The sequence below is a fragment of the Eleginops maclovinus genome, chromosome 16 (genome assembly GCF_036324505.1).
Source record: "Eleginops maclovinus isolate JMC-PN-2008 ecotype Puerto Natales chromosome 16, JC_Emac_rtc_rv5, whole genome shotgun sequence".
Taxonomy (NCBI): Eukaryota; Metazoa; Chordata; class Actinopteri; order Perciformes; family Eleginopidae; genus Eleginops; species Eleginops maclovinus.
Window position 1 is genome coordinate 7838111 of NC_086364.1, and position 144179 is coordinate 7982289.

Here is a 144179-nt window from a genome sequence, read left to right on the forward strand (position 1 = left end):
CTGACTAACATCCTGCATTATTTATTTGACTCACAAAACATCACTGAGGTTTGTTAGTCAAAATAACAGTGCCTGTAAAGACAGTGTCTGAACCAGTGATTTGGTGAGTTGGATTTAGATAGTGGTTTCATTGTAAAGCAAATGAGTGTTTGCTTTCCAGCTCACAGATTCCTCATTCATTATGTCTGACCATCTGCTACGTGAAAAATGACTGATTCCAACAATGGGAGGACATTAACGATTAGTCTCCAACCCCCCCATCAATCCATCCATCCATCCATTGTCTATACCTGTTTTCATTCAGGCTGAAAAAGGGGGTTGTACATGTTGTGAGAAAGAAAGGGGCACACCTGGGACTGGTTAACACAGGCTAGCACTTTCACACTAACATCGGCTCATGTGGGAAAGTCAGACGCTGTAGTTAGCCAGACCTGTATGTCTTTGGACTGCAGGAGGAAGCTACAGCACCCACAGGAAAAGCCTTGTGAAGTCAAGTCAAGTTTATATTGTACGGCTCAATATCACATAAAATGTCTCAATGGGCTTTACGGGCTCACAACGAAAACTGTTCACGACCCCAGATCTCCAAAGCAGACGAGAAAAACTCAGTAAAAATATAACCACTGAAGTAAGAAGGAGAAACAACTCAATGAGAGATTCTCCCCTTTTTGACAATAAAGTATATATCACATTATATTATCCTGAAGTAAATATTTATATAAAAATGAAAGCTTCAGCTTACATTCAGGTTTCCTGATGTTGATTCTCTTGTTGTAACATAATCATTGCGATTAATGACCACTCATACTACATTAATTTAACGGAAATGGAATATAATAATAAAGTTGATTGCCCTGAACTGTGGTAATTAACTATTCTTTTTGATCATGCCCATTTCTAATGTTGGTTTATCAGACTTGTGTCCTTAAGAATAACTTTTCATAACCTTGTGATTTCTGGTTGCATGTTAAAAAAGTGTTTTGAAATCCTCTATAGGGAACATCAGTAAGTATTTTTTATTTCTGCCATGGGATTCAACATGGCATTCAGATTTGTCTCCCCTTCATATGTCACATGCAGCTTCGTTAGAATATACACGCCTCTTATGTGAGTATATGCACCCACGATGTGAGAACAATTAAACAGAGCGTTTCAAACAGAGGGTGCATAAAGGAAGTTTCAGACAGTATGTGAAAATGTAGGTGTTGTCTTACACAGCTGGAGGTAACACATACAGTAAATGGAAGACAATGAGAATGTGTGCATGGCAGTAAATTGTAAGGAAATGTGATATTTATTCACTTTTTTATAAGTATAGTATAGTTTGTGAGTGGTTAAAAATAGACATGTAATGCTGCCGTAACTTCAAACAAAGCATGGTTTAAATTATTGTAAGCACTTCAGATCACACACACGGCAAAATGACGAAAGGAAAGGATGGATTCGAGCAAAAATGGTGTTTATTCACACAACAAAAGACTGACACCCACTTTAGGCAAAACTAAACAGCAAAACCGCCCGTTGTCTTCTACCTCGGGTAATAGAGGTGCCAAAGTGGGATCCCGTCTCAAGACCCAGTCTACAGCAAGAGACAAGAACCAGGTTACAAACATGCTTTTAATCAGTGACTCATTACCTGATTCTGATCAGCTGTCTGGCCTCCGGCTGAGCCACTCCTATCACTCAAGCAGCCGGCGCCCTAACCAAACCCCGCTGCCACATTTATGTTCTCTTCTAAGACAACAGAGCAAGCAAACAATATCCATCCGGACACAAATCTCATTATGTAAATGGCGGCATAGAAAAACATTATTAAATTACCCTGCAAAAAAATACACTTCAGGAAGCCACCATATGCCTCATTATTTCATAGTGATATTACATATTTGTCTGTGCTATATAAGGCACTACAGGCTTTGAGTGTACGCAGATATTAACATTTGTTAAATGCATGAAACATGGTTTGGTTAAAAGAAGAAAATGTATGTGTTATTTGTGAAGGGCATAAGACTAGATGGTTGAAAGCAGAGCATCAGTGATGTTCTAATTTAGGGCACAACTGTGCATATATCTCAGAGCAGCAGTAGTGTGTTAAATGTTCTCCTTTGATTAAAAAAACATATGCGTCTACTAGGAAGGAAAAAAAATGCTTTTATCAGAACCTGCCTGACCCACAGGAGTCCTGCAATTACTCGGGCTGTCAGGTGAAATTCAGGACCCGCAGGGATACATGCAAAAAATGATTGAGGTGGCCTCACATGGAGCCATACAGATTTCAACTGCTATGAATGCATTAATGCAAGACAAGGTGGCTGTATTCCTTTACATTAAACAGCCCCACAGCATGACATCTTACCACAGGACGAAGTAAGAAAATATTTTGATGCAATTAGAAAATTAAGTTGATTTGCTTAGGCACCCTATGGATCACTGCGACTGACACGGATAATTAAAATATATCTAGGGGAGATGCTTCTTCCTAGTTTATTTGAAGGAGCAGAATGAGGAGCCAATGCTATAGCCATTACCTCAAATTACATTCTTGTATTTTCAAAGAATCTAAACCACTTAGGATAAAGGCAGGTGTATAACAGTGTTAGTAGGATTGTTGAGTCGTCGGCTCTGGAAAATAACTTCAGCCCTCATCTCTCTTCTGAGGAAGACACTCCTCCAACAAAGCATGTCTAATTTGAAAAAAGAATAAAGTGGGGGGGAAAAGCGATTTCAATGAGCCACGAAATGTAATGCATCTGGCCCAGCAGCTTTGATCGGAGTCTATCAACTCCAATATTAATGCGAGGATTTGAGTGGCCATTCATGTGTTGTGCTCTCAAGCTGAAGGGGAACACAGTTGTTCAATTACGGGTGAGCACTTCTTTAGAGCTCACCTGAGACCTGCTGGACATTTTCCCTCCACATCCTCTCACACATTGCTGTGCTGAGAGAATTGAAATTAAACAAATGACACCTACAGTATGCAGATGAGACAAGCCTGAAAATTCTTATTTGAATCATTCATGAGCTTCGAGAGAAGTGAAATGTGTCTTTTTTTATGGCAAGTAAATGGGAGACATGGTTACAGAAATAGGGTTGTTGAGAAATGAGAAAATGAGACACACATATTCTGTTTCATAACAGCACGATAAAATTAACAAAATGTTTCTGTCTGTCACATCTTAATGATATATTGTACCCTTCGTTGGACATCAAGATTATCTTAATCACTGTGTGATGTGATTAAATTAATAATTCTGGTTCTTGTGAGCCACGCTTATTTGCTTTCTTGCCAAGTCTTGGATAAGAAAATTGATACCACTCTTGAATGTATGGTAATGATGTAGCTGGAGCCACAGACAATTGTTTTAAGTCATCACAAAGACTGGAAACCGGAAACAGCAGGAAGCAGCTGGCCTCGCTCTGTCCAAAGACAACTAAATCCAAACACCAATCATTGCATAACGTTAGAAAGATTTATCATGTCATATATGTTTATGGTCAACACAAGCAGAAACTTGCAGCTCTATTAAGTAATTAAATATGAAATTTCCAAAGGCCCGCAGGGGACAACTACCAGCTAAATCACCCTTCTTCTTACTGAATGTTTTACCCCAGGAAAAATATTACTGATGAATTTATTGTATCAACTGTTAGTTTTAAAACTGCTTTGATACATCGTGATGTTAATTTGTAAATTATTGCCATGTTTTTCCCTAATTAATCAAAATAATTGGAACATGATGGTTGCCTTAATACGTTACTGTAGCGTTTGGTTGATCTAAGCGCCATATCTGTTTGTTTTTTTTTAAACAGACTTGAGGCTTCAAAACCGTTGTCTTCAAAACCATGGGTTACATAAAGGTGGCTATGTCCACTTCTCACATGTCACAAACAAGACAACTAAAACACAGATTCAACGTCTGAAGCATCTACTCTACTTTCTTGAAATGATCTTTCTAATTCCAAGGCAGAATCAGGAATTGTGATAGATCAAGCATGTAAACATGATGGCAGCAGTCTGGCACTTGCACATGAGCAAATGTCAAATGTGCGTTTAGGTGCAGAGAGGAGCATGCAGCAGTTGGAGATTCTCAAACAGGCAGCCGCACAGGTCACCAGCGGTGGGAAATGGAGGACATCTTGCCAGGGTTATGACTTCAAACATGTAACAGCCTCAGCAGCTCCAGGCCAAGGGAACATATTGCTCCAATTACAGGCAGCCTCACGCACCACAGTCCCCCTGACACACACACAGTGGACTATTGGAGTGGACTTAGGGTAGTGGTATGCTGTGGAGCACTGGGGCCCGTCACATCCCAGTGCCAATCTGTATTCTGTTTGAACCCGCAGACATCTCCTTTTACCCCTGCTTTCGTTTCAAATTCTGTTCAGACTGGGTGTTTTTTGCTGCTAACACAGGTGATTGGCACGTTCTGTCTGAATTTATAACAAAATCAATTCTCTAACAGCATCCCTGAGCACATCAATCTATGAGAGATGCTTTCTACCCCCTCATTTTCAGCTTCAAACACACACACATAGTGGTTATGGATGAATCCCTCAGTATGCTTACGCGTATGGGCTCTGAGAGCTGTGGTGCAACTTTAATTGGCAGCGTCAAGTAATGCACAACATGTTAGGAGCCAGCAGCATTGGGAATCACCTTGTTAATTGAGGGCCTCAGTTGAGAGATTCACTAATTGATCAAGGCCTTTACAAAGGTAGATAATTCATGGTGGCTACACTGCAGGAGGAGGAGCCTTGTCAGAGATGATTCATGTGTCTCTTGGAAGAGAGCCGGTCTCCATGGTCTCTTTTGTTCCGTAGGCCCCGGCGTGACGGGGATTGTATCATCAGCACCTCCGCTCAACCGCTTGCTGCTCCCTCTAAATCAGAATTAAAAAGGTGAGGCTGGTGTTGATAGGTTGCCACAAATGATGCAGTGTTGTATGTCTGCATGCTTTCCCAGATGCTTGATGCACTCCCCGAACACCATCAGGATACAGAGAAGATGTATGGCGCTGCTGTAATGAAAGCATGAAGGGACCCCGAGTCACGGAGGAAATGTCTCCATCACAAAGGTAGAGAGGTAATCATGCCCTCGTGTACTGTACTCCAGGAGAAAAACAATGAAATGTGTGGCAACAATGCAAAGCTTATGAATGGGAGGAGAGGCTGGGAAATTCTCTGATCACCTCGGTGTAGTTGGCGCACTAGGTTTTGGTGTAAATAATATATGAAGTCTGTATATTTATGTTTAATAAGAATATTCAAGGTGGGGATGAGGTAAAGAGAGGATGCTGAGTATGACTTTTTACTCTGTGATGGGTGTAATGGAGATGATGTTGTAGTTTTAAGGCCAATTTTAGGATGGCTAACAGGTGCAAACACGCTGCGACGTCCAAAATTATTTCAGTAATATGACGGAAAAAAGAATGTAAATAAAAGTTAACTGAATTTGTTGACAATATGAAAAATAAAGTTATTTTTATGAATGGATCATGGGAAAATAAAATGTGTTGATGAAGTAGGATGAATCATTTAGGTTTTGTTTTTCTGGGGGGTATGCGTCATTGTGTTTTCTCCGCAGGAGCATGTATTGTTTATTTTTCTCCCTGAGTTGGATGGTCTTCAGATTCAATGTTAGAGTCCTAGTTATATAAAATATATATATGTTTGCCCATGCTCATTTATAATAACTTCATGCATTTTCTTTTTTTTAAAGTCACAGACCGCTCTGAATAAATGAATTATTTTCCAAATTTTGACACAGGCTATGGTCTGCTATTACGTAACCAATTTCAATATTTCTATGTTTTACTCAGCATTAGCATCACGATTACAGGGTATGTATGGAGACAGGGTTAAGTTCATTACACCAGTTACATAAAATACACTGTAGTCTATCCAAGCTCCAACACAAAGTTCTGAAGGTTGCCAGAATCGCCTGCAGGATAATCATACATATCCTACAAGTAAAGAATTCATTTCAGTGTCTTAACAGCAGAAAATATGGCAGCGGGAAATGTTATCTGTGGCCAGACAGAGAATCAAAGGGTCTTCCCACTCACATTTTAACTGTTTTTGCTGGCTTAAGTCCACAAAGTCTGCTATTGATTACTGTAAGGACTGCTGCATCCTCTTCACTTGCTGCAAATAAAACAGAGTTGTGAACATCGTTGATAAAATGTCATTGTTGATAAAAGGAAATTATATTACGAATGTCATACTGAAAAGATTTGAATCCAACCGGTTACAATGCTGATGAATAAGTTCATTTCTCAGGTTTTTATATGGTCAATGCCAAAAACGCATTACATTTGTTGGGGGAGCTTATGAAGGACGGTTCAGCTGTGTGTCCAAAATATTCTTTTATACTTGTATTGATTCCTCTTCTACCTGATTTTTCAGAGAATACATTATATTCAAGAAGAGTATAAAATCGTGGCATAAACATTTAATTAAAGGTTTTGAAGGTGTTTCACGGTGTTCCAAGTGTTTCATGTCACAGAGGCCTCAAGAACACATGCAACGTTGATTTACTACATAATACATGAAGGTTGTTGGTGGTTGAATGATTTGGTATTTTTGAAGAACAGGAGCTACAGCCACTTCAAACAAGGCTGCAGTTTCCAAGGTTACCAGTAATACAGCTTTGTGGGTTTTTTTTATATCTGGACTTGGGAATGGATCACAATTTGCTTTTGATGAGGGGAAAAGAGGAAAAGAAAATCTGTAATGAGAAATCTGTAAAGTCGGCTGTGTTTGGACGAAGGGCAGGAAAATAACAGCTGGTCACAATGTGTGTCGCTGTTGAAAATAATTCATCCCAATGAATAAACAATGAAAAAACAATGGATATCCAACTTATTTAAACATATTAAAGGTTTATTCGGAGGGGTCAAAGTGTCAAAATGTGAACACAGAACTTGGATGATGGATCAGCAACCATTTGACAGCTGGATGTGATGGCAGCCCTCAGGTATGTTCAGGGATGTGTCTCTGTATGTGTCCATCGGAGAGGCAGCTGGTAAAAGGACTGAAATACTTTGAATTGCTCTCGCAGAGCATTCAAGATACAATAAAATGAGGGTAATGTTTATTCGTGCATTGAGTTTTAAAAAGGTGTTAGTAATATTGTACCCGTAAACGGACGCTAAGTATCAATCTGTTGTTGTATAAACTGATAATATTGCAAATATAATTTCAATCTTTTCCAAACATTTGCTTTTCCAGTCCAATAGCTGGTGGAGTTTCTGTTTAGTTTTTGTTATGAGGTTAGTGGGATGGGCATGTTTCAGAAAAAAACAGACATCAGAAATGTACATCAGGGGGGTTGGAAAAAAAGGTGGGGTAAAATGTATTCAGCATAGTATTGCAAACACAAGTTATTTTTCTAACAATATTTCGCAACAATTGCTTTTTTAGTTCCTTGGATTTACAGAGATTTGCAGCTGATGTTAGTGAGATCGGGAAGAAGTTGATATAAATACAAAAAGAGAAAGAAATCAGAAATGTAGTGAAATGTTAATTAGATAAAAACAGCTGTTAAAGAACGGCATTATTTGTAGTAAAAGAAAAATCGCAATATGTGATGTGATGACAATGCCTTTTTTCTTCTTCTTCTTCTTCTTCTTCTTCTTCTTCTTCTTCTTCTTCTTCTTCTTCTTCTTCTTCTTCTTCTTCTTCTTCTTCTTCTTCATTTCTTGGCTAAGTATGATGGCAGTACTTAGCAAAATGTTTAAAATGTGAAAAAATATCTCAGCTGACTTAAGTATCATTATTATAATGTATCGTGTGGCCTCAAGTGGTTCCTGCCCTTGCTTTGAAAAGATAATGACTGTTATTAAGAATGTTCCTTTGCATCTCAGTCAAATTTGCCGAGCTGAACAGAGAGCCAATGAAAGCTCATTGCAGAGGACAAAATCATCAATCAGCTCCTGAGGTTTCCTAAATCAATACCATGAGATGACACCTTGGCAGAGCCCTGCATACGTCCGCCCAAAGACTGTTGGGAATGAAATAACAAGACTCTGCCAAGAAGCATCTTCCTCTCTCCCTCCTTATTTACCCAGGCAGTTGTTTGTGACAGAAACTGTTGCAGGTCACAGGTGTCATGAAAATTAACCACCTTCTTCCTTTCACTGCAAACAAGTGTGAGCGTTTACCCTCCCATACACTGACACACAGCTCTGCGGATGCATTCGCCCGTATAAGATTTCATCTTGCACATATATAAGGAATAGACTCCATTCCACAAGTGGAGATGACTGCTGACCCAGTTTGAAGATGCTAGCGTGTGCCAAGGTCAGACACCCACAGCTTTTATTTCTTCACAAACCGCCAAAAGGCATTTGTGGCTCAGGTGTATTCACAGCTTATGTTTGTTTTTGTGCATGTTCTTTTTCAATTCTTTGCGGTCTTCTTTCCCCTTTATAAGCCATTACGCAGAGCAGAAAAATATTAAAGCGACATTGTTTCTACTTGTAATAGATAAAAGAATATAGATTTTACATCTAATTTCTTAAAGAGGCCCTATTAAGCTCCTTTGGGTTTATGTTAATATTTAGTGCCTTTACTGTGACATTTTTACATGCTAAAAAAAGTCTTTATTTTTCTCATACTGCCTTTGCTGAACTGCCTCTTTTCACCCTGTGTCTGAAACCAGAGCCCAGTATGCTCTGATTTGTTGGCTGTTATGCTCTGTTGTGATTAGTCAACCGCTTAGAGATGTTCCATCCCTTAGCCTATCACGTACAATGCGTTGGAGCACTAGCCAATACAAGCGCGAGTGCAGTGACGTCACTATGTCTCTACGTCACTAAAACTCCCTTTGGCTTGAACTTTGGGGTTTCAGCTTTTGCAGACTATTTACATTCACAAAAACCTATATAACCCACTACAGAAAAGGGAGAAAACTAAAAGCATAATAGGGCCCCTTTAATTAAGAGTCAAGGAAAATAGATTTATTCTATTGTTTTAAGAGGAGTTCTCTTCATTCTGGGTCAGACATAATTATTCATTTACCTAAAGTAATCATTTTGCTTTAGTGTATAATAATAATAATAATAATCTGACTCTTGACATGAGGTTGAAGTCTTATCTCTGTTTTGCAGCTTCTCTGTAACGTTGTTGAAAGTCATTCATAAATCTGACCTGATGAAAAGCCTTTGGAGTCAAAACAATGTCAACGAAGAAAGCATGATAGACGCGACTATCTTTGTTTTCCTCTTTGCATATTTAATTACAAAGCGCTGATAGGGGAGGACTTTGCTGCCACAATACTGCTCTCTGCTGGTTAATGGACTTCCTATGTGAGACTGACCTTTTAACTGTATAGAACTGGAGGGAATGGCCATTCAGGTTTTTCAAAGGAAAGTGTTTTAAAATATTTAAAAGTTCTCTTTTAATTCTACTCCTCAAATCCCTGGATGAGTGTACACTGTTATCATCAGCATCAAAAATGCATATCCTGTATATTTGCATATGCATGAAGAGAGATTAATCATGGAACCAGTGTCATTAATTATTTTGTTTCCTCAGCATGCTGTGTATTGGCAGATTTAAAAATGTTCTGTCCTCTCCTTGTGTAGGTTTACAGCACATATTCTCCACTTTGTAACTTGCAGACTATCACATTGTGGGGGGCATGCAGTTTTAGTAATGATTTACAGGATCCCCAGCTGCAGGGGCTTCTCGAACATTTGGAGTAATAACACTTTGTTCAGATCCTACAGTCGAGCTACACTGTTGTCAGGGGCTAAGAGTTTCCAGCAGAGCCCCTGGAGCTGACCACCCACCTCTTTTTAGCCTTGTTAAAGAACTAAAGGGAAATCATATTTCTAGATGGATACCCTCTCTCTTCATCTGCACTATGCTTATTACTGCATCCAAGAAAGATCAAAGCGAGCTAAACTACCCTCAGAGCTCGCAGCCCCCTGAAGATTCTTCACAGTACTAGAATAACGAGGTGAAGGCTGCCTCCACTTTTATCATCACCTTGCTTAGCAAGTGAGTCATTTTTGTCAGAAAAGTCATTTTTTGTGCCATGCTCTTCTCATACAAGCTCTGAGCGAGACTCAAGGCGAACACATTCAATGTCATTATTACTTTTTATTTGGGTGCAAACGAATATTCCCCCTCTGCCAGGTATTGATTCATGTATCGGCATTACCCACAACTTGCAGCAATAATCAAATGTGACCAGGATCAAGCGGTGAGTGAGGCAGCAGACTAACCCAGGTACCCTTTCCCTCTCTGTCTATCCTGAAACAGCTGTTTGAGCTCTAATTAAAGGGAAGTAGCAGGTGTCACCTGAGCCCCCACTGCAGGGGCACACCTGGCTGCATTAATTTGATCCAAAGTGGTTTTGATGGACTGCCTGCACTCTGGCATCCCACATTAAGCCACTGGAACTGAGCACCTGCTTGGAGCAAACAGGCGATAGCGCTCCACTAACACTGCTCTGAGGAACACCAAGCTGGCCAGCCCATGTCTCTTCCCAGTGACCCAGGGGACGGCTCTGTCATCCCTGACTCTTTATACCAGCAACATCTGTAAGTGAGCGGCCCCGCGACTCTGACCTGTAGTCAAACTGAGCTGGGGGCCGGGTGTGCCCAACATAATTGTCTGTGGAAACCTCCCGGAGGCTGTAAATGCAGCTTGTTTCAGATCTCCTGATGATTTCACAGGACATTTAACTTAACACCTCTCATTTGTTACCTCTTCAGGGCATTTCCAATTTCCATTACCAAGTTCCCAAGGTATGTACCAAGCCCTTAACCTCCACTAGCTTTTAATGCATGCATAAATTGCCTTGGGGATAACGTGACACTACTTTCGGTAGTGACATGTGTTTGTGTGAAAGCTTAAAGGGACAGGAGGACACCCTAAAATAGCTGTAGTTCTATTAAAAAATTGGAAATTGCATACACAGTGTCTTGTCTCTGACACTTTAATTGCCTAATGAAATTTACATCAGCTAGAAATTAAGCTGGAGAGGTTTGAATGAGCCCTGCTTCGGGTCATGCTACACTCTCTGTTGCAACAGTTTCTTTGTGCCATGACAATACATTAATTTCATGAGTCAACAGGCTACGACTGGCAGTTTGTGTCAAGCTAAACAGTGTTTAATTGGATTCTGATCCATGGCAACACCACTGGAGGCTTGTTTCCATCTTTTATTTCAGCAGCACCTGGAGCATAATGCTGGTGATTACATCCCTCCTGCGGTGTCCCGGTGGTTGAGCTTGCGCAGGCCCATGGGAACACGCTGCTAACAGTCACGGTCCATGCTGCCCTGCTGCCCTGTGCGGCTGCTGGCAGAGCCCAAGCTGCTGCTGCTGCTGCTGCTGGGAGACTCTGTTACAGCACTGCAGAGACAAGCACAGGTTCAAATAGAATCATGGTAATACAAATCAAACAAATTGTTTACAGCACAAATTCATACACAGTGGAGATGCTAATCACAGACTCTTATTTGTATAGGCATTACATCTGAAACTGTTCACTTCAAAGCAAATTACATTTATGTATATTAAACAAAATCAATTCACTTTACATCAAAGACAAACACAAAGTGCTAATGGTTATGGTCTTTTTTTCAGGGAGAAAATAGCTTGTCCAATTAGTAATAAACAATAATGCAGATTTGTACAGCATGGGATGAATGGTGATATTTGACCAGGAATTCAAGAAGCAAACTTCCCAAGTCCATTCAAGCACTTCTCCATAGAAAATCAGGCAACATCATGTGCTTAGCAAAATGATCCCCTCCAATCAAAGCTCAAGAACATTTTCAGACCTTTTTACTTAACTGTACTGAATGTCTTTAGAATATATTTAGTTACGCAAAATAATGTTGTTGACGAGGATGAATTTGTCATTTGGTCATGTAAAACCAACAACTACATTAAAGACATAACTTGACATTTTGTGAAATATGAATATAATCCCTTTTTAGTATAATTAGCTGAGCTTAGAATAAGAACAGGAAGAAATGTTCAAGTTTAAGTTCTTTATTTATGCTCAACAAATAAAACACAAGCAGGCGCTGGCGATGGAAATCTCAAATTTCAGGCTCTTCCAATCATGCAAATTAAAAAGAAAACAAGATTATGCAGGGAAAATACAAAAAATATATCATAGAGTGGAGTGAATGTGTTTGGAACACCCTTTCTCAATTTGTCAACTCCTGAAAATCCATACAATTCCAAAATTATGTCATTGAAAACGATGCAATCTTCAGAAAATTAAATGGCTGAGAATCGCTTTCCATGTGAAATCATAATTTAAATTCATTTTAAATGAATGGCACAAAGTCTTTTTAAAAAAAAGAAATTGTATCCCCATCAGAGGGATACCAGATAACGATGCCCTGAGAGGATCCAACAGAGCGACCCCTCCCTCCTCACAAAATCCTGGGAAAAGGTCACTGACCCCTGCCAGTGGAGATTGGGGAGTACGGCCTGAGCATATAGTCGGCGCTGACAGCACAGGGAGCCATAACATTGCTGGGCCTCTGACCTTCAGTGTAGCCCCGCACCGTCTTACAACACAGAGTCAGACACATGTGAATAATACATCAGCCTCTTCTGCTAGGACCACCCCCACTGCTCACACAAGTAAAGCATTCATATCTTAGAGTGAGCTTTGTCTCCCACAGCATTTCAAACAATAATGAACACGGATATTGTGACATGCTGAAGAGTCCATGTCCCTTGTAAAATGTTGGAGTGGATTATTTAGCTGTACTGGATTGGCACACATATAAATTGTATTATAATTGATTGGTATTGGACACACGTTTTTTCATCCTTAATTTGGTTTCCTGTGCACTTCACACCTGCGGTTTGTCCAACGCTTAATCGTTTCTTTTATTCTTTTGCATTTAATTTTTGATTAACTTATCTATTTTAGTTCCTTTTTTTCCAAGAGCTCCAGCAAAGGCTTAAAAGAGATGGAAAAAGCAACAGTTTTGCCCCCACAGTAATTTCTCACCTCCATGCAAGTAAGTGAACAATAGATCGAGACACGAGAATTCTGCTGTTTACACAGAGGGAATGAACAGAAATGCATGAAACATTTTTAAATCCCCTGTGATTCCTGGAAAGGGGGGCTGCGTCTCTCTTGTCTCCATCTGCTTTATAAACAGGAGCAGCTCTGCGGTTTGCACTGAGATTATTTGAATTTCATAGAATGTTTGACATTTGATAATAGTGCTGTGTGTTTATAGATTCTAGACTTTCCTGCTGAAGGTTCCCTATCATATTTGTTCAGGCTTACCCCCTAGAAAAAAGCAATTGAATGTATAAAAAATTTAAATATCTCTGTGACATCAAAAAGACAAACCCAATTATGTTTTAGCTCCGCGTGAGGGGATACATATCAATTTGCCTTGTAGGAATATTTTCATTTACATAAAATATTTGGGGTAACAGATGCAAAAAAAATGAAAACATATGTGAGTGCAACATTTATTATGATGGAACAATTTTTTTCTTAATGCCACATTATGGCTTGTAGGTTGTACTGTAGGGTCTTTTTTACACAACGTGTTTCACATGTGTGATATCACAGCAGAATTGTTTTAATTTAATTGACGGAAATGTAGCCTACAGAAGCCCTAATTGGCCATATTTCATAAGTCAATGTTATTTATTATTATTTGTCATTTCAAAATAACACGTGTTTTTCCTGAGATAACGGGATAAAATGTTTAATTCATGAACAATTGTTTGTTTGTGTGATCTCTTGATACATATCCCGTTATTTGGGGAAAGTAAAATGTTTTTTGTGGAGATAATGACATAAATGGCAAACACATAACATAAACGTGTTATAATAGAAAAACAGAGGAAATTAAATGTTTGAAAAACTGCTTTTATTCTGTTGACTTGGTACAATAACTATTCTATTTTCAAAATAAGTATATTAATAACTGAAGTTCTTGAGAAAAAAATGGAATCTTCTCGTTGAAATACATGGTTAAGAAAAAGCTTAAACCATGGCATTTTAAGGCTTCCATACCATCACTTTTAAAAAAGAAAGACAGATGCTTAGTTTCAGGGTTGGGGTTGTGGACAAATGTGACAGTGTAGGCTAGTGTATGCAATATTGTACGTGCAACACAAAATTAAAACGTGTTTATATAGAGTACACACCTCTATGATACACACACAGGCGTTTAATCAGTGTCTGTCACTGCGTTTCACAGACTTGTCATGTGTGCAGGGGTTACCACCCTCTACTGGGGCACAGAGTCAATGCAGAGCAAAGTTTCTTCTACAAAAACACGTTTTAAAAAGTGTATACATCCTTGAAATTGCTTCAATTGTGACAAAAAATGAGCTCACGTATGTGTTACATTTTGAGGCATTTTTTATTCTGTTTTAGGCACTTGAACACAAAGCGGAACCAATATTTCCCGCTGTCCGAGTTTCCTTCCGGTGTGTTTTTGTTGTCCCACCTCAGAGGCAGCGTTGAGGCGTTCTATTATTTCAAAGATTTTATAAATTGGATGAACGGTATAAATGTTGCGGAAACAGGTAAATATTCAACTTAAAGTATTGATTTCTGCTTTGAAAATGTCACTTAACATAACGTTGGTTTACACGTGTTACTTTATTAAACGTTAACCGAGCAGCTTTCTCTTAATGCCATATTCATATTGTTATTAATGTTATCTTATACAGTAGAGCTAGAACACTTTTAATTAGCAAAGAATCCGTAATTCGTTACAAAGAGTGAAAATGAAATTGTTTGTTTTGCATAAATGTTGTGGATTTGCCCTTCATTCAATTGTTGTACTGTCTTTGCAGTTCAATAACAAAGTGATATACTAAGCCATATCCTCACATGTCCAACACTCATATTTAACTTGCATTTAAGGGTTTAAATATATCTTTGAATTGAAATTGGACTATAATGGTGCAGCCTTGCAGCAACAAAGCTGACACCAGGTCCCTCATTGCACTCTTTATATTTTGAGAGGGGGGGGGGGGGGGGGGGATTTTGGAGTTAACAGGAGCATAAAGTGCTGCTCGATTTTCTAAAAATAACGCGAGACCAATTTCTGAGGATTTTCAGACAATATTATTATCTTCCTTCCACAGTAATTTGAGGTGCACTTACAGTGAAAGTTTACTCCCATTCTCCTTAATGACTCCATAATGGCCTCATGTATGACAGTAGGGCCATAACATTATATTTAATAGAAGTTTCTTTCTGCTTGATGTGTTGTTTTTGCAAAATGTGGGTAAAGTCAGAAGTTGCATGCAAATGTTTCTGAGAAACCAGAACGATATGTGTCCTGGAGGAGGGATCTGCAGGTTCAAACCTCTCCTGACACACTTCATGCATGTGGCAAATTACATTAGTTGTGTTCTGTTCATAAGGGTATGTTTTTTACTCAAATGAATCAGATGCTTAAAGTTAGATGCGTAGTACTTTGGCATCATCTCCAGTTTCAAATGATCATCCAAAACAACAGTTTGAGTCACATGGAGGCAGAGATGGTGGTCACAGATACCATGTGACAAGATGTCAACCCTGTACACATCACAATTTAGGCTCTCGTGGCCCTCAGCTTTACTTTGTGGTTGCCAACTTGAATAGGTGTATACACAAGCAAGTGTCCTGTTTTTGTTGTAAACATGGTGAGCATTTTTACCTAATTGTGGAACCATGCGATCTGAGCACAGGACAATTCTTAAATTACAACCTTTGCTCCTTAATTGCTGAATCTCCAAACTGCCCACATGTAATCATCATTAGGGATTCAGTATGAGTTGCTGTCCTAACTCTGCCTCGCTGTCTTTCCAACAGCATAAGTAAAAACGATCTCATTAATGGCCTCACTTTGGTCGAAGATCTCTGCTGTCCTGCCTCATGATGAGGAGCAGTTTCCACTGCAGTTTGGGGACATAGTGGAGTCCAGTGTGGTGGAGATACTGAAAAGGTCCAGACGACAGCTGTACAGCGACACCATCAGCGCCAGCCGAATGCTCACTGCCAAGATTATTTTGGATTTTTCATGGGAGAAACTCAATACGGGAACATGGCGCCATGTTGACAAAGAATGGAGGCGTGTTTATTCGTACGGCTGCGTCTTCAAAGTGGCCGCCCTGTGCCGTGGTGATCCGTCAGCAGAGGATGTCCTGCAGGCTCTGAGGACTTGTGACATGGGTTTACTCATGGGTGCAGCCATCTTGGATGATATACTTCAGGTTATTGTGCGGATTCTGCAAAGTGAAGTCAGGAAGTCTACTAGAGAAGAAGAAAGTGAACTCCCTGAGGTCAAGGTCGGTGATATTTTGTCCCTTTTTCTAGGTAATAATTTATCTCATTAACACTCTCAAAAGTGGTTAAAAAAAAGGCCTAAAATGGGGATAGGAATGTTATACTTTGTTTTTAAATGCAATATTGTTTTCTTAGAATTCTTGATTGCTGAAGCACATTTACAATTACATTTAAAAACGATCAGTCATTATCATAAAATAAGATGTGGACGTCTTATGATTTAAGCAACCACCTATGCCAGTTATGCAGCCGCAGACTGAATTCTTGGTTATTCAATGTTTACAACAATTGGTAACCTTGGAGGACATTTCAAAATGAGCTTCTTTAAAGTTTTAGAGAAGTGTTTCTTTTCTTTGTCGCCCTTCATCTTGTGGCACTCCGTCAGATGTCGCTGAAGATAAAGTGCAACAAACACTCAAATGTCAGATCCTTTTGTTTGGATTCCTTTAAAATTGAGATGGAAAGCTAAGAGTAGGGTTTGGAGGATTTCTCTCAATAACATGTTTGTTTGCTTTTAAAAACACAACTCGAAATTGAATTCCATTCATGCATTCAAACAACTTTATCCATGGTCGGCTGTAGTGGAGCTTAAAGGCAGCAAATAACCACTATTTAATATCTTTTAAATCTAACTCCCTTTTGGTTAATCAATTGGTCAACTTAATGTCAGAAAGAAGAAAATGCCTTGACAGTCTCCATAAATCCATAGAGATTTCTTCATATTGTATTTTATGCTGTACCAACAGTCCAAAACCTAATGACAGTGCGCATCATCAATCTCCAGTTCTGGCTCTAATGGTTAGTAAAATGACTCATCGTTTGGCATGAACATTGACTTATTTCTTAATCTTTAAATCAATAAAGTTATTTTGTAGAGAAATATGCCAACAGAACAGGGCTGCAAAAAGTAAAATGATATTTCAGGCAGTTTAGATTTTGGACATTTTAATATGGCATAAGTGTCTTTTTACTGGTCTGCATTACAATAAAGGTATTGCATTTTATTCAGAACTTAGTTGTTCTATTAGCTGCCTTTATCTGTTTAGTAATTGTATCCACATTACTAATGATTATGAAAACATCATTGCAATATCAGAACAAAAAAAATGTAATGGTATTGGATTGTTTTTCCATCTAACCCAGCCCGTTTGGAGACGCATTGTTTTTCTTGTTATTTGCCTCTTTACAGCTCTCATTTTTAGAATAGATTAAAATACTTGACAAACACCTTGTTGCTTTGGCGTCATCAACAGAGAATAAAGGTTGAGTGCCCGCATGTTCCTGTGATCAAAGAGGAGGGGGCCATTCCCAGGTTAAAGTGTCCTTCACTGGAGAGCTTCAACACAAACTACCTGCTCCCCCTCAAACCGGTCATCTTAGAGGGGACCATCGAGCACTGGCCCGCCCTCAATCAGCACCCCTGGAGGTTTGTTGTTTGTTTTTCTGAAACGTTTGTTATTTATGGATTTAAAAAAGGCTGTTTCATTCGTCCAGATGACATCACTACATCAGTTGTTTTTCCTGGTATGAACCAATCTATCATTATTATTATCATTGAGTCAAACTCTCTACCAGGAAATAATAAAAAAATCATAGTCCCTAAAAAGGTGGCCGACAGGAAACGCGTTACAACGGCCCGCAATATATCCATTAGGAGAAACACCCTGCTGTTTCAACAACGATGTAGATTTCACGTGCAAATAAGAAGCATGTTCACTAACTTGACGAATAAGGCGCAGTGTTTACCTAAAGAGCTTCATAAACAAAGCTTGAAAATTACAAAAATCTTGCAAGAAGCTGAAAAACACAACGGAAACGGGGACACTAAAAAGTGATGCACACAAATTGGACTGGAGCACTTGTTGACGTTTAGGGATTATAAAGCTGTCACTCTCGCAGAGTTTGTCTATTACATAATTGGTGAATAAAGTGTTTTGTCAGAATATTTGAAATGACTAGGTTAGCTACGTGAGCTAGCTAGCTTACAGCAGATCTGCAGTAATATCTGAAGGAATCATGCAATAACATTGGTAAAATATAAGTATTGGCTTATTTTAAAAAGGTCATTACATGTGTATGAGCCATATTCATTTTGCATTATTTCATGTAATGTTGCCCTGTACCACTAGGGGGCTGTATTTGCTGTGTGGCTCAGCTGACCTGGGTCAGCCCAGTCAAGCCATTTAACCTAGGGAAACCCAGACACAGGTTTTTGCTGATTTGGGAAACAAACAGTTTTTCGACTGTGCCTTTGTGGTTTTGATGTGGTGAGCAATTCGGTTTGTTGTTTTGGTTACATGTATTATGAGTTAAAGTTATTGCCGCTGTATATATGATATACGAAGGAAAATAAACCTGCGACATAATTGTAACATTACTGAACTTTCCGTTTTGCTATGTTCGAGTGCACTGGGCGCACGTCTAACTTAATCCTCCGTATTATCAACCAGTACTAGACTTCGTTTAGGACTTAGTCAGTACAACATGATTAGTGCATTTTAAAGTAAACGTTCCTTTAGAAAACAACACATGGTATTGCTATAAGCATATATCAGTAGTCCTCCAGCATTGTTAAACACTACAGCCCTCCTCAGGCTCAGTGTAGACATGTAATCAGACTGATTTACACTTGTGACGCCAGCTGAGTGCACTTATCTAGAGGAGAAACCTGCACGACTCACTAAAAAAGCTCTGCCGTGTCACAAACAATTCACATCAGTTTGTTACCAGACACTACGGTGTAAGTTTCAGTCTTAATTGCCTTAAAATGTGAGAGCAACACAAACTGAATTTATGTTGGTGTACTTGTCAAAACATCCCTGATTCCTGACTCTAATGTCTGACACCGGAGGCCGATATAACTGCCTCTCCGTTTGAAGATGATCCTTCACTGTCCTCCCTCTCACTGCCGCCTCCTGACAGCTGACTACTCTCTCTGACATCTGACATACGGCTCCTGGCATCTGACTCTCAACTCTGACGGGGGAGGAGGACATCCTGAAGTGCTCCCACAACATGTTGTTGAGCTGTGCTAGAACCCTGAATGACCAGAGTTTGTGAATTATGCCGTTTTTATTTCAGTAATGTTTGCTTTTCTTCATTCCGCAAAGCATAGAATACTTGAAGTCTGTCGCTGGCTGTCGGACGGTTCCTGTCGAGGTGGGGTCCAGGTACACGGACGAGGAGTGGTCCCAGACTCTGCTCACGGTCAATGAATTTATCGACCGATACATTTTAAATAAAGTAAGTCCAGTGTCATTAACTTGCATTGTTCACATGATCAAAACAATTTCTAACTTTTAATTTGCTCTGTTGTTCAAAAACGGCTCAGGATGGAGTGAAAGGTTCCGGGTATCTCGCTCAACACCAGCTTTTTGACCAGGTATGCTTTCTTCCTTCCTGACGACATGATTATGGAAATAATAATCTATTTGTTTTGTTTACCAATAGATTATTCAGCTTTTATTTTCTGGCACACTGAACAATTGAATTCTCCTTATTTCCAACTGCCATCCTCACACCACATTGCTTTAAACAGTATTGACTTTTGTGTCCTAATTTTCACTTACAAGTCAATTCCTTTTTTTGGATTGAACTTTACAGAAAGGGCATCTTGTGCAGTTCATAGCTTCATAGAGGATTTGGTGCTGTTTCATGATTTCTTTTGCAGGAAATTCTAATTATTAAGTAAAACCTGTAACTCATATATAAATATGTTTATTATTTGTACAGAGGAACTAATTTAAAATGCTTTATTATGATCCGAAAAAGGCCGCATTTGATGCTCTCCTTTTGGATAATTAACATAAATTATTGAATTGACTTAATTATGAATGTATGATAACGTTGCTCTCATTTAAAAAAGAAATGTACATAACAAAATATAAGAAAAGGGAAATGATAAAGGATGTGTAGAAAAAGTACATTATACTACAATATCTCACAATAAATATCATCAAATATACAGTACATCAAAATATATTTTTAAATGTGTTATTTTAATATAAAATACATTAAATAAATAAATGTTTAACTTAAAATCAGATCTGTTATTATGCAGTATGTGTGAAATTCCTAATTGGTGTGAAGTCTTTAGTTTTTGACGGGTCACAGTGAGCTTTGTCCAACTCAATCTAAAACGTTTATTTTTGATTTGAAGTTTTGACGGGGTTTGTGACAAATTTGAAGAAATTCCCTCTAGGCGTTCCTGTTTCTAAGATATGAGGTTCACAGGAATGAGACGGACAGACGACCCAAAAACAAAACGCCTCCGGCCCTAGCTATTGCCCGCAGGGAGGAATAGAAAAATATTTCTGATGATACTTGCAAGAAAAACATTGGCAAATGTTGTGGTTAAAAACAACATGGTACAATTCTGTCAGTGTGAATTGAAACCCTCCCTATGTGATTCTGTTTTTGAATGTTGCATTAGATACCAGAGCTGAAGGAAGACATCCGTCCTCCTGATTACTGCTGCCTCGGTGAAGGAGACGAAGACGACATCACTGTGAACGCCTGGTTTGGCCCCGGAGGGACAGTGTCTCCTCTGCACCAAGACCCTCAGCAGAACTTCCTGGCTCAGGTGATGAACACACAATGTTTTAAACGATACGATGTGATGATCATTTATTGTCAGATCAAGTCTAGGACAAATATTAAGACAGGATACTGAAGAGAAACATGCTCAAGACCCTCCATCGTACTTTTGACTTTAGATTTGACTCTAAATTTAATTTGAGGGTTGACTAGTGCACAAAGGAGTGCTTCAGTCTAACTCAATTAAATCCAGGACCCTGTGTCTTCGTTTTGATGGTTACAATTCATGTACCCTGTTCAGATCATGGTTGGGGTCAGAGAGCATGTTGTTGGACAGCCTCAATAGGTTGTTATGGTAAGCTGATTCATGGAGTTTCTCACAGGGTTGTCCTGAAATCTTTGATCAGATTTTCATTTGTGGAGCAGTTTTGATTTCAAAGCCGTACACAAACACTGGTAGTATTGCAATACTGGAAAACAATTGAAATCACAGATGAACAAAAAACGAAAGAAGAATAAGTTTACTTGTCATGAAAGATCTAAGGCGGCGAAGAGAAAATACAAATAATTTATTTTCTCTGCCGCCGGCAAGTATGAATCCAGTTAAAGATGTGTCACATGATCGCGCTCTGTTTAAACCACGGGTTTTCCCCCTGTATCAGGTGGTGGGAAGCAAATACATTCGCCTTTATTCCCCAGAGGATAAAGACAAGCTGTACCCTCATCATTCACAGCTCCTTCACAACACCAGTCAGGTGGGATTGACAGTCCATATTTAGATAAGAAATACATGTTGGAGCCTGCTAATATATGCAGCATTTGCTTCCATCCAGGTTGATGTGGAGAATCCAGACACCGAGCGCTTCCCGGAGTTTGCCAAGGCCCCTTATCTGGAATGTGTGTTACAGCCCGGAGACGTGCTGTTCATCCCCGTCCAACACTGGCATTACGTCCGCTCCTTAGAGCTCAGCTTCTCTGTCAGCTTCTGGTGGTCATAACTGCACATCGTTAATTAAAAAAATATATATATTTGTACAATTTCACTTGTTTTCTGCTTCTGTGGAGGGAAACCAATTTGGGTGTTTTTAACTAATGCAAGGCTAATTCTGATAAATCTTAGGACTGGCACTGATCAAACAAACCTTTGATCCACAAACAATGAACACACACCACCGAATGATTAGTTTAATTGTGCCGCTGATGATTGCAAAAAAACATCCATTGTGTGGAAAGCTGGAAGCTGGAGGAAAAAAAACAAATGAGCAGTTAAAACTGTTTGTGCTCATTTCATCCTGCATATAATTACAGAGCGGTGTTAGTCATCTCATTTGATAGGGTATGTTTCTCTTTTCAAATTGGCATATTTAATTGTGTTTTCAACCTTATTCCTACAACTATTCTCAGATGTGTGATTTCCATAATTCATGGAAATGAGGCTTCAAATGTAATAACCGAGCGAGCTACAGGTACGAATATGGTGATAAACATGGCTCTGTGGTTAAACTGACAGTCAGAGGCAATTAGGCAGGTTGCAGATTAAATTAATAAATGAAATGAATTAATCCCCTGGGAAAAGACAGGCTTTGAAATTAAAACTGTCTCATTGGTTAAGCACCCTGACAGTACAACTCTTGTCAAGTATCACAAACGTATCACCTGACTATAAAGACGGCAACACTTCGTTTCACTTTTCAGACCTCTGACAAGCCCCAGTCATTATCCCGTCGGTCTGTTTCAATCAAACCCTCTAATTAGAGTCGAGCAGTATGACAGTAGTGACAACACTAAGTAGATCAGCACTGATGTACACATTTGATCTGCTTTTCAACCCAAATCCCAGTCAACTGAATCAGGGAAATGAAGGCAGCGCATGGCAGACAAACATCTGAGGAGGTGAAGAGTTGCGTGGGATTTGTCAGCCCAAGAAAATAGATTTAAATCCAATTCTTTTTTTTTTAACGAGTGAAATTTTGACTATGAACAAGGTCTAAAATGATAATGTGGCTAAAACAAACATGCATAATTTGCTGCAAATGTAAAACATAATGGGTTTAAATTGTCTCTCTATGACAGGTGACTGAAATTTGTTTTCTCTAAGTGCTTGTAAGTATGTGCTCATTCATGCATTTTAATTATGAGTAGTTAACAGGTGAATTAAGTATTTAGTCCTTTTCCTCAAGCAGCATTACTAAAATCACATTGAATAAATGGTCTTACAAACAGTGGATTCCAAATCCTACTTAGGTAAAAGAATGAAAAGCATCAACATATAATCAGGTTCCCTTTCAGAACAATATATTTATTATGTTATTGGATTATAATTGTGATTGCACTAATGTGTTCATCACATCAGAGTTGATTGTGTTAAAGGTGCAGCTTGTTTGTGCTATCTATACTGCTGGGTAACTTGTGAATTTCATATAATAAACATATCTTATCGATTTTAGTTCAAGGTAACCTATTAAAATAATGATACATATTATTGTTATAAATTTAGTATAGTATTTTCCTCTGAGATGGGGGATTAGGAGTATGAATTAGCAGGAAATGTCAAATCTCAATATTAAACATAAATACATACATAAGTAAATGAACTTTTCCGACACTGATAGTCAAAAGCGTATCTTCCACAGTGCAGCAGATAAAAAGTTCAAATTTTGGTTTATTACTTTTGAACTTTGAATTTTGAGAAACATTGTGGCAGTATAAGCACACTCTGCCTTCTTTATAAGTGTAAAACAAGGATAATATCCACCTGTATTTCCAATCCGCTCTGAAAATGTAATGGGTTCTTTTTTAGTTCATGTTACACCCTCCCACCAAGTTTCATAAAAATCTGGCCCGTAGCTTTTCAGTAATCCAACCTCCATTGCAAGGGTAATATCCAAGAACTGGAGCATTACACATTGCCTGGGTTTAGGTAATAGACTTATCCTAACCCAGTTAGTTTCCTTACGAGTTTATCTAAACCAATAATATGAACCCTGCAGAGTTTAATTCTGTAAGTAAATGCTGTATACTTCATTTAGCCCATCAGTGCTTTGTTGTCGTCAAGTGCGTGGCACAATTGACTCAGGATCACACAAAACTGCTTACTCCCATTAAAATGTAATCAATACTCAATTACCAGTGAAGTAATTTGGGACCTCTGGGCCTTATAACCCGTTCGCTTCCACCCACACCCTCTGCCCCCGCTCTTTTGATTAATGGGCTCATGGATTTTCAAATAAATCTGGCAAATCAGGATAAAAAGCGGTAGATTTATCTTGTTTTGTGGGGGAATAAACTGGATGTACATTGGTTATGTTGTGGTGAGTAAAACATCCCTTTAAATGTAGATCTGAAACACAGGCTGATTTATGGGTTATAAACAACGTAATCAATAATTATGACCTCAGTGAATATTCCTCTAAAATAATGTGTCTATGCATCGAACCAGTTGTTTTTGGCCTCGAACACCATCAGAGTTATTACAGTGTGACGAAAAATACTACATAATATAGTTCTTCCTTTTTCCTTATTGATGAAATCCCAGAAAATGAAGACAATTTTATTTATCAAGATAAACAACATTGAAAATATGCAAAATTTACGAGAAAAAAAAAGGTTAAGAACAAGGATTGTCAGGCATTAATTAGTTAATATCAAACTCAAACATGACAGGAACAATTTTACATGAATTTTACATTTCTAACATTGCTCTGAGAAATTATGAACGGCTTTTAAAGTAACTGGAATAAAATGTTTTTAACCATACTTCAATAACAAACCTGAGCTGGAAGCAACGCTAAATAAGTACAAAAGAAGGTGAGTGGTTATATTTATAATGCTACAATAACATCAACGGTGCAGGAGGAAAATAATGTTAATGAATAACGAGAATGTTGTTTAGTGTGGGGATTCATAGAACAGAGTGCAAAGGTACGATCCACGATAACCATGTAACGCGATTCAAATGTTCTAAAGGCAACTCGGTTTCTCTTGTTGCAATAACTCAAACTACTTTGACGTTATCCCAATGTTTATGACCTTTAGTGCATACTAAAAGATTGTCAGATGACTCCTGATGAAATAAAACATGAAGGATTGTTCCTCTGATGGCTGTAGTTCTTCCCACTAAAACATTTTTAAAAATCCTTGCTGATGTGGAATTGTCTTGTGTCTAATATTCCTGGAGGTTTGCTGACAGGTTCTGCACCCGCTCGACCACGAAGAAACAGAGCGTCCCGGTGAAGCCTAGGATGACCATCAGCAGGAGCTGCCACTTCAGCAGGAGGTACCCGCTGTAGAAGAACGCCACCGCTGCAAAAACAGACTGAAAGAGAATATAAGTTTTTAGGATGCTTCCGTTCAGCTGACAAAATGCATGGTTTTGGTAATTCCCTGTACGAGTTATAAAATTGAACATTAATCGTTAAAGGGGCCCTATTATGCTAATTTCAGGTTCACCGTCTGTTTGAAACCAGAGCCCAGTCTGCTCTGTTGGTTAGCTCCCCAACTCTGTTGTGATTGGTCAACCACTCAGGAAGTCAGTGGTTGATTCCTTAGCATATCACGTAAAATGTGCTGAAGTGCTATCCAATAGAAATGCGAATTTTACATAGTGATGTCATTATGTTACTGAAGTAAACAAAGGAGTCCAATGGAGGCGTTTCAGTCAGGGGGGGAGTCTAGGGGAGAAACTCTCTCTTGAGGGATTTTTGCCTTTATAGACCATTTACATGCACCAAAACCTATACACAACAGGAAAGGGAAAACCCCAAAAAGCATTATAGGGCCCCTTTAAGTGCAATCAAATACAACAATATATTACATTAAGAAATTAGTATTTGTTCTCATTTCAAATGTACTGCTGTTTTAATGTTTTTAAAAAGGGTTAAAAAAATAAATAATAATACTACTGTATATGTAATAGTTTTTTTAAGTATTAAAAGAAAAAGCACACTACTTTTTGCAAGGTTTGATCATTATTGGCAAAACTATGGTGGGCCGTCCTAAAAGCAAGAAATGTTAACTATATTTCCCCCAGTGTTGGATCAGATTCCGTTTTAGAAAGCCTTGATTTACAGAGCAGATATGTATGCGCTAAGAGTAAAAAACTGCATTTTAATTGGAGTTAATTTCAAATTCCATTCCTAAGGTTTATTTCTTGTTAGAGACCAATGTTGCAGCAAAGACAAAGGGAGGATTAGGAGGCGTGTGTAGGGCTTGTTCTTTCCCTTTTTTAATGGGACTCCAGGTGAATGTATTTTATACTTGACAAAACAACATTTTAACCCAGCTTTGCTCGGCTCTGCTAACAAATCCTGGGAATTGGCAACTCGGGATTACCTGGATGAATTTGAAGATGGCAAAAGCAGGCGCGCTCTGCTCAGCATAAACACAGCCTAATATGCTGTAGAGCTGCGTGTTGAAGCAACTGTCCCCGAGTCCGAGCAGGAAGCTGCACAGCAGGGCGATGGAGACGCTGAGAGAGAAAATATAGTTCTTAATAAAGAGTCCTAAAGAGGATTGTAACTGGCCTTGCTGGCGTTCATTTTTCTTTGTTGTTAAAGGGTTTGTTAGGGACTGTTGGAAGAGTGCTTGAAAAGGGTATTTATTCATAGTCAGTGTATTTGATACAGTATATGATAGCTAACAAAAAAGAGGACCAGCACGGGAGCAAAGCAATGGTCTGCTGTGGACGTGGGCAGCAGCAAAACTACTTTTAGCCACCTTAAAAAAGACTCATCTAAAAAAAATCAATATCAGTCTAAGTGTTGGCTTTATTTAGACTGCTTTAAACCGCCACCAGACAGCCATTTTTCAACTCAAGAACTAAAGCTTTTATCTATATTGAAGAAAACTGTCTTTTTTCCCCACAATCTAGTTTGTTTTTTGTCTTTATGTGACTCAGGTTAGTTTCAATTTACAAGTCGCATAATAAGATAGACTAGCTAACCTATTGAAGCGTTGCTGGTAGTTTTGGGCTTTATGACTTTAAGGTAAAGCAGTGAAAATATATATTAATTATAGCATAAAGTAAATAGCATAGCATTTGGTGGCTTTGTCTCTTAAGTGGCTAAAACACATTTAGCATCTTCTCCCCTTCCACAGCAGTACATTTGCTTACTTGTTAATACTTATTTGTGCTTCCCAGATTTTCTACTTTTTTAATACACTGACTAAGGATAAGTACCTCATAAAACCCCATTACAAACGATCCAAAACTGTTGGGGAAGTCACTTGCCTGGGAGCTAAATATGGTTTACTTTGAGTGCTGGTATAAAAGACGACAGGGGCGTCATCTGGGATGTTGAGGAAGATCAAATAGATGGCAACGAAATGGACGACCATTCCCAGAAACACCACGGAGGTCCGTCTGAAGCGGTTGTTTTTACACAACAATCCAAACAAGCCTCCACCTGATGAGAGGGAACACATTTATGAATTCAGACACCATGAGTGACTCTTTAATCACTGAAAGAGCTGCGGTCATGTTAACTTACCCACAATTTCACCAATGCCTACCACAATGCCAGAGATCCCAATCAAGCCTTTAGCGGCTTCCCCAAATTGTGCTGTCGCCCCGATACACGTCCCATACACTCCGCTGTAGAAAGATAGCTCCAGGCCTGCAGAACAAGAAGCGCACGCTGTAGCTGCGAGCCTTCACTGGAGGTTTAGATACTTAATGCTAATACTTAGGGCATTTATCATGAGACTTACCGCTGTATGCCATGCAGGGACTCAGGAGCAGAATAGTCTTAGTCTTCAGAAGTTGCAGCATGGTTTCTGAGCAGCGGGAGACACAATACACTGATTTGAGTTGCTAATAAAGACATATTATATACCTTTTTCACATGTGGATTGAGAAGAAAAGTAGACGGTAAGCCCCATTACACTCTGAAAATTTGGTTTAACACAGATAATAGTCTCAATAGGCTAAAAAACCACATCTAAATGCAAGTTGAAAACACCCAAGGGAGAATTTCAACAGGCCATTGGGTAAATCAAATTTTTTTAAAGAAGAAATCCCACTGAGTTTGTTTTTATTTATATATATGCCTGGATGCCCTCTTTTGACATGAATCAGTGCGCATCTTCGATAAGCCTGATGCCTCTGAGGCAGATGTTCACAAGTCTACACGCACAAAAGATAAGGCAAGACAAAGAGCAATCTGATCATCCAAACCACTTGAGGCTGCACTGAAGGCGGGAGCAAGTGCAGCACAGTTTAAAGTTGACAAACAGAGATAGAATCTGAAAGAATGCAGTTTGGGTGTACACTCTAATGCTAGAAGATGTTTATCCTCACAAAAGAAGTTTTCACTTGAAAGGAAAATAAAAGGGCCTGTTAGTTTCAGAACAAGAGTAGCGAAGGGTGTAAAACTAGAGGCTGCCTGCAGTGGGTTAAGAACGGAAATTAACAAGTATTTCTGTTACAGCCATGAAATACTACGCTGAAATTCACTATCTCAACAATATTGTATATGGAAATTCAATGTTCCCAGGTGGTGAAGACTTAAAGGGGCCCTATTACTTGGTTGGAATTTCCTTTCCTGTGGTGTGTTATAAAGGTTTTGGTGCATGTAAACGGTGTGCAAAGCTAAAATCCTGAAGTTCCCTCCAGATTGGCAGAATGAGACACAAAAAGCAGGTAAACATGTCACAGTAGAGGCACAAAATATAAATATAATACAGCATAATAGGGCCCCTTTAATTATTTTGTCACTATTCCAACACAATAAATATGGAATGAAAATGATTAATTTTGGGAACTTTTTAATGCATGTAGTTGATTGTGTATCCAAATAAACACTAGGAAAAGTGTATATAGGAAACTATAACTTACTGAATTCCAATTTGGCATCCTGCACGGCAGAGTTGGCTCTGTGCTTATACCTAAAAAATAAAAATTGCATACATTTGAACTTTGACCAAGGTGTGACGTGATGTGATTAACAAATGAAAAGCACTTTAGTTGCGTAATGATCCAAAAATATTCCTGGAAATTCCAAATGACTGCTAAGGAAATGATGCACACACACACACACACACACACACACACACACACACACACACACACACACACACACACACACACACACACACTCTGCTTATAATCAATAATCAAAAACCTGCATCCAGAAATGAAAACTTTAACTGTTTCCTAACACAAACTGCTTCCACAAGACAGACATAAAGATAAAATCAGCTAATCTTAGTGTCACGTGTTGCTGATTTTCTAAATTGTCCTGCACATGCCCTTGCATACAGGCTTCTTTTGGCCATTAACTTCCCCATGACTTTCAGTGTCCAGTTAAACTTTTCACATATTATTTCAACTCATATTTTAAGTCGAACCTTGTCCAGACTCAAGCGATAAATAATAAAATAATCTTGAAAGCTGTGCCTGGAGAATCTGGACTCTCTCAAACAGGAAGTATCTGTCCCTGCTGCCCCACATCTGCCTGATTGCACCCTACATAAAGTGCGATGCTTAGGCTCTGCTCTGTCAAAATTGAAATGATCTGCAGGATAACGGACTGACATTTTTGTGAAGGACAAGAGTGATTTAAAAATGCTGCAGAACTGCATTGGAAAGTCCTCTTGAAAACCCTTGCAAAATTGAATGTGGGTTATTTAAAAATATAATTTTAAGGTGGTATAATTATAGTTAAACATGGTCAACTGAATAAAAGGTGAATTAACTTCTTTGTCATTTTATATGCTGCATAAAACACAGTGGACTATTGTTCATCACTTGAGGTTTGTACCCCTTTGTCCTTTTTCACGAGTGGTACTGAGATTTTTTATATATTCTGAGTGATTTGGAGTGAAAAAGGTGTAATTATCTAAAGGATATTCAGTTACATCATGCGAGTTGAGAGCAGCGACTGCCCTTCCTCTTCAGAGAGCAGCTCCTCTGCATTATGGCTCTTCCTCAGCACCAGGAAGCTGAGTGTGCCGAGCACCGAGGTGACCAGCAGGGACAGGAAAATGTTTTTCCTGCTGCCGTCTGAGAGAGGAAGATTAAAACAAAGCGTTTAATTAAAACACACAAGATATACTAACAACATTAAGCTCTGAGCATATTCAGAATAACATACACCCATTTATAATCCTCTTGGTATTTGCTTTCATCATCATACTGGATATTACTATTATAGTCACAGACAGTACTTACTCAAGTTTTAACCTACCTGATATCTCTGTTTTCCCATTCCAGTCAAAATAAATGTAGAGATTGCCAAACAGCATGCTGTAAAGAAGATAAAATATGTACATGAGTAAATAACAGACGTCGTAGAAGTAGCACAAAAAGTTTCCATTTGATTCAAGAGATTATTTTCTCGAGCACTTTAAAAGGGCCCTATTAAGCACATTTTAGCCGTTGCAGACCATTTACATGCACAAAAAACTGCATTATGCACAGGAAAGGGAAAACCTCAAAATGCATAGAAGGGCCTCTTTAAGGCTGAAGACCATGTGATATGTTTGAATATCCAGCTACAGTACATGCCACATATGGGGCGAAGCTATCAGGCAGTCAACTCGAGCACCAATGATACATTCGCACATAAAGCCCCTCGCCACACTCACAACCAATCAAACACAATCTTCTAAATCTGGCGCTCTATTTAAGCTGTCAGATATGCCTGCCTCTGCCTCGCTAATGCTGCTACTGCTGTTTCCACGCTGCTAATGTGTTCACCTCACTGCTGTTGCTGCTGCTGTTGCTGCTGCTGTTGCTGCTGCTGTTGCAGCGCTGTCTGACTGAACTACAGCTAAAAAATGACAAAGAAATAATGTTTAAAAGTGATGCCCTTTGTGCAATTTGTTGTATATCAAACCTCTATGGTAAGAGGTAGTTTTGATATCACATTCAAGTATTGGCATTATGACAATCAGTCTAATTAAAAGAAACACAGGCTTATATTGTCAGTTCTAAATTGTTATTTGAGAAATCTTGCTTGACGGACAAAAAAGCCAACAAGGAGAACTGAAACTCTGACTTCCTGAAAAAGAAAGGGGTATTCCATGTTTGAGTATGATTCTGCAGGGGTTTTTTACAGCATTTTTTAAATTACATAACACCTTCATAAAACTATGTAGATGAGCAATTAGTCCATCCCAAAGCCTCTGCAAGCACTAACAGGATTTTTTCACAATACAATAACAGTAAGTGTATTCTGCAAGCAGTTGATAACTGATTGATGAGTTTACTGTGGCAGGGATCATCACTGCCGAGCCAGATTAGCAGTAACCTACTGTGAGCTTTGGAGCAGGTGACAGCCAATGTAATTATTAGACTAATTCAATTTGCATATTTAAACAAATACATGTTAGTTGGTCAAGCCAGTGTGCAAGAGCAATGGGCTGAATACAAGAGATGAACAGGCCAACACTCTAACCTGCAGAACTCTGTTTAAAGAGCTTTGGGTGTTTTATTTTTATTTTTAAAATAAGGTGTACAGTAAGATCCTGTATGGCTACAAATACAGGCCTGTACCTCTGCCTTTGATCAACTGGAATAGTTGCATCAAACAAAACTGAGAAATAAATCAAGGTGTTTTCTGGACAAAAAATAATAATGCAACCTACTTTATTGGCAAATGTGGGTTGGTTTAGGAAACAAATAAGCAGGAGGATTTTGAGAATCACAAATTTAAAAAATGAAGGTAGTTTCTCTACCTCACTGCCTAAAATGTGTAGTCCTTTGTTTAGTTCTTTAACCCAGGGACATCACTATGTAACATTCACGCTTCTATTGGCTACCACTCTAACCCAATTTACGTGATAGGCTAAGGGGCAGGACATCTCTAAGAGGTTGAGGAATCACAACAGAACAGAACAGCTAACCAATCAACAACAATTAAAGCATTTTTGAGCATTAAAGCTTCTAAACATGTCACAGTAGAGGCACAAAATACAAATATCAACCTGAAAATGAGCATAATAGGGCCCCTTTAAAATATATCACGTGTATCAGTGGATACACTGAAAGATTGGAGTGTATTTGTGTCAGTATCTGCATACCTGCACTGTAAGAGAGCCCAAAACACTGCTGTGTTCCTGTTGATGGTGGAGGCCTCGGAGTTCTCCACCAGAAAGTGTCCTTGAGCCGTCCACAGCACTATAGGAAAGAGAGTGAGAGAGGTCATTTCAGACGGAAAAATGTAACCAGTCAGTTAATTGCCCACCCGATGTGACGAATTATATTTCTGTGTTGGTAAGTAATGCCTCACAGTAGCCCTGGGACATGATATAAATTCATAACACTGCACTGATTAGAAACAGCCCCGAATCATTTTTCTTCATTTTTCCAGTAAATGCTCAGCAGAGGGCTGCTTTCTCAGTATTTTCATTAATATCTGTGAGCAAGCTCAAAGTGCTGCATAATATTTACAGAAACAGCTCCTAACCCACTTAAGGTCTAATTTGGGAAAGACTGTTTATGCGCATCTCCCCATCCCAGTCCTGATAATCCCTGTGTGCATGAACAAACACTATTTGAAACACAGAAAATAGAATTGAATAGGCTGAAAACCAACAAAAAACAGGTGTAGTATTAATGTTTACATATTTTTACATGGGATCTGATCCTATATGTGCCCAAACCAAAAAAAGTAAACCTGAAATAAAAAAATAAATAAATAAATGCATTCAAATAAACTGAAAGATAAAGCAAATACAATTAGTTGACTTATATTGTTGATACAGTATATGTCTCTGTCTTATGTGGTTGTCTTTGGATTTCACCTCAGCTCTGTGGAGTATTAATGAACATTTTTCATTATTTTCTGGTATTTTATACATAAAATGATTAATTGAAAAAAGCAATCATCAGTAGAATGAATAATTCAAATGCAAAAGACAAACATCCTCCAGACACCCTGGTATATTGATAGACCGATATTAACACCCATATTCATTTTTATTTCTTGACATTATAACTTAGGTTTCAGTTGTGCATTGTAAGGTATGGAATGATTAAAAATTTATAAATCTCCAGACAATAAAAATAATTGTTTTAATTGAATTTCTCAAATAGTCTTTGAACGTTTACCTATCACCATTATAAGTTATCAACTGCATGCTGGTGCAAAGATTTTAAAAAGTAACAGTCATACTTTTGACATCATTGTAAACAAATAATACATTTCCTATCTGGTAGGGGAACTTACTGGCTGCTCCTATGCCGATCAGCACAGAGGTCAAATAGAAGGACCATGTTGAAGGGATGATGAACACAGCAATGTACCCACTGCAGAGAAGGCATGCAGAACAGCAATGAGCAACAGGTTTCAGCATCTTTGCAACACTGTGTATGCAATTACAATAAGAATACTTACCTGTAAAGTAGGCCACTCAGAAACATAGTACATTTTGGTCCAATTACAGCAACAACTGTTGGTGCAAGTAAATTGGCGAACGAAAAGACTCCATAGATGATTCCAAGACTGCGGGGGAGGAAAAGACAGTTATTATATAAGATTTACAATGTGCTTGTTAATGAAAATGTTTTTTTTTTTAATGCTGTTTTCCATGCTAAATTACTTATTTGTACATTTCTGTTACACAAGTTGTAAAGTAGTGATTTTGCATGATTTTTGTGGTGAATCTCAGTTTTCCAGATCTATTGTTAATTACACTAATCGATTAGTCGATTCAAATAATTTATTAAGGTCCTACCTGTGGTACCCACTCCCAGTGAATGTGTTGTTTTGCAGGCTTTTCACTACAGTTTGCTATACAAAAATAAAAAACACAGGGTTAGATTGGATAAAATAGGCCATAATTAGGTCATTAAGTCGCCTTTCCGGTTTGATAATTTCACTGACCATTGATAGAAATTAGAAACACGTGGTGCGCCTGAAAAACAGCGTTTGCACCTTAATGCGAATTATAAAACATCTGCCGTTGTAGCTACTACTAAAAGCTGTAATAACACATTTTGCGAACGAAAAAAACAGGCATCAAAGTCATGTTATTGTTTTTAAAATATCCAAACACAAGCAATACAATATATTTTTTTCTGTATACTGCGATACTTTTCTAAAATTAAGTTATTTTCCAGTTTTGTATGTGCTTTATAGATTAGAAGGACAGGAAATCTGTTCCATTCATTAACATAACATCTCAGGTCAGTGTCTGCTGCAGGGTTTTCTGAAAAGTAGATGCAACAAAAACACTTACGATATATAAAATAAAATAAAATGAAAGGTTTAGATCTGTAAAAACTCAGCAATAAAGTTTGACTTACTTCAACATTCCCACAGGTGGTGAAGGCGGTAAAAATGAATAGAAATCCCAACCCCAAAATCACAACGTTGAAAGTCCTTCTGTCTGCCATGGTGTTCTCTTACTCCTCCTAGTAATACATTTTCAACTTATTGCCGCTTCCACTGTTATAACGTGTCCTCAATTACACTAGGAAAGACTCCCATACGGATTCATCAAGGATAAATTAATGTCAACAAAGGCACGCGACAAAAGCTGACTTTCATAACGCTTTAGTGAAAGTTTAATGCGCGAAAGGTAAGAAAAAAGGCAAAGTTTAGCTGGGTGTAGGGACACAGGCGGCAACAGAGCAGCACTGTTATACAGCCACTTCCCCTTCTATCATGCTAAGTACGCATGACAACTTGTGACTTCAATTACATGAGATTTTTGGCTGTCTTCCTTGTTCCTCTCCGGCTTCGTCATGTTTTATTTTTCCTCACTTTCTCCTGTTTCTTCTTCTTCTCTTGCTGCACTTTGTGGTCATTTACACTCATTTAGCTTTGCTGCCTTCCAGAGGAAACCAGGAGGAATATTCTCCCATGGAAAGCAGAACAGTTAAACAATGAAGATATTTGAGCTTTAACTGTTACTGTTAATTGAAAAAAATGTATACAATCACTTAATAAGCATAATTTTGAGGATGTTGTACTTTGTACTTTTGGTCCTTCCTCTCCAGACACAACAACATTAGCCGCTCATTTAGTACAATACTGTGCTCATCAGGCCGATATACCTCTGTATATTTCAAATAATAAATCATTCACAATTACATATTTTAAAAAAGTGTTAATTCCAGCAGCTTTCCCCTGGTGTTGCTTTATTGATAGCCATTGAAATAGTACTTAAGGTGAGAGCCCCAATAAGGTCTTCATCCACACACAATTCCTCATTTAACAATGGGGTTGTCTCCTTGCAAACTTAAATGTATTATACCCCCTTGCACACACTATCTTACATTTAAGAGCTTTATTTATTAGGCCAAATTGTTGATATAAATTGGAAACAACGTGGGGGACCAAGTAAGAAGTAAGACGTTGAGAAACAGTTTTGTCATCTTACCTCAAGGGATCACTGCATATGGCCTATATAGCCCTTTTTTATCCAGTATAAAGCCCTGTATAATCTTTCATTTACCCCAAATTCAAAAAGACTATAAGCTTTTGATCTTGTCAAAAGCATTCTGAAAGTCAATAGAACTTTCTTTTGTTTTGCTCATTCTATTTTTCGTATTATAACCAACCAACCTTGACACATCCAAATAAAGTAAAGTTAGAGTCAAGACCGAGTACAGAGCAAATTAAGGCCCTATAGATCCAATCCAATGCTCATCCTCTGGTCTTCGGCATATCCGCATGCACAGTTTTGACCACAGTTCCTTTTTGTCAATGCGGCTCAAATCACAACTAATTTGTGATGAGTCCAAAAATACATAAAAAGTAGACCCTCTTCATGGGTTTTCTTTTTTTCTAATTGTAAATAGTTATTTTAATGTAGCAAGAGGATAAGAGGTCAGGTAGTAAAGCCATGCAGACTTTTTTCCAGAAGTTATTGTGTTACTGTCGAAGGGGTTACATAATGTTGAGCCTCAGTTTAAATTTGATTTTTTTACACAGCGATCTGGTAGTCTAAATCTTTCTCAATTAGCTCCATACCGTTTGCAAACTCAATTAATTGATTTGGAGCTGAGAGTTGGAAAGAGTCACGAGTTTGTATGCAGTCGTGTAACATGTTCACCACAGCTCACAGATGCATGATTATTATACAGGGAGCATATATGTCCATTAGCTATTCATAACCGATTCTTTTAGAAAGGCAATCTTTGATTCCCCATGCTTGTTCACAAAATCATCCTAAAGAGGCTCTTCAGGGAACCTCACTTCTTTCAAATAATCATCAAAAGCAGCTCTTCAGCTATTGAAATTTCCATAAAGATAAATGTCTCTGCTCTTGAACATAAATAAAATTGACTATTTTCATTTGGTGAAGGTTAAAGAAACTCTTAGGATTTATACACACACAGCAGCAGCTTGGCTGATGTCATGTACCATGTGCGTGAAGAATAATTTTACCTTTGTAACTTAAAGTATTACGTGTATTTCACCAAGCAAATTCATTCAAATAGTGTAATTATTATCACATGTCTGCAGTTCCTAAATGATGAAGAGCACAGTAAACAATGTTGAATGCAATGATCATGAAAGAGCAATTCGGTAATGCATGCCAAATTAATTGTAAAATGAGTTGCATCAAAAAGACAAATAGCTTTAGAAGTTGTTTCAGGATATAAAGCGAGGTGATAAGAATTTGGATTCTTTAATATATTCATAAATCATACATATTTCCACATGCCTTAATCATTATATTTGAAATGATTTACATTAGTTACATTTTCTTAACAATTTTCAGATATTTTTTTCAGATATGTATAAATAGGCATTGGAAAGTGGAACAGTTTCTCAAATTACTGTAATATCAACATAAGGAAGCCCACTATGGAATATGACACAGAGATATAAAGTAGAGGATTTATATTATCTCTATTACCATTGTAGGTGAATTGGTTTAATAGTTCTGTGTCGACGCTACATTTCATTTACTCATAGTTTGGAATGTTTCATTTAATCCAATAGCAGGCGATAATGCAAAATGTTACATCCATTATGAAGAAAGAAGAAATCCTGAACCAATAGCCGTCGAGGAAAGTGCCACCTCTCGGTCTGCTCCTGCTGCCACAACAACAAAGAAGCTCGGGCGAAGCAAGAGGGTTACCTGGCACTTGCCAAAAAAATCCGTATGAAGCTATATTGCAGTTCGCTTTTTCAATATTCATAGGAAAAGTCTTTGTTTTATAACAGGTTGAATTGATTTGACTATATAATTTGGAGACATAATTTGACAAATTATAAAAACAACTGCTTTTGTCAAAGAACAACTTTATTTGCGCTTAGTTTCGAGTGCGCATGCGCATTTCCATTCTGCGTTCCTGTCCACCGGCTAACTGAAACTACATGTTTTAACATTGTAAGGGTAGGTAAAGCTATACTTGGTATTTCATTTTAAAACCATTGTAGTTTTTCTTCTATTCACAATATTGTCACACGATAAGGCTAGCTTGAACACGACTTTCGTTGTAGTTTGCTTCCTGAATATCAGAACTCATCCTGCTTTCCGTACTCTCTTTGCCACAACCTACAACAGATTGTACACAATCATCATGGCGACCCAGGATGGTGGGTATTGAGAAAATGCAGCAGAATTTCCTTCATATCTTTACACTGAGACTGAACAATATTAATGGAAAAGTGCATGTTTGTAAATGGCATATTCATAAATAACGTTATTAATGTTGTGTGACGTAAATGTACGTATCTCCGTAACGTTTTTCTTGAAATGTTCACTAGTGTTGCTAGCTAACGTTTACGATCGCTAACAGCAGTCAAATGTAGCTTGATTTGTGGGGGTCCAAAGTTAACGTTTGGAGATTTAAACAGTTTAAGGTTGCACATTGGCTAACTGTTAGAATAGCTGGTTAAGTATGGGTTGTTCATGAATTGTACGGACGAAGTAAACAACAAACGGTTTGTTACGTTAACGTTACGAGTTCTATAACCGGTAAGGCCAACCGTCACACAACATCCAGTGTTTTGTTCGATCAAGAATGATGTCAGCTTAAATTCTGCTTTTATTTATACCCCCACACAACTCTCAAGTAAGAATTGATGCATATATGGAAATAATACGTGATGGAAACATCTAGAAAAACTACGACTGGTAGAGAGGGGGAGAAGAAAAATCGAAACTAGGCTTGTTTACACACTTTAAAGTACAACTGTTGACTCATAGAAATAAATGCTTATGATTATTAGGGTAATCATTGCATGGAAGTATGGAGAAGTGTTTATGAAACCAACATTTATTTCCTTAAAAGAAAAATATAATTGTCAATACATTAATTCTGCTAAAAGAACCAACTAACCCACTTTTAATTAAATAAAAGGCTGTGAAATTAAGAAACTTGAAAGACTCTAAAATGGCACAAAACGTGTATAAATTGCAAAATAAATGTACAAATGGAAAATATGACATCATAGTTATATGATTTGGAAATATAAAATCTAAGCTGGGTTTTCCCCAACGTTTTTTTATGGTGAGTGAAAGTGAAACCTTTTAGATGGGCCTTTGTTAATTGGTACGTCCCGAAAGCTGCTGTATCGGTCTTGTGTAGACATTGTTTAATATACTCTGTTTAAATGTAATTATTGTATGACAAATCAATACTGACTATCTTTGTGGTAAGTAATAGGACATGCCAGATGTGTACTCCTGCATGTCGTTGTGGGTTTTACTATTTTGAGAATTTAATCCTTTGCACTGAATGCTCTTTAATTGTTCAAAATCAATGTTTTCATTCTCTTACAGGAGGTGAAGAAGTCATAATGGAAACTGAGGCGAAGCCAAAAGGAGCTGAATCCCTCGGTGAGGATGCTGTAAAAGGTGACACAGAATCTACGTCTCACCCAGTTGCAGGTGACGCCACAACTCAGGACTCTAGTATTAGCAATGGGGACGACGCGGACGATGAGCGGGAGAAAGTGGACTTGAAGATCATCTGGAACAAGAATAAATATGATCTGAAAATCCCTATCGACAACACCGGAGCCCAACTGAAAGAAAAGATCCACTCACTCACTGGTAGGAACGCACAGGAGATCACTTTCATTTGAATGGCTGTTGCTAGTGTTGAGCTAAGTCTGGAAAATGCTCTCCTTTGTCTTAGGTCTTCCACCTGCAATGCAAAAAGTGATGTACAAAGGATTGCTTCCAGAGGACAAGACGCTACGTGAAATAAAGGTCACAAATGGTGCAAAAATAATGGTGGTAGGATCTACTATGAATGATGTATTAGCTGTGAATACTCCCAAAGAGGTCATCCAGCAGGAGGTTAAAGCAGAAGAAGACAAGAAAGAGCCTTTATGCAGGCAAAAGGTAAGATGAATGGCATTTCTGCAGCATAAAGTAAACCGATATATGGAGTTTTGTGACACTAAACTGGCGATGTTATTGCAGCAACACAGGAAAGTTTTGGACAAAGGTAAACCAGAGGACATAATGCCATCTATCAAAGGAACAAAGGTGAGAGAAGATGAAGGGATCCCTGTTTTGGTTTGCCTTGTATTGACTCCCAAGCAGTTCAAAGCTGCTTTCACAGATGAATTTCGACTAACTGCATTTTTCTTCTCACAGGAACGATTACCAACAGTGCCTTTAGCCGGAATGTATAACAAGTCCGGAGGAAAAGTCAGACTCACTTTCAAACTGGAGCAGGATCAGTTGTGGATCGGAACAAAGGGTGAGATTACAGCCAGCCTCCTTTTTGTTCTAAATACACCACAACACAAATATGGTGATAATTAAAACGTCTCCATCTTTTCCTGTGTTTACATCTACAGAGAGAACAGAGAAGGTCCCAATGGGCTCCATTAAAAACGTAGCGTCTGAACCCATCGAAGGCCATGAGGATTATTACATGATAGTAAGTGTTGCTGCTTCATTTACTGTTGTAATACCAAATACTGTAACATAGTGGCATCACTATGTAACACTTGACTTTAATTGGCCACTACTACGTTATGTATTTGCCAAGGTGTGGGTCATTTTCCGACACATCTCTTAGCAGTTGACCAATCACAACTGAGCCAGCCAGCTAACCAATCAGAGCAGACTGGGCTTTGGTTTCAGACAGAGGGTGAGAAGAGATGCTGCAGTATGAGAAAAATAAAGAGCTTTTTGAGCATTAAAGCATGGAGACATGTCACAGAAGAGGGACAAAATGCAATCATGAACCTTAAAATGAGCATCATAGGGCGCCTTTTAAAACAAAAGCATAAAATAGGGAAAATTGCTATACTTCAAAGATTACGTAACAACAGCTAAAGATCAGATGTATTTGTTGTGGTATGTGTTAAGTTTATTGGTCGGTAATATACTGATATTATATCTAGACTAGGTTTTGTCCTAGATTTATTATAATATGTCATGCGTTCTGTCTTTTCATTTAAAATGCAGTTTTCTTGCCGTTCTATCAATTCTATTATCTTCTTTTGTTTGGCTTCACCCACTTTATATCCACATAACTAATGATCATATATCCAAAATTAGTCAACCCTACAATATTGTCGCAATATAGAAAATGAAGCATTTGATTAGATATATTCTGGTATTCTACTTCTTCATATTTCCCAGCCCTAGTTCCGTTCTGTGAGTCTATAACTTGTGAGGGTGCAGGTGGAGCTGTTCCCTGAAGTCACTGCAGTGTGCGTGCATCACAGTGATGGGGTCATCCTTTGCTGTTTGGGCTCTGCAGTGGAGCGGCAAATGTCAGCGCTTTCTCTCCATTAACCTTTCTGTCTGAAGCCACTCGTGTTCTTCTTTGTCAGTGAAATGGAAATCCCAGAACAAGTAGAACTTAATTGAATGTGGTCGTCTCATGGAGATCAAGATTTATTTTGAAGACAACCAAATAAAGTGGCATGGATAAAATGAATATAAAGTTTGGCAGAGGAAAGTAAAGGTCTTGATTATCCTGTTGGCAGGATGACAGATGTGTTTTTTATTTGAACTGATGTTATGATTAATGGGAAGTAAATAAGACCAGAAAAGCAATCTTGATTAATTTGAAAGTAGGACAAACTGGTGGGAATTTGATGGCGGTTGGCCAAAAGAGCAATTAAGCAAAAGATGCTGATCATGAAATTCAACATCTAAGCTGTTTGACTAAAAGAAAGTTAGGTCATTTCCAAATGTCCTAGTTGTTGAGGTGTACTACAAACACCTCATTGTTCATGCAAAAATGGCACAAAAAACAGTGTTCAGCCTCTTAATGATGGATATATATACTGTTTTCCCTGTTTCATATCATAGTCAAGTTATATTTTGATTATGTAGTGACAAAACAATAAATTTGGTATGAATATTGCAAATTAGCTGTAGCCTTAATGTAGGTCAGACAAGGCCAGTGTATTGCATGACATCGATGGAACAGAGAGTATATCACACAGCTTTGCAGTCTTTAAATGCTGATATATTTATAAACATGCTTATGTTGCAAACAGTCATTCTTGTCAGTCCAGCTGACCTTATTATACATAGTTAACTCTCAATTAACACCTTTAGAGTATGTTGATTTGCATTTAAAATGGTTTGTTTGTTTGTAGAATGTGAACTTTGTATAATCACTTTTTCTCCTCTACTTTTACAGGCTTTTCAGTTGGGTCCAACAGAAGCGTCTCAATATTGGGTCTACTGGGTGCCTGCACAGTTTGTCGATGCAATCAAAGACACAGTCCTTGGAAAATGGCAGTATTTCTAATGTGCCTCTTTTTTTTGAACTGGGATTGAGAAGAGGAGCCAATGAAAAATGAAACTGAGTCAACAGTGCGACTTAAGGAACTTCTTGGAATACATTTGAAGGAAACGGACGGATGCCTGTGGACTAATCATATTGTTTTTAGGTTAAAAGTGCACTATGTGGCAGCATAACATTTCTCAGCCCTGTTGATCTTTCAAGGTTTTCAGCAAATCCAAGGGAAAATGATGAAACAATTGTACAGAAATTGCTAACACTTTTCTTCAGTTATTCTTAAAGAAATAAAACTTATTTAACGAAATGAGTGCACTTGGTCATTATTGGTGTCTGTGTGGTCAGGGTTGTATCCTCCCAAACTTTACCTTGAAACAAAGACCAAAGTGACAAAATGTTTGCGCATCCTAACAGCATCTCAGCATTAGTCATCCTTGTAAAATTGCAGCTCACAGCATCAGTTGCAAATGGCAAAAACAAACCACAGTTATATCTGTTCATATATTTCTTAACACATTGAGTTTGATGAAAAAAACTCATACCCACTAGATATGAGTCAAAATCCAAAATGTAGCCATTGGTTACAACTTTTGTTATCGTTTTAAGTTTTTTTGTCATAAAAACTGAACACTAACACTTCCACAATGTATGTAAAAAAATAAATTAATTATGTAATGACACTTATAGCATACAATCAGATACAAAGACAAATAAAACTAATGACAAAAAGAGCAGAGACAATAAAATAGAACAATACTTATTTTTTGGAAAGGTCCAAATCTATAAGAGGAATATCAATAATTGATACATTTAATCAATGTGGCAACATTTTACCTTGTGCTCAAACAAACACAAACATATTAAGACCTATGAGTTTAATATAGGAATATAATGGAACTGTCAGACTGAAATGCTTTTACTCTGAAGGATTGCAAACAGGAAATTATATAGTTTTTTATTTGAGAAAAATACGCCCACAACTTCCGGTATGACCCCTTAATGGCGGGACGCGGGTAATGCAAACTTTCCTACCCTGGACCACGGTTTAACGACAGCAGCAGTTGGTAATGAACAACACCTCGAAAACAACCGTAGATAGGAAACGCCCCCCGCCGGTGAAGGTGCTATCCGGTCAGCTGAGGACGGCAGTGGGCCGGGCAGCTGACAGCGGGGAGGAGTATGTTATCAGGCCGGGCAGGGGTCGCTCTTTGCCGGTGTCTCTGGTGTGGATGCAGGGGACGGTCCTGGAGGTGCAGCTTGAAAGAAACACCCTGCTGCTGATGGATGAGACCGGGACCTTTGCTGTGCAAGGGGTAAACAACATCCCCAAAGGGAAACCGTGTCTGTCCCAAGGTGAGTATTATTTCGGAACTAGGGGCGGTATAACTTTGTATTACTTTAAAACAAAATCTTGGTCCAGTTGTTGTCTGTTAATACGAACAAAATAGCTGCTTTGCATCCTGTACTATGACATGTTTGTGACACATCACTATTGATATGACGTGACCTTTTTATGTAATATCGAACAATGATATATGTTAGGAATGTATTATGTGACAAACTATGACATTTCATGGCATACTACACTGTAACATATTTTTGACATGCAATATTTGTATGACAATATATTTTAGTTTTTGATTTCTTATTATACTACGACTTTTGGCATATGTCATTTTTTTGACAGACTATATTATTATTTTTTACGACATAAAAGTGTGCTTTTTAAAGTAATCTTTATGTTATACTATGGGGTGTGTTCTAAATTGATTAATACAAATATATTAATATGTTGCATATAATCAGTCACTCGTTTCATTGTATTGCACTATTTCTCACCTAATATAGAGTACATGTAAATTAAATAAATGTACGTTTTTATTGGATTATGTGTATGAAGTCTTAACATGTATAAAAATGCTCTTGAAAGTTATTACATTTCCTGCATATACCTCATCAAAACATTACTGTAGGAGTGAAATAGGCATGTTTTATGGTTTAAATGTAACCTTTAACCACTGCTGATTCTGCATGTTCTGTATATGACTATTTTTCGTTCAAATTAGTCAATAATCATTCAATCCATATCATTCCTGATTAATTTACATGAATGAATACCAAAACCTTTCCTGTGAATTGCTGACTGAGTGCCTTCAGCTGGAACATTAATTACAGCACATGAAAATCCCTCCCTGTATCACCTGCATCTTTTCCACTGTACAAAGAACCACCTGCTGCTGTTTTTACAGGCAAATATGTCATGGTGATGGGTGTCATCCAGGCCGTCTCCCCGGAGCCAGTCATCCGTGCGGTGAAGATGGCAGACCTCTCGGAGCTCGCTGCGCTCCACAGACGGATGTGGAAGCTGGAGGTGGAGGATCTGCAGCAGGTGTTGGCCTGACTGCTGAACTGCTGGTGGCAGGAAGCCCTGATCCTGTCATGTGTGTTCAGATGGGTGTGCAGCATTCAATAGATTTTTGACAGGTGGAACAAAATACATCACTGGACTAAAAAGGAGATTATACTCTGTCAGCTTCTGATTGAGGTATGATACAAAAGTGACAGACCAGAGAAAACAGACTTTTCTTTATGCTTACAGTGGTTAAGTCTGACGCAGAGATGGAGCTTGATGTTTACCTACCTTTTTAAAAATTACCTAGATTTGCACGCATCTTGTATAGTTAACTTATTATAGAACATGTCTTTTCATATTAGACTAATAGCATCTTTTTTGTAATTATTTGGTTCATATTTACAGCAGAAAAGGCTGGATGAAAGTTGTACAAATGTAAAATAAAGTCTTATTTCTTGTCATAAGTACTATTTTCTCCATTATCAGAATTTGGATGCATTAGGATTAACAAATGACAGAACTAATAACTCTAATGCATGAACGTTATCAAAGTTATTTTCTGCCAGTGACAAAGTACATTCACTCAGGTACAATTTGAAGTACTTGGTTATTTACATTTTATAGTGCTACACACATAGAATTTAAAGGAAATGTAGTTATTACTCCACTATGACAGCTTTAGTACCTTTACCAAGATGACATACAATATGAACTCTTAACAGCTTAATTTACAATGCTATAGAATAACACTCATTGTGATTAAGTACTTGAACTACTTATAATACCTATAAACCTTTCCTTAAGGGTTTTAATACAAGTTTTTACTTGTAATACAACTCATGTACAGTGTGGTATTACCACTCTATATACATATAATCTGAATACTTCTGCCCACCACTGGCTACAGATGTGTAATTAATACCACAGAGGGTTAAACAGGTTTAAAAAAGCTTTATTCAATGTGGTTCCCATTACACTGGTAACACTATTTGTTAAATGGAAAGTGAAAATGACCTATGCTGATGGATTAAAATAGAATGTCAGCCGTACTCTCAATTTAAGTATTCCATATTCTACTGAATGAGGCATAGCGAAGCTCTCCCACTCAGTTGCTGTTAATGATAACACTTGAGTAGCTCAGATCAGAGAGAACCAGCCACCAATCTGAAGGCCGGTCCTGAACGCCCTCCTTTAAAATCATGCTGCGATCAGGCTGCTTCCTGTGCGCCTCAGAGGCCCTGTAGGATCACCTGACTCAGACTGTTTGAATACTGCATTAACTGCAACGTAGCTTGGATATTTTCATCACACCATTAAATAATGTCTTTAAGCAGAAAACTGTATTTTCCAAAGTCATTGTCATCGGGTGCTATAAGATGGTCTTTTCTGGCTTTGGCAAGTTTCATCAAAAGGAATTCTCGGCGCTCCATCCACTCTTTTAGTTCCTGCTCCCCGTGCGCCAGCTTACACAGCTCGTCCTCTGTGCACGTGCCTTTGAGGAACCTGTCGGGACACAAGGTCGAACAGTCAGCCATGAAAAAGCCAATGACTCAAGACTCAACAAACATACAAAAACCATAGCTTATTCTGAAACATTCTGACATTGATAACTGGTATATGATTTGATCTCATCGACATTACGCAAGGCTCACCAAAAAATAGGAATAGCAATAGCCTTTTCATTGCCTTGCTTTTTATAGTAGCGTGTTCGCATACATGCCAAAATGTAAACAAATGTTTACATTTTTGTTAAAGGGGTGTTATTAAGACCATTTTCAGGTTCAGATTAGTATTTTGTGCCTCTACTGTGACATGTCTCCATGCTTTACTGTTCAAAAAGCTCTTTATTCTTCTCATACTGCCTGTGCTGCAGCACCTCTTTACACCCTCTGTCTGAAACCAGAGCCCAGTCTGCTCTGATTGGCTCTGTTGTGATTGGTCAACAGCTTAGAGATGCCCCGCCCCTAAGCCTATCATGTACAATGTGTTGGAGCGCTAGCCAATAGAAGCACTAGTGTTACAAAATGATGTCACTGTGTTTTACAGAAGTAAACAAACGAGTCCAGTGAAGGCATTTCAGGGAGGGGGGGAGGAAACTCCCTCTGGAGGGAACTTTGGGATTTAAGCCTCTGCAGACCATTTACATGCACAAAAATATATATAACACACTACAGGAAAGAGGAAAAACCCCAAAAGCAAAATAGGGCCTCTTTATTAAAGTAGGTATTCTTTAAGTATGTATGGTTGTGTATGTATATAGTTATATTCTTGCTAAGTGACAGAGAAAAGACATGCAGGAACATTTTCTGTAAACATGATTATCTATTTTTGAATCTAAACAGCCCCATGCCAGATCACAGAGTTGTGTGTCTTACCTCTCACAAACTTTGAAAGTGCCGGTGGGGAAGCGATACTGCCAGCAGTTCTGATCATCCTCAGAGTTGAAAACCCGGTCTTTGTGTTTTTCTGAAGTGATATGCTGCTGCCACTGCTTCTCACTGTTGCAGTTCTTACCACACAGCCAGCAGTGATTGCCAGCCTGCGAACACACACAGAGAAATCCCATTCACGCAAATTACTAATTACCGTCTGTTTGTTAATCAGTCAAAGTTATTGCTGTTTATTTTTTAATCACTTGGCAAATAACTATACTCAAACAAGATTTTAGCAAAGTGTTGATAGTTTAAACACTAAGGCAGCGATAGTTTTGACTGAACCCGCAGATTCTGACAACTGATTGAACATCTGCCAAGAGAAAGGAGTACACCACGGCAGCTGTGGGTCTGTGTGTTCACAACAGGGCAGTGGCAACGCTTGGGAATAGAAACAGGAAAGGAAGTTAAACGGATTACTTTACCCACCCATCAATTACTCAGCGGCATGCTACCTTAAATTGTTAATGCCAGATTTGATTTTCTCATAAATCCACGATGAACGAATATTCGAAAAACGGAAAAGTCTTGATGAATTTAAGTTAAGGAACATATCCTGTTTACCAAAACTGTATCAAAGCCGTTTACAAACCCTGGTGCAGTTCCAGTCGTAAACTCACCCAGGGTTTTGTCTCAACTGGTTAACGGGCGCTGAGCCTTCTTACTGTCGGTATTCACCCTCATACCAATATGCCGACTTCTGATGCCAGAAAACAATATTTCAGCTCGTCAAAAGCTGTATAATAACTCCAAAAATGGTGTCGAATAAAGCGTCAGACGAAAGAGACAGCTTTGTTTTCAAGGAGCTCAGAGTAAATAAGGGATGGATGTCCGTCGTTTCTTTTGCTCTCCTTTTTTTCTGTAGAGGAAGTAAAGAAACCGTATATCGGGATTTATTTGTCGTTTGAGGTGCGATATATGACTCAGCAGCTTTAAGACATGACGAAACAATTATTTTCCGCTTTGCTCTGATGCGTTATTTTGGCCGGAAAGTGGGCGGGCCGTAATTTATTTCGGAAGTCGACTCAAGCCCCCTCACACTGTATTTCTCTAGAAAAAAAAATGTCACTTATTCCTTGAACATGACTTTGCTCAAAATCCTGCTATGTATTACATGATGGAACTGTTTCGAATAGACAGCATTTAGCAAAAAAGCACGTGTTTGGGATGAATGACACAATTATACAACTCCTGAAGAGTTTGTTAATGGATGTTTTGATATAGTTTTGTAAATGTGGCCTCTGTTTGGTTTAACAACTACTAACATTTATCAAAACTTTTCAGTTTTTTTATTACTCTTTCAACATGAAGGCATGTGAAAGGAACATTTTGCTCAAGAATCTATGGTTTGTACGGGGTGAGTGATTGAAGGTCATTTTTGGGGGTGAAGTTGTCCTCTCTGCAGGGTTTCAGGGGAATTCAACCTGACCAGTTTGTACACAAACCTTGTCACGAGACAACAGAAGTGTGTGGTCCATGCTAGGTTTTTAAACTCACCACTTCCTCAGCGTAGTCTGTTGGCATGTGGATCTGTTTGCCGTTCTCCCGCACAGAGTTATTGGAGGTATCGTCCCCCCAGCCGGGCTTCTGAGACTGCAGCCACTGCTCATAAAGCTGCTCCATATCTGGAACTAAATGAGGGGGAGAAATAAATGATTACTTTGCTTTTAATTACATTCTACTAGTAAAGTAAGAGAGTGCATCTCCTTGACTTCACTCACTGTTGTTTTCTTTCATGTAGGTCCAAAGGTCTCTCTCTTCTAGACTGTGAGCAAACGTGCAATTCCCGATGTACTGACACTTCTTGCCAGCTGTCACATGCATGCAAATCTAAGAAAGGAAGAAATAACATTTGGTGACCATGGCAGGAGGTTTGTTTTAATAAAAAACAAAAGAACAAAACGACCGTGGAGCAGCAGAATGTCTGGCACGTACCTCAAATTGAGATGGGATGGGTTTTTTGGTTGGAAGCGGTCTAACTGTTGTCCACTTTTTCCTCTCATTTGAACTTACAAGCACCACCCGCCTGTCTTTCGCCCACCTGAGACAGAAAGAAACAATGAGTTTGTGGATTGCACATTTTCACCTATCAATTTACCTCCTGTCCACACTTGATGTGTTCCAAGACTACTTACGTGTGTCTGGCCTTGGCTGAGCAATACTTCTTGTTTTTGTCGGCTTCGCTTAGCTGTCCGTTTCTCCAGCACTGGCCACAAACAAACATCATCTTCAGGTTGGGAGGACCGAATCTCCTCTGTGGGAGGGAGAGCTGTTGATGGAATTTGAAGCAGTGGTTAAAATCTCTGAAGAGCACACATTCCACACTAATATAAAAAGGACTTAGCAGAAACATATACCATTACAAGTGATATTGTGTTGTCCCAGCCAATCAAAATGGAATAGTAAGTTTAAATGGTTACACATGTACAAATTACATTACAAAATCACAGACCAATGTTTAAATGGAGATTACTATTTATAACTGATTTAAATAACTTTCTAGTACTGCTCCTTGTGGTAGGATGGGTTGAATGCTGAGGTCAAATTTCACTGTGTGCGCATGTGTGACATAATAAAGAGGGTTTTATCCTCCGATTCTCTCTTCTTAGTGCGAAATATTAATGTTTGAAGTAACCATGTTTAAAGTCCCCCTATTATGCAAAATGCACTTTTTGCTGTCTTTATACATAAATGTGTCCCCGGTGTGTAAGGAGACTCACAAAGTGTCAGAACAACCCTCTTTTTTCCTCTTTACCCACACCTCTATAAATGGGGGACAAACGAGCTGATTTGCCCGTATGACGACATATCAGAAATGTGGGCTGGCTTTACATTGAACTCCTGGCAACGTCCCACCCACGTGACACGTCCAAACCTATCATTTCCATTATACAGTCGAGAGCTGAATCCCATCTGCAGCACCTCAGTGTCTCTGTATTCAGCAGGATGTCTGCAGGAGGGACTCAAGAGTTGTTGTTTATATAATACAAATAATGTCACTGTTGTAGTGGTAAACACTGAGAAGTGTTTCAGAAATAATGCTTGATGTCGTTTGGAACATAATATGGGGTTTAATCATGGCAGCGTTTAGCTGAGTATCTCAGTTAGAAACTTCTCTCTTCAGACAGAGGGCTGCATGCGCTCCAAAGGGGCGTGGCCAGCTTCAGCTCAGCTCAAATTTAAAGCAACAGTCACAGAATCAGCACTTCAGGAACAGGGCTGAAATAGAGGGGGATGAGGCATGCTACAATGGGGGATCTGTTTGGTATTTTGAGCAAAACACTTCACAGACAAGTTTTGTATAGATGTTGCCCTACAATGTATTGTTCAAATATCGCATAATAGGAGACCTTTAAATCACAAATCCGAACTGCTTTTAATCTGTAATTTAATGTTGTATTTTACATATGTTAAGTGTGTTGTTTTAATTATGTTTTTATGAATTTTACCTCTGTAAAGTGTCTTTGAGTTTTTAGAAAAATACTCTATCAATAAAATGGATTATTATTATTAAAGCCAAAAGGGTCTTGCAGGTCTACCCAACCCATCCACATTGGGATCCGCTGTTATTCAATCAATCGGGCTCATGGCGAAAAGGGCACACAGTCCAAATTATGTTTGCTAGATTCAACACAACACTCCAAACTGAACTTTGTACACAAAAAAGAAAAGGCACCAGCACTTTGGTGTTTGAGGGACTTAATATTTCCACCGAGACCAAACTATGATGGTATTTTATTGTGCTTTTATTCTGTCCCTTTTCTTCAGTGGTATGGTTTGACAACCTGTCTTTGAGGAACAGAAACCCCCACTGTCAGATTGTTAAGTGGTCCAGCAGACTGAGTGGTGAGTCACAGCATAGAGTCCCTGTACAGCAGACAGTAACGGAGGTTATCTAGATCTCCACTGATTGTTGATGTTTGTTTTAGTGGTTTTTAAATGTGATGGAGCACGACGTTCTCTTTCTAAAGGTTTTCCAGTTGTCTGTGTGGTTTTAGATGCGTGTCGTCACCAGGGATGCTCGGGTCAGGGTTTTTGGGGACGATCACCGGAATCAGAATCGGCTGATACCAATCACCGGTCACCGTTGTGAATTGAGTTGCATTATATATTTATTTACTATTTAGAGCAATAAAAGAAACTATTCTTAACAGCATTGCAGAAATACATTTAAGACCTGAGAAAGCGTAAAATGACAACAGCTAGCTTTACTTCACACACGTTGCACATAGCTATTTTCAGTGGTGTTTTTATTAGATGGCGTTTTAGTGGGGCTGAGAGCGCTTTATTTTTTTGCTGCACACACTGAATGAAGAAATACTCTAAGCATCCGCAGTGTAGTTCTCACAGTACACGTTCATTCAAAGGGGGTGCCGGAGCTTGCCCTACATCGCTCAACCCAGCTCAATAGGCACACTGTGAACACTAATCAGAAGAACGCAGTCTATTTTATTATCTTTGTTGGACACATTCAAAAACAGCCAGACTGGTGAAGCCATTTTCGCAAGTTTTTTTTCTGCACACAGAGAAGTGTCATGTATTGTGCGTCATCTGATCGGCCGATCGATCGGAGCATCCCTAGTCGCCACAATGGATCCCATGTCTTTTAACTGCAAACCGAGTCTACCTATGGGTACAAATAGTAACCATTAACTGCAAAGCTGATTCTAAACAACCCGACTAAATAATGGGGTCCAGTTCCTAAATTACCAGGTCTTTTTAGGTTTGTGGGCCCATGTTCAGACCTCTACTCTCTAACCAAGAACATATTATGAGCATGCTAGCAACAAGCATTGGTGAACAGAGTGCTTCTGCTGGGCTTACCTGGGCTCCCTGCAACGAAGCGGTCATATTCCAAAACTTCTTCGCTTCTTGGACAATACTTTCATGAGTGATACCTATGAGATAAATTATAAAAGGAATATAAATGACAGATACAAGGATTTAGAGCATATAATAAAAGGGACTATGTTCCAGGCTGTGGAGGAGTATTTAATAAGAGCAGCCTTACCGAGCTCGTGCTGCATCATCCAGACCTTGAGCTCGATGAGGCTGTGGGCGTAGAAGCATTCGTCCTCCCTCACGCAGCCATAGCGTACTTCATGGCGACAGAGATCCAGCTGGCACTGAGGATTCAGCGGTCTGATCTTTGAATAACGAACTGTATTCTCCTTCAAAATGTGGACCAGGCACCTAAAGGACGAGAAAGAGAACCATGTCAACAGCCCAAATCCCTTATTCCCTCATCTGCACGCAGTCATGAGCTTTTAGGTAGAATATTTAAATTAAATCCTCCTTAATTGTGTAAAAAGTGAAGTGACTTACTTATGATCTTCGAAGATGTGCTTCGTCACTGGATGAGAGCAAAGCGACGAGTCATCTTTGTTGGTTTTGCTGATTATTCTGGGTTTGTGGTCAAAGCAAACCTGCAAATTAACACAAGCGTTTAGAAACTGTAAAAAGTTTATAAAACCATAGAATGTAGCTAGGGTTCGAATCCCACCCGTGGCACTTTGCTCCAAATGTAACCCTTTTCTCTACCTCTTTTTGCCCCTTTTCATCTAATAAATAAGACACTTACACTTAAAAAACATTGACAAAAACAATATTTAGTAAAGGCCTTTTTATTTGTATTTTAACCCAACATATGTGGAGTCAAATATCAACCTGAGACAAGCTTTTTTTTCTTTTTCTCGCGTAGACGATAAAACATTGATGCCAATGTGCGTCAATGACAACAGCAGCACTGAATAGTGATTGGAAACTGAATCCCTCTGAGTTCATACTAATTTACTACTTACTCCACAGAGAAACATGAATATCCCATGATGCTCCTGTAAGATCTTGGGGACCGTCAGCCTGACGTTGGAGTTCGGCCCGTAGGGATCGAAGAGATGCTCTCTGGAGATAAACCCTTTCCGCTCCAGAGTCCATACATCAATCTCTTCCTGGCAGTAGGCAAATGTGCAGTGGCCAGGGTACAGGCACTCCTTTCCAACCGCCACCTCTGAAACAACACCGGGGACACGGCCGTGTTTGACAAAGTGATGTCTGGATGACAGTCAGGTTTCAAAAGTGCCAGAAACAACTGGAGAAGCTGCTCAAAGACGGCTACAAATCCTCAAATAATGTGAGTATCTATGTGCAATAAATAAGGGATGGTAGGGTATACAGGCCCAAGTAATGGTGGCAATGTAACCATGCCTAGGGAGTCTATCAATCACCCCCAATTCGTTTAATAAATAAGTTATTCATTGTTTTGTTTCTGGGAATATCAGTTGGATTTGTAGTTAATAAGATTGGAATATAAAGGAAAATACAAACAATTTTGAAGCAACAACTTGACACGTTTTAAAATGTTACCTTTGCAAATGTAATAGGGCCCAACGTATTGTGTTTTTGTCGGTCTGGGCCGAATGAGCTTCCACGTTTTGTCCACTGAATGTTTGATTCTGCCAAGTAAAGCGTCCTTTTTGCATTTGTGCTCTTCTGTGTGTAGCGAGTAATCCAATACACGAGGTCCTGAGGAAATGAATTTAAAAAAAAGAGCTTTAACAGTACATCCCTCACCTTGAAGACACAAACCACACACAACTGGATAAAGAATCCCTCACCGGTTTTGACGTAGCAGATGGAGCACGCTTGTTTGAATTCATGTGTGTCAGCTAAGGGGTTCTTTGTTAAATCCATAGCAACAGGAAGACCCTTCACTTCAGGCATACCGACTGCCATTCCCATTGGGGATTCAATATTGTTCATCTGTTCATCACAAAGGGGGGAAAAAGGGGGGAAATTCATTAAATATAAGCACAAGTCTTGGAATGACAATGCCTGATGATTGATAGACAATAATTACCTGTTGCATGAATGGACTCTGAGCATAATCTGAAGTTTTCAAAGAAGCAAGAAAAATATAATGAAGTTATACACTGTGCTACTGTTGAAGAAGTCAAATTAAAGCACTTTAAAGGGTATTTTTGAGCCTTTCGAGCACCTTACAGCTGTAGTAAATTATTATTGATCACATAAAGACAAGAATATCTAAAAAGCACTTTTCAGTCAGATAGTTTTTTATGAAAAGAAATGCAAATACATTTCCAGCAGTGGTAAAGCACTTATACAAACATCAAAGCACTTTTCAAACCTTAAAAAACCACTACATAATAATATAAAAGTATCAGTATTTTCAAGGATTTCTAGCACCCGTTCAGAACCAGCATATTGATCAGCTGATTTATTATTTAACAGATATGGACCAAAGTACACAATTCAGGAAGTAGCGTACCTGTCTTATAGTCCGTTATGTTGAGACTATCCAGGGAGTCAAGCGGTGGGGGGAGGGCGTCAAAAGTGTCCATACCAAAATACGCGCTTGTCCCCGACTTGTGATAGAGGGGGGGCAGAGTGACAGTGCACTGCTGCACGCTGCTGTGGAGGAAGGGGTTGATGTGAGACGGCATCAGGAATGGGCTGGACATGGAGTGGCCCGAGGCGATACTGGTTGGCAGAGGAATAGGCCCCTTCATAGTGGGGATAATCTGAAGGGGGGGAGAGAGACAAACAGGAGTCACGCTTCTGCTCAGACACCCACACGTTGTCACATTTTATTCATCGTGCTCCTTTTACCATGACTGATTCCGGGCCAGCTTGGTCCAGTAGATCATCTAGGTCGTCCCCGATGATGTCTGCGTCAAAATCTTGACTCGTGTCGAGCATTGTGCAAGGTTTACTCGTTCGGCAACCGTTAACGTACGTGGGAAGAGGGGCCGACGATGAAACAGACACAGGAAGGGAGACGGACACAGGTAGGGAAATGGACTCGAAGCCCGGCGGCTCAGACAGGGTTACAGACGAGATACTGGTGATTGGAGAGAGTTCATCCATTGCGGATTCATTTAGAGACGGTTGCATTTCCACCGGAGCTTGGATAGGAGCTGGAACCGGTGCCAGAACACTGCTGTCCTGGGTTAGCTGAGGCACTTCTGAAACAACAGAAGAAACAGGATGAGCGGCTTTGTGGCCTTCCCCTTTCAAAAACGATAATTATTAACTGTGTTGAATAAAACGTACCAATTTCTATATCTTCAACTGAAGACGAGTCATGGGAAAACTAAAGAAAAGCAGAAGAGATTCATTTAAGAATGCAACTTGGAGGAGTATAGTATATATATTTGAGACTTATGTCGCTTACCTTTTCACCTGATGCATCTTGATCATTTGATCCTCGCAAAACATTCAAGGCAGGCTGTAGAAATGGAATAAGATATGAAACATTTTGACTTTACGTTCATTTTAAAGAAAAACAACCCTAAATGTATTCATTTTGAAGGCTATATATCTGAATCAAAAACATGTAACTAGCTGTAGCATATAGCAAAGGAGAGCAGTATCACTTCCAATCCACTTTATACAACTGTTTATTCAGTAAAAACACTTCATAGTTTGAGATAGTTCCTGGGACACGTACCTTACTTCTTACATAAGCTTTACGGATTTTCAATCCCAAAATTTTGGCAAGGTCCTGAGTCAGGTTTGTGACACTGGCATCCTGGGGAAACAAGGAGGATTGACAGGGTTTACTCAAAAGACCCTTTGGATAAAGAGTTTACTTAAATAAAGGTGGTAACATGAATAGAAATAAATATATATTATAACTATAACTATAAATAATATTAGATGACATTGTCACTATATCCTGACTAAGGGAATAAAGATACTCCAGGTTTAAGTAGTTTGCATTATGAAAAGCTTTTATTTAGCTTTTATAAAACCTGCTTCTATGGCTGTAGAGCAGTGGTCGCCAACCCGTCGATCGCGATTGACAGGTAGATCTTTGAAACATTCCCTGTAGATAAGATAATAGAAAAATTAATTTGTATTTTGTAAATATTTGTTGTATTTCTTCAGCTTACCAGGCGGCATTAAATTGACTAATAAGATCAAAGAAGGATACTGGCACATTAACTGTCGCAAAATGACAATATACGGCACTAGCAAGTGATAGCTAATAGACGGCAAGGTTGTCAGCTGACATGGCAGAGGCTCCGAGAAAGAAGTCGAAAACGTATAATTTTCATGAGGAATGGGAAGAGGAATTTATGTTCACCATGGTGAAAGACAAGTGTGTTTGTATGCTGTGCCACCAAACTCTAGCGCTGTCTAAAAGAGGAAATCTGGAGCGGCACCACAACACCAACCACGACAAATTCAAAGACAGTTTCCCCGCCGAAAGCGCAACCCGAGCTAGGAAAGTTGCTGAGCTGAAAGCGGGATTGAAGGCCCAGCAGTCGCTGTTCACAAAACCTGCTGCTCAAAATAAGGCTGCGACTAAAGCTTCATTTCGTATTAGTCATCAAAAAACCGCGCTCCGCAGTGTCCAGCTTGGCCCCAATACAGTGGCGAGGGGGGTCGAGGAAATGTCAGGGGACGTGGATCGACAAGTGTTAAAAGACTTGTCCCACTGTGAATATTTTTTCCTACAGTTTGTTGAATCCCTGGATGTAATGGAAACAGCTCAGCTTGTTGTATTTGTCAGGGTGGCGTTCCCGGACTCTACAACAAAAGAGGATCTCCTCACACTTTTGCACTTAACAGGAGAGAACGAGAGGTGGGGATATTTACAACGTGTTTAAAAAAATATGTCCGCGATAATGACATCCCGATTCACAAACTGGTGCTGCAATGCGGTGTGCGCGCTGGATTTATTGCGCTGTGCCGTAATGACCATGATTTTCCTGACTTTGTGAATTACCACTGTGTCATTCACCAGCAGGCCTTAGCGGGGAAGGTTGTGAACTTTTTTCAAGTTATGACTCTGGTGGTCAAACTGATCAACTCGATTAGAGCAAAAGCGCTTCAACACCGCTTATTCAAGGAGTTATTGGATGAGCTCGATGCCGCGTACGGAGACCTACTCCTCCACGCTGATGTCCGGTGCTTGAGTCGCGGCAAAGTGCTGCAGCGATTTGTTGATTTGCTGCCCGAGATAAAGACTGGAGACAAGGAACGAGGAGCATGAGGAGCTGTCAGATGATCAGTGGCTGCTGGATCTGGGGTTTCTGACAGACCTGACAGCAAAACTGAATGCACTGAACAAGGAGCTCCAGGGAAAAGACCGAAACCTGCCCCACATGATAAGCGCAGTAAATGCGTTCAAGGCCAAGCTCGGTGTTTGGAACACACAGCTGAAAAACGGGAGGCTGACACACTTTCCCAACCTGTAGAAAATGTCACTGGCCATCGGTGACAAGGACGCTTTTCACCCTGAGCAGTACTGTGTTCACCTGGACAAAGGGGCAGCAGAGTTCAGTCGGCGTTTTGATGAATTAGAACATCATGGAAGATGTTGCTGCATTAGTCTTAAACCCATTCCTGACCATTGATGTGGAACAGGTAGCTGCCACATTTTAGCAGGTATTTGCTCTGCCTAGAGGGGTTGACATGGAGATGGTTGATTTGCAAAATGACATTGAGTTAAAAGTAAGATCACGGGACAGTACCTTTTGGGGAATTCTCAGCAGGGAGAAGTTTCCCCATCTCACCTCATGTGCACTAAGAGTGAGTGCCTACTTTGGATCCACTTACCTCTGTGAAATGGCGTTTTCACAGATGAAAATAAGTAAATCAAAGTACAGGAGCCGCCTCACTGACAAACACCTTGCAGACTGTCTCCGACTAGCTGTCAGTAGCTATGAGCCAAACTACAAAGCACTCACAGACAGTGTTCAGTCACAGCCATCTCACTAACCTGGGTGAGTAACATGCCAGTTTTGACGTCTGATGGCAATGTGAAAAGTGATGATGCATAAGATGGTACATAACTGCACTGAGCTTATTTACACTGACTGTAATTGTGTTAAAACACAATTACAGTTCTATTTTAATAATAATAATAATAATAATAAATTTTATTTATATATATTTTCTAAAATGCCGATTATTATGCAACTTGCATGAAGCTTGAATGGATAAGCATAACACTGCGTGTGATCTGCTCACTGCTAGTGTGTTTTGTGTGTGTGTGCCTTCTATGAACTAAATAATTACCTCATACAAAAGGAAATAGGCCACACCTTTATTTTTTGTGTTGGACATGAAGCTGTACTTGGCCTAATTGCATTGAGAGTTTTGTAAGCATTACAGTTCTATTTTCTAAAATGCTTATATTAATGTGACTTGAAGCTTCAGTGGATAAGCATAACACTTGATATGATCGGCTTGTCTACCATGAACAAAATATTGTCCTCATATGTGGAAAATTCCACATTCCTTTTCTTTTCGTGTTGAGATGAAATTGAATAACTTAGAATTGAAGTAGATGTGAAGTGTGAACTGAAATGTGGCTGCTATTTACACTGAGGTTTGGCCTACCTCAGTTTTACCTGAAATGTCTAAACTGAAACTAAAGATGTCTGAATGCAGGGCAGCATGCCTCAAACAGCCTGACTCTCGCTTGACTTTTGTCAAATTTGCCGAGACAAAAAATAGGAAGAACTTGTTTTACTAAAAGGTTTTTATTAAATCAATATTTAACAGATGATGCGACGCCTTACCTGAGGCACTGTGAGAGAGCATTTGGCAACAGCCTCATAGGCCTCTTGATGTCTCCCCATCTCTTTCAGGGATTTTGCTTTTCTGTACAGCGCTCTGTAGTTCCCCTCGTTCAACTGGAGCGCCTTTTCACAGTCTTCTAACGCCTGGTCATACAGTCTCTATTGGGGGGGGGGGGGGAGAGAGAGAGATATACACTTAAACATTGTGAACAAAGAACCCGCTGTTTGATCATAAATTGCCTTTATGTGTTCAGTGGGTTGTGTCAGATAGTGGTGTGGTTTCCCTGAAGACAGTAAAGTGTGTTTTACTGCCGGGACAAGAGTCAATGCAGAGGGAAACTGACATGAAAAGGGAAGTGAATGTAGCTCTGAAAGCATTAGCGATTATCAAAAGGACATTTTCTTTTAGTCTCCCGAGTCCCAGGTGATTTAAGATTTTTGACGTAGCTTGGTTGTATGACACCAACAGTTATTTTAAATAAAACATATGTGTTGGTACATTTATTTTCCTTCGCCGCCTTTAATGGTCGCTGTGCATCACATTATATTGATTTTTATTATACTGCAATTATCGGAGTCAATAATAACTTTTTGATTTATGATGAGCATATCTACTCTACATTTGGAGTTACTGTATGGCTTATGAAATATATTCTCTAACTGTTAAAATATTTGTGTTCTCTAGCATTAATATAATAATGGTTTGTGTGTTCCCAGGTGAGCTTGTGGAAGGCATGATCACATTATTTGGCACATTGTGGAACATTTAGATAAGAACACTTAGCTTACTAATATAAGGCTTTAAAGTAAAACCCCTTTCTATTTTTGTGAGTCACCTTTTAAAATATGTAAATTTATAAGAGTAGTAAGTTATTTAAAGTCTATATTTTTTTGCTGTTAAATGTGCGCTGTCAGGGGTTATGATGCGCATGTCTGTGTGCCCTTATATGGCAAGACAATCGGACGCAGCTGTGTGAGTTATTAGACAGGATGCGGTATAATCTTTTGACCTTAGTCCAGCAGTGGCCCAGTCAGTAGGGGCTTGGACTGGGAATCGTAGGGTCGCCGGTTCAAGTCCCCGAACAGACTTGAAATATGGAAAGTGGACTGCTACCCAGTTCACCTCCTAGGCCCTGCTGTGGTGCCCTTGAGCAAGGCACCGGACACCTCCAATCCCCCCTCCCCATTCCCCCCCGGGCGCTGCACGATAGCTGCCCACTGCTCCTAGTACTAGGATGGGTTAAATGCAGAGGACCAATTTCACTGTGTGTGCTCTGCTGTGTGCATGTATGTGACAATAAAGAGAGTTTCATCCTCCGATTCTATCTATCTATCAAAGTATCTGTCACTTTACCCCATGTGACCTCAACAGTATTGATGAATCTTGCATATGGTATAACTCAATTCATTGTTCATGTAGCTCACACCTTCACATTGATTATTATTGGATGTATTCAGAAAATCAATTCATCAACTTCCATATTTAATGATCCACTTTGGCCTGACAACCATATGATTGTACACTTCATGGGACCTCAAAGCATCGCATTACTGGTTTCAGATAACATACTGACGTTGGTGTCATAACAAGCTAGTACATAAACTAGTTAATATAAGCACCAGTTAAGCAAAACTACATGTTTGGCTTTAAAAAGGACTGGTTAAACATGTTCGGATTGAGTTATAGCATGTCTAGCCATTTGAAATTACCAAGGAGTCTCAATGTGTCTGAAAAAGATGCGATGCCACGAGCACACCCTTCACTAAATTACACCCTAAGATGAATGCAAGGTGGATTCAAAAGTTAAAGAAGCCCTAGCCCCACCCAACTAAATTAAATATACCTGTGTGTTCTCAGGTTAACTGTCACTGCAAGGTGCAAAGCAACAATGTGGGGAGTTTAAAACTCAAACATGCTCCATGTGCTCTCCACTCCTCTACCTCTTTAGTATTGTCATTTGCTCTCATAGGAAGAAATGGAAAACTCTGAAGGTAATGCTGATAAAGATCCATTTGTTGGCCTTATATTGATGCTAAACGCTAAGATTAAGTGAAAAAAATGCTGATGGTGGATATTGATAAATGATGTAATGGGAGATTCTAGCACTCATACATCAAGACGGTTACGCCTGAGTTTGACAGGTCGAAATTTATCGCCTAAGGAAAAGTTTACGATTATCTTTGAGACATGATGAAAGCGGCAATTGAAGGGAAGTCGATCATATAAACTGTTTTATACACACACTGCAGGTTGAAGCAAGTAGTGAGACATACTTCCTTTTGTGTCCTGCCATTTTGAAAATTGTTGGTAAGAGAGATTTGTAGATACATCTGTATGAAGCAAATCATCTCTAAATCTGCAGGGGCCTGGAGTGCATAAACATTGAGGTGAGACCAGTTGCTTGTTGCATTTTTCTCAAAGGGATTGGCTCATTAAAGTGATTTGGGAAGAATTTGAAAAAGGTCACCGCTGACTTACCGGAACAATGTTTAGGTACGCCGCCGCTCGATTTGCATACAGCTTTTCCAGTAAACTCGCTGGAACACAGATATCTTCCGAGTCCGCATACTCTGCTATACTCAAGGCTTCGGTGTACATCTCGATGGATTTTGTCCAATCCCCTTCTCTAAACACGTCGTTTCCTTCCCCAAAAAGATTCCACACAAGCTCCTTTATGAACACCTGAAACAGGAGGAAATCCAAATCAGTACAATTGAACATAATGCTGCTGATTTGACCTTCATTCAGGCATCTTTACTCGCATGATAAGACATTTGTGTGATACTCTTGGACATTGTTACTCCATACAGTTCCTTTGTTGAAACAAAACAAAAGCTAGAAAACCCCTGATTAAACTCTGCATAGCTTACCTCATACTGGTCTTGACTTCCAGGAAATGGAAGGGTTGATCTAAAATAAGAAGAAAGTTTTTTTAACATTGGGGATTATTCATACTATCTGCATGCTGGCACAGAACCAACTGCCAAGGCTTTTATCAGCAACAGATATTAATCATTGTGTGAATTACGAAATTGGGCCGGCGATTGGTTTATCTATAACTGGGCAAAGTTATTGAAAGTGTGTGTCAATAATAAAATGTGATGATAGAACATCTCTCAGTAATCCCTGTGAAGTTGTCTTGTCATGCAGGTTTCTTGTTCTGCTCCTGTTTGGCATTTAAAGTTGTCTTTTCTCTTTTGTATATCGAACTCTACAAGGGTTCAAAAATTCACAAACAGTGGCACAAGTGAAGATTAGGTATGAACAGTGATGACAGGCAGTGTAGTATTTTAAGTATCACTTTGGTTTTACAAACAAAGGCCCTGCCAGATTAAATCAAATCAATCACTGCGCTAAAAAGCAATATGTTGTGGATAAACTGCAAGCTTATATTCTGCATAGATAAAAAGCTCTGATTGGAGAAAACCTCCCACATTATAAAATACATTAAAGGACAGTAATCAGCTCTCGCTGAACAAAAATGCATGACAGAGCTGACAAATCAAGATTTCATCATGCAGGGTGTAGGGGTGATCAAGACTACTGCAAAATAATTTGCAAACACAGGTAGACGCGTAGCTAGTAAGAGTTTCTATCTAGTTTTCGTTATCAATCTTTCCAAGATAGAATGACAAGAGGCCGAGTAGGCATGGCAACATTAGGAAGTGTCAAACACAGGATCACAACAGTCATTACTCTCTTCATATGTATGTTATTGATCAGGGTTTGAAGTATCAGTACAATTCAAATGCAGCCCCAGATTCAATAACCAGGTATCCTAATGCTGACACTTACTGAATGAACTGCAGGCCTTTCTGAATCTCCTGCCAGCGAGTCATTCTGTCCTGACACCCTCCGGACATGTTTGTTTTAATATCCACTCCTCTATCGGCACCTGAAATGACAACATATAGGTTCATAGCATAGTACATTAACTGGTAAAAGACAATGGCAACAGCCAACAACAATGTCAACTAAAAAAACACTCCTTACTTTTACAAGTAACTATCAGCATGCTGTCAAACCGGTTTATTGACAGTTCATACGCTCAAAAGTTCCCAGGAACCATATTACAGTAATTGTTCTTGCTTTCGATGTTCATAGCTTCCGCATTTAGTAATGACGACACATGCCGTTCCGGAAACTGAGGCGAGACATATCTTTCAGCTTTTGTGAGCTGATGACGTTAACAAAATAGTTTAAGCAACGTTAAGACTACATGTCTTTAGTTGGGGAAGAAACGTTAGCACTTACGCCAGGGAATACGGTTTAACGCAGCAAGTATAAGCAAGGTGTCTATTATCGGACAGTTTCGATGAAACCGACTGCTATGGCAGACTTGAATGTCCAATTTTTTTTACGAATGCAAATGTTTTATAACATACAAATTAAATCATATACCGTTATGTGTCTTGAATATTCTGTATTGTGACGTATAACGTTATTGTCATGCAAATCATCGTGTTATTACCATGTTTGGGCCAAGTGAAACTATCAACCCTGTCCCATCATAGCTAATGTTTGACACAAATGATTGTTTTCTAAGATTGAACTTCTTCAAAACTAGTTTCTAAATCAAATGAGGATATGTGTTGCAGGAACAGGTAGACAGATGGTGACAGTTTTAGCTTTAATAGGGTGTGCCTGTCCTGTCTGTACGAACTTTACTTGAGGAACATTTTTGTTTTTATAGAAGCATTGAACGCTTAACAGTCCGGTCTGTTTCAAAACGAGCATGTGTCTAGAGAGGGACAATTTTTAAAGTTGCGTGTTCTGAATAACAGATAGGTGTCCGATAATGGGCGCATGATCATTTAGCGCACGTGTGTTACCCGCGGCCGGGGACCCGCCGAGAGTAGACTTCCCGTTAGCAATCATCATCAGCTAGCAACTGTTAGCCTCACATAGTTTAACTGATGCCAACACAAAAACTACCTCCACTGAAAAGACAACAGAGTTTTCCGGTGCTGGAAACCCACTGGCCTCACCAGCTACGGGGTTGATACCCGATTAAGTTTTCTAGGAAGTAGACTGCACCTAACAAAGCATAACGTCAGGCATGCCCAAGTTAAACTAGTTCCCTAAACAATAGCAAGCAATACATGTTTAGCTCCCGCCTGAGTCGTGGTATACATCTCTTTAATGATCTAACCATTTCTGCTGTACATACTTACATGAATGGATCTTAATTCCAAACAACCCTTACGTCGGTTATCTTAAAGGAGGAAAAGGGATTTCTTGTTTTAGCTAAAATAACTTGGCTAGATGTGCTGTATCGCTGAAGGCCGCCCTTTGCTTCTTCTTCAATTTTGATTTGAGGCAGAGTCAATACCGACTCCAGGACAGTGCTGCCCTCTAGAGACAGCGGAGTGACACAATGACATTTCACAGAAAATCTTCTTCTTCTTCTTCTTCTTTGAGTTTAATGGCGGATCGCAACCAGCTTTAAGGTGCATACCGCCACCTACCGTACAAGAGTGTATAACATTATGTCATTTACCCTTTCTTAAATTCTACTCACCAGCCTTGTGTTATTTAAAAAAGTAAAGAGAGCCTTCCTGGTGACTCTTACCCCCCCCCCCCCTGTTCCCAGTATCCCCATTAAATCCCAGTCCCTCCCCGCCTCTTGGACTTTATCATGTAACCTTTCTCTGTCTACTGCATACATGGCACAGTGAAATATGATATGTTCAACTTTTTCTTTCACTCCACAGTTCCCACATTTGTCTCTATTCCTTTTCCCCAGTACAAACATGGTGCCATTTAAACCTGTGTGATCCAATCTGAGTCTTGTTATGATGATTTCCTCCCTTCTGTTCCTTTCTTTGTAGTTCTTTGTTATCACTGACTTTTGTATTTTATGGTACCCCTTTCCTTTATGGTCTTCCTCCCACCTTTTCTGCCATATCTCCATTCCTTTCTTCTTAATCACTGCTTTTCCTTCTCCTTTTCCGAGTGGAACTGGTACTGTTATTTCCTTTTGTAGTGCCCCTTTTGCTAGTTTATCAGCACACTCATTCCCTTTTACCCCCTCATGCGCTGGTACCCAACAGAACTGTACATCCATGCCACCTCTGTGAAGTCTTAGCAAAGTATGGTACAGTTCAATGATTAAATCTTCTCTGACAGATGTTGTTGACTGTATGCTTTCCAACACGGCCATTGAATCTGTGTATACCACCACCCTATCTGGTGTGACCTCTTCCACCCACTGTAACCCAATAATGACTGCCACTATTTCGGCTGTATACACTGATAACTGATCAGATAATCTTTTGGAAATAGATATTTGGAACTCAGGGACATACACACCAATTCCCACACACTCCTGTTTGTTCTTAGAACCATCTGTATATATGTTGACATAACTGTAGTAGTTGCTTCACAGAAAATCAGTAACTATTGAGCCTAATAATAATAGCCAAGATTCTATAAAACACAAAAATAAAATATAAATGTTCTGCTAACAAACAAACAAACAAACAAACAAAGACATACATACAAAACAGCCTTAAAAGTCACAGAAACAATTAAATGAATTCACATTATCTCATTTGTAACATAAAATAAGTAACTACAGTAAGTAGGTTAACACATACGAGGAATTTGTCTTGGTTTTATGTTGCATACATGTACATACATCAAAATAAAACAAAAATTGGAGCCGTAATAAAAAAATATGTTAAGATAACTATAATAACATTAAGCATATAGCTATATTTACATTGAATATGGTTGAAATATAGGTATGCGTTTGGATGAGTGGAGCCAATGTCTCTGCACATAATGAGGCTGTTTGAGAGTCAAGATGTGGATGACTGTTTTCTTATCTGCATACAACAATTAGTAAGGCTTTTCCAAGCCAATTGAATGCGAACTGAAACATCATGGAACTGGAACTGACTCATTGATTCACTGAATGTGAACTTTTTTGCCCATATAAGTGATTTTCTATTTCTATTCTATTTATGGATTAACAGTGAAAAAAACAAAACAAGAATCAATCATAAGTCTATATTTGTCAATGCTCTTTGCCCATTGCTTATGCATTGCAGAGGAGACACCCTGTTTCCATTTCTCTTACCACGTCTGCATATTAGAGTTCAGACTATAAATCTGGAAGTATGAAAACTCCTCTCCCCCTCTTACTCTTCTTCTTACAAATCTTCCTTTGGCAGCGATATTCCTAATTGTTTGATTGTTTGTATTCCCTCCTTTTTGAAGTAATTAAAACATTAAGCCTCTTAGATCATGTACATGTGGAACTGCGTGTCATAAAGGGGCCAAGGACAAAACAAGGACTGATCAAAAGAGTTAGCTTCACTTCCAGCATAAAATTAAAATACATTATTGGATTAGCTGCACTGTTAGATTTCAGCATATCCAGATATAGATAAATGAACACATTCATATTGTACGTCCCAAAACATATCACACACAAATGAAATGTGCTCTACCACACTAATTTGATCATGGTTGTTACAATTATATTGTTCAGGAAGTGGACATCACATTGTATTGCTCAGGAAAAAAGTCTGTTAATTTTAGAATTTTTTGTACATTTGAATGTTCATTTTATAAGCACATTCAAGTGTACAATAATATTGGAAACAAATAATTCTTTATTCTAATAATATGACAATAATATTATTATTGTGAGGAAAGATAGAAATAATGACTTTTTCTGTCAATCTCCCTCTTATTTCTGGAATTAGTTCCCCCTCTTTAATGTTCCATCATTTATTTAAATGTCTTTCATTTTGTCTTGTTCACATTAGGTTTGCACGTTGAAGTTATCAAAACAAGTCTGAAAATGTTAGCATTCATTGCAAATTCATTCAGACTCCCAGCTGGAATGATACGAGTTTGTTCTTAACTTAACATATTATTTATTAATTTATTATGTGTATCTATATTCTTCCTCTTTTTCACATACAGAATCATTTCACCCATGGCCTTTAGGTATGCTAATGTAAAGAAAACAACTATTAAACACCATACATTTTCTTTGATTGATTTTGCTCTGTGTTTACTGCACATTTGAGGCTTTTTCAAGCTTTTCATTCAGATGTATTCATCTTGATATGATATAAATATTCAGTTGTTGTTTTGAGGCGATGGATGGAGCTGAAAATATCCAGATTCGGAGGTATCGAAGGATGCATCTGCTCTCATGTGCATATCATAACTGCCAGGAGGAGGTGCTTATCTCACATTGTGCAGGAGCCTGACTGAGGAGCTGAATCACAAAACACTGTGAATATGTCCCCTGTTATCAAAGCCTGTGCCTCTCATGATTTAGCTGCCCTGACATTACCACATTATGAATGACAATGGAGCCCAGCACAACAGAGCTGGAAATATACTTTCAGAAAACATAATAAAAAGATGAAACCCAAAGATATAACACAATTCATGCCATTTTCAGATCAGCTCTGCAATTTGTCAAATACACAATCTCAGCGGTTGAACTCAGACAATTGGAGTGCTGCTCTGTAAATCACACTGACAATAGGGTGTGATTACCATAATCTGTAAGTCTAGAGGTATTTGATTGGAGGAAGTGGGGTCATATAATGTGTTGCTGTTGGTGCTTGCCAACAATGAGACCTGAAGCTCATCGAAATCTGTTCTTCAATTCATGATAAAGGTAACCATTTTTTGTATTTGTTTAATTCATCTACCATATCTATTCTGACCACTGTACTGTGCTGCAATGCAACTTAATACATGTAGGCTACTTCGGCTAAAGTTCATTTTGCACTTATTTGTGCTTCAATACATCTCAAAGACAAAGATTGTTATATTTTTTTACTGACAGCTTTAGTTACTTTAGGACTACATTGTGCATTCCCTTTCTTTCCATTGAAATCCATGCATCTCCAGATTTGTTGATTTCTAATTTGTATGTTGCTCAAAAAAAACAATACTTTACATTAGCATAACCCTAAAAACACGACTGCAAAATTCACATAAAAGTACTCAGATCTTAAGTAAAAATAATTATACTGCAGTGCAGAAATACTCTGTTACAAGTAAACATCCTGCATTCAAAATATTAAGTACAAGCAGCAAAATATACTTCAGAACCTAATCTAATTATCTCACTGTTGTTTTTACCTTTTGATGCCTTCACGTGTCTATCATTTTCATTTTGCAGCCGGTAAAGGATGAAATAACATTTATCATTTTGTAAACTGTCAGGTATGTCCATCCATAATAGTCCATCATAATGTTTTAGTTGATGTCATTCTTGTGTCAATAATATGAACCTGTAAAAGTAACTAATGTTGTCAAATAAATTAAGTGTAGTACAAAGTACAATATTTGCCGCCAAGATGTAGTAGAAATATAGCATAAAATGGAAATATTCAAGTAAAGTATCAGAATACCATTATTCATACCACAGAGGATTTTTAATTTTCTCAGTATGGTATTCCTTCAACTGGGAGTCCTTTTACTTTAGTGAAGGGTCTGAATTTGAGTGAATCTGATTTTTTCACTGCTAAAAATATGACACCTGAAGCTCAGAATGACTTGAGGTTTACGTGTTAACTTGACAAAAATCCCAAGCGGCAGAATGTTCAAGTGGCAGAGCACACACTGGGAGATGCAAGCACACAAGTCAAAACAAGGCAGGTATCTCTGGAGAAATTAAAAGATATTTCTTTAATCACAGAGACACTGTTGCCATAGTTGTGATGAGAGGCAAGCTGTTTCCTGCAGAGGGCGTACACTTTGACTAACACTGGATTAGCCTCTAGCCAATCGGGATGCTCAGGAGATTATTGAAGCAGCTTCTAAAAACACCACTCCACCCTGTGTCAATGCTCCAAGCGAAAGCGAACATCTCTGGGTGTGGAGGTCAGCCTGTTGCATGCCATGACTGCGTTCTGCCGGATACTTCTCCTGTTATCTGGTAAGGAGAGTTTTAACTTTGTGGCGAAGCTTAAACTAGTGAGGAACTGCTTGATAAGTTATTTCTAGGGCCGAAACAGGGCTGCAGGTAAAAGCCTCGAGGAGGAATTACTTGTGTTTACCTATGCGGCAGTGATACTGCCTGGTGAATTTACTCCAGGTGTAACCAAAGTCCGATTTAAGTGTTGATCATATTTCACATTGTTAATCCGAATCTGTAAAGTAACTAAAGGTATAAAATAAATGTAGTGGGGTAAAAGTACAATATTTACCTGTGTAGTGGAGTACAAGTAGCATACAATTAAAATACTCAAGTAAAGTCAAATGATCTAAACATGCTACTCAAGTACTTGAATAAATGTACTTAGTTACTGCCCCCCCTCTGAGGCAGAGTAAAGCTTTCTGGTGTTCATGAAGTGTGAGATGTGAGTAAGTGTGAAGTTAAGTCTTTTTTACTGTAACTGGGGGTTTCAGAGGGACTCTAGAAACACGTGCATGTGAAAAAAAGTGCATACCTTTCTAGATAAAGATTGCCACTAAGTTGACTATTTATTTGTTGAAGTTTGTTCACAAAATAGCATTTGACAGTGATGTATGATGCAGAGATTGAATGACGTTTATGCAGATAAGAATATCAGCACTTCATGGTAGCAGAGTCATGAAGCCCTCAAATAAAAAGGAGATTCAGTAGCCACTTACAAGTTTGACTTTATACAGTTTTTTTGAAACACCTAGTTGCAAAACAGTCGTGTAACAAATCCTAACTGCATTGGTTTCGTATCCTATACCCTCATTGATTTTAAATGGGTTGGGGAAATGATGGAAACACCTCTATAATGCATACAATTGAGGAGTTAAATCAGCTTTATGATAACTTATGTGCTAGTTATCATAAAGTGAAATCATAAATTGAAATAACACAGCACATAAATTATCATTAAGCTGATTTAACTCCTCTCTTGAAACATAACATAAAACTGGTCTTCATGAAGGTAGGATTTACTGCTGGACTGTGTGTCAGGCTGGATTCATTCAAACTTGGTGTACCTACAAAGATGGCAAGGGGTGGACAAAGAAAAATAACACCAATTTCAGTTTTCACAAGTCCAAAATAATTCAAGTTAACGATATTATCAGAAACATATTTAGAACTTTTTGAGAAAACCAAGCTATAAGTCAAAGTTATCTTTTACTTAATTTTTTTGTTTATTTTCACTCTTTTTTTGGCAAATTTATCACACTTAAAATACATTGTGTAGAAAGCTGGAGAGAGGAAAGTGTACAAAAAGTGATAAGATTGATGATTTAAGAGGCGCTGGGTTGTTTTCATGATATTTTATGGTATATTTTTATTACTTAAACAAATTAAATAAAGTTGTTTGTCAAAAACTGGTATTTTGTGACACATTTAAATACCACAATAAAGTCTTGATTATAGTAAATTTGTTTGAGGGATAGCAATTTCTATTATTGTGTTTGCCCATGAATATAACCCCATATTTATAAAACCTTACCACAAAAACACATCCAAACAATCTGGAGTATTGTTAGGCAAGTGAGACTTGTTTACGGGACAAGAGTTTGTTCCTCCTCTTTCTTGACTTTGCAGTGGCTGTGGCCCCTGCAGTCACACACAGGTCCCAGCGGACGAAGAGAGGCTTACTGGAGCTGGCGGGAGCCATCAAATGCAGCACGGGGAGATCCGCTCTGGCTTACGTGATGTATGGATGCTACTGTGGACTGGGGGGACAAGGCTGGCCCAGAGACAGGGCGGACTGGTGAGGCCTCCGCTTCAATTTCATTTTTAATCACACTGTTTAAAAAAACACTGTCTGTCAATTCTGTGTTTTTACTTCCAAGGATATCTGGACACATGATGATAGTGTGTAGAAGGCTGTAAACATTCAGCTGTCCCTATAAATGGACTAACTATATATTATATGATGCAAAGGATCTAATTCAGGATCCAATGGTGATGTTTAGACGTCCCCCTCCGTGGGTCATGCCTGCACATTATTTCCTCCCCTCCGTCCCCCTACATCCTGCTCCTGCACACACACACAGTTTCCGTTTCTCAGTGAGTCGTCTGAACCACAGATGCTGTGCGATGGGTTAAAAGGAAGGAATGATGTTTAAATTGAGCACATTCACATACCCCATTGGGAACTTCAAAATAAGCCCAAGAATTCCACACCCAAATCCTAATTGTCTATTTTTTTCCTTCTTCGCCGCAAGCCACCAAAACCCCCTCAAACCAGGGAACTGCTAACTAGCTGTTGTGAAAACTCATGTGGTGATCCTGTCCTGCCTTTTAAAATAGCCATGGTGTTTTTGAAACCACAGTGCTGTGACTACACACCTACTGCTTTCTTGACCCGGCCTTGTGTTGTCTGGAGTTCAGCCTTCAAAATAAAACTCATATCATGTTGTCCATCACAGGTGTTGCCACAGACATGATTGCTGTTATGGAGATGCAGAGCTTCTTGGGTGCCAAACCAAAACAGACCAGTATCAGTGGACGTGTGAGGACAAGAAAGCGGAGTGTGGTATTGCATTATTTTTGTGCTTATGCATGCATAATATTTTGTGTTTGTGGAAGTGAGACAGCTGCTGCGCACATAATGTTCTGTACTTTGGTACACCTGAATGTGAGACACAGATCAGGCTCTGTGTGTCGATGGAAAATTCTATGAAAAACATTCAGCTGATTGGAGGGTAAAGCCCGGATGTTTGTAACATATATGTAAGCCTCCATAAACCGCAGTGATTCCTCTATATAAATAGACTGAATAAGGTTTACACACTCAACTACCAGAAATAGTGGCCTGTTGACATTCTTGAAATATCTCAAGGTAAAGGAAATTATCACAATTTCTGTTCAATAGCCACATTTATTTCATTTTCAGAGCAAATGAACAATTAAAGAGGCCTTATTATGCTTTTGGGGATTTCCCTTTCCTGTAGTGTGTTATATAGGTTTCTGTGCATGTAAATGGTCTGCAAAGGCTAAAGTCCCTCTCCCACACACTCACTGTGTAACACTCATGCATCTATTGGCTAGCGCCTCACACACTGTATGTGATAGGCTAAGCGACGTGTATTCTCTAAGCGGTTGACCAATCACACCAGAGCCAGCCAGCTAACCAATCAGAGCAGACTGGGCTCTGGTTTCAGACAGAGGGCGAAAAGAGGTGCTGCAGCACAGGCAGTATGACAAAAATAAAGACCTTTTTGAACATTTAAGCATGGAGACATGCCACAGAAAAGGCACACAATACAAATATGAACCTGAATGAGCAGAATAAGTCCCCTTTTAACAAAAATGCATTAGGCTGGACAAACTAAGACGGACTCACAAATGTTATTAAGATAACTTTAAGGAAAAATCCTCTTCTCAGCTTGTCACTCAAGGAAGATATGTTTGGTCTTCATTGCAGATGATCTGGAGGACAAATGTGAAAAGATGCTGTGTAAGTGTGACAGAAACGCTGCCAAATGTTTGAGAAAAGCACCATTCAACCGAAAATATGCCTTATGGCCAGATTTCCTCTGTGGCCACAACCATCCAATGTGCACTATTTACTGACACAATATACAGTAAGTGTTTGTCCTCTGCGCCTTTTGTAATTAAAGCATTTAACATTAATCATGCTAATGGCATAAATGTCTGACTTGTATTGTTTTTTTTACTGTTATCAGACTCTTGGATTAAACTTGAAACCGATAAGCAAATGTGTAAAGAGTTTTTGCAGGTACCTTTTGGATCGAAAATGGTTTCATAGAAGACAAAATGATCACACGGTGACTGCCAGGAAATTAGTGAGGGTAAGAAGCTGCACTCAATGAAAAGGCAACTTGATCGTTCCTTTGCCGAAACTCAGACGATACTCAACCCGAGGTCAGATGGGAATCTGGGAGGGAACGATCAGATAGCCGCTGCTCACAACCAAACTGTTATTTGTTGAAATACTGTGCAGGGCATTGCCCCACTTACATGTCTTGAGTTGACACAGCTTTTTTCTGACAAGTGTTGATTCAGTGGGGGTTTAAAAATAGGGTTCTTGGACATTTGGAAAGCTAAATTGAGGTTTTCCTGCTTTGCTATATTTGAAATCAACTGGGACTCTCTATTTCATTTTCTCCCACAAAAAAACCCATATATGAAATATTTTCTCTGAAACTCTTACATGTTAATTTCCTTTATTAATAGCATCACTACACTCTTACAGATTGTAATACTTAAAATGACTTTGTAATCAGGTCTGCAGAATAACCTGCAGTCACTAAATAGCTATGAAGTGATCTCATATGACCGCATGTGGTATCTTTGACTGTTTCTTCATCACTTGGTTATGATATCATGTCTAGACATTGGCCTGCAGATGGTGCCATATTCACAAATAATAAACTTGAAGCACACTGACACAACAGGAAATTTGCATTTATAGGAGCATCCTTGCACAATAAGAGTCTTAATATGACTAACAATAATACTACAATTAGTATTTAAATATATAATTGGGTGATTAAGCATAGAAGTTACTTGTGACCTGTTGTTGACTGAGTGTTTGAATGTTTAAATGCATTAAATTAGGTTTATTTTGGTCCACCACAGTTGGTTTTGGGTTTGGTTTGGGAACCACCCCTACATCAAAACCAGTGAAAGTCCCACTCTCAAGTCCAAACCCCATTTCCCCTCTGACACCCAGTAAACATGACCACCCGGCTATAATCAGAGTAAAAACAGCCCTCCCAGATGTGTCTCCTCGAGTGAGGTTTTACACTGCGAAGCTCCGTCTGGGAGTTCACACGGGAAACACAGTTTCTTTGTTGAGTGAGAGCACCGCTTGTGAGTGTGGACTGAAATGGGAGATGATGCCGTGGTGCATCGACCAAAGCCCGGGACTGGAAATAAGTATCTGGGTCATGGCCCACAAACACTTGCCTGATTGTGTCCAACCTTCAACGGGCATGAGCTCTGAAGTTATGGAAGTCATACGCCTCCATCCTAGAGGGCGAAGTCCCACTTCCCTGCTTAAGTGTTGTTTTACTTCTGTTCGAACAAGAAGAAAAAGGTATGGTAATTATGTAATACAACAAATGTGTAGTTAAAGTAATAATGCTATGGAAGCCAACAGGTGCCATGTTTTTTTCTCTTCCTTTTCTTCAACGATACACATTTTGCATTTGTTTGTTTTGTGATTATCTGAAATGAGATTGCTGTTTCCCTCTGATTAAAAAGTAATGATCATGATTCAAATATTTTATTTCCTCCGTTAATAAAATATGAGTCAGTTTTTTTTGTTTTCTAAAGTTTAAAAGTTATTTATGTCCTTTTCTGGAAACAACACATTTTTACCGAGATGAAGAGATGCAGGCCTGTCATGTTATGTTATTAAGCTCTTTTCTTGTGATATCAAATTGATTACTTTGTTATGTTATCATTGGTTAACAAAATAAAATGTTCTAACCGTGGCGTTTTGGGGATTCCATCATATGTAAACATCTCATCTTGTATAAAAGGAAAAATCCACTAGCCTGTTATATGGAAGCCCTCAATGGCTATGGTTCAGACATTTTGTTTTTCTGTTTTCCTTTTTCAACAACTTGGAACATTTTATTTCTGATCTCGAGGTTACAAGCCATTGATGTCATTATTTTGGAATAACAATGTTGTTTTCCCTAGATAATGGGAGGATTTTCTTGACAAATGTCAATCAAAAAATCCTATAATCAAACAATTATCTGGAATCTAGATCAATAAACATTTTGATCTAGATTCCAGATAATTGTTTGATTATAGGAAAATAAAATGAATGAATCATGGCCTAAATGAAATTAGCTCTTTTTCTTCGCTGCAGTACATAATGAGTCTGTACAGCAGCTGTTTGAATTCATCCGATCGGAAACTGAAATGATATATCACAATTGTAGGACCTTCCTTTTATTTAGCATTACTGAGGCTTGTGCTTTCTCAAGAAAACATATCAGAATTTTGAATGTCACAAAAGAAACTGGTTGCAGGTTTGGGATGAACGTTCCCAACATAATTATTAACATTGTTTTGTCAGATTTGTCTGATTCAATCCTGCCCAGGAAGCTGTCTCATGAGACTGTCTATGAAAGCAGGATGAATCGTGGTCCTTTTTTTTCTCCCTGCTGCTGTGGTGGTTGATGAGGACTGTCCTCTGTCTCTGCTGCCAGTGAGTGGCCTTTCAAGGATTTCAGCTCTTGACTTTAATGATGATCCCTCTCTTGTCCTCTGTTCTGTCGCCAATTGCCGACATCACACCGTCTGTTTGTGTGTCATACGCATCCTATCTACACCTTCATGGGACTGGCTGTTCTTTCTATTATGGATCATTGCATTACTGAGCACATTTTAAGTTTTCTTTTTTTCAAAACGAATATCATTACTTTTATTGATACACTACTGTATACATTGTGATACACACCTTTGTACATGTTGTACATGAGTATAATGTGCACACTTTTACTTCTGTATGTTAATATAGATATTAGTATTTTATTTTATTCTAAAATAGAGCAGCGGTTACGGAATGTAATTTACCACGGGGATAACTTTTTTTCTGATTCTGCCTGCTAAATTGAATTACTGGCATAGAAACCCTGGATCAAAACTGACCTCATATGAACATTTTTGGAGCAGCGTGGCCCTCCTGAGGAAATCCTGTGATTGTGGAGACGCCCATCCACACATGTGCACGACAGGGTGGTCACAGTAAATGAGAGCATTCCCTAACCCCTGCTGGGCGAGCTGACAGAGCCTGTTCCACGCTAATTGCGTTCTTTAATCAACTGTTTGGCTCCCCAGCCGAGAGACAGATGGCACACAACGAAGTCCTGGCTTACACAGCTCAAAACATAAACAATAACAACCATGTGCACACCAAAGTATCACTTCCTACCAGCATAAGATTTGGCTAGTTAAAAATTGTGTGTCATTTCAAGTTTATTTCACATTGTTGTGAAAATTTACCAGGGATTAATTATTTAAAAGGAATAAATAACAACTGGAGAGATGTTGAATACACAGCTTCGATGGGATACAATGCCTTCTGTTATTGTATAAAAATCCATGTGTGGTTCAGAATGCTGCTGCCCACACTAACAAGGATATCAATGTTCCAACTGCAGACCTGCTGCCAAGTTAATATGCTGCTTGTTACACTCCCTTTTGTCCTCCTCCTCCAATTTTAGTCTCGTATTCTTTTTTTTTTTAAGGAATATTTTCATTTGCAAGTGACATGGAGACATTAGAAAAGCAACAACACATCCACTTGTGATTATGGAAGAAAACCTGCAACCTAATAGAAGCTTAATCACTTATAGAGTGAGAGGCCTTTATTTTGATATTGGCCAAACGTACATCGTAAACGTTTTTTACCAGAGACATTCGTTTAGTAATAATTTAGTTTATTTCTTATGTCTTCAGCAATCATTTTTAATTATACATTATTTCAAAATAAAATGTTATTAAAAGCAATTAAAACCACAACATATTTGGTCTGTTAAGAAGGTCATAAAACATAATAGTATAGCAATAAACAAATACTTTAGCATTAAAAATGTGTTTTTCTTTTCCTCTTCTCTTCTCTTTTTTTATGCTTTAAACTTTGTGTAACATTTAAAACTCATTAAATGTTATTTATGATATTGATATAAGATATTAAAGACAAAATCCTAAAGAAATTACACAAAACAAAAAATGTAATATTCTATCAAGATGTCAAAATATCATACCTAGTGTTGTTGACAAGTGTACCACCTTTGAAACAGTGATACTGCACAAAACTCAGCCAATTACATGGCAGTATAAGAATATAGGCGTGTACTTTGTTGCAATAAATAAGGTTGTTATACAGAATGATGTGGGCGTCATCTGTCGATACTTTAAGCTTCCACCAGGGGGATTGATTTACAGTATTGCAGTTGTTCAAAAAAAGGATGCAGACAAAAAAGGAAGAGAAATGGTCAAAAGGGTTTAAAATATTTTGGCATTGATGTAAAAAAGTTTTAACTTTGCTTACTGAGACCCATATGGCCAATTAGGTCCAACTTTGGAGGTATATGTTGTTTTGCTCAGGGAAGCACATTTTCTGAATGTGTTTTTTCCTAATTGGAAGTACAGTTCCATACAATGCCACCAAGGCAGTAACACTGTATAATGAGTGCAGATTCTTATTATATTGTTATACCTGGAGTTTAAATAGCAGGTGTGAAAAGGCAAGCATATTTAGAAGGGTCCCGATAATTGCTTTCCTAGCGTTGCTAGGGAAAATCCTATGAGACACATTCATTTCCACCAGAGTGTGATATGCATATACATCTACTTTTACAGTAAACATTCTTTTGAGATGAGATTCTTCTCTAATTTGACCAACTATAATTTAATCAGCTAAGGTTGATTCAGTTTATATGATTTAATCTTATTTTGTCATTCACTATATGTCAATCAATCTGTGAAAGGTTCAGCAGCAGGAGGGAACTAAAACAATAACAGGGGAAGGTGCTTTGATTTCTTCATATTTCTTTAATGGATTATGGGCTCATGCGTCATGAGTTGTATCACAGTATTAATGAAAGTATTCACTAGACACTATAGAGGTTACCATGGAGATGAGCTGCCGGCACTGCAGCATATCATACGTATATCACCACGGCCTTGACTAAAGCATGAATATGAATCAACTTTATTGCTGATGTGAAAAATAATTAGAGCACACACTCTGCATGAACAACATGTTTTCACCATCATATGGAATCTGAAGTTATAAAACATTGGTGCACTTTGTTTATATGGTAAAGCTGCTCATAGTCTGAAAAAAGTATAACTATTTTTTGAACGATGAACACATTTCAGAGCCAGTCATTTTCTACAGTAATATCTGGGTCTTATTTTGAATCGCTAAGGTATTGATTAGTTAAATGCATCATTTCTCCTCACAGTGATGGTAGATGGAGGTTGGGCCGGTGTAATGCTTTGCATTTTGCTGACTAAGTGTTATTCTAAAAGAACATGACAGCAGGTTCCAGGAGTTTCTTTCCTATCACCATGTGTCAGTTAACAATGAGTCATTTTAACAGAAGGAATATAATGTTACACTGCAGTGTGAACTAGATATGAGTCATTGTGGTGCTGCAACGACAAACGTTGCCGGGGAAACTGTCTGCTTCATGTCAGCCGAGTATGCAAAAAATGAAAGCAGGTGGCAATCACTGACCTTGGTTTATAACATAATCACTGTTTTGAGAGATAAGTCTATATCTCAACACAATCGTCAATTTAGAAGATTGTCAATTTAGAAGAACTCTGCCATTTCTACCTATCAATGTCAGCAGCACAGAAGAGTAGCACGTTTATTGGTTTAGAATACAGTACTTTTTCAACATAGCTGCATTTATTTGTTATTACTACACTGCACAATAAGTCAATTTAGATACCTTAAATGACTAAATATCATTTTGAAATTAAATGAATATGTTAGTAGACAGGGAAAAAATATGTAGGCAATGTTTATTCATACTGCCAATTCAAGACATTGTACAATCAGCGCTATTTGAAATCTTTTTGAATCACCACAGATGGGGAGAGTACTTGCATGCGTTCATTGTGTCACCTTTTATTACGAAGGTACCACGGTGTCGTACAATCGGAAATCACATGTTCAAAAGGCACGGACGGGGTTCGAACCCGCGATCTTCGGTTTACGAGACCGACGCCTTACCACTTGGCCACCGCGCCTGCGCTGAAGCCATGTCCTTGTTTCAATAAGTATAACAACTCCAAGTATCGCCACAGTTTACCTATAAAGGTGTGGTTCAAGAAGTTTAGCTATTGCACTCGACAGGGCAGCGAGGCTCGCCGTCCTCACTCCAAAACAAACAGGAAATGAGCCGCGGAGGAAGGCTTATAGAATAAATGTATTGCTTTCATTCAGCCACAAGGGGAGGCTGTTATCTTTCATGTGTGAACAACATGTGTCTTCCTTTTGAAGATTTCAGGAAGCAGAGGTCTCTTCTCCAATACTTCCAGTTTTCACAAAAAAAGCAGTGTCACTTCCATGAAGGTGAGAACTCGCTCTTTACCGTCTTTTCTTGATAATGTTGATAAACATGAAATGAGAGAGGTCTACTAATTAATAAACAAACAAGTGCAGCTAACGCTACGTCCAGGCTGTAAGAAAAATGGACACCGTCCAAAAAAGGTTTCAGGATGGGATATCACAGAATACGCTTTTCTTGAAATCATGATTTGGTGCGGTGAGCTGGGAAAAGTTACGAGTTCGATCTTGGGAACTTTAAATCACGTCTACCCATTGAATATGACTTGTGTTCAATTCTAAAAGTGTAAGAAAACATCATGAACATATAAAAACAACCACAAAACAATCAATTCCATGCCACCAGATGTACTTCCAGACTGAGATACATTTGCATAGCTAATTACTATGAGAACCAGTAGACTGCTATTATTATTTTCCTGAGAAATACAATATGCATGAAGCACAGACTGCAGCATTTCACTGTCTTTCTTTCCAAACATCAAAGATGAATGCTCGCCTGAGGGGCTTCTTTCTCTCTCTTTTTTTGGATCAGATATCCTAGAGGCTGTGTGAAAAATGAATAAGACTCATTTCCATTGGGAGTGAGTTAGCAGTGAAAATCACAGATGTGGAGTTCACCTTGACCTGCTTACAGCAAGGCGTTAGAACACAGACCAAAAGAGGGGGCTTCTCTTGAATAAACCACATATGTTGTTCATTTAATTCAGAGCACCTTGAAATGGGACAGTTTCTCAGAAAAAAAACGCCATTCTTAATTGCTCCATCTGTTCGAAACTTTTACCTAAAATAACATTTTATAGAGCATTATTGTTTATTGCACCTATGCAACTTATCTCCAAGTCCATAGGGGAAGTTTGAATTTTGACTGCAGAGCTGTAACTCTTCTTTGAAATTAATATTTATGTATTAATATGAAGATGTAGGCCTATCGGGCAAAATGTAACAGCCATAAAGCAATCTACAGAAACAATGATGATAAAAGAGGGTAAGCATCCTTAAATCAGCTTTTTTAAGTAGCTTGTAGTGCTTAGATAGATTATGTCACATGGAATTATCATTTTTAAGCAGCTCTTCTTAATTACAATAAACCCCAACATCACAACCTGAGAAATACAATGTGTTCCAGTCAGAGATCACATGGATCTGGGGCATTTCTTTTGTTCATGTGGAGAACAGTCAGCAGCAAACTCCCTGAGAGAATAAGAAGTATTACTGTAGCAATCTATTTAATTATTTATCAGGCGATTGCTTTGAAAAATCATCATATTTTGCTGTGCTTCTGCAGGATAAACCCCCGAGCCCTTAATATGTGGGATTATTATTTATTTCATTCAACCCTTTTTTTTTTATCAAGCTGTTCTCTCACAAGACCAAGAGCGAAACTAAGAAAGATTTTCTATGTCTGAATTCTGATAAATGACCAGCAAAGTGGTATGCTGCACTAATATTGCAAGCGTCATTATTTTTAATAAGCATGTACTTACTTTCTTACCTTTGGAACATTGCCAGGCTAACTGTTTTCTACTGTTTTCAGTCTTCACACCAAACCAGACGTGGCTGTTTGCCGGTAACCCTGAAAGTGGCTAGCTAGCTGTAGCAGGAATAAGCATACTTTGTTTATGAAGCAACACAGTTGTGTATGGGGGTTCCATGTTTTTGATAGATTAGTTCACTAACAACACAGGGCTGTAGGGAATAATTGCTTTTGTCAATAAGTTGATTAACTTCTATAAATTGGTGATAAATGTCAATCAGTGTTACAAAAGCCCAAGACGACGTCCTCCATGTTCCTGTTTTGTCCACAACTCAGAAATATTCAGTTTACTTACTTTTATAAAGGAGTAAAGAAAATATCAACATCCAAACTGACTTATTTTCTTGGACAATGAAAATAGTTTAGTTATGTGGACGCTCTACCGTGGAACAAGGCAATGTGTCTCTTTCCATTGTATAACATATCTAAACTGGGCTTAACTATTATCAAAGATGTCTGAGTTAAAATGGAAAAAACGTGTTTAAAGCAATGTTGTGCTAGGACACATTTGCTATGATACTGTACAACAATAAATATATCATTGATATCAAGCTGAATAACATATCAGACATCCTTAGTTTCAGATCATTGAAGTTAGAGAGAGAGAAATTGCAAAGAGCCCATCCTTTTAGCATTTTCATATTTTCATTATGATGTCTTTAGCCCATACTCTTCCCTGTCTTTAACAATGTGTTTTATTTTTGATATTCAACCAAATGCGTGTTTGTGTATAGCACTGACAAGTTAAAATCTTGAAGTAATATGTGTTTTAATGCATCACAATCCAGACAAATGCAAGTGGTAGCAAACCACGTGGCTCTTTGCTGGTGCTGCTTGAGAAGAAAATTGGTCATTGTGAGAAGGGTATGCTGATCTGACCCTGGCTACAACCAGACATGCAAGTGTGAAATCCAGTTGAAAGGTAAGCAGCTGATAAAGCTATACAACAAAGGCGACATCATCTCTCCCCCTCTGTCCAAAACATCTTTTCATCCATCTCGCTTCTCCCTTTGTTTGCATTCATGTCCTCATTCTCAACTTCAAACTGCAGATAGATTTAATAAAATATAACTTTGTCATGCAGTTCACTGAAAAGCCTTCGTGGCTGAAACGTGTTATGTCTAAGAAACACATTTGATTTCACACTTCTTGCATTATGTTTCTCTTTTATTCAGTTTTTAATGTGTCTACAGAGCAATTAGGTGCACATCACTAATGCCTGTTGGGTCTGTTACCATAGATACGATCCGATTGAGCAGACAATCATCTGGTCCTTGTTTCCTCCAATAGGGTCGCACGGCTGAAGCTGCAATATAAAGTAAAGATGCTCATCTTTCAGCAACACACTAGTAAGAATCAGAAACAGGTTCATGAGTATGAGAAAGTGTTGCAGAGTGGCAGGCAGGGGACTGCGCCCAGTCATGGCGGACCACAGAAACAAGATCCGACGAGCCACACAGCAGGAGAGGAAGGTGAGAGCATCTACCATTTTGAAATTCAAACTCCTCTTATTGTTCAGTGAAAGAGTTTGGCGGAACAAGACAGTGACATTAAACAAGGAACGCCTTTGCATTCAGGCTTTGAACGCAAAAAAGGACCAAGTGTAACAAAGGGGAAGTGTCACTTTAAATAAAATGCACTGGTTGGAAGAATGCAGAAAGACAGATAGACTGCTTATAAAGATATACATGTCGTCCGAACCTTCTCAGGTTCACATTTAGTTTCAATTTGTGGGATCAAAAAGAATCCAGCTGATCTTAGCTTAAAAAGATGCCATTATTACGTTCAACATGGCAACACGGTGATTTGGTTCAAATCATCTGTTGTAAATGGATAAATATATATTAAAGTAGTTAGATACAGATGTGGCCTCATCAAAGAGACCTCCAAATCCCATCAATCAGAACAACTGAGGAAGTGATGCGTTCAGGGACAATCATGGAGGAGCTTTGAGACCAGGCTTGATGAAATCAAAGGCCTGAGAGCTGAGATATTTTTTTTGCAGGCTATCTGTATCCTTCAGAGAAAAAATAAATGTGGTCAGTTAATATGCGGCTTGGAAAAGGACAACAGCCAATGCAGCATGTTCAAGCTGCCCCCCTACTGGGCGGCCCATGAGCCTGTCGATATGGTGGTTTGATGTTGGATGGAAAATAAGAACCCCCCACAACAAACAGAAAGGGCTGGAACAGAGAAAGAGAGGGTAGAAAGGGAAGAACCATCGACAGATGGACTCTGTTGTGATTAAAGATGGCGGCAGTCTTTACTGCAGACTACGAAGGACTATACTCGATCCATAGAAAAGCGGTGGGAGTTGTCTGCGATTCAACACAACAGAACCAAGAACCTCACAGTAAGGTAAACCAGCAGGTATGATGTCTGCTTTTGAATCTCTGAGGATGAAAAATACGGTTACCAGCAACTTTCCATTGTGTTGTTTATCGCTCTATTATGTCTGTTATCGTTGCTCCTCTCAGTGCCATACTGGTTTTGTTGTGTCCTCCCTTTCATCAAAACCGAAGCAAATCATTTGATTTGACCAGTGAATGTGCATCCCATGATCAGACTCCTGAAGAGCCCGATAGACTAAAGGCATATATTAATTTTCATTTTTATCCAAGCCAGCAGACGTCTGACAGTGTACTTACACCATTTGGTACATGGTTACGGATGTATTTCTTTGTCATTATATCACCATAGGAAATCTGTTCCCTCTTGAATAAGATTTTTTCTTCCTGTGGGAATATGGAGCTTTAATATCCAGCAATATAAACTCAAGTCTGAAAATTGCTCAATCCTCTGTGCCTAATCCACTCCAAGGCTTGTTAGTCATGATATATTCAGCCAGGACAAAGGACATCAGCAGGACTCCAGAATACATTTTCTGACACTCTTTTGATGTTACGGTTTTATTTCATAACTTAACACAGACATTGAATAAATGGTATATGAATTCATTTTTATTAACACCCTGTTTTTAATAATAAGTCAGTGTATCAAATCAACGGTTTTGAGAGTCTGAATATAGCCTTAAAGCCCTGTGTATGTTTTCCATTTTTCAGTTTGAGCAGTTTTGCATTATGTCTTGATGTTTCTTTTGTTCTTCTCAACTTGTATTGGTCTTTTTTAATATAGCCAGTTTTAAAAAGTAAGAACCTCTTTTATTTGCACTTCATTTATACTTCTTAATAGGCTTTTGTTCATCGGAGAGTCTTCAACAGAGATAAGCCTATTTCAGCCAAGGCCTCTACTAGGGAGTGTAAATCCACACTGACAGGTGGAACAAAAGAATGAAAGGACTGAGTGGGAAAACATTAAGTTGTCCTCTAGTAACACTTCACTGAAGAAGGATGTATGAGAATTAAAAAAATATTTTAAAACCTGAAAATAATTCTTAATAAGTAACTGAGATCTTACACACCTTGCTTTAAAAGCCATTATTATAATATCATTTGCTAAGGTACATCATTTGCATTTATCTTTAATCAAAATAAATGTCACTGATCAGTCAACACATAAAGAACAAAAAAGAAAAGTCCATAGAACAGATGTATTCATCTATTCAGAAACAACATGCTTATTTTACACAAACTTAGCTGATTTAATAAATTACCAGATCTGAATCGAATAATCGTCTTCTATTGTTCCTCTGTCTGCAGAGCAGCTCCACAGGGCCAGTTGCTTAAGGGCTTCTTGTTTGTAGTTGATGGGAAAGGGAAGAGCATTTTTCATTCCAGACATCCAGAAGTCAAAATGCATTGTAATCCTGTTTAGGGGTTAAAAGGTTGAGTGGTGCAAGTGCAGCTTTGCAGAATGGATTAATGCAGTATCAAATGTCCATACGAATGGTTTGGATAATAACTATTGTAATATAAGTCTGTGTGCTCAAAGCTGTCTCTGTAATGAAAATATTATTATGATAGTCCTGGTAGGTCAGTGATATGAGTTACTTTTGGAATGCAATGGGTTTAAGATTACTAGTTACCCTCTTTTGAAACAGTAAGTCAAGTTGACTCATTTCACAGTCTTAAGGACTCAAATTCACATCTCTGCAAGTTATCCTCCAAAACTGAATACTGAATGAATGCCATTTACAAGAACTACAATATCTCTGGGTTTGATATGGCCTCGGACATGTAGCATACAAGTAAATAAATATAAAATATAAAAGTTAAAATATCTTGGTATGGTCAAGTTTTGAAACAAACAGGTGAAGCTATAAGAAGTAGGTCAGAGTGTCAAAAGTCTAATATCAGACACTTTTTTGAATCAGGTTTGACTGATATGGATGGTAGTAAAACCTAAAGAGGCTGTGTTTGTGTTGCAGTTTTTCATGTTCCCCGGTTTTTGATTTAAAGAGATAAAAAGTGAAGGAACTGATCTGAAAACCCACATTGGCTGTCTGCAGCACAAGTTTATGTGTTACTTTTCCTTGTTTCCCTTCATGCATTGCTCGGGTTACAGAAAAGTTGGTAATAGAGACAGTGCAGTTTAGGCTTTAACTTGATATGTGATTTGCCTGCTCTTTGGTTAGCTGTATCATATCATTTTGCTGCAGAGGATAAATGATGGGTCCTGAAGCCTGAAAGTAATGGGTGAATCACAATGCTCTCAACTGTGACAAGTGGGACTTAATGTGTTATTTCTTACCAGATGTTATGTCTACAGCAAGTATCACATGCTCTTGCAAGAGTGATAGAACAAAGCTTAAACTAAATATATCTCGTCAATTAAATAATGATGTTCAAAAAGCCCCTCTTGAGAGTTAACAAAAATATTACCATCAACATAAATACAAAGAACCAAAAGTAAGAGTTTAATTTCACAATATTATATTTGTGTTTTTTTGTATTTTAACGAATGCATCCATTTTTACATCACTTTCTTGTAGATTGTGAATTTACCCAAAAAGTCAATTAATAAAGTCATACAAATAAAGTTTTATTTTAAGTCAATCTGTCAGATAAGTGTTATTGCTTCCACCCTTTTGACAATGTTTCAGCTAAATTGTATGACTTGTTTAATGGTTACTATCCACCCCTGGAGCTTGCCTTTTCTTAGTGGTAGATAACGGAGATTTAACATGGAAGAATATATAGAAGTATATATCTGTTCAAGTCTTAACCATTGTAAAAACAAATAATCATACATTTGTTCATTCTGCTGTGTATGAAGCAGGCCTAACACATGTCTGTTCTCCGTCTTCAGGAACAAATGGATGGAAAAGACAAACGGTCATGGCGACGTTCTGCTTTGGCCAGGCCTTCTTCTGTCAAGTTGATCGGAGGGAAGCTGCCATCACTGACGCCCTATGTGTTAAAAAATAATGCTATGGAATCCTCAGTCAATGGATGTACTGCTGGAGGATGTGCGAGGAAGACAATCAAACTCAAGGTAAAACATGTTTTATCTAAATTAGTATTTTCATGGGTTATATTTAGGATGGCCAGCGTGTCTTAATTGAAAAGATTAGAAAGATTTTTTAGGAGGAAGCAGTCAATGCTTTTTGTGAGAACCTTGAAATGCTTGAAAACAATAATAGTAGATGGTCAGAGAAAACAATCGATCCTATGAAAGACAAATGGAGTGTTTGAGTATCAGGATGCTTAAATTGTTGCTGTCCAACATCCATTTTGCCTGGAGGAAGCTGAAGTGTGTTGGCTCTTTTTCATGTTTTTTTTTTCTTGCTGGCATAAATATTGTACGCACTGTGTATGCTGCACACTTTTCCTTTCTGTTTGAGCAGGCATTTCAGGTGATAAGATGAGAAAGAGTGTGAAATATATATGCCTGCTCTTTCTCAGGGTGCCAAATGGTTTGATGTAATTACATCATCAAATGGGTTTATGTTTTTATGGTTTCCCATCAGCCTTTCATCTTAGACTCAGTAAAACAGTGTGACTGCTGAATGATTTCCTGGAATGAAAGCCTTTATGGCTGCCTTTGGTCTATGATGTAGTCTTTGCACTGTAAAGTCGCACAGTAATGACAGGATTTAGTGTGTCAAACATTGCTGTAATAGGTGGTAAAATGTTCTGTTATTGCAGGTCTCATCAGTACATTGTACATATAAAGGCGCAATATTTAAGTAGTTTTGTTTTCCCACGTTGTGGTTGTTACACCACAGTGTTTACACGGAAGATGCATGTTAGTGCTTGCTTTGGTTTTCAGTTATTGGTGTATTGGTTTTGTTCACATACACACCAACAACAGTAACATATAGCATTTGTAAAGCTTTGGGAAATATTGAGCTAAGATACATATGATTCCATAGACTGTATATATTGATGGACAGAGGTTCGTCCGTTAAAAGTGAAGCAAGCGCTAGTCCAGAGCCCCCTGGTGGCTGGCTGCAGTACAATGCGTAGCTCCGCCCATTCCCATGTATTTTCAATGGGCAAGTAACCAACTTTCTATGTCACTTTTCTCACCTAAAACAAATTTTGCATCCACAACTTTTTATTCGAAAAAATAGCTTTCAAGGTGCTTCACATCACACCATTTTTCTTTTTCCCGAGAAATTATTTTCTTTAATGTTATTTTAATAAATATAAAAGGGGCGTGGTTACACTTTGATTGACAGTGCAGCCGCTTGCAACCTCCTTCAACATTTCATTTCATTCAGAGTAGCTGTAGGCTCGGCTGTAGTGGTGTTCTTTTGTCAGGCAACTCATATTTGTTTTATTTGCTGTTATTACTTTACATTTATATATTGACAGTCATGTCGTGTTGTGCTGTTGATTGTACTAACAGGCCATCTCAGGGGAGCTCTGTGCAGTTTTTTCGGTAAGTGAATATTAACTTAATATTAGCTAGCGAACTCATTAAAATGACGGTAGCGATAGCTTAGCCGCTAACGTTAGAAAGTTAACTTAATTTGACAGTAATCTATAGATTTTCGGACATCCTTGAAAGGATTATGGTCATATACCAACGAAAAACAGATAGATTTGTATGTTGAAGACGATGTTGTATAGTTTCAGCCAGTTTAGCCCCAGAGAGTCGGACTCGGCCTGTGTGTGTGGTGGGGAACGGACGGAGAAGGGGGCGTGTTTCACTCGATAAGGGGCGTGTTTCACTCGATGAGTGGGCGGGTCTGATCGCGACCTCCTCTTCACTGCGCATGCTTCAGATTCTACTGCGCAAGCGTACTTCGAACTGGCTCCAAATTTTCAAAGATGGCGTCGCCTCGGTTGCTTCAATTCTATAGAACACAGCTGAATGGAGCCACTCTGTCCATCTATATATACAGTCTATGTATGATTCCAATAGAGGGAAGTTATTGTCACATTGAATGCATCATAACTGTTTAAAGGTCATGCAAGGTCACTACAGTGCGTGCACATTGTAAACCTGACATGATATCCGCTGTTTGCATATTGTTGAAGAAGATTTGTTACTATCTCTGTGTTCAGTTTGTGGCAGAGACTGGTTGAAGTAAAACATTGTGAATTTTCCTATGTTTACCGCTATCAGCTGTACTAGTACTAGTCGTAAAATTCAAAGGCAAAGGCCACCTGAATGCACCACCAAGCAGTAAAGGTAAACCATGGACCATGGTACGTTGATTTTACTGATCAACACCTGCAGTGACTCAGTGAAGTCAGCTGGTGCTGGCTTCATAAAAACCTGCAAACAAACACTTTCTACTTTTAACCTATAACGCAAAACTCAGATAGCAAATGTGCAAATAAAGGCCCTTTCTTAAAGAGGCCCTTGACTGATTTTTAAAATGAGGCTATCCTTCAAACTGAAAACTGCTTAGCCTGTTAATACTTTCACATTGTCTTCTCTTAGGGAGAAAAATACCTGATCATGTTTTCAGTTTAAACCACACTAGAGATTTAAAATCAAGCAAAGGCACTCTCCAGCAATTTAGTTTTTCATTCCATTAACGCGGTGCACCTGCAGGACAACATTTATGCAGCCGAGTTGCCCTCCAGATGCACCAAGTAACAAAATGAAAAACTAAATTGCTGGAGAGTGCCTTTTTTAATGGGGGATGTAGACATGAACAACAATCTACATTTTTGTATACAATGTACAAATAATACAGGCCCTGAAAGTACTTTATGTGAGATCTGTATTGAATGCTTATAATGGTACAGTAATGGAATTCATATACTCAATGTATGGATTTTCCCATACCCCAATAGAGGTTTTAATAAAAAAACGTATGTTTCACTGTAGGACATCAAATATGTAATGAATGTTTTAATGTTTTTTATGCCACATTTTAGTAAACAAAAAATAAAGAAAAGGAATTCTACATGGTCTTTTTCAAGATATTCAGAATCAGAATACCTTTATTCGTCCCACAGAGGGGAAATGTACATTGTTACAGCAAACGTGAAGATAGAGAACAAAAAAGAAAACACTATCAGATAAAGGGCATGCACAAAATATATACAATAACAAAAATACGAATTACAAATGTATTTCAGGTACATTCATAACATATCTTTACAATAGCACACGAGTGTTATTGCACAACAGTGGTGTGGTAGTCTTGTTTGGGACATTATTGAACGTTAGTGTAATTACACAGCAGAGGTGTCTTAGTCTGTGTTGTTGTGTGAGTGTGGGGGTATACCAGGGAGAGACGCAGTAGAAGGAACCTGAGTTTATTTCATTGTAATTCTTATGAGGCGGAGAGCAAAAAAAACCCAGTGTAGCACATGTAGCAAACTAAACAGTGGTAATGTGTGTAGTGAACGGGCGAGGCGCTGTGCATCATCCGCGGTGAGCCTCCGCAGACACTGAGAGACTGTCATGGAGAGGCGGACAGCGGACTGTTTTCTTTGTTATTTTTAAAGTCTTGCGACTCGCAACCATGACACTGTTGGCGGGGACGTGTACCGGTCCAAATGTCCGATGCACTCGAAAGCAGCAAGAAGATTTTCACCGGTGAAGTATATGTCACTTTTTTCCTCCCCCAGCTCAGAGATTGGGATTGCGGTATAGTCGGGAGATATGTGCCATCGCTTTGCTGCTTGTAAATCTGTTCGGGGATCGGTGTGGGGTTCCCTCTGTCCTCTGACGGTACGGGAAATGTTTGCGGTCGCCCTGTTGTTCGTTTAGTTTAGCGGCTGTTAGCGGACACAGTACAGATATTAATAGGTGAATAGTGTGACAAAGTTGTGCACTTGTCGGTCGGCTGCTGAAAGGCCTGGCTGTGTGTGTGTGTGTGTGTGTGTGTGTGTGTGTGTGTGTGTGTGTGTATGTGTGTGAGAGAATGTGTGAATGTGTGTGTGTGTGTGTGTGTGTGTGTGTGTACGGAGTTTGTTTCTGGCTCCCCTCCCCCACTCGCCGCTGCTGTTCTGCTCATTCTGGAAAGGCCAAGACATAAATGTGATGAGAGGCTCACTTCAAAAAAGGAACAAACGGATACAGTTTCAGAAAAAAGCGAAATGTATTAAACTTGGCTGAAATCACCCATAAATAGTCCTGTGAGGCCACACACACACACACACACACACCTGTGACCGCAGAACCGTTAATTTCAATATCAATGCGCTAACCGTACATCACTGGTGCCGCTGCATCATTACACACAGGTAGCGAGATGACTGCTATAGCAGGTTAACCGGCATATCATTAGCATTCATAAACCATGCATGCTAATATTCAAACAGCCCGTGTTTTTACTCTGGTTATCGTTTAGTAGAACAGCACACCTGGCCTTAAGCACCAGTACACGTGCTGCCCACACTTCAGGATTGTGCTGAGAAAAGGCACTGGTGGCCGGTGTTGTATTTACTGTCTTTGTTTAATCAGGAAAATGATTTGTAGCTGTATTGGAAAAGACAAGAGAGTGGGTGTGCCCTAAAGGTGACGTGTAGCCATCCATTAAAATAATATTTCTTTTGAAATCCCAGCTACAGTTAACCCAGCTGTCAGGTTTTTTTTTAAATGCAGAATTTATAAATCTTCTTTTTTCACAATTTATATTTAATCCAAAACCCATTACAGCAAGTGCACAGAACTATAAATAGGATTTGAGCTATTGCTGGACAGCATGATTTTCTCCTGCTCTCAGCTTTCAAGAAATATAGGCTTCTGCGCAAATGTGTGAATTTAAACAGCTAGAGAAATTTTGCTCTTTTTTTTTCTCTATGTTGTGGCTACACTGGGGAATCGACACTTAAAATGGTTTCTGACACTGTATCTGGGTAGCTTAATCATGAGCTGTACAGTGTGTGGTGGTGGAGATATACACACTACTACTCATTGCTCAGCAAGAAAGCTCAGGGACAACACATGAGGACAATGACGTGTCCTTGAAAGAGACATTAAATCCTTAAAATCATTTGATATTCTGCAGATGACCCGGACAGGGGAATTAAATGAAGAGAGAATATTATACAAGGATCAATAAAGTGTTATTTGCAGCACTGCTCATATCAGCTAATAGAAGAGAGACTTCTTCATTATTGAGTTCCTACTGTAAATCTCAGTGGATGTAACTGGAGTAGCTGTGTAACGTAATGCTATGCTTGTGCATATAAATCAGAGGATATTACTGCACACTACATTGCCGCTACACCATATTCACACTGCTGCCTAGTAGATTTGCTGCCCCCAGGGCCAGGCGGCACTGAAGCCGCGACTCTAGGCTTGGATTACCACAACACTCCCACATAACTCAGAATGTGACTCAGTGCGGTACAATTATAGACCATCAAACCACTTTATATAGACTATCGAACCACAGTATAATCCAAAGGACTTTAAGCTTTCAGTGTCTGCTTAAGCTTGCAGATGTTATGCAGAATTTGCTGATACAGTTTGAGTGCAGGAAATTATTTTTCATTGTATTTTTGTACTGGAATTGAGAGGATTTCATCATCAATTTTGACAGTTGTTCTATCGTATTGATAACCTTTCCTTATATTGATAACCGTTCCTCATACTGGAGTTTGAACAGCTGATATTATAAGCATACTGTGCATAATGTATAGCAATAAAAGGTTCATACTCTTTGGACTGTTTTAGTGGTTTGCATTACATTTTCTCACATTTACAAATCTTCTGGATTTCTGCAGGATGTGCATTAATTTGAATGTTCAGCTGCAAACTGGCCACATGAGTTTTCCATGAAAATCTGATAAAAATGCCAACCGTGCAGTATTCACTTAGTAGGTACTAATCCTCTTTAAACCAGGCGTATGGCAAATAGGAGACCTGTACATTGACCTTTTGTTAGCTTGCCAACATGTTCTTAATAAATTGCTGCGTACATGTTTGTTTTCATCAATAATCTGCAAACGAGTATTAAAATATCTTCTTGTAGTACCATTCTGTCAAGGCTAGCATTACTCTACCTTTAAGTGAAGTGCTGAAGCTTTGTCTCATTATATCTTTCCCCCCCCCCCTGCAGGAGTTTTTTTGCAGTGGAATAAGTAGAAGTCTGGATCCGATAGTTGTGCAGTGTGGGCTCTACGGGGACGTGGTTTATGGATGCTGGGACTATGAGCATAAGCGACAACAGGAACTACTTAGCAGACCTGGGAGGCAGCTTCACTGAGGATGCTCCTAGACCTCCAGTTCCAGGGGAAGAAGGTGAGCTGGTGTGCATTGATGGGCGCCAGTACAGCAACGTCGGCTTCTCCTCGAAGATTGAGAGCCTCAAATGTGAGGCGTCTGTGTCTACACCCAGACGCCCCGACTTGGACCTTGGTTATGAGCCGGAGGGAAGTGCCTCCCCTACACCGCCTTACTTAAAGTGGGCCGAATCTCTCCACTCCCTCCTGGATGACCAAGATGGCATCCACCTGTTCAGGACGTTCCTCAAGCAGGAGGAGTGTGCAGACATGTTGGACTTCTGGTTTGCGTGCAGTGGCTTTCGCAAACTTGAAGCCAATGAGGGTAATGAGGAGAAGAAGGTCAAACTGGCGAAAGCGATCTATAAGAAATACATCCTGGACAACAATGGGATTGTTTCCCGACAGATTAAACCGGCCACCAAGTCATTCATCAAAGACTGCGTCATGAAGCTTCACGTTGACCCTGCAATGTTCGATCAGGCTCAGACTGAGATACAGACTATGATGGAGGACAACACTTATCCCCTATTTCTGAAGTCTGACATATATTTGGAATATACGCGGACAGGAGGAGAGAGCCCTAAGCTGTTAAGCGATCAGAGCTCTCTTTCTGGGAACGGAAAGGGATTGTCGGGTTATTTACCCACTTTAAACGAAGACGAGGAGTGGAGATGTGACCAGGAGCCAGAGGAGCAGCCCGAGTGTGACCCCACGCCGAGCAACCGGCTTACCCAGAAGCTGCTGATGGAGACGGCTCCGCAGCGTGTCGCCAACAGCGGCAGATTCCAGGACAGTCACGATAACAGGTAAATCCTCCAAGCTATCTTAAAAAAAAAAGCGCTTCACTTCACCTCTAACTGCACAGCTTTTTTCTCTGCAAACTGCTGAATTAGAAATAAACCTGAAACCCCACAGTACCATGAACGCTGCTTGAAGTCTGAGATAAAACAGTGTGAGTGTTGCACCAGAGACAGCTGAGATGAGAGGGAGAAGGTGCATTCAGAGGAAATGTCATAGGCGGTAGAAGTTAACTTGTTGTTAGAAGTTTGAAGTACTGTTCTTGGTTTTTCTTGTGCAGGTACTGGGGGAATCGTGTTTTCCCATCGGACAGGGTTTTGTAGGAAAAAGAGTTCAGAATCTGTTTTGTTTAAAGAGGAGCCGTATGAAAGCGCTTTCCCTGAAAACTGATATTTTTTCCTACATGTTTCTGAATTTCAAGTAATTTGTTTATCTTTAAATAACCTAATAACTTGACCATTTAATAAAGAGATCTCAATCTTGTTTTCTAATACCATAGCCACTAATATTGATTTGACAGCTATTTTTTCAATAATATTAACTCTGATGACAATCTTGTCAAATTAATTAAAAAAAATGGAAGACATTGCAACAGTGACACATTTACATTACCATGCACATTTGCTTCGTATTGCAAGACTTCTAGGCCTAAATCAAAGACAATGATCTCCTTAAGGTGTAAATGTGTTGTATTTCTTACATAATACATCTTACAAAATTCATGTTTTCTTTTCCAAAATCGAGGAAAACCCCTCAACTTGATACCCAGGTTTAAATTAGCAAATAACCCAACCTACCAATACCTAAGATGGTCTATAAAATTGGATTTCCTGTGATTTTTGCGCTTCAGTGCAATGTGTTACTGTTGTCAGCTCGGTGTGTACAACAGCAGGATTAAAATGATGCTCTCTCACATTTTAAAAGCTTTTTATTCTCAATGTGAAAAGTCAAAGTAGATCCTCCCAGATGTCACAATCTGTGCCCTGCCATATCTGCTAATGGCCAGCTGATTGATTCAAAGAAACTTTTAGTCCGCTCAAGCATCGAGACACATGTAAGAGGGTTCAAGAGGGCTGTACTCAGATTAAAGTCAGTGTTCAAGCGGTATGAATGCAGAAGGACCTCATGCTCCTTTTTTTGTTTTCTTCTCCTTAGATAAGCGACTATTCTGCAGTTCTTTTGTAATTCTGGCAGGTTCAGTTAGTTTCCTCTTAATTCCAATGCTGGTGCTTTGCATAATTTTGCACATTTGCTGAGAGTTGCATCACTATGGTTTATTGAGAGTTATGAAGTGTCGGCCTGAAAATGCTCAACAAAACTGCTTCATTTCTTTATTTCATTTAAATGTGAAAATGTTTAAAGCTTCTTGGCAGCAGACGTGGAAGTGCACAGGTCAGTGCGTGCTGTGCTTGCTGACTCATGGTGATATCGTCATGACCCTTGAATATATAACCGAACCATCTTTAGTGTGGACAGTCGCACCTTTTGTGCAATCCTGATATGTGCAGTGAATTTCAGTGTCATACCACAGCCTTCTCAAGACTACAGCTTTAGCCACAACAACCTGACCACAGTTCATAACAAATCTGTTGACAGCTGCCTTGCGGGAAATCAGACAGCCAACCAAAATCTGCTCAGAAGAATTAATCAGGTGTTGTGACCCCACCCTCAAACTGCACTAATGACAGCCCATCTGGCTGAAATTTGGGCGACCAATTCGTGTCTAAAACTGGTCTTAATCCATACTGTTTCTTCCCGGCTTAATTCACAGCAGCTGGTAGAATGACACCTATTGACCCTAAACTGAGTAATCTGAATGCTTCTTGTGATCCTTCCATATAAGAAAATAGCATCATGTTGAACAAATTGGTGGCTAAGCATTAAATTCATACACACTTGTGGAAATGAAAGTGAAACAACCAAGGATCTTAATTAAAACACAAGTTCTTGCTTGCTACTACGATTGTGCTAATATCCCAGCTGATTACACGTAAAGCTTATTGTGTAACATCTTCAACTGAGGATTAAGGCCCATTGAAAACACATCAAAACAACATGTAAAGTGTTTCAGACTAAACTCAAAAGGGGATTTAAGATCTGTGTTCTGCTATAGTGAAGTTGGAATAATGTTATCCCTCTATAAAACAATTGAACATCTGAAAAAAACCTTCCCTTATTTGACCTCTACTCCCTCAGCGCCAGTGTTATGAGGACGAACAGGAATTCAGATCAGCTGATGGAAAGACAATACCTTTCAGATAAGACACTCTGTGTGACTAAAACACTGAAAGCAATGCAGACAGAACAAATCTGACTAGTTAAATCTGAACTGAAATCAGTCCTGCCATTATCTTTGCAGCTGCGGAATTCAGCTTTCTTTTTATTTTCCTTCATGTCTTGTTTCTCATTACGCTCTTCAGTATTGGCATGCTGCTTTTCGAGTTTATATCTGCCACGAAGAACCAACTGCTTGTTTGCGTTTTAGATTTTTTTTTTCTTTCTTTGAAAACATAACCAAAGGCCATTTTCGCTGGAGATCAATGTTTGCTTAAAATCTCCTCAGAAATATAAGAGAAAGCTACAGTTTAATCTCGAGCGAAACACACAGTTTAGGGCGTATTTTCACATCATTATTTCAGCTATCAAGCATTTGGCTGGAATTACAGAAAGCCACGCTTCATTTTCAGAACGCCTTTCAGCAGCACCCGTTGGTTTTTTTTCAAGCTACATTTCCCATCAGTTGTGTCTGATCTCTTCTGAGACGGGCAAAACAAAAGACATTAAATAGTCTTTCAGATCAGCTTTTAGAAATCAAACGACTTGAAAGAGAGAGCTATACATTCATTGATGTTTGGGGAGGTTTTTGAAATATGTACAGCTCGGTTTTGTTCTCGTTCGAGGTAATTTGTGAAACATCAAAGGCAATAATTCATCCAGTTTGTCTTTTAATAAAAGTTGTTGTTTCCTTGATCTTTTGAGGGTCCTAAAAATCTGCCTGAAAGAAGTTGAGACAAACATGATAGAACAATATGAATGACCACTTATGGTACTGGTCCGTTAGTCATAATAATAATACAACAAGAAATGATGATAAGTGTTCTTTTGGGTGACATTTATTTGCCCTTTAGGCACATTGTTTATATGATTTCAATGAGGCAGGCAGGATCCATGAAGAGAGAAAGGAATGGCATGTGGAAGTTTCATTACAGATGGAGGGCAACTGAGGACACTGTTGCCATTGTCTTTAAAAAATGCATAGTTTAACAAAACACAGCTACTCTGTCTTTCTCGTTATTGCAAATTCTTAAATTAAAATATGTTGAGGCTCTTGTTAGGATGGAGACATGACTTGTTTTATTGTTTCTTATATTGCTATTTATTTATTCAGGTGGAATTAATAGAAATATATATATATATATATATATATATATATATATATATTGATTTTTGGGGGGCTCCAACCTGGGCCCTCCACATGGCGACCTAGCACCAGTGCATGGGTCGTTATTTTATTTGTCTCCTCTTGGGATATTATGAAATAATAATGATTAATAAATGACAACAGAATCATTTTAGGACTTAGATCCAGCACTGAATCATTTTTCAAGTGACTCCTGTGGTTACATCTGATGTCATTTATTCGTGGTTATGCAAAATGAATGTTCCCAAAATGGAAAAGACAACTGTGAGCAGTGCTGCATATTCACAAGTTTTTGTTCAAGAAATCATCTCATATGTCTTTCATCAGCAGACAGATTGAATTACTGTTTGCTCCCATCCCTTGTCATTTCCTTTCATTTCTCATCATCAGAAATGTTTCCACATACAATCACAACTTAAAACTCATGCTCTGTAGAGTGCACTTTGTATTTGTCCCGGCTCTTCACCAACCTGGCTCTGTAATTATTCGCTTTTGCTGAACGCGGATGCAAATGAAAATCAGTCGGTCACAAAGGTTTCATTTTGAACTCTGGGAGCTGCTGCATTCCAAACAGGGAGAAAGCTTCAGGGAATTCCAATTTGAATAAAAAGGAGATGATGCCTAACATCTTTAATTCATGTGTATGACGCCCTGCTAGAAGTGTCTTCAGCAAAGTCAATGATGGTAGAGATGGTAGAAGGTTGACAAATGAAGCCTGAATGGATGGAATGAAATAGATGCTCTTCAAGGTTGTGCATCAAAATAAGACCCCCAGTTCTACACTGTTCAATACTCTATATTGTATTGAACAGTAGAGTACTCACAGAGGCCATGGAAACAATATGAATAAGTTGTTGCTGGTAGAGATATACTGCACTTTCTCTGGCTGTGGGTTTATTTGTATGGGGCTTTTTCACAGCACACTTTTTTTGATAAGCACAGGTGTTACTAATAACCCTAACGACGGCTCCATTCCATCCCGTGGGAGTGACAGTGAGCCAGCGTACACAATAGCAGGACTCATAGCATCTAAATGGAATTCAGCCATCATTAATTTAATGATTTACACCTGTGCTCTTTCCTGCTGTGACAAGTCAAAGTGTCGCCCATAAATAAGGCCTGTTATGCCAGAAGCAATAACAGAAGTTGCAGGAAGTGGCAGAATCTGAAACGCTGACTTAATTGCAGGCAATGAAGGATAACAAGCTGAGTAATGAGGTTATGCTAAATGGTTAGCTGGTGTGGCTACTGTAGAAATGATACTAGATTTGTTTAAGAAATCTGATATTTGATTGCTTCTTGAAGAAAGGCATCAGTTTGTTGTGAGGTCTAAAATGACTATGCCATTACGATAAAGAGATTTTATTTGTTTAATCTTTTAATAGTGACATCCCGATGTTACACTCGTGCTGCTTTTGGCCAGCGCTCCAATGTATTGTACGTCATTTTTTGTCTAAGCATTTCCTGTATGTCCCCCTTTTTGTTTTCTTCTTTCCAGGCATGCACCATATCGGGAGCCCGTCAACCCGTACTATGTCAACACTGGTTATGCTATGGCTCCTGCCACCAGCACCAACGACAGCGAGCAGCAGAGTATGTCCAGCGATGCAGACACTGTTTCCCTCACCGACAGCAGTTTGTACGTATTCTCTCATCACTAACACATACATCTCATTTTAACATTTGTTATACCAGGAAAATAAAGGCTATGCCAAGCTGCTTTTCTGGCTGTAATAAGAGTTTTATTTACAAAATGAAAGACATATCCACATATTATACTTACCATTGGTTATTACAACGGAAGACCTTTCCTAAAAGTTAGCATTGCTCAAAGAAAGAAAGAAATAAGGGCTTATTCTTGTTTCCTGTGTTTTAACTGAATGATTGTAGCAGCTACTAATGCCCCATCTGCTCGTTAGCTGAACCAAGAGAAGCTTAGAATCAATCTTTTATGCTAAATAGCAATCGTTCAAATGGACTCCTAGCAGACTTAAAAACCGTACTCAAACCGTATATGGTCAAAAATGAAAATGCTAACCTACTGACCTATTTTGCAAATAAGAGAAACTGTTTTAGATATTTCTTAAAAGTTTAACTTCTTTATGGTTTCTACATTGTGTCCTTTGCCAGCTTACTTTGTTTGCTCACAAGCACAAGACCCAATGTTTTGTACCATATGGGATCCCTTGTAGCACGACAACTTGTATTTCAGTTGAGCGTGCAGACCAGGCATGTGCAAGAAGATTTTAGAAATAATAATTTCTAGGTTCAGAGATGGCACTGGGGGATTATGCCAGAGAAACTTCAAAGCTTGCACAACTGGACAAAAAATGTGTTTGAAGCTGAATGGATTAGAGGCAGTTATCAGCTAATTGGTCCAGAGCTTCCAGCACAGTGTAGTGTGAAACCCAGCATGACCAAACCCCACATGGAATTACAGCCTGATGGAAGTGTTAACATGTCACTGTAATCAGCCGGACCACTTGTGGTGCAGGAGGGACACAATATACGCCTGCGAGAAAGCCCGTCCCGCTGCACTGATTATCAAGAATTACAAGGCGTTTGAGTCGGAAAAAATTGCAGTGTAAAAAAGCCTTCAACTTCAAAGCTGCCTGTGTTGTTTATTCATGAGGATGTTTTATGAAAATGTCTTTGTTGTTAATTCCAGAGATGGGGTTCCACCCTACAGATACCGCAAACAGCATCGCCGGGAGATGCACGAAAGCGCCAAAGCAAATGGGCGAGTGCCACTACCTCATATCCCAGTGAGTTATTCATGGCTTCTCTCAGTTTTCTGCCTCTACACCTCTCTTAAACTGACTTATTTTTCTCGCCTGCACCATCGGAGACGTGCATATTTGAGCTGTGCTGTGTCGCAGGGCGTGTGATGGAGTGTAAGAATAGCTGATGGTGAAAGAGAAAGCTGTCTAAATGTAGCTTGATGCTCTCCTAAGCTGTGAGCGCTGAAGCCTAGCAGACATGAATCCTCCCCTGTGACAGCCTGATGCCTCCCTCTGCAGCTTACGCCGTCTCTCGGTAGGCAAACCCTGGCCCTAATTAGGCCGTAGAGTAAAGAGTCAAATTAAAAGCTCCACACGTAGCGTCCTATTAGGATGCATGAATTGACTGTGTAGTAAAGCACAAATCCCCAAAGCATAACTCTCACGTTTCCCTGCCCCAACAAATTAATCATGACATCCATTCATCGGCAATAAGAAAAATGACAGGGCTTGTAGGTATCTTTTTAAATGTCACTGCAAGACTTTTTTTTCTATAAACTGGCTTCAAACCTGGAGATAACAGGTTTGCATTTTTATGATTGCTGTGCAAATACTCACGCTTTTAGCTAGGAAATAAGTGCCACTCATCTCTTCATTAGGGAGAGAATAGTGTCATTTAAACTAATGATGAAACGTGCTATTCTTCCTAGTTTATTTTCCTATTTTTGATTTTGAAATAAACCAAAAACGTTTAGTGCCTAATGAAATATTGTTGCCATGCTCATCAAATTTGTATTATGTTCTTAAAGCTTGCACGGTGATGTTTCGGGTTGCTCTGGTAGAATTTCTACCAATGGTTAATCATACATTTTTCATAATGTGGAAAAAGACCCAATAGGACAAAAAGGTTGTGGGTTTATTGAATGTGTTGTAAATGTAGCATTTGTTTTTAACATTTATTGAGCTTAATTGAGTTTTTGTCTGTGTATAAAACAAGTATTGCTGCATTATTATTGTTTTTACAAAAGATTGGAAACACAAAACAAATAATGAAACAAAACATGGAAGCAAAACCGCCTGTCTATAAGGGCGGGTCGTATAAGGGCGTATAGAATTACAGAATTTTGAAATGTAGATATCGGTTAATCCATATGCATTTTCCATGAAAAGATCATCTATTTTTTTCCATTTACTAACAAAATCATAAAGCTAAAGGTACAACTTTCTATAGTATTTATCTGTAACCATCCAGTGGGATTCAGTCTGATAAGCCTTTTTAATAATGCAGTATCTGTGCTTAATATCTATGATTATCAGAGACCTAATTATTGATATTTCCAAGATGTAAAATTTTGAATCCCTCATACCAAAATACTTTTAGTTCTGGCTTGCAACCTTTCCTAAATTGTGTGTAATTTATGACGTGTTCCACCCCTTCTAATCTTAACACTTGACACTGTTTACTTAAATGTTGCACGCTCAGGTTTCAATACTTTCATTTGAGATGTGTAAAGGGTCAGGCATGACAGCCCAGATGGTGTTGACAGAAATGCAGCAGTGACAGAGGAGAGTGCTTTTACAGTTTGACCATTTTTTTCCCCCCCAGCGCACAAACCGGATTCCAAAGGATATCCACGTGGAGCCGGAGAGGTTTGCTGCAGAGCTGATCTGCAGGCTGGAGGGCGTACTGAGGGAGAGAGAGGCTCAGGAGAAGCTGGAAGAGCGGCTGAAGAGAGTACGATTGGTACGTTCCCTTCACGTTATATGCCCATGTTTACTGTTTGAAGCACAAGCAGATTGTTTTATTACTTAGTTTTTTGTGTACCTGAATGACCTCTACTGTAATACAACAGCTGGAAGGAAAAGGAACTCCTGTTTGTCTCTGACCTTGAATCACCTTCAGGTCATATGAGGCTATGTGTGCTACTGTTGACAACTAATGATATTATTGGCCAGATTCAAAAGAAAAGTCTGGTTCCCTTACCCAACTATGTCTTATTGGATTGATCAGATGATCATTTTTCTAGATTTGATGTCAATAGAATGCCCAAAACTAGTGAGGAATGTAACTATTGTGCAGAATCACAATCACGTTTTATGCCAGGTACGTTTACACATACAAGGAATTTAAATGTGGTGTGTCTGGTGGTGCAAACATAAACAACATAAGGAATTAAGCTGTAAGGAAAGGGACAAAATATAACGACTATAGAAAAGAAAATATTTAAAGTAAAACTATCTAACAATGAACACGAATAAAAAGTGTTTACTCCAAATATAAGTATACTAAATCAACTAAAAAACATTTCACCCTCTGTCTGAAACCAGAGCCCAGTCTGCCCGGTTCGGTTGTGATTGGTCAACCGCTTAGAGATGCCCCACCCTTTAGCCGATCACATACAAGGCGCTGGACCGGAGCCAATAGAAGAACAAGTGTTACATAGCAGTGTCTTTATGTTACTGAAGTAAACAAAGGAGTCCGTTTCAGGCAGGGGGAGTGGGTCGGAGAGAAACTGCCTCTGGAGAGAGCTTTGGGATTCTAGCCTTGGCAGACCATTTACATGCACCAAAACAGACACAGGAACGGGAAAACCCCCAAAAGAACAATAGGGCCACTTTTAATTTAAATGATCTCATCAATACAATGAGCAATAGATGGGGTTCCAGATCAGTTTGTATTATTTTGGCAATTTTTCATATTGAATATTTAAAAAACGTCCTGCTATAGTTTTGTTTTCTCACACTCGTGGTCTGAGCCGAGTTTGAGGATCACAGTTTTTAGCCTTCATTCCACAAATGTAGACATCAAAACCTGTTTTGTCTTGAATACCTTTTGATTCACTTTAATAAAAGAACAAATTATGACTATTAATAGGTTATTAAAAAGCAGACTATCAGTATCAGTAATTTGCAAGGGAACCATCAAAGCTCTTTTCTGAGCCAGAAAGTTGTGTGTTTGTCCGTTGGGCTTAAAGTTTTCAGTAACAAAGGAGACTTAAATCCGTATATCCTTAATGAAATTAATGAGGCCAGCCATTTGAATGTGGAACAGAAACACATTATGAATCACTTAGAGGTTTCCATCCTTGGCCTGTCAGCGATCTGGCTTTGCGATGAATCAGACGGAGCACCTGCACTCACAGCCGCTTGTAAGCCTGGAACAGCGTGCCGCCTCTTTGATGTCACTTGAACGGGGATGAAATGGTTTCTGCAACCACAACCCAAATCTCCCTCAGTACCCGAACCCAAATACTTAGTCTCAAGGCGGACAGTTGGCCCCGGAAAGGAGAGAAGCAGCCATCACACAGCTCGAGGTTTGCTTTATTAAACCTGGAGAAAAGCATGAAATAAGTGCCTTCATCAAGTGATACTCAACTGAGCTTCTAGAAAAGGACATTTGAGCTGAGCTTTATAACCATAATATCAGAGGTAATAAAATGAATATCACTATGAAGCATAAAGTTAAAAACACTATCATTATATTGGTGTGGGGAAAATATCCACATGATTTCATCTAGTCCCCTCTTCTAGCTTATTGTTCTGCAGGAATAAGTCTTTAAACACAGACATGAGTTAGCATTTTACCACTTCCTGTTCGCTCAGCAGTTTTTTGAACATGTTCTTGGTTAGACGTCTCACTAACTCAACTTTTGCCCTCACAAATACTGCTTTTTAAGGCAAATATGGCTCTGCCTGATGTCATTGTTTGGAACGAGGCACCTTGTGGCCCCAGCTACGCACAGGGAAAGGAAAGTAAACGTGCTAATAGACTCATGTGAGCAGGATAGTAATGTTTGCCTGATTTGGATATGTATGAGATAAGATAGCAAAGCATGCAAACATCCCCTTCCAACACCTAAACTAATTTACAGAATGTCAAATTCTGTAAATTCCTCTTGTTTACCAAGGATTTTCATTTTGAAAAGGAAAGACGGATCAGCTGGAAAAATGTGCTTAAATCATGATTTTATGATTTACTTCCAGTGGGCTAACCCAGCACAGATCTTGTGGAATAAAGCCCAATTATGGAAAACACGCCAAGCTATTTTAGCTGCATAGGGGATCTTTAACAGTATTGCTGAATTGAGGAAAGAAGTGGGTATAGGGAAGTTACCGTTAGTTAGAAACCCTTTTATGTTACTGCAAGTGGATGGTGAGCACAAAGCAAAAGCAAACTCAGTTGGTTTTTGCCAATTTGCTGATTTTGTGATTTATTCTGTGTGTTCTATTAGTCTGTGAAAAATGAAAGCCAAATATATAACGATGCAACAAACTGTCTAACATGTGCTGCTGCAGTGAGATCATATTGGGTTTAGGATTTTCCCAAATATAAATGGTTGAGATCAATTTGTAAATGAAGTTACCAGGAACAGTGCACATTAATCAACATGTCAGGTGTTTTTGAATGAATGCAAGAACAAGCTAATCAGCTCATTTTTATCTTTAGGTTCTTACAAATGAATTACCTGATCTGTCAATACAATGCTGCAGCAAGCACTACAGTACATCACAGTATGATTTGAAACAATACAGTACTATCACATTCGTCAATGCATAAGTTAAGCAAAAATATGTCTAAATATAATGTAACAGAAGTGTCAGATTTGAGGTAATTTAGTCCTTAACCTTCAAACCATATCCAGTTTTAGATGACTGCATCCCTTTATCAACAGTTATTTTCCCCCGTCGCTGCATATCCTCCATTCCCTGTAGTGACTGCTAATGTAAAGCTTTAGTGAAGGCCTGCAGCAATAGGCAGATCCTGTCAGAATGGGATTTTGTCTCAGAGCTCAAGCTGTACCGGTTGCACTCTCCTTACCTGAAACAACACCAATGTGCTGCATGCAGGAAGAGACCCTGGAATCAGACTGATACTGGGGTAATGCTTATGTTGTCTCCAAACCTCTGCAGTGAGAATGAGAAGACGCATGTTAGCAAATTCTGCCATCTATAGGCTGGAATAAGTACAGCATATGCAGCCTGAGAAATCTCTTTGTGTTTGGAACATGTGCTGAGAAAGGAATAAAATGCAGGGATGTTTAAAACCTGGTTTCTTTTTTTACAGATTGGTTTCCAGAGTACATTTTTCCTTCTTAATGATGAATGTTCCTTGTTTGTTTTTAATCTAAAGGAAGAGGAAGGCGATGAAGTCATGTCCACAGATGCAGCGTTATCCAGTCACAGGTTCCCCCCTGGTGCTTATCCGCAGAACTACAACTCACGCTATGCTGACAACACCTACAGTGGTCTTATCCTGAGAGACGCTCACGAGGAGAACCCCGAGAGCATCCTGGATGACCACGTGCAGCGGGTCATGAAGACCCCTGGCTGCCAGTCCCCCGGCACAGGACGCCACTCTCCCAAGTCACGCTCGCCTGAAGGTGTCCCAGGGGGCAAAGGGGTGGGACTTGGAATGGCGCAGGGGAAACATCCGTCCAGGCACGGCGTCAAGGGAGACCACCTGTATCACCACAAACACATGCACCACATCCACCACGCCGGCGTCGGGAAGCCCAGGGAGCAGGTGGAAGCTGAGGCGGGCATGCGCATGCACGGCAACCTTTCCTGGAGCGCAGACACGGGGCATTATGGATCGAAGTCTCGCAGCTACGCGGATGGCATGGGATCCAACCCCGTGGAGCACACAGGGTATAGGTACGCACCAAATTCAATTTGCTTTCCTGACGTACCCAAAATGCTTTTCCCACTCATCAGTTTTTTTTTCTTTCTGTTTTTCAGTAGCAAAGGAGGCCCACAGTGTAAAAGGGCGTTGAAGAAATGTGATGAAGTGCGGCCTTATGACGTGCCAGCGCCTCCAGAGGAGATGGAGAAAAACCAGAAGATCCTTTTGTGGCTGATGGAAGGACAGAAGGAAATGGTTCAACATAAGAGGAGCCCATACGGGTCAGTGAGGACACTTATCATAGTGCAAACTGCTTTTTGTTAAAGGGGCCCTATCATGCTCATTTTCAGGTTTCTGTTTTGTACCTATACTCTGACATGTCTCCATGCTTTAACGTTCAAAATGTTTAGTTTTTTTGTCATACTGCCTGTGCTGCAGCACCTGTTTTCACCCTCTCTCCGAAACCAGAGCCCAGTCTGCTCTGTTTGGTGAGCTGGCTGGCTCTGTTGTGATTTGTTAACTACTTAGAGCTGTTCCACCCCTTAGCCTATGACGTACAATGGGTTGGAGCGCAAGCCAATAAAAGCACGAGTGTGACATAGTGATGTCACTATTAAAAGATTATTTTTAAACAAATAAAATCTCTTTATCTTAATGGCAAAGTCATTTTAGACCTCACAACAAACTGATGCCTTTCTTCATAAAGCCTTCATGAAGAAGTCAAATAGATCAGATTTTTTTAAACAAATATCAATATGAGCCTCATATAATCCTGTATCATTAGTATTTTGTGCCTCTACTGTGACATGTTTACAAGGTTTAATGTTTAAAAAGTGCTTTATCTTTATATGGATGTTAAGTTATGATGTCACTGGAAGTAAACAGAAGACTGCATCGAGGAGTTTAAGGCAGGGGAGGGAATTTGGGGATTTTAGCCTCTGCAGACCATTTACATGCACTAAAACCTACAAAAACACACTACAGGCGAGGAAACCCCCAAAAAGCCTAACGGGCCCCTTTTTGGAGTGGCTCACAGTAGAGATGCACCAACTGCACTGTTCTTGGTAAACTCCATATTTTGGGTTAGGGTAACACTGATACCTCTATAGACTAAGTTCTGACGAAGGCACTTTAGAGTTTGGATTTTTCAAAGAGTCACATCTTTACATTTTAGGAGTACGACTGGGTCCAAGAGGACGTCATGCCATGAGGCCCAGCAGCGGAACAATGTGCAGCCATCCCACCCTTTTATCCAGGATCCCACCATGCCCCCAAATCCTGCTCCCAGCCCCCTCATCCAGCTGGAGGAGGTGCGCCGGCGGCTTGAAGAGGAGAAGATTAATTCAGGAACTGTTCAACCCAAGCAACGGTAAGTGGACGCACATGTCCTGTTATTACTTTTTATTACAGAGGAAGGAGATGTAGCTATCCTTTTTGTCTTTAATAAGGTACCCTTTTGTTCTCTATTCTGTATGCTCCTTATTGCCGGTGTGTGTCTAACTGCTGGGGTTGTTGGGTCCCTCAGGTATGTGATGGAGGTGATCCAGAGGGGTCGCACCGCCGTCAGGCCGGCACTGTTCCCTCCGCTCAGCGTGGTGCCCGCCGTCTCTGACAGCGAGCTCTCCCAGCCCGAGTACGTCCTTTTCCCACAATCACGAAACCCCCCCCCATAGGTCACAGCCACCAACATCACTAGCCATTCCCATCACTGTTAGTGAATCACCCAGGAGGGTGTATTTTTGTAGAGCTACAAAAATAGATGTTTAGAAATCAGCTACCGTAGTTCCCTCCTCTGGGTGTGTGCTGTTATTGTGATGTCATCATGTTGTGTCCCACACTTTATCCTTCAGTTGGTTGTTTTGTTTATTGATTTAGATTTACAGGTTAAAGTCCATCTATGATTTTAACACCCAGCAGTCTGTGGGAAAATAATTTTTCATTGTCCTTTACAGAAAAATACTCTTAAGCACCAGACTTGATTGTAGAGAACTCATCAGATCCCCCGCTGGTTATTTCCCAAAAGCACCAGAGAGACGATTAGAGAGGAAGTAGAAAAGATGTCTGTGTTCTTTCAGAGGCAGAAGTATTGGGGAGAGAGTCTGCTCTTTCTGTTTGAGGTCTTACCAGAAACTCAGATGGGTGCTTAACACATGGAGGGAAGCAGGGGAACTGTGTAAGAGGTAGGGGAACTGTGTAAGAGGCAGATGAAGGCTTGTGTGGCACTTCCAGCGGGACCTGTCAGGAGAGGGGTTCAGAGCCAGCATTGAGGAATTATAGACAGAAATCGGATAAATAAAGTATCATATATCTTTTCAGAAAATCTCTGATTCTTTTCTTAGAACACTGAGAATACCGTTTTTCTTTCGTTTTTTTAAGTGGTTATTTGCAAAATGACACACACTTAAAATATAAGGACATAATAATAGTAATAAGAAAGCTTTATATGTAAAGCACCTTTCATACACACATCACAAAATAAAACGGAGAACAAGAAACTCAATTCAGGTCAAACCTTTTTCAATCAGCATAAAAACATGATATAACAATTCACAGAACACAAGATTTAAATTGTATTTAAATGTTGCTTTGATACAGTAGTTTATTTTTACATCATAGGCTGCTTCGAGCTAGTGTGTTGGGAAGTTAAACAGGTCGTAATTCTCTCTTTCATATCTATTTTATATTGATGTGAAAGCATCACTTTCACAACACCTGGAATTTTGGGAAAAGGGGGAGAGAAGCTTTTCGGTATAACAACTGATCCCTCCTATACTAGCCTGCCTTACAACTAGTAGTGTCCCTGCAATGTCAGCTTCATTCCAGGGACATAAACAGAAGTTGTTATGTTGTTGTTCAAGTTTCTACACAAGATATCAGGTGAAAAACATCTGAGATGATGGAGGATAAGATTATTGTCATTGTGCTGCATGGCACACCCACTCAGGACATCAGCAGCGTAGCAGTCATCCCTCCTACTGCTGTCTGCCTGTAGGTGGTTTTGACACCCTGATAGCACACTTTATTGTGAACACTTTTCATCTGGATGTTGTTCTCGCAAATACGAAAACAACTACATTGTGTGAAATGTTTGTTTCCACTTGGGGTGATTTGTTTGCTCTTCACCTGAATATCCTGTTGTATCAGTGCTTCTTGTTTACCATGTATCTCAGTTTTCTGTCCTCAGTGCTGTTCCCTCAGAACTGATTATTGGTAGACATTAGCTGAAGCAGAAAGCTAGAGGATGTTAGCCCACGTTGTGTCTCTCCTCACTCAGTAACTGTGATTGCACATACTGATTAGAAAGTTTGATCTTTAAGAAGCAACTTTTGGAATGACTGCAGTCCTCATTCCCTTTTCAAGGTTAGGTAAAAGCATATCAGAAAGTGCAGAACTAACTCAAGTGCATGTTATTGTCAGGAAATGATTGATTCAGAATCATGACTCATTTTAAAAGCTAGGGTCCTTTTATTTATTTATCGAAAATGTCCTCCATTAATTAGAAGTGTGGACTTAAATAATAGGAATGCTTCTCAATATGCTTCTGTTTTTTTCCCTTTGCAGACACAAAGCCACTAAGAAGCATCCCTGTGAAAACACGACTGTGGCGTATTACTTCTGTGAGGAGCTGATACCGTACAGGACGTCTGTCAAAGGGAGGGTCGTCACGCTGGGCCAGTTCAAAGAACTGCTGACGAAGAAAGGAAATTACAGGTGAGATCTATTCTGCTGTTTGATATCTGTGGTTATCTTCAAACTAAACTAAAAATGTTTAGGCAAAGCAAGGCAATCGTTATTTATATACCACCTTTCAAAACAAGGCAAATGAAAGTGCTTAAGGAATAGTGTAGCCGAAATACATATAATATAATACAAATACATATAAGATGTATATTAAAAAGCAAAGAGTAAACATAAAACAAGCTAATATATAAAATACATTAATAGAAGTTGCAGTGTAAGTTATGAATAACTCTCTTCTAGTTTAATAAGTAAGATTGAATTAAAATCAGTCTTAGAGCTATAATTGTATTGGTGATATATGGGAAAGAAAGTAGCACATCAATATTATTGAGTGTCAGCTAGCCTTTTGCTCAAGTCTTAAAAACATGTGTCTATAAACCATTGTATGGCGTCATGGCGACTGCATCTATTTCCTAAATACAGTTTATCATTTTTGCGATCATCTTTAACTCAATGCAATTGAATGTATAACTCTGAAAGGACAGTTCTGCTTCACTGATACCATTTTAGGTGATTCATTTTAGCACGATGTAATGGTAATTTCCTCAAGTGAATCTAAAATCCTTTGAAGTTTGAAACTTGAGTCTATAACCCCGCTGAACGCACTGTAACAGTCACAGCTGTTAACCTGGAGAAGTTAACTGCGTTCCCCGTCTTCTTTCAGGTATTATTTCAAGAAGGTGAGCGACGAGTTTGACTGTGGGGTGGTGTTTGAAGAGGTACGTGAAGATGACGCTATCTTGCCCATCTTTGAGGAGAAGATCATCGGGAAAGTCGAAAAAATAGATTGAAGGTCACGTTGAAGAGGAAGGCAGCGCGTGATGGATGCGGAACAATTGGAGGTTGAAGAGGAAGTGTTTTGGGATTGAATCTGAAGGAGCATGAGAGGAAAGTGACACGGGAAAAGTGGATGTTGAAGAGCAGAGCGGTGGTCACAGCAGTTGTGAGGCTCGGGGAGAACCACTGCAGTGACGTTGGACTAGAAGGAAAGAAAAAGGACCTCATTCACTTGGTCGGAGTGTAATGTAGCATTGTAAAGTTTACTAGATGAAGAACAAAAGTGCTACTAAAGCAACATATTTTTGATATGACGTATCAGAGGTTGCCCTTTCTAAAGTAACCACTCTTGTCATTTTTATATGTATTGGTACCAGATGTGTACAGTTTGTGTTAAAAGATAACAACATTTTATATCTATTTAAGTATTTAAAATGCTCATTTTCAATCCTATTGAAGCAGGAGTGTGGCCCCTGTTGGAGACGATCAAATCCTTTTTAGGGATGACTCTATTGTTTGTTTTTGCTTTTAATACTTCACTTTAATAACACTTAATTTTATGGTATTCAATCTGCACTTTCATTGTATGGTACGCCACTGAATATGTCTCAGTGTAGGCTGCAATGTGAATTTCTAAAGCACCAACATAAGTGGCCAGAAAAATGGAAACCCCTGTAGAGTGTACTGCAGTCCAGCACACAGCCTGGTGTCCTAAAATAGTACTTTAACAACATTATTGTGAGTTACCGCACTGCAGGAGATCAGTTTTAGAGCTAACACTTTGTGTGTTTTTCTGATTCCTAACAACACCACACAGTTATCATTTATTGTTGTATTGGCTTGCATAACTGCATACTGCAAAGGTGGTTTTCATTTTGATGGTTCCTTGTTGTATGCTCCATGGCAGGTAGCCATTAGCTATGTTTATGTACACGTGCGTCACTGTTGTTACCCCAACTAAATTGAAGTTGTAAGAAAATTGTCTAACAAATTAACACAGCAGATGCAATAATACTGTGAAAAAGGGTGAATATCTATGCAGGTTGGGTCCCTAATCCCAAAACGACACTGGCCCTTTATGTTAATTGTCCCCTTTAATCATTTGGAAAAATATTAAAACAACTAGAGTCCACACTTTAGGACATTTAGGTTTTTAGAAGCCTTTTCAGGGTTTTATCCAATTCAAATTTGTATTTATTATACTCAGTCAGTTAATCAGGCTGAAATTCAATATGGTTGAGACCATTTTTCTAAAGTTTCTACAATTCCAATTATGTTAATCCTGATTGAATTAGAAATATTATCTTGTTTATAAATTGAAAATAATAGTAAGGGCCAATGAATATTTAGTGGTGAATTTTTTCTAGTTTTCTTTAAATTATTTCCACACTGAAAAGTTGAGTACTCACTTCAGCTTTCGAGGTTGGTTTTTTTTTCGTGGAAGGGAAGCATTTTCGTGGAAGAGAGGCTCCTTGAAGAAGTCATATCACAGCGTTTGAATGAGAGGCCAGTGAATGTCATCAGAATACTATGAAACCTAGATATAGTTTCACATTAAGGCATATTTAAACCCACTTTGAGTGCTACCTTTTTACAGTCGGTGTAGAGGAGTGCTAACAGACACTGAAATGTTGCGTTTATCGTGTTTACATCTAGTATTTATTAATTGTAGCTCCATGTATGTGTTCATTTATGAGATCCCCAAGACTAACCCTCTTTTAATCACTGCTTTGTATCCGTTTAGAAGGGGCTGATCTCTCATCTGTAGCCTGCTCTAGCTAATCGCGGCTACATCGTGTGCCTAGCAGTAATGAATTGTTTAGTGCAAATGATCTACTGTTGATAGATCAGGTTACACCAAAGAGAATAAAGTAGATGGTAGTTGCCATAGGCGCGCTCTTGAATTCTCACACATTGATATATACCTTCATTTTGTGGCGGCACTTAGTTGTTGTTATGTTATATTTAAGCTTAAGCATGAAGATTCAGAATGTTTTTGCAATGAACAAGGTGTGCATTTCCTGATGCAACTTGTCACACGGGACGAATCCTAAAATCTGCAGAGATTCAGACGTTATTCTTATTATCGCCTCGCTGAAAAATGTCTCAGGCAAAAATACATTTCCTGTCCCTGCTATTTGGCTCCATAAATGAAACGTTTGCACTGGAATTGAACAAACAAATCTGGAAAGCAACATGACATTTAGAGTCAAGGTCTCTGTGTATTTCCCTGTCCCTAGTCATTGAAAGCCTTTAATAGACGCTGGACCTTGAAACCAGAGTGCTGTATCGTGTGTCGTTGCTCAAAAACCCACTGTCAAAACGATGTTGTTTATTCGCAAGCTGTTTATCAATGCTGCCTTTTTTTTTAGATTCTTAACTTAAATCAGTTTAATATATACTGCATTGTTAAATTATACACTATTGAGTTCATAATCAAGTTAAATACTATAAGTATTATCTTGATTTGATTTTTATTTCATTTGAAATGTCATATCTGTGAAGATTCTTACTGTGAAAGCCCCAAAAGTTATTATTTAAGATCAATGTAATGTATATAATAAACATCAGAGTGCCTTTACTACTATGCTAATGACATCTGCTGTGTGACTTTCACACACGTGGGGGCATAAATACCGGGATTTATTTTTAGATGTATTTTTATTGTTTAATGTTTGTCACATTTCCACTTTTTTTTTTCTCTGTAAATATGTACAAATTTGTCATCAGCCAGCAGCCCACTCACTACCCTGGACCTGTTTCTGTTCATACCTAGCATGGTTACCGTTTAAAGGTACCCAGACAATAAATTCATGCAATAAACCAGAGCCTGACTTCTGAGTGTTATTCACCCAATCCTTCATTGTCATTGGTTGGACAATAACTTGCATTTTTAGCAAAATGTATTTGTTTAACAATTTAGAGGTTGCTCCAACAATGTCAGAATGCTACGGATAGAGCATCTGTGTTTTGAAGCATAGCTGCAGTGCTACCTCACAGACTGAAGATGGCATTCTTAGTTTATCGGTGATATTTCAAAATCTGTAGTCATATCAGAGGTTCTCTCCCCCCCCCAGAACTGTGTGAACATGCATCAGATATTATACAGAGAATAAATAATGTGTATTCTGAATTTAAAAACAAAACTGAATAACTTTCCCTACGGTTTTAAATACATTGACTCAATTCCTGAATGAGCAGCAACCTATTGACACTAAAAACACTCCTGTCTTTTTCTCCGTTTGTTTATGCAAACTCCAAATGTTTCTTAAATCTCTCAATCTCTACAGTGTCTGAATTCCAACACAGAGAAAGCTTGTCAGTAGTTTATAAGATAAAATAGAAACAAGTTCATTTTACTCCAACACACACCTATAAATAGTAAAACCAGAGAAACTGATATTGCTGGTCTCTACATTTTTTAAAGAGCTGTATATTGGATAAATACCCATAATCCAATTGTTGCTGCGCATCAGAAATTCTGCTGCTTTTACCTTTACTCACCGGCTAATCAACACTAATTTTAGGGAAAATGTTAAATGAATAGGTTTTTTATTTTTATTGCAAATAAGGCTGGTGCTGTTATGTTGATTGTGCTTCTTTATATTCATGCCAGTGAAGCTCAAAACATACAGCCTCAAATTGGACTAATGATTTATTTACTGGCTCAGATTAAAGCTTAAGCACCTCACGGAATTGAATCAGAAACGTTATAATTATGCATGTCACCTCAATTTGAAGTCAAATAGGGCCAATCATATCAGAAGTCATCATAACACAACCTACCAATATAGAATTTCCAAGGACCAGACGGTGCAGGAAGCAAAACAAGAATACTCCCCGTGAGTGGGTGGCCATGAAAGGGACAAAAATGAACACAAAAAAGCAGAAAAAAACTCCCGGGGTTAAGCAACGGTAGTACCATGCATTTATTGAACATGAATGCATACAGACATGAGCCGATGGGTGAGACTCCGATAAGAGCAAGACATGCAGACTGTATGGTTGTTTAAACTCTTTCTGTTGTTGTTTTGTGCTTTTTTGTAGCTATGCATCTCTCTGAGGTTTCTCTTTGTGGTTATATTTTTTGTCCATGGACATTTTGTCATTTTATTGGATCTCTTTCTAGTAATTTTTTCCAGCAATGTAATGCTATAGCAGCATAACTAAGGGCTGGTCCAAGGCAAGCCTGAGCCAGCCTTAACTATAAGTCTATAATGACAAAGTCTGAAGCTTCCCTTAAATGTCGAGAGGGAGAGGAGACAGATAGCTGAAGGGCTCTTGCTTCCCATGTAACTCTGAATTCAATAAACGCAGTGCTCTTTTGGGTTTAATGAGCTCATTAAGATAAGATCCCTGGCTTATTGCATTGTAGGCGAGGAGACGGGTTTTTTTCTGCCAGTGCAGAGAAGGAGTATGATATTAAGTTACATTAGTCCCAACAGCACTTGTAGAAAACAGCACTATACGACTGCCCTGCGGTGTGTTGCCACAGTAACTTTGTGTGACTGCATCCGGCTACATGATGAGCGACCTGTGAAAACATTCATTTATTTCACTTCCCTCTTCCTTTGAGTCATAAGCGCATAAGTTTGTGACCTTTATCTACTGAGGATTCATGTTGGATAAAAAGGGAGTGTGCACCCCTTGGTCTGCAGTGGATATACTGTATTAGTTTTATGCAATACGCTCTAACAAACAAGGCTGATCGAGTGACCTTTACATACAGTAGATGTAAAACTTTTTCTGTTAGGTCAGGTCAGTTTTCTCAATTATTTACATTTTTTTATAAAGTTGTTTGCTTTTAAAGGATTTGAATGACCGATTATGACTTTACATGAAAGATTAAAGATGATGTTTACAGTCTATTTTAAGCATTACACTCTGTACTACACTATTGTACAGCATTAACATTTCATAATTATTTTCACCTACTTTTGAAATCAGAATCGAAAGAGCTCATTGTAATAGTCAGTGCCAACAAAACAACCCAGATATATACACATTTTTAAGAAACATTTCCATGGTTGACTTCCATGTTGAAAAACCAAACAAATTCCAAACATTTTGACTAGTGTCGCAAGGTGACATAACAACTCGCAATTTTACTGACACAGTAAATTGGTTTTGACCCATGAATGACACGTTTTGTTACCATCTCAGATATGCGGTTCAAAAAAACAAGGCAAAAAAGCAACTGAGAAATACTGTGGGTGCTGACAATATCTGATACTTTACACAGTATTCAGCAGTAAATACCAAGAGGAATCCAACATTCAATAGCTCCTGTATTCATAATTATGATGATAGTGATTTTGGATAGCTCGCCATCATCAAACTGTACATTCATACAGTAAATGTCCAGAGACAAATAGATTTTTTTCGGAGTGTGAACTAATGAAATGTGTGTTGAGGCATCAAAATGTCAGGTATTGATCTCACTGAGCACACAAAAGTACTTTATATAAGCTACTTCATGCTCATGGTCAAATATTGCATAACTAACAAAAGGTAGAAGCTAGATTATGTGGAGGACATCTGCAACACATTTTATTCATGATTCATTGTGTCAGTAAATTGGCAACTGCCAGCAAATCGAAAAGCTGCTTTGTCGTCGGGTGAGTCATAGTGGTCAAAAATTCCCCATGAATGACAACATTTTAAATGTGTTTAAATAGAAATATTTGCTTTTGCAGCTGCTTCCTGGACTCACAAGAGTGTGTGTTTTGTCTAGCTGAATGCTATTGTGTATAGCACTGAGCTTCTTATTGAGTCCTATTTCAACAGTAGGTACAGGATTACTTTAAAAACTGTGAAATGCTGTATTACAAAGAGTATTGTGTTACATGTACTGTGACAGAAATCTCATCTTTTTCTTTGTATGTAAAGTCATTGACATTTAAAGGGAAAAAAAAGGCCACAAAATGACATCCATGCTTAAAAAAAACACATTTGTGAGGGCATGTAAGAACTCACTGCACACACCTCTTATAGGAACAAAGTGTTCCTTAAAGAGTCCATATTGTGGTCATTTCCGCTTCATATTTGTATTTTGTGCCTCTACTGTGAATTTCTCCATGCTTTAAAGTTCAAAAAGCTCTTTATTTTTCTCATACTGCCTGTGCTGCAGCAACTCTGTTGTGATTTGTCAATGTCTTAGAGATGTCCCGCCTCTTCACGTACATGTGTTGGAGCGCTAGCCAATGGAAGCGCATGTGTTACAAAGTGATGTCACTATGTTACAGAAGTAAACAAAGGACTCCAATTGAGGCGGTTCAGGCAGGGGGAGTGTGTTGGAGAGAAAATCCCTCTGGAAGGAATTTTGGAATTTTAGCCTTTGCAGACCATTTACATCCACAAAAACACATAACACAATACAGGAGAGGGTAACCCACAAAACTACATCTCAACATTTATGTTTTGCATACATTTGCAAAGCTTAGCAGAGATTTGTTTCATTTTTTCAAACATAGAGAACATCTGTGCACCAAATTTTAGCTCCTCAGCTGTCCGAAAAAACCAATACCTTCAATCTACAGCTTCAATTGCATCTCCAGCTGTCCTTAGGGGGCAGAGATTGCTTCCTTTAAGGTACTGAACTTGTGAACTTCGGTTATTACCTTTCCTTTTTCTCTGGGCTTCTGTAAGATCACTCTCATTCATCAACTCTTTACTACTATATTTAGGGACACAGATTTCACATGGTGTAAAACAAATGGAAACAAAAATAGGAATCTCATTTCCTCAGACAGAACTGAACTGTTTACCAGGTATAGCTTTAGTCAGTCTCCCAGGTTGTTGCAACCTTGTTTGAAAAATGGAATCAGATCTGTCAAAGTCTTCTTTTCTATCCATCAACACCAACCTGACAGGCCTATTTCCCGCTGCGACAATACGTAACAAATTTACATTGATACAACGATCGCCCACTCTGACCTCCCTTTCAGTCATCTAAGTGCAGAACGTATTTCAGTAAAAGCTTTGTTCCCTCAGCAGCAGTGCATCTAACTTCTCTGATAATGGAGATGTTGTTAGTTCAGATCATTGCATCCTTTTATTTCATCTGTGTCTGAATTAAAGAGGGCTGAAGGGTCCATAAAAACGGAATAATTGTGTCAAGATCAATAAACATCGTCAATCAAATGAGTGAATCAACCGTGACAAAGATCTAGATGAAAATAAAAAGTTGTTTCATGATTAGGAGAAAAATAACACGTACAGTACATAAGAAATGATTTATTGTCCTTTATTATTTTTTTAAAAGCAGTTATTTTTTCTGTTGATGTTGCTGACTTTTGTTGCTGGTTGTAACTCACTTAATGTCACTGTAAACAGTTTTGTATGCAAGATGGTTACTCATCAAAACCTTGATGTGTTGGATCACCAGCAAAAGTAATTGAAATGTATTGATTTAGCATTTTCCACACCAGGTGTCTCGAAGTACATTGAAGTAAAAGACCAAAAAGGCAAATATATTTCAAATAATCTGGAGAAATATCAATAAGAAAAATAAAACCAAAAATAAAATAGGTAAATAAAAAACAAAATAAATACATAAACAATAAGTAGAACATATCTAAACAAGTCTAAACAGGTATTCTTTGGGTTGTTTTTCAGAGGTGATCACAATGCTCAGAGACTTTAAATCCAATGAGAGAGACTTCCAAAGTTTAGGAATTCAGAGACACTACAGTTTTTTCGTGGTATGATAATTCTCATGTCACTGTTTGCAATTCTCAAATCCTTAGCTCATCTTCTCACAACAGTACACACAATTGTTGTTCTCCCATAAAAGAGTAATGCTTAGGCACAAATATCTTCAAATGACCAAGGAATGCGTTCAGTTAAAGCCTTCAAAGTAGAACAAGAGTCTCATTTTCGTTATGCAAAATAGGCTTTGTTGGTTAGCTGTGTAAATATTTAATGATGGCAAAACATATATTGATACAGTACGCCTCTTAGGTGACAGGAGGTTAAAAACCATTTCCTATCATAGGTGGACCTGTAAGTCTTAAACTTTGTGAAATTAAATGAGGATGTTGAACGATTGCTCCAAATGTGTGCAAATATCAGAAAATATGTGTAAGCAACTGAAAAACACTGTAGCTCATTAGGAGCGATTTCATTGATTGTTTTTTTACTGTGCTGAAAAGATTACCCTCCCTCTCTGCCATCCAGGTTTCAGCTTTTACATAATCATTTAGTTCCATAGCCAATTGCACCACCATTTACATAAAATGTGTCTATGTTGTCTTTCGATGTAGAAAAGAGTGCAATTAGCAAGATTCCAAGCCTATTAAATGGCTCCATTATGCCTTCTATTGATTATACTCTGAACCACACATTCTTCTGACCCCCTGCCTTCCTACTTGATCACCCATGGCTGTTTAGATCAGAGGATAAAGCACTTGATTTGCCGAGGAGACCAGATCTGTTGAGAGATGCACTCAGCACTCCAGATTCCACATCACGTGCCTAGACACGTTGATGACAATGTGTTACCAGATGCTTTCAGAAAAAAATCATTTTATTAACACACTGATGAGTAACACATGGAACACTCTCATGGATCAATGGTTTGTTGCAGTGTCTCTCTGCACTGAAAACGCTGAAACATTGACTTTAATGAAATGTATTTTGTCAGCAAATTTCAAATAGCTGTATTAGGTTAAAGCAAGGATATTAAGTTGAACCTATTATTTTGGATTCAAACTGCTTTAACGTAATACAGTTATGTGAAATCTGTTGAGATACTACATTTAATTACAGTCAACATGGATTGATATTGATTAGGATATTTTTAAGATGGAAAGAATACATTTAGCTGAGATTGCAACTGGGAATCTTTTTGAAACGATGGGGAGGATGGATAATGTATGTCACACCGGTACGACCATCATTTATCCAAAATGGATTTCTGTGTCTTGTTATTATTACTTTTTCTATGCCTCCCTTGTTTGTGTATCATTGAGCTACACCCCCATAACCTTGTTTATGTTCATACCTTATTTCATAGCATGTTTTAAGGTCAGTGAGTCCTACCTCTGAATTGACTACAACATGTGTACATTGAACTACAGAAGGCTTGAGGAGAATATTGATGCGGTATGTATTGTCAATGATTGTAGAAAAAAAAACAACTGAAAAAATGACTTTAATTAAATGTGTTGTATCAACAGATTTCACACAACTGTATTAGGTTAGTTGAAATCAATAATATTAAGTTTAAATAAAACATATTAGGTTCAACTTAATATTTTTGCTTTAATCTAACCTAAAACAGTTATGTGACATTTGTTGATATAATACATTAAAGTTGAAATAAAAAGAATGGGTTCAATTTAATACTGTATAGCTAACTAGCTTTCTATTAGCCTTATACAATTATGTGGAACGTTATTTATTAAATTAAAGTCAATGTTTCATTTTTTCAGTGTGTAGACTGGTAAAACGGAATAAAAAGAGAGTTTAAAAAAAAAAGGACTGAAGATTACTTGTATAAGATTCATAAGAGATGCTTTCCCATCAACTCTGCCATATAACCTCTTAGGTCATTCAGCACATGTCTGCATTGTGTATAACTGTATTGTTATTATGCATTGTTTCATCATCACAGCTTATTGATTGATGTTCCTCTTTTTTTTTTGCCCTGCAGTGACAACAGCAATGTATACAGACGTTTGAAAATAATTATATAATGCCAACTTAGTATGCTTCTCTGACAAGCATAGTTTATTCATTTTGTCCTTTATATGCAGCGTGGCCTGCAGCTCTGCTCTCACCCCTCTTAGATCTCTAGGGGATCTGCTGTGCTCTACTCGGCATGTTATTATCAGCTCAGTGGCAGTAGCTAAAGCATAGAGCAAATTGATATTCCCTGTCCTTCTGAACAAATATAGACTATTGTCCTGTTTTTTTATACACAATAATTATGTTTGGTGATTCTACCTTTAATACCATAAATAAAAAAACGAAATTCTAGCATGTTTCTTTTACATGTTGAATGAGCATTTTTGGAGGGAGCCTGAGATTTATACTGCCACAATTGGTCTTCTTTTTCCCTGTATGATTGTTATTTTCAAAGAAACTGTATTGCTCTGTTGTTTGGTATGTTTCTGTGCTTATTGTGTGCTTTTCTCTCTTTATTTTTGGTAGAATTTCTAAATGATGCTTTAGCTTTATGAATTAGTTTTCTTTCTTTTTTTTTACTAGGGTTTGTTTTCACAAATGGGAAATACATTTGTATAAGCCTATGTCGTCATACCCTCAGACATATTTCTTTTTTTTCAATATCTGGATTTGATGCAGCCTTATGTCAGTGTGCTGTATATAACATAATAAATACAGTGTGTATATTATGAATGAATGAAGCCATCAGTACATTTCACAGCTGAAAATATCTTTATTTTATCATTTAAACATGTATTACATTTTGCTCTAAAACATTTTGATAAATATATATATTTCTGAGTAGAATGTACAGGCTGTAGTGTTAAAAAGAAAAACATTATACAGCATAATATGGAACAGGCAATATCACAGAAAACAAACTGAAGGAAAATGGGTCTGTGCCAAGGATTCATCATTCGGAAATTACACTCTCAGAAGAAAATTGCATCTGAACAGAAAACGAGGAGAAGACAAGAGGTTTTTATTTCCACTGCTCTGAGGTAGGACACAAGCGTACAGGAAAACACACATAGAGAATAACAGAGATCTGCTCTCATTGGGAGAAATCAACAAAGCACGTAAATGATGATCATCATCTCACAGCTTTTATATTCACAAAATACAAACCTTTTAAAACACAAAACTGTTACATGTTAAAGAGCACTCATTGAGAAACATGTTCACTTAAATATACTTTACACAACAGAAACATGCCATGAATAAAATCATTGTATAATACAAGTAAAGTTTTATAGTAGGGTCCAAAAACTATTCTTCGGAGAAATGTTAACCACTTATCAAATATTAAATACTTTTACTACAAGTATTCAACACCTGATTTTTGATCTTCTTGAATACATTCCTATCAGATGTGTTAGATTTGAAATGCTGAGATTGAAATATAACTGAATATCATATTTCATTTTATGACATATTAACATATATAATTCAAATATACCAGTAACATCTTAGACAGAACAGCTTCTGCATGCAAGATTTAACAAAAAACAAACCAAATAACATCCTGCTCCGGTTAGAAAGACTACAATCTTGATTAAAGACTAGCACATTCAAATCAGATTTTGAAGATTACAGTTGCAGTTGAGCTTATGTGGGGGAAAAAAACACACAAGAGATAACACTTGTACACCTTACATCATAGAAGCACCACTTTGCAGAGGAATACTATTCCTTCAGACTTTATGACAACGTTTAAATCCACAAGTATTCAGAATATGACAAAATCCCAAATGTTATACGGTTCATGTCAAAACATGTGTAATATCCCAATAATAATCAGGTTTAAGAGCCTTCTTTGGATTTGTAAACAGCATATTTGGAATATGCGCATCCCTTTTTACCGCTTTTCAGCTTCAGAAAAACATTGATCGTTTCCAAAACCAAGAAAGACCTTTATATGAATCATTTTCGGGGGGAAAAAAGCTGACCTTTTGAAGAAGTTGTTTGCAAGAATGACAGATGAAGGCTGTGTTATGCGGGAAGAGTTTGCAAGGCTGCTGGTAATATTAGGGAATATTCATTTTGTCTTGTCTTTTTCAGAATGAGGGTCAAAACCTGAATATTTTGTGCGTGTAAACGTAGTCAATGACCCTGTACTTCAAATCAAACCCTGTTTAAGTTAATTACGCTGGCTGACAATAGTTTTTCCTTCATAGTCGCCTACCTTTTAACATCTTTGGGAACATTGAAAAGGTGAAACATAACTGTAACCTTATGAGACACATTCTGCGCTGCTCTTAAAAGTGCTGGAATATCGACGATTCTCATACTGACTAAAACACCCAGCTGCAAGCCATGGTTAAGGCATTAGGAAATACAGAGACAATTCACTTTCATTAAATACTATTTATATCTGCTGTAGAGGAACAAGGTGGGATATAACACTTGTACAAAAGATGATGAAAGAAACAGATTTTTGGTTACACTTAAAGGGGACATGTCGTGCACACAGAGGTTTCAACTAGAACATGTTGAAAAAACACGTCCAAAATATCATAGATAGCTCTCAAGCAAAGGGTGTACATAAATTCTGATGAGGCTGCATGAGACATAGAAAGGGAAGCCAGTTCTTCACAATGGCTTGGTAAATCCAATCCCAATTTTTAAACAATTTGACTAAAACACATAAAAACTGACAGGGTAGTCTAATTTCACAGTTTGTGGGATGGTAGGCACTATTTGTAAACGTATATCATTCTTTCATGATATGTCCCCTTTAAGGAAAATAGTATTTATCCACAAAAATATGTTCTTTAAATGTCTTCTGCTGTTTGCCACCAGAACTGTGAATTTCGTGATGAGAAGCTAGCACGTTTTCTCAAACACATTATCTGCGATGTCTTTCACATAAGGCTATCTGTATTCGGCCCATCAGGAAAACTGAATAACTTGTCAAGTCGGTCGCTGAAAGGGCAAATTCAGTGTTACTGTGGCTTCTCTCGGCTCTGGGAGAGGCCTGTTTATCATTTCACATTCATTCTGTCGTATGTTTTCCTCGTTCATCTGGGACACCTCCGTGGAGCCGGCTTCAAACCCGGGCACGGTGTTGGCGACGTGCACCACGTGGACCTTGTTTCTGCCTTTTTTACTGAGGATGCAGCTGAACACTTTCTTGAAGCCCTTGCGAAAGTGCTTGGAAACCAGAGCGTACACGATGGGGTTGACACACGAGTTGGCGTAGGCCATGCAGTGGGAGAGGATCCTGAAGGCATACGTGGTCTGATTGAAAGGGAAGTCTCCGTACAGGTAGCACAAGATCACTACGTGGTACGGCAGCCAGCAGATGCAGAAAAGCACTGTGACGATGATGATCATCTTAGTGACTTTGCGTTTGGCCCTCTTGGACTCCGACATGCCGTCCAGTGGGTCGACGGCCGTCCACAGGTACTTGATGGTCCGAGTGTACGAGAGACTCACGATGAGCACGGGAATGACGTAGCCAACCAGAAACGTGCACGTGTCCAGCACCTTCCTGTTCTGCTCCTCCCAGCCGGGGATGCACACAGTGCTGTTGGCGTAATCGATCAGGTCGTAGTAGCTGAGATACGGACCCGCGAAGACGAGAGAAAGACCCCAGATGATCACCATGGCAACCACTGCGTTACACGGGGTCCGCAGCTCTCTGGAGCGCAGCGGATAACGAATGGCGAGATACCTACAAAGAGGTACAAAAAACACATTGAAGTGTGATCCAAAGCACATGAAGCTCATAATTAGAGGACATGCTGAGCCTTATAATTAAAGACTCATATAAATAAACAGGTGCGTCCTTATTCCATTTGACTGTAAGGCCTCGAGAAACTAAAACTTCTGAGAAGAAGTAATTTGGTGTTCTGCTGGGCAAACATCTTTGTGGATTAATTAGATTTGTCTTTGTTTTGTGTTCTTTCATTGGGGGTTTTCAATAAGTCATTAGACCAATTTAAAACTCATAGTACAATCCCATATGTTCTTTCATGCATAACACTTGGGATTAATTTAGAGATTTTTCTTGGTGTCCACTTCAAATCCAAATTAAATGTACATTCTAGCTGTTGATCACTGTGACCCCAGAGCCTGTTGCATGTTGCCACACTAGTTGCATATCTTTGGAGGGGGGTGGAGCTGAGGAGGCCAATCAGCCTAATTTGGGATACCTGGCCAGTGCCCTCAGGACCTACTTAAGCCCAGCTGCCCAGAATCATTGTCTCTCCCTGACTCTCCCTCTCCCCTGGATCCCCAGATCTTTGCCCAGCCTGGGTTTCCACTCCACAACGGAGTAGAATTGTTACTTGTTTGACCACGCTAAATGCGATGTGCATCTCCCAAATTTGTTGTAGCCTGCGAGCCGGTCGTAACAATCACCAAGTTTGTTTTAGAGAGTCAGCTTGCTTGTTATGACTTAAATGTGAATGAAGACGACCTCACAATTTTGGAAGGAAAATCTACCTCCACATTCAGTGTTAAGAGCCCTGTTGCTCACACTGAGGCTTTTGGGATCCATGATGAACTTTCACCACAGCCGTTTGTGAGTTTTATTGAATAAAAACCACCTGAGGGAAATATGCGATACTGGCTGTTATATCCACAGAAAGGAAGAATCTGATTGTACATACATCCCTTGGTATAGCCATGTCAATAGTACAAACCATGGACAAAAACTCTTTCAAAAATCTGAAACCACACTGATTTTCACGTATTATCGAAACGTTTTTGACTCATCGTCACCTGATATGTTACTCTTTGAGCTCGTCAAACTGTATTTGCCATTTGATTTAAAGCTAATGGTCTTGATCACACAGGGATTATTTTGGATAGTGCAGCATTATTTCTAAGAGGCAGGTCACCTGAAAATAAATCGCCTCCTCCATGTGCATTTACACTCTCCAGAATAAAAGGCAACAACCTCTCTGGTCTTTGAAAGCCCATGGAAATGGGGTCAAAGACAACTCAATGTCTAACAAGAAAGCACTACTTACCACTGATGAGGTTTACAACTGCAGGGACATTTATCTGGAAGTTTGGATGAAATGTACAGATCTTCAAGAAAACATGAGCTAATGATCTGTCTGTTAATGACTGATAATTCCCACACTAGGAATGTGTTTAACAACATTCTGAATCACCACATTTTCTGTGAAATGGAGCCATGGCTCAATTTCAAAGTATCCCCCTTCAAAAATTGCTGTCACAATGTTTCAGTATTTTCTTCCCAAATACAACACGTATCCTATTTCATGTTTACCACAAATATTATAAACATACACTTCAGGATATTGTGCATAACTCCCAGATGTACTATTTTTTTTCTTTCTTTCCATCCTCCTGCTTAATTAATTTAGTTTTGTTCTACCTTGTCTGTACAATTGTCTGTACTGGCAATTGATTTGCCAATATTGGGCAAAAAAATCCATAATAACCTTTAACCATATTGCAATTCAAGTGTTACCCCTGAGTATGTTGCTCAACTCGAAGCCAAATTAAGAGCGACATTTTCTCTGCATCTCTGAAACACTTCACCGAAGTCTGTCTCTTTCTTTGGTTTGTTTGGCATTGGTTGGGAGTTTTTGCCCAGGCTGAAGTAGTAACTCTTCCTGGGTGATATTTCTCCTGTTGAATCAGAATGTCACCATTTGAAAGGATGTGCATTCGCTGCGTTTTTTGAACAGTCAATCAAAATTCCTCCCTCTCTAAAAATGATCTGAGATCATCTAGATTATTCTTTTTACATGCATTTTCTAAAGGCTGAAAACAGAGTCAAGAGGAGGTGCAGAACTGTAGTTTTAAAAAAAGTAAATGGTGAGGGTATTGCAATTTTGCCTAATGATCCAAAAAGAATATATTGCTAACCCTTAAAACAAAGATGTAAAAAATATCTTTGAAGATGCCTTCTTAAATTGTAAGCATTTAATGCACAAATAACTCTGCAGCCTATTATCTCTGGCTGTTTTTGTACTGTTACCTTACATCATTTAGTGTAGTGTGCAAATAAACCCCCCGATAAGTGAAAATAACAGAATTTTTCATATTTTATTCAATCATTTTCACATGGGAACTTGCTCTGGCATAAAATCACAGTAATCGTTTGATCTTGCCTGCAGGCTCACTGCAGCAGCAAATACCTTCCATTAAAAAACTGAGTGTGTCTGCATGTGTGTCTGTGTGAGTGTGTGTACTGTAAGTGTGCTGCTGTTCACCCAGGCTGAACTGTGATTTAATTCCTGATGGGGTTACCTGCTCAAAAGTGTACCTGCTGCTGCCTTTTTACATTTTACACAGGAACAAAGGAGGAAACAGCGGAAATCAATTCACATCTAGACTCAGATGTCCCTGCTTTTTTCAAGACTGGGGAGGACATGTCAGCATGAAAAATCTATCACATCCTCTATAGTGTAAACACAGCCAGTGTGAGCAGAGGGCGTCCGCTGCAGAGGGCAGCTGCACACTGACTCCGTCCATATTGACTGAGCTGAAAATGTTTTCCAACAACTATAATGAGGGCTTAGCATTTTCTCGGCGAGGGATGTCATTTTCAGGATGCCTAATGCATGATTCTCTCATAAGATGGTCAATTACAGATGCAGCGTCTCTGTAATGTCTTATGGGTCTATGAATGGTTCTACCTCCGGGGTGTTGCTGTTCTCAATGTTCCCAGGGTTGTTTTTAATCTTCAGGTGAGAAAAAATAACATTTGTGAATTATAGTCATAGCATGAATAAACAGAGGGGGGACTTGAATAAAAGCTTCCTTGCAGATTGTCTTGATTATTGGGAACTCAAGTGGACAAATGTCAGGCAGGTCATGGTAATCTCATGTATGATTCATGAATAAGTAAAGATGAGCCCTTCTTGTTTCAAATGTACAGTTTAGTGGGTTTATATTCTTGGCTAAGCGGACATTCTGTCTTTCGGATGCTTACGGAGGCTCTGTTTTGAAGCTATGGTGAAGTTACTTGAATCATATGTAACAAAAAAACCTACATAATCCATAGGTACCATGCAATGCTAGCTATAAATAAGAAATAGAACGCTCGAGAGTAAGGCTACATTCTGAAGGAGAAAAAAGGGCATATTTACAGGGGTATTTTGACCACTTCATATCGGAATGAGAGTAAGTGCTATCCACAAGGCTTCCTTTTAAAGCCATGCTCACTTTATGCTAATCCAATTCAGTTTTCACAAAACCCTGCACTTCTTTGCATACGGTACAAATGTATTATTCCAACCTCTTCTTGATGAATATTTCGGCATGCTGGGCTCCCTTAACATTTTTAACAGTTGTATGAATTCAGTATAACTGAATAGCTGAGAGCCTTGTGCATTAAAATGAACCCAATCATTACATTACATAGCATTTAGCTGATGGTTTTATCCAAAATGACGTGTGCAATAAACCATAAAGATTCAAACTCAGGTAAACAAGATTGGTGTTGATATATTTACTTTAAACAAGAAATGTAATGAGGGTGCATAAGTTAAACTCCTAATTGAGTTTAAAAAATAAATATTTTCATATCCTTTGGTGATGATGCTAGTTTCCAAAGTAACTACTTGATTGCAGTGAGACCATTTAAGACAAACTGACTACACTACAGCCTATAATTAAAAGCTTTAGGATGATCAAAAACTACAGACTGTGGACATTCAGATGATTCAGATTCATGATTAATAACTTCCATTTGAAAAAAAGGGAGTTACAGAGCAGCAACAAAAACGCCCGTCAAAAAATTCAATTCTTACAGAAATCTAGAAATGTTAAAGGTTTTTGATATCAAATCACAGCATGAGTTATTCTCTGGTGTTCCTCCAGGTGTTTAAATGTGGTATTCTGAAGAAAATCTTTTAAATCAATTCTCGAGTGTTAAAACATGGTTAAATTTAACAATAAATCTGTGTGCAGCGACAATTTATGAGACCTTATAGAGCATGAGCATGGTCCTCATACCTGTAGTATTAAAATGAAAGCCCTTGTGTTCTTTTTACAATTTATCTTAGTGAATTTGTTAATTGATTCCTGTTTCTGATTAATGAAAACGACCCAGTGCTGAGCTGTCTTAGATTTTAATTAATTTAAATGAGAATATATAGATTCAGTTTTGCTTCCCAAGAGGCTGTTTAAATAGATGCATCTCTGTACAGCCTGTATATACATTAAAACATCATGAGTCAGGCATTAGCTGACAGTTTTTTAACCTTATTGTTGTAAAGTGCAACCATCAAAATATACAACAGCTTTGACACTGCATTTAGCATCAATGATTTTTTCACTCCTCCAAATCAATCAAACGCGGCCTTCCGTTCCGATCTCTCTTGCCTTTATGTGGAGGACAGCAAAATTCCTTTGCTGCAGCAGAACTGAATTTTTTTCTTTTCTTGTCGTAACACTGAGAGCTTTAAATATGGAGGAATGAAACAAGTAATTTGACAAAGCAATATTAATTAGATATTAGAATCAATTAAAGGGAAGAGAAATTAGTTTATTAGTGTGCATAAATGACTGAATTGAGACCTTTAATGGTTGCCATAATGATTTTTTTCACAGATTATAACAGCTGATACATGCCACACAATGTACATTTCTGATAGTAGATGTTAAAAGGGAAATAGAGATACAAAAAGTGAGTAAAAACTAGAGTTCACATTGATAATTGAAAAATAATTGCAATTTATCAAGTGAAAATGTCAAAAACAATGAGGTGGTTATTTGCAAAAATGATGACAGATTGATTAGTCGTAAAAATAATCATAACTGTAGTTGCAGCAAAAAGGAAGCAAAGGGCATCATGGGAAATGAAGCAGGAACAACAATGACTCATTTGATTATAATTATCTAGGACATTCTAAAAGCAATTATGGTTTCAAATGGCACACATGAGCTTGGTTCGTAGGTAGGTTAATATTATATTTTGTAACAACAAATAAATATCTTCTATTCTGAGGATAATAACTGTAACATACCTGTCGACAGAGACAGCAGCGAGTGTGAAGCTGCTGGCGTACATGGTGAGGTTGATGAAGAAGTGCACCACTTTGCACATAAAGGATCCGAATACCCATCCCTCCAGGGAGTAGATGGTGGCTTGAAAAGGAACGCAGAAGATGATGAAGAAGAAGTCAGCAACGCTCAGGTTGAGTATGAACAGATTGGTTGTGTTGTATCCCAGCTGCCCGCTCCGCAGCAGCACAGCCAGCACCAGACTGTTGCCGATGGTGCCCAGCAGGAAGATGAGGGAGAAGACCACCGACACAATCACACTGGTGGGATTCAGCTGGTAGCTGTCAGAGACATTAGCCTGCCCTGCTTGCCTGCTGAAATCCTCAAAGTCAGACATGTTGCAAGTCTGAAAAAGGAAAAGAGACAGAAAAAATATAACCAGATATCTTTGAGTTTTTTTATGTCTCCTTGGAGATCTTTAATCAGGTCAACTGAACTTCTGTGCAATTACATTTGCTACATTTTTCTGAAAGAGTGCAATGTGTAACATATGGGCAGAATTATATTTTTCTAAAAATAACTGCAACACTTTCAGCTGAATGTGGAGAGGTAACTGTTGATGTTGTGTCAAAAATGTCTTTGTATTTTGTTGCTAAAATATCTAACAATTGCCCCTGAGAATAAAGAAGTGAAGCTTAGGGGCCTTGTCAATAGTGCATCCATCTTTTTAAAGTATGGACCCAGTATTAGAGGTTGAATGTTGCCCCCTATATTTAATCTGATCAGAAAGCACAGTAGGCTATATCACATTGCTTTTTGCGACATGTTACTAAAAAAGTTGATGAGCCTACATGCACCAGAAGAAGATTTTATCCAATTAATCCCCAGTCGAGTCATGTCCCATGGATTAATTAGACAAGAATGAGAGGCGGTTTTTAATTGCCTAGTGACATGCTATCCAGGGAATATATCCTTGTTTAATTACAAGTGGTTGCAATGCAGTTCAATTAAAATAGAGAAAGATTCATTTAAAAGGTTATTCTCAAATCACATATTGTATTACACCATTGATTTGGGTTTTTTTTCTCACTCATAGCCAACCACTCACCTCCTCCCCTCTCTAATCAAAGGAATTGTATCCCAAAACCCAAAGCAGCCTGAGTGCTGTCCTGTGTTTGATTAATTTTCGAAACAGGATGAAGCTAGGGTATATTTTCTTTTAGCCAAAAACATCTCATCCTCTTACGGTGAGCAATGATTTATTTCTGTTATTCTCTGTCAATAACAAAATCACATTATAGCTACTGATGTGGTGCAGTGTGGTTTCAAAAGCTTCCATGACATCAGCATGTACTTTCCAGCTGGTAAGTGGCTTGAAGGCAAAGATGCGCTCTTGATGGTAAAATTGTTGAGCCACAGTGAAGAGTATGGAAAACTAGCATGATGTTTCCAAACGTTAACCGACCCATGCATTTGTAAGGGAGTTTGTTTTCTTGATGAAATGTTTAAACGCTTACCTAATGCCCCTGTATTCAAGTTTGAAATGTAAATTGCTTGAGGTTGTCAAGGTCAGCTCTTCTATACCTGCATTACATTGGAGGTAATGATAGGCTGCTGAAAGCAGATGTAGGATATATGATTCAAGTGTATTTCAAAAAGCACTTCATGCTGATATGTGAAAGAAAATTCAAATTCTTCTGCCATGTCGACATCGAAGGAACAATCATCTTTATGGAAAGGATTCCCATGTTACAACCCCTTAAACGTTAGCCTTCCTTCAGAAATTCCCCTTTTGTCAGAGCCTATTTGCATAGAAACAAAACAAAATCCAATGTTCTTATTTTCTTTGTTAGCACTACAGTTCTTTGTTGTGCTTGCTATTTCCTTTCATTAAAGAAAGGAAACATATATTTGCTAATGCCATGAATGCCAAGCCCATTCCACAACCTTCACAGGTTTTCAGACTAAAAATGACGTGGAAGTATCAATGCAGCTTGATCTAATTTGAACTGAAGAATCATGAATGAAGGTTGGTAGTTATCCCACGTAAAGTACAAGACTAGTATTTGTTATGAAATACCTGCAGTATGATGTATTCATACCCCTACATACAGTATATCTATACCAGTACAAATGGAATCATTTATAAAACTTGTGGATTGAATTTTAATATCAGCACTGCGAAGTTCGGAGCTGGACTACTTACATTGGTCTCCATCTGCAGCCGGAGGAAAGACAAGTGTACAGGGACCGGCTACTATGTGCAATGCCTGAAAAGACATACTACAAGAATATTCAATAACTTCCCTTGTCTTTCAGTGAAGTGTTACCAAAATCACATCTATGAGCTCTTGCTGGTTATTAAACACTTGTTTTGAAGGAATATGCCCATGCATATTGAGGTGATTTTTCCTTTTGTAACCTATTTGATAACTGTATTATTACACAATGCAGTGTTACACAGAATCACTTCACATATTGATGGTCTTCTGCTGGTTAAACTACCCTTATATTATACAACACTTTGTGAAAGATTATAAGCCTTATAACTGCACTGTGAAACACTGTAGTGCTACACAATCACTTGGTTATACAAGACTAGGAAAAAAAATATTTTGCATAATTTTGGTGATTTTGAAAAGTAGAAAAAATGTAATAACTCAACTGTTATACAATATAACTACCAAAATCACTTCGTACATTAATCGTCTCAAACTGGTTATATTACAAGTTATTTCAAGCAAATGCTGTTGAAAAATAAATGAGAGTTTTTCTATTTGAACATATTCAAATAACTCAATAAATAATTGATATTCAATAAAGTGCTCCCAAAGTGTCTCACACATTGAAGCTCTCCTATTGGTTAGACTACACAAACAACTTGGGAAAAAGTTGCTTTTCCATCATTTTGGCAAATATTTGTTATGTTAAATCATTTCACTGTTATATGTTATAATGCTACCTCAATCCATCAGCAGCTCACAATTTGGGGTCCAGTTCGCAAGGACATTTTGACATGTTAACAGCAGGGATTTTTGATCGAACCACTGTGACACTCTGATTGGTAGACGCCCTTTTACCCCGCTCCCTTGATGGTCTGAACTTGGACTTGCCCAGCTGATACTGAATATCTCTCTCTTCTGCTTTAAAGCTATGTTGTGACAGTAATCCCCAGGCTTTCATTCTTCCTTTCCGCAGTAATCAGGCTAACATGAATTATTAAGCACCATTACAATTTCAACATCCACTGAGAACCAACTCTGCTGCCTGTCTGTTTGCAGAATTGTGACTGATAGCAAAATAAAGAGGATACACTGTTCAAAGTCAATGGCACATAAATGACACTCTCAAGTGGAGAAAGTAGCAATCTGTTCTTATTAACCCTACAGAGGAAAGAGGCGGTGTAGAAGCATCGTGGGTATATACTGCAGAGGATTTTCCTTCAAAGCTTTTTGTCAATACTTCATTTCAGCAGCCCCCTTTCATGGTGAGTCTGATTCCTCCCACTAGAGAAGACGCTTGATATTGCATTTTCGACTGACTGCAGTGGGATATCAGCTCTACAACTCCAGCCAGAAGAGTCTCAGGGGGATCCGGGCAAACAGGGATGGACATTCAAGAGATTTTATGAGCTGGCAATGAAGCATGTGCGACTCGACGGGTTGTGGAATTCCCAGACTTTGTCTGAGCTCAGCGTGACTATTGTGATGGTATAATTTTAGTTTTGGAAATACAACAATGACTAATGAAAACATCTGAGCCAGAGATGGGGGAGGAGGGTGATGATGTAGATAGTCTAAATCAGACTCTGTGGGAGAGTCTTCTAAAAAAAAGCTGAGCAGGTAAAGGTTAAACACTAGATTAAATCACTATATGTTACATCTTTATCATAAAACAACCTAGCTAGAATAAGACGCCTGGAATTAATGCTTCATTTTGCAAGTATGAAACAGATTAATAACCAACACTGAGCAGCTTTCTGCATCTTGTAAATGAATCATAAGAAAATGCTGACTGTGTGTCACACATTTGAATTGCAAATGTTGCAACATTTATATCCCACACGAACAGGAGAATCAGCATGCAGAAGAGGCAGATACATCTTGATTAACCTACCAGGCTGATGAGGAGAGAACAGTATCAAAAGCTTCCTCCCAGATTAAGAACGAGACTCCCTGCAGACCTGCCCTGTTAAGATGCTCATACTCTAAACAGCGAAGACTCTTCTCTCCCAGTGTTCATCGCTATCTGCCTGTGTTGCTGCTATCTTACTCTTTCTCTGCCACCCACTCCCCTCCTCCATCCCCCACCCCTCTTCCCCTAGTGAGGACTCCTCCTCCACATTCGCTTTAATGTTCACACTTCACTGCAGAAAAGGATTGCATATAGAGGAGGAATGGAGAGAGGAATGGAGGGAGGCTGCATCGCCCAGTAAATCCATTCAGAATCACTGCATAATCAGGAGGTTCCCTGACAAATAACCCAAAAGCAGCATCGATTGCTGCATATGCAAACACATGAGGCTGTCTTCAGATGACTTTGCCTGAATCTTCACCATGGCTTGATATCGAATGAGTCAGACCAATGTCTGCTAAGCAAGAGAACAATTCAATTTAGCAAATCAATTCAGGAGGAATAATAGTGTCAGTGTGGCATATACAGAGCTCTTATTCATTCATTTGTGGTCAACTTTTGAAAAAGAGTTGTCCTTTCTAAGGCTAATAACTTCAGACCTACAGCTTCGCCAAAGTACTTAAGCATTATACTATTTGTTTTTGTTTTTTCCAGTTCGGTGAGTAAGATCGGTTAGACACCACTAAAATTGGATCCTTACAACAAGGGGGACGTTGCTAAGAATATTCAAGTAAAAGATGCCTTCCTTGCAGAAAACAAAATCTGAGTGCAGGATTTAAGCATTAAGCTCATTTATTCAATATAACGGTGTGTCATTCATGTTTTACGAGAGAAATACTGTCTTACTTTATCCCCAATGTTGGTCCTAGAATTATTGGATGCCACCTGAATCCAGCCACAGCGCTATGTTTAATTTGTTTGCAAAATGTCAGATGTAGTAGTTGAAGGTTTTGTGGAAGTGCAGCTCGACTTTTCTTTTTGTCTTCATATACATCCTGGTTAAACCGGTGGCCAAAAATACAAAGACACACAGAGGTACTGTGGAAGGGGATTCAGGTATAAGGGTGGGTGGGGGCTTACCGTGGTTGGTTTGTTCCTAATGTCGTACAACCCCCAAATGACGAGGATGAATTTTAGGTCACGTATGAACCTGAAACCTAACTCACCAATTTTTAGAGCGGCTTTTAAATGGGGGAAAGAGAGGGAACCTTTTTTGGTGAGAAATTCTGAGTCTCTTAACACACAGGGGAGACACATACAGTGAAGGAAATAAATATTGGATCCCCTGCCAATTTTGTAAGATTGCCCACTTACAAATAACTGAACAGTCTATACTTTTAATGGCAGGTTTATTTTAACAGTGAGACGGAATATCAAAAGAAAATCCAGAAATGTACATTAAAAAAATAGATATAATTGATTGTGGGAAATCAGTATTTGATCCCCTGGTCCGTAGGAGCCAATAAGAATTCTGTCTCCCACGGACCGGTTGAATAAGTCCTCTCGCTTTAAGAAAGTACTCCTAATAGCAACTCGTTACCTGGATAAAGACACCTGTCCACAGTCAATAAATCAGATTACAACCTCTCGACCGAGGGCAAGACCAGAGACAGGTCTTGTGATCATGGTGGAACTAATGTCTAAGGCACTACTGTCAAATTGTGTTGATTGTCTAATATATGTATATATTACATAGTTTTTTTGTATACCCCTTTTACTCCCCCTTTTTTTTCTAATCTCTTATCTTTTTATGCTATATGTTCTTGTTTATATTTACACTGTGGGACTGCCAGGAATGGTATTTCAATTTTCTGTATGTATAACACATGTGGAAATTTTGACAATAAGTGGACTTTGACTTGACTAAGGACACCTGGTCTACAAGATTGTAGACCAGCACAAGAATAGACTACAAGACCACCAGCAATCAGCTTGGTGAGAAAGAGACATGACCATCAATCACCCTCAATCTGGGGCTCCACGATCTAAGATCTCATCTTTTGGGGCATCAATGATCATGAGAAAGGTGAGGGATCAGCCAAGAACTACAGAGGAGGGACTTGATAAAGATCTCAAGGCAGCTGGGACCACAGTCACTAGGAAAACTATTGGTAAAACACTATGCTGTAATGTATTAAAATATCAAGGGGCCCCTGCTCGAGAAGGCACATGTACAGGCCATCTGAAGTCTGCCAATGAACCTCTGAATGATTCAGAGAAGGCTTATGAGAAGGTGATGAGACCAAAATCAAGATCTTAGGCATCCACTCAACATGTCATGTTTGGAGAAAGAGAAATGCTGACTATTACCCCAAGAACACCATCCCCAGCCTCAAGCACGGAGAACATAATGCTTTGGGGGGGTTTCTCTGCTAAAGGGACACGGCGGTTCACTGCATCGAGGGGATGATGGAGGGGGCTATGTATTGTAAAATATTGGCTGATAACCTCCTTCCCTCACCCAGGACACTGAAAATGGGACATGATAGGTCTTCCAGCACAACAATGACCCAAAACATACGGCCAAGGCAACTAAGGAGTGGCTAAAGAAGAAGCCCATTGAGGTGATGGAGGGGTCTAGCCAGTCTCCGGACCTCCATCCCATAGAAAATCTGTGGAGGGAGCTGAAGCTTTCAGTTGCCAATCACCAGCCTCCAAACCTTAAGGATTTACAGAGAATCTGCAGAGAGGAGAGGACCAAAATCCCTCCTGAGATGTGCGCAAACCTGGTGACCAACTACAAGAAACATCTGACCTCTGTGCTGTCCAACAAGGCTTTCTCCACCAAGAACTAAGGCCTGTTTTGCAAGGGGATCCAATACTTATTTTCCCCCAGTTAAAAATCAATTTATATGTATTTATTTGTCATGAACATTTCTAGTTTTTCTTTAGATACTCTGTCTCGCACTGTTAAAATAAACCCACCATTAAAAGTATAGACTGTTCAGTTCTTTGTAAGTGGGCAAACTAACAAAATTGGCAGGCGATCAAATACTTATTTCCTTCACTGTATATATATTAAAGACATTAAATGGTGCATTTTGCATAATATCCCAGGATAATTAGGCTGTATTGAGTGCTTGTTTATGTGACATCTGAACAGGCTTTTTTCTTTTGCCTACTGAAAGAAATAGCCTCTACATATATTTGTGTATCCAGATGTGCGTATTTATATTGTTGGTATCATTTGTGACAACAAACCAAGCCCCTTTGTTTTCACTCATTATTTAATGTTCACATTGAAATATTAACATGATACAAAGTTTGGGTAACAGATCCAAAGCTTTAGGCTATGTTTAAGGTGCATCATCATTCATGATCCATAATGTCAATCCTCAGCAGATTACTGAAATACAATTATCACAAAAGAAATGTATCCTGTTTGAAAATATAGCGTATAATATTTATACACATATCTATGGAGTTAAGGTTGCGTTGAATTCACCCCACGTTCTGTCCAAATAAATCAAATGCTGTAAAATGTAGGATCTAAACCACAGCAGAGGTAAATAAATAAAAAAGTGTTACAATCTGAAAAGGTCAGACTTTTATTTGAAAGAACAATGACTCACGCAACTGAAAAAGGAAGGAACAATGTCATCGATTGAGAGTTTGTGCTGTGAGTCACGTGCTCATAACCAATACCATCAGCTGAATAGAAGGCTTCTTGATGAAATGATTTGTAGTTTTATGATACAAACGTACAAAACAATGTTAATATTTATTTATTATGTTGTTAATGTTTATTTATCTGGCACATTTGCAGATTTGGTTTCATGTTTTGATAGTCATTTTGAAACAAACACACTCAGATATGTGCTCCTTATGCTTTCTGCTATCCTTTTCAACCCGGTCACAAAACCTCTACCCACGACTCATCCCTAGTGTGCGTCATTGGATCTAATAAGGGACCCGCATGGACGAAAGGACTGAGGCGGCCAAAATCCTGCTGTGCGGGGGCACTGACAGCTTGTTTGTTCAGTGACTCTTACACTCTCAACCTCTTGTACTGCCTGACTAGTTAAGTCATTTAAGCATAATCTTAATCTCCAGCACGCTCCAGTGTGAGCACAAATTATTTGACCAAAATTAATAATGTTTGACCAACCTGAGGATCCTGAATCCTGTATCAAGTTACTTTCAAATACGACCTCACATCCCTCCATCTGACATGTCTGCCTCCACATGTTCCACTCGCGAGCTCTGCGCTGCTGTCAGAGCAAGCATCCATCAACAAACAGCATGACACCAGGTCAGACAACAAAGCAGAACAGAGAGTATCGACCAGACGGAGGAACACTGTAAAAATAAAAACGTGCTTTTTATCCACCATTTGTGATTTGTACTCCTATTATATAGCATTTTTTAAATGTTCAATATATTCTAGAACATTTTCTGAAATCTAAAATATATCACTGTCCTCAAACTAAATTATTAAAGAGGCCCTATTATGTTTTGGGGGGTTTTCCCTTTCCTGTTGTGTGTGTCTACATTTTTGTGCATGTGAATGATCTGCAAAGACTAAAATCCCAAATCGTTGTGACATCACTTAGTAACACTCACGTTTTCTATTGGCTAGCTCTGCAACACATTGTATGAGATAGGCTAAGAGGTGGGACATCTCTGAGTGGTTGACCAACAGAGTCCGCCAGCTAACCAATCATATAACACTGGATTACAAAGTTACCAGGCTGAATTAAAGTCTACTACTGGTTCCTTATGTAACAGGACCAACCTCCTTAACATGGGGTATTTGGAGGACGCACACAGATCAGTTTGGACAATGATGGATTTTGGCCTCAGTGTAAGGCGAAATTACCAATCAGAAATACCTCTGGGTGTTGTTTCATGGGAGCGTTTCCATGGCAACCGTAGATGGATCACTTTGAACGGCCGGCGTAAACACAGGATTGATATCCAGAAGTAGCATGACATTTAGAGCAGTCGACATAGAAATGCAGAGAATTGGTGAATTATTAAAGATGCGGTTTCAGGTGAACAGAATGAAAACATATATATTTCATTAACTTTGACTAGAAAATGACAGTTAGAATGTAACCTGACAATGTTAACTCAAGATAAGTCATTGTTTCACTGTTTGCCATTGATAATTAATCTAATGAATCCATACTCCATACCCTAATGACTTCTGGGATACAGCAACACTCATCACCTATTCGTCTCCACCTAACACCCTGAACACGAGGAAGACAGCATCCTGCTTCTACGGTTTTGCAAATATTTATAGATAACACAGATTTATTATTTTTAGAAAGGCATTTTAAGAAAATGCTGACAACCCCGCAGTGTAAAGCGACATCCAGTGACACTGTTTCTGAGTCGATGAAAGAAGAATAAAATGAAGCCTTCATGCGAATGGCCTGTGGGAACAACAGCCTCAATGTCGACAAGCAATCAAATAGCTCCCACGATAAAAGTGTGAGAAAAATACTGATAGAATCATTAACTTCAATATGAACATCTCCAAAAGAATTACATGTCCTCTGATAAATTACTTGGAACAGTAATTAATTAGTCTTGTGCCGGAGGGGTTAAAGCAAGAATTCAATATTGACGGTTTGCAGGAGAAATCAATTACACTGTGAGGGAGTGGTTTGTATGTTGCATGCAAATCTTGCTTTATTGGTCCCTTTTTCAGTCCATGAGACTAATCAGTCTCAGAGGACATGAGTGTGTGTCTGAGGCAAAGTGTTCACCTCACATGCACACCTTGGCTCATGGGGGCTTTTAAATAAGCTGGAACCTGCTGTGCACAGACTTAGGTGAAATAAAAGAGCGGTGCCTGCTGATGGACCAATTACCCAGGGGTAGAATAAGTGCTCTGATCTTTACTCAAGATAAATGACCAACACATCAATTAAAAAGTACCCCGTTACAAAGGTAGCCCTGCATTCAAAATCACTCTTAAGCATAGGACAGCGTTATTATCAATTAAAGGTAGAAGTACCCAAGAAGGACCACAAAACTGTACTTAAAGTAAACAAGCTTTTTTGAATGTTTGTCTATGGCTTCCAAGTGAGCACCTCCATTCAAAATAAACTTGGATACACGTCAGGACTATTTTCAGCTGTCGGATTCTTATTCTTTTTCTTTTCTGCTCCTATGAGAAGAAAAGATGGTGTGCGCTGACGGTGAAGCACTTACTCAGGAAAACAGGTGTCTGCGGGAGAAAAAAAATGGTTAGAAAGAAGAGAAGATAATTGCAGCTGACATGATGTAAAAAGTCCATTTTATCAGTGATTCCAATATGCTTAAAATACTTCTAGAAGTGAAAGGACTAAATCTAAAAGCAGTATGTTTCAATATCTGTAACAAAATGTTTCAAAAACAGGTTGCTTATAATTAATAGGGTTGGAAATTACCCAAAAAAGCACTGGATTTATTTCTAAAGATGTTAATGGTGCACAGAGGATAAATCCTCTATACTTAGGTGATCCCGAGTTTTGCTTGAGCACCACGATTAGGTTTGCATTTGTGGTTTTGAGTGAAAAGTCTTAACAATTATTGGATGCATTGAGAAGGCATTTGCAAAGAAAATCTCGGTTCAGGAGGCAATTATTTCATGTGTCAGGTGCACAGTTTTTAAAGCTGCTTCACCAGCTTTGCAGCAGGCTGTATGAGTCAGAAGAATGTCTGATGAAAAAAGGTGACCTGAACAAAGACACTGATTCATCCTCATCATCAGACCCGTCACGGCAGCAAGGTTTGATTGCACACTAAAAAAACAACATTAGTGCGTTTCAAAATGACATCATGGGTCAGTCCAGGTCCCAGCCGCTTACTGTATATGATTATCCCCATGGTTGTCATAGTTACAAATGCAGATGAAATCATGCTTATGCTTGATTTTGAGAACGAAAAACTTGGGGTGTGTTTCCACGGGTTGTTTTTCAGTGTGATATCCCCTGTTTTTGTTACATAATAAACGCCTGCAATGCTTAGCAGATCTTGTGTAAGCAGGCATCTTCTTCAAAGTGCTTTTTGTGTAGCAAAAAAGTTCTGAAGGAACCTGAAGTTAACAGTATTTCCACAATTTTCCACCAGGATTATACGTTAACTTAAAATATTGTGTTCTTGCTGCAATAAAACACCTATTTGAAGCACTTTCCAAGCATTTCTCTCTATACAGCAACCCCAATTAGGTTTTTGTGCAAGCCCCCTGATCCACAATGAAGCCAACCTTAGGCTGATCCATACTTTTTGATTTAATAATACTGTTGAACTGACTGTATTTATTTGTTGGCAGTGCCTTTCAAAAGGCTTGTATTCGGAAAGAAAGGCAGTCTTGGGTTGTATAAGTCTGCTGTCAGTTCAGGCATGAATGGGTTAGTTTTGATCCCAATCTATAACGTCTCACTGATACCAAGGAAAGAAGGGTTGAAGAGTTCTTCAACAAACCCTGGATGAATTACATAATTGATCATGAATAGGAAGCATTCATTAGATATGGAAACACCACTTCCAACAAAACATCATCTCGACAACAGATGGACACCACTCACAGTGCTGGGAACCAATTATTGCCTCGGATTCATTAACAGACTGGAAGCAACTGGAACAAACGAAGGGAAGTTAAATAACATTGTAAACAAAACAAGAATGTGTTTGGTTTGGATTCCAAGCAGAGAAATACTGTACATTCATCAGTGGAGAGGAGGACATTTGCTTTCTTTGGTAGCTTTTCAGACAAATAGGCTGCGGCTGGGAACATCATGAACCCACAAAAGGAAAAGCATTGTAGTCTGGCTTTTGACAGATAACACAATGTATCTAATGCTTTGTGATATTTTAGACCTACATTTACACAAGGCAAATGTTCCAGCATTGCATACAACAACTGCAAAATAGAAAAACCTCAAAATTCTGGCTAAAAAAAGCTACTACGTTATAGCTATTCATGGGATAATCAACACATCATCTTCTTACAGCTTCTATAATCCAAACTGTAAAATGTATGTATACCACTTGTTGTAGTTCATAGATTAATGCCTTTGCTTGTAGGTTGCAAAAACATAACACAAACAAAATGATTAACTCTGAAATGATGTTTATCAAACAAATATTATATTGCATTTAGGCTGTAGCATGTGTGTATTTGGTATCAGCTGTTTTTGGTATGCTTCTTGGCGATTGGCTTATTCACAGCCGTGTGACTGGTACCGTCCAATCAGATTCACTCAGGTGCACAGGGCGGAAATTATAACCTGGCACTTGTCACTGTTGGCTGTGTTTGCCACAGATGATTAGAGACGTTGAGAACTTTTCGTTTTAGAAAACATAAACAAAGAATAAAAGGGCTACTGTAATTGTGTCGTGTGTATCCTGCTACTGAACTGCTGTCCTGCGTGCAGGTAGCATGACTCCGCATGCCAGGGCCGAGGTTGTCCTAAATTTGTTGTCGGACCAACGCAACAGTCCGGGGTTACGTTCAGAGGCCTATTCGTTGGATTACTATCTGCCATTATTCCGGAGTCGAAGGTAGGAAACTGTGTGTAGTTGGCCTGCTTGTTCCTCAAGTCAGAGAAATTACATAATTGGGCTCAGGTTATGGTTGCCTTGAAATTTAGTTAATGTTGGCTGTCCGCTGTTGCTTTCCAATGTTTGATGTTTGATGTTATTGGCTTCTGCATGCTTGCTGCAGGTGATTTTTGTGCTGCTCTGCTTGGTTTGCTTTGCTGCAGAATGTGTATTCATTTGAAATGCCTCTTTGCATTGGAATTAACCAGTGGCGGCCCGTCCATTTAAGCAGATGAAGCGATGCTTAATAAACAATTTCACAAAAGCGAAAAACGTCACATGGACGTGTTTATGTTATATTTAACGATTCATTACTTGCTTGTCATAGCAAACTGACAAAGTAAACTGTACAAACAGTGGCTCTCACAGGCCAAATTTGGCATTACATAATTAAGTGCCGCTTCAAGATGTTAAGCGTTTGGCTGGCGGTCAGTGGGACGATATCTAATTTTTTGATTGGTCAATTCACCTTTTGAGTCGTTGTCGTTAAGCGCCGCTTCACCGCTTTGAATCAATTGTGTGCGTCCTTGTGCGTTCATGTAAAGATGATTGACAGTAGGTCTGACAAATAACAATGTTCATCGCCACCAACTCTCTGCCACAATATTCTGTGTGTCCGTGTTAGTGCTTTGCTTTGCTAACGTTTAAAGAGATTGCAACATAAACGTCATATTTCGGAAAAGGCTTTGCTTTCAGCAAACTTCAACGACGTGGTCGACAGCAGTGGCGGTGCGTCAATAGTGGGCGCTTGGGCGCCGCCCACCCTGACTTTTTGAGTTAAAAAACGTTATATATACAACATAATTGAAATAAGAAATGTACCGTGTTTATGGGTTAAATGTGTATGGGAGACCACTGTCAAGAACCGCTAAAATGTGTCCGGACATAATATATTGCCATTCGCCTTTTCTGAGAATAGGCAGGTCGGCTACCGTCCGTGGGCGCCGATAACATGGGAGTCTATGGGAGAGCTTATACTTTTCTCAGTCATTTTAGCAAGGATAGCTTTTCATTGGAGGATGAAACTTAGATCTGTGGGCGCAAATCTTTGCGCCCACAGCCAATGGCATTGTTTCTTAGTTCAATGTGACATTCTTAGATACGCGATTGGACTATTTCGGCGAATCAGCATCGTTATCATTCCCTAACCACAAGCGTAAAGAGCAGCACCGTAGCTAGCTGAAATTTAGATTGAGTGAATATGGCGACATCGATGGCTGAGAACTCCGTGCAAGCTCTACTTAAAACACCGTTTCATCGACTATCAGATGTCGAAAAGAAGAAATTGAAAGACTTGGGACCCGAGCGTCCGGATTTAAACATTCAACAGACGACCACTGATCGCGGGAGAACCTACACTCGGACTTTCTCCTCAAACTTGTATGCTAAGCGGAATTGGTTAGCTGGTTGTACAGTGAGCAATGCCTTTTTTTGTTTCCCTTGTCTGTTATTTCAAAGTCCTGGGACTGAAACACTTTGGACTACAACCGGGATGAAGGATCTAAAGCACTTCACACAAAAATGTAAGAAGCACGAATGTGGCCGCAGCCACCTAACCAACTGTCTTAAGCTAAACCTCTAAAAAAGTGCTATTTAAACCGTGCCGCCCAACTGCGCCCCCCCCAAAAAAATGTTCACCAGCCGCCACTGGTCGACAGGATTAACAGGATTGGCTCTAATGAGTAAGACTGAAATTAATACGGAGAAAGTTGGAGGGAGTAGACAGACATAACAGGGAGAGTTTCATTGTAAGGGAGGCTAAGTTCATTCTTTTAACGAGAGCTTGTAAGGGTAACGTTACTGTTAGAAACAAGATACACACTTGCTTCTGTAACGTTATAGATCTGATCAACGTTTATTATTTCTTTCAAAATGCTTTAAAATCCATGGATGCTACACATCCGTCATTGGGTTCAGTAGCAAGCTAGCTAGGTAACTGGCATCTGACTAATCTAAAACAGAAAGAAAACGTATTTATAGAAAACGTGAGGCAGAATGAGGGCCAAATCGTGTTTTTTGGCTGGAGCAGCGCTTTAAACTACCATAAAGTAGGCAAAGTTATAAAATAAGGTTCCAATCAACCGATTTCTTTTCAAACGTGACTTGGGTTTTGTTTACTAGTGGCAACGGTTGCTAAGGAAAGAAAAGTCATTCAGGCAGTCTCTAAGTGTTTCTGCATTTTGAAACTGTTGGGTGTTTGCAGCTAAAAGTGTTAGGATGTTTCACCTTACAGCAATAATATACCTAATTATTACTTGTTTAATTGTAAATAGTTTGTAAATATCTGAATTGAAGGGGGACATTTCTTCTACGTTTTGTAGTATGAGATTTATTTCTGGTGTTTGATTTTTGCTTTGTGGTAGGTCAAGTTCATTCCACTCAAAATAGGTATTCTCCTGTAGTAACTTTGGCCTCTCCCGGTCCTTTAGTTTTTTTATTGAATAACCCCAGTTGGCAATACATTCATTTAAATCTTTAGTTTGTTTGGGTACTGCTGAGGCCGGAGAATATAATAGGCTACTGTTTATGTCCCCCAAACCCCAGACAGGGACATAGCCTTAGTGAAAATTCCAGTATTTTCCACAGCCATTTGACAATTATCAGTAGGAGCATGGTAATGTAATGCTTGAATGCAGTAATATGTGATACCTTTAATCTGTTAAAAGTTAATCTCATAATTTTTAAGTTTCTCGAAAATTCACCGGAAGTCACCATGTCCCCTGTCCACAACTTTGTGCTTCATACTTTATTTTAACCACCAGGCGCCACTGCAATTAACACACATCTACTGTGCTGTTTTCAGGCTGCTTGTTTGTTGTTTGTGCTTTTCCTGTTGCCTTATAGTCAGAACTCATCTTTTGAAAATGGTCCGAATTTATCCTATTAACAGTTTGAATTAGTGTGGTGGTTTTCTATTACCACATGCTCACCAGTTCACTCAAACTGTGCTTTTAAGTTGTTTAACACAATAAAATATACCTATAGTGGTATATAGGCTACAGACTTTATGGCTGATTTCATAAATGTTTTGAGCATTTTAATTTAACTTATCCACAGAAGTCTGGATATATTGCATTGTGTGGATCAATATGCAGTATGAGATCACTTTGCGCCTTCATAACAACATCTGCCGAGTTGTATAATATTATGTACGATTATCTGCTAAAGGAAATTGTACTTTTTAGTTCTCCGCCTACACCGCATATCATCTGCTCATCTTGTTGATATAAAGGTCATGTGTTTATGATAAGTTAAGTCTATGGGGCATAGCTCACTCTCAGCAGACTCATCAATGTTGCCAGGTTTAATTGAGAACCCCCTTAAACAACAAAGCCTCTCCTGCCAAATTTCTCACTTCCTGAACACGAGTGTGAGTGAAATGGGCAGTTATCCAGAATACTAGAAAGATAATTTAATTCACTTTACGTGATGGTGGTGATGGTTTTACTGATGAGTGATTAACTAGATGATTTCCCATGAACAATTGATAGCAGCCAGTATGTTTTCCTGCTATCAGAATGGTGCATCGTGAATGAATGAATAAACACATATTTTATCGAACTCATGATGCAAAAAATGGGAAATAGATTCTAAATATTTGGGAAGAAAACATGTGTTTAGGGAGATATAGGACCGTATACAACTATTAAATCTCACATTATGCATTCATGATTCCCAGAGGATGCATCCTGTGGGAGCGACGACATGAGGCTTACATCTGTGGTTTAAATGAAATGTCTAATCAACGATTAAATGGATTGCTAATCATGTCCTCTTAGGATGATTTACAATCACTTTCATCTACAGAAGGTCAAACATTTTAACTGTAGTTTATGATCAAAGTTTTGCGTTATTAATTACCTTCCCATTTGGCCTCAGCTCTACATTTTATATAGTGCTAATTATCAAATGTTAGCATAAAAACATATTTAAAATTAACAATTGACAGCCTGGAGATCTCCAGCTTTTCTATCGTGTTTATCTGTCTGAATATCTCGTTCATATTTTGGGCTGATAAACCCTAAGGAATTTCACATTTTTCATGAGTTTCTTACCAAACAGTCATATTAATCGTTGATTAAAGTAGTTTTAATTGTCATCCCTTGTTAGCGTGCTACATGCTAAAATAACATGGTGCTTTTGGTTTAATGCTATACTTGCTTATCATCAGCATGCTAGCATTGTGTTTGTGTGCCTAAAGCTGGGCCTTTGGAAAGACTGCAGTGCAACTAGCTGTAATTCTTCGTCTGTTTTTTTCTGGCATATATCTGAGAACCAGCTCTTAATTTATTTGACTTCACAGCGGTGCATTCAACACTATGATTTGGTTTCTGATTGTTAACACCTATGAGTTGAAAGGGTTACTGTAGCTTGACAGAGGTCGTAATGCATGGCTGCACTCTTTGTGGATCGAATATGTCGTTCACCCCTGGGTGCCACACCATTGCTTCATCATGTCCTTTGGGATGATTGCACAGCAGTGATTCGAACAGTAGAACAGAAAGTGTCTCTTTAAAGCTGTTTCCTTGTAATAATAGAACATTTGCTTCCCTATTATTCTTTTGATTTGTCTCTGAAGAACTTGCATGACTTGCAGAAATAATCTTCCCTGTGATACAAATTTGATCAGCTCAGGGGGGCGTCTCACCCCTACTGACCTGAACCAGCTTCCAATTGATTATGGTGCAGACGCTCCCTTGTGTCCTTAGGCTTGTTGAAGTATGAATCTGACAAATGAGTAAGTAGAAATAATTACTGAGTTTCGGTTTCGACCATGTTGGAGTAGGCAGCATGTGTGAGGAGCTCTGACCTAACTTCCATGTTACTTTATCAAATTTAATATCAGGATCTCAGGACTGAAGTTATATAAGTATTTGGTTGCGTTGTATTGCCACACGCAACTAATGCCTACTTCCAGACAAAAACTGTCTGGTTTGAC

General features: G+C 38.8%; 8 protein-coding genes and 1 non-coding gene across 20 annotated transcripts; 5 read left to right on the forward strand and 4 right to left on the reverse strand.

Annotated features, from left to right (window-relative positions):
• The first annotated feature begins 14448 nt into the window (after positions 1–14448).
• On the forward strand, positions 14449–25702 carry kdm8 (lysine (K)-specific demethylase 8). Of its 2 annotated transcripts, none has more exons than XM_063904389.1 (8): positions 14449–14543; positions 15823–16298; positions 17550–17722; positions 19407–19539; positions 19622–19678; positions 20729–20878; positions 21495–21587; positions 21666–25702. In XM_063904389.1, the coding sequence occupies exons 2-8, from the start codon at positions 15846–15848 to the stop codon at positions 21828–21830; spliced, it is 1224 nt and encodes a 407-aa protein (XP_063760459.1). In that variant the 5' UTR covers positions 14449–14543; positions 15823–15845; the 3' UTR covers positions 21831–25702. The 2 variants fall into 2 exon arrangements, with proteins under 2 accessions (XP_063760459.1, XP_063760460.1); XM_063904390.1 differs by having other exon boundaries at positions 19628–19678.
• LOC134878378 (UNC93-like protein MFSD11) lies at positions 24367–34547 on the reverse strand. The gene is made up of 13 exons (XM_063904388.1): positions 34082–34547; positions 33511–33566; positions 33171–33278; positions 33003–33082; positions 31855–31951; positions 30018–30076; positions 29689–29833; positions 28667–28716; positions 27541–27606; positions 27321–27446; positions 27062–27236; positions 26164–26299; positions 24367–25147 (listed from the first exon to the last, which is right to left on the reverse strand). The coding sequence occupies exons 1-13, from the start codon at positions 34169–34171 to the stop codon at positions 24995–24997; spliced, it is 1341 nt and encodes a 446-aa protein (XP_063760458.1). The 5' UTR covers positions 34172–34547; the 3' UTR covers positions 24367–24994.
• A 2303-nt stretch (positions 34548–36850) lies between these two features.
• Positions 36851–41768, forward strand: ubfd1 (ubiquitin family domain containing 1). Of its 4 annotated transcripts, XM_063903336.1 has the most exons (8): positions 36851–37128; positions 37300–37331; positions 38521–38793; positions 38879–39087; positions 39169–39234; positions 39346–39451; positions 39552–39634; positions 41360–41768. In XM_063903336.1, exons 2-8 carry the CDS (start codon positions 37316–37318, stop codon positions 41468–41470), a joined length of 864 nt encoding a protein of 287 aa, XP_063759406.1. In that variant the 5' UTR covers positions 36851–37128; positions 37300–37315; the 3' UTR covers positions 41471–41768. The 4 variants fall into 4 exon arrangements, with proteins under 4 accessions (XP_063759406.1, XP_063759407.1, XP_063759408.1 ...); XM_063903337.1 differs by lacking the exon at positions 37300–37331; XM_063903338.1 differs by lacking the exon at positions 37300–37331 and having other exon boundaries at positions 36851–37122.
• A 652-nt stretch (positions 41769–42420) lies between these two features.
• Positions 42421–44278, forward strand: rmi2 (RecQ mediated genome instability 2). Its single transcript, XM_063903339.1, has 2 exons — positions 42421–42814; positions 43711–44278. The coding sequence occupies exons 1-2, from the start codon at positions 42529–42531 to the stop codon at positions 43860–43862; spliced, it is 438 nt and encodes a 145-aa protein (XP_063759409.1). The 5' UTR covers positions 42421–42528; the 3' UTR covers positions 43863–44278.
• A 467-nt stretch (positions 44279–44745) lies between these two features.
• zc3h7a (zinc finger CCCH-type containing 7A) lies at positions 44746–63188 on the reverse strand. Of its 2 annotated transcripts, none has more exons than XM_063903334.1 (23): positions 62974–63188; positions 61595–61694; positions 60670–60709; positions 60278–60481; positions 57799–57957; positions 54714–54794; positions 54438–54491; positions 54317–54356; positions 53873–54228; positions 53532–53784; positions 53103–53131; positions 52861–53005; positions 52610–52768; positions 52048–52253; positions 51572–51672; positions 51258–51439; positions 51071–51144; positions 48382–48515; positions 48182–48287; positions 47968–48076; positions 47744–47877; positions 46190–46353; positions 44746–45317 (listed from the first exon to the last, which is right to left on the reverse strand). In XM_063903334.1, the coding sequence occupies exons 2-23, from the start codon at positions 61660–61662 to the stop codon at positions 45128–45130; spliced, it is 2988 nt and encodes a 995-aa protein (XP_063759404.1). In that variant the 5' UTR covers positions 61663–61694; positions 62974–63188; the 3' UTR covers positions 44746–45127. The 2 variants fall into 2 exon arrangements, with proteins under 2 accessions (XP_063759404.1, XP_063759403.1); XM_063903333.1 differs by lacking the exon at positions 62974–63188 and adding an exon at positions 61793–61829.
• A 4389-nt stretch (positions 63189–67577) lies between these two features.
• pla2g10 (phospholipase A2 group X) lies at positions 67578–71363 on the forward strand. The gene is made up of 4 exons (XM_063903036.1): positions 67578–67718; positions 69327–69495; positions 70157–70263; positions 71155–71363. The coding sequence occupies exons 1-4, from the start codon at positions 67682–67684 to the stop codon at positions 71301–71303; spliced, it is 462 nt and encodes a 153-aa protein (XP_063759106.1). The 5' UTR covers positions 67578–67681; the 3' UTR covers positions 71304–71363.
• A 6048-nt stretch (positions 71364–77411) lies between these two features.
• trnat-cgu (transfer RNA threonine (anticodon CGU)) lies at positions 77412–77483 on the reverse strand. Its single transcript has one exon. It is a non-coding gene; the product is annotated as a tRNA-Thr (tRNA).
• A 252-nt stretch (positions 77484–77735) lies between these two features.
• axin1 (axin 1) lies at positions 77736–110793 on the forward strand. Of its 7 annotated transcripts, XM_063904652.1 has the most exons (15): positions 77736–77808; positions 80128–80261; positions 80630–80811; positions 81590–81697; positions 84548–84733; positions 90720–91691; positions 96603–96743; positions 97773–97869; positions 99431–99568; positions 102956–103479; positions 103564–103728; positions 104622–104816; positions 104973–105080; positions 107009–107158; positions 107853–110793. In XM_063904652.1, exons 6-15 carry the CDS (start codon positions 90796–90798, stop codon positions 107977–107979), a joined length of 2541 nt encoding a protein of 846 aa, XP_063760722.1. In that variant the 5' UTR covers positions 77736–77808; positions 80128–80261; positions 80630–80811; positions 81590–81697; positions 84548–84733; positions 90720–90795; the 3' UTR covers positions 107980–110793. The 7 variants fall into 7 exon arrangements, with proteins under 7 accessions (XP_063760722.1, XP_063760723.1, XP_063760724.1 ...); XM_063904653.1 differs by lacking the exon at positions 81590–81697; XM_063904654.1 differs by lacking the exons at positions 77736–77808; positions 80128–80261; positions 80630–80811 and having other exon boundaries at positions 81524–81709.
• Positions 110794–118405: 7612 nt separating this feature from the next.
• galr2b (galanin receptor 2b) lies at positions 118406–130855 on the reverse strand. The gene is made up of 3 exons (XM_063904415.1): positions 130685–130855; positions 126592–126974; positions 118406–121310 (listed from the first exon to the last, which is right to left on the reverse strand). Exons 2-3 carry the CDS (start codon positions 126963–126965, stop codon positions 120548–120550), a joined length of 1137 nt encoding a protein of 378 aa, XP_063760485.1. The 5' UTR covers positions 126966–126974; positions 130685–130855; the 3' UTR covers positions 118406–120547.
• Between the last annotated feature and the right edge of the window lie 13324 nt (positions 130856–144179).

Bases quoted from the DNA above. Each gene is read 5' to 3' on its own strand.
- LOC134878378 (XM_063904388.1), bottom strand. From the start codon at position 34,171: ATGGCAGACAGAAGGACTTTCAACGTTGTGATTTTGGGGTTGGGATTT. The intron at 31,952-33,002 runs GTAAGTTCCCCT...TCTTTCCTATAG, and splicing joins GATCGGCATAGGAGCAGCCA to TGCTGTGGACGGCTCAAGGA. The intron at 27,447-27,540 runs GTAAGTCTCATG...CTTGTTCTGCAG, and splicing joins TCCCTGCATGGCATACAGCG to GCCTGGAGCTATCTTTCTAC.
- galr2b (XM_063904415.1), bottom strand. From the start codon at position 126,965: ATGTCTGACTTTGAGGATTTCAGCAGGCAAGCAGGGCAGGCTAATGTC. The intron at 121,311-126,591 runs GTATGTTACAGT...ACCTCTTTGTAG, and splicing joins GCTGCTGTCTCTGTCGACAG to GTATCTCGCCATTCGTTATC.
- kdm8 (XM_063904389.1), top strand. From the start codon at position 15,846: ATGGCCTCACTTTGGTCGAAGATCTCTGCTGTCCTGCCTCATGATGAG. The intron at 19,540-19,621 runs GTAAGTCCAGTG...TGTTCAAAAACG, and splicing joins ACCGATACATTTTAAATAAA to GCTCAGGATGGAGTGAAAGG. The intron at 21,588-21,665 runs GTGGGATTGACA...GCTTCCATCCAG, and splicing joins TCCTTCACAACACCAGTCAG to GTTGATGTGGAGAATCCAGA.
- axin1 (XM_063904652.1), top strand. From the start codon at position 90,796: ATGGATGCTGGGACTATGAGCATAAGCGACAACAGGAACTACTTAGCA. The intron at 96,744-97,772 runs GTACGTATTCTC...TGTTAATTCCAG, and splicing joins TCCCTCACCGACAGCAGTTT to AGATGGGGTTCCACCCTACA. The intron at 104,817-104,972 runs GTAAGTGGACGC...TGGGTCCCTCAG, and splicing joins ACTGTTCAACCCAAGCAACG to GTATGTGATGGAGGTGATCC.
- zc3h7a (XM_063903333.1), bottom strand. From the start codon at position 61,814: ATGCTGATAGTTACTTGTAAAA. The intron at 60,482-60,669 runs GTAAGCTATGCA...CTCCTGTTTCAG, and splicing joins GAAGTCAAGACCAGTATGAG to GTGTTCATAAAGGAGCTTGT. The intron at 52,254-52,609 runs GTAACATTTTAA...GTGTTGTTTCAG, and splicing joins GCCCTATTACATTTGCAAAG to AGGTGGCGGTTGGAAAGGAG.
- ubfd1 (XM_063903336.1), top strand. The intron at 38,794-38,878 runs GTAGGAACGCAC...CCTTTGTCTTAG, and splicing joins AAAGATCCACTCACTCACTG to GTCTTCCACCTGCAATGCAA. The intron at 39,088-39,168 runs GTAAGATGAATG...ATGTTATTGCAG, and splicing joins AGCCTTTATGCAGGCAAAAG to CAACACAGGAAAGTTTTGGA.
- rmi2 (XM_063903339.1), top strand. From the start codon at position 42,529: ATGAACAACACCTCGAAAACAACCGTAGATAGGAAACGCCCCCCGCCG. The intron at 42,815-43,710 runs GTGAGTATTATT...CTGTTTTTACAG, and splicing joins GAAACCGTGTCTGTCCCAAG to GCAAATATGTCATGGTGATG.
- pla2g10 (XM_063903036.1), top strand. From the start codon at position 67,682: ATGACTGCGTTCTGCCGGATACTTCTCCTGTTATCTG. The intron at 67,719-69,326 runs GTAAGGAGAGTT...TTGACTTTGCAG, and splicing joins GATACTTCTCCTGTTATCTG to TGGCTGTGGCCCCTGCAGTC. The intron at 69,496-70,156 runs GTGAGGCCTCCG...TGTCCATCACAG, and splicing joins CCCAGAGACAGGGCGGACTG to GTGTTGCCACAGACATGATT.